Source organism: Corella eumyota, chromosome 3 (assembly GCF_963082875.1).
Source record: "Corella eumyota chromosome 3, kaCorEumy4.1, whole genome shotgun sequence".
Lineage (NCBI taxonomy): Eukaryota > Metazoa > Chordata > Ascidiacea > Phlebobranchia > Corellidae > Corella > Corella eumyota.
In genome coordinates, this window is record NC_137492.1 from 8,498,031 (window position 1) to 8,621,006 (window position 122,976).

Below are 122,976 nucleotides of genomic sequence, written 5' to 3' on the forward strand. Positions count from 1 at the left end.
ACATTATACCAAATTTTTAATGCTTAATATCGGACTTTAACTTTTAATCAACAAACAAGCATTTAAATATAATAAACAAAAAGAATTAATTTTTTTTTCATTTTCAAGTTATAAATATTATAACATATAACTGACCAAAATTTAAAAATCTAAAAACAATCATTAAATTTAAATAAACAAACACCTATTATTAGTAATTAGTGTCAAAAATTAAAATTTTAATTTATTTTTGAGTTACTAATATCATAATATACAATTGACAAAAATTTAAAAAATTAACAACAACCTTTAAATTTTAATAAACAAACACCTATTAATTAGTAATTAGTGATAATTAAATGTCGTAAATAGGAGGTTTGCGATTCGTTGGGATAATAACAAACATACTAAAAATTTAGAACTTTTAGTTTTAAAGAACAAAAGTTATCGTCTTTCAAAATTCTGACTAGAAAGAATAAAAACAATAATAATAATAATAATAATAATAATAAATACACTGACAATAACAATATGTTTCGAAATCTAAGATTTCGAACCATAATAAATATACGGACAATAACAATATGTTTCGAAATCTAAGATTTCGAACCATAATAAATATAATGACAATAACAATATGTTTCGAAATCTAAGATTTCGAACCATAATTAATCTGCCAACTAATTTTTGACGCGATAAAAGTTGGTATTTAGGTCGGAGCGAACCCGAAGCATTTTAGACCCGCTGCCGAATTTTATTGCCTTCTTTATACTTAATCTAGAAAAGAATAATGGCGCCTTTAACGGTAAAAGTGAAAAACAAGTTTATGTGTTAACCTCATAAAAAACCGCAATATTGTGTTTCTCTTTGCTCGTTAAAGTTTACACTTGTCAGCAAGTTCGCAAGTAGATGCAGCACGTAAGCAGAATATTTTGTAATGTTGTATATTAAAAGTGCTGAGCTAAGCGTAATAAAACTAATTCTAAAATATTTTTGAACTAGTTAGGGGAAAGAAGATGGCTAAGAATATTAAAATTGGTGTAATCTGGGTATTTTAGTACAGATTTATTTAATTTTCAGTGTATAGGATTGACAACTAATTTGTAACAATGTTTTTCTGAACAGAATTCTAAAATCATGACAGATGCGATTCCAATAGTTGACTTTAGTGATTTTTCAATATCAAATTTCTGTACCAATCCTTCGTCTAAAGTAGCGAATGAATTATATCACGCACTGGCAACTGCTGGATTTGTGTACTTAAAAAACACTGGAATTTCTAAAGATTCTGTGAATCAAGTGAATGAAGTTACAAGAATATTTTTTGAAGCTTCAAGCGCTGAGAAAACTAGATTTGCAAGGAATCCTGAAACCAACCATGGATATATCGGAGTAGAAGTGGAAAAAATCAATCCAATGCGACCAGGAGATTACAAAGAAGCATTTAATATTAGTGGATGGGCAATTGATAATTTAGATATAAAAAATTGGCCACTTGACATTTCGCCTCAGTTTTACGATGTAGCTAAACAGTTTGTTAAACAGTGTAAACAGCTAACCCTAAACGTCTTCGAGGCTCTAGCAATAGGCATGCAATTAAAAAATAAACATTTTTTTAAAGAATCACATTCATTACTGAACCAAATTGGCAACACCAGTACTTTACGCTCGTTATACTACCCTCCAGTTCAACAGGAACTGAAACCTGGTCAAATCAGACTTGGTGAGCATTCTGACTACGGGTCAATCACACTTTTGTTCCAGGACCAAGTTGGTGGATTGCAAGTAAATATTAACCATAATGTTAGTCAGTAAAATCTGTATATGTTAACCGAAATTTTGTAAATCAGTTTTTTTTTTAAACTGTTTCTTTTGTTAGATTGAAAGTTTAGATGGTCAGTATGTTGATGCTGTGCCAATAGATGACACAGTGCTCATCAACATTGGTGATGTGTTAGAATATTGGACAAATAATAAACTTAAATCAACTAAACATCGAGTTTTGATACCAGAAAATGAAAAACGCAACACAGTAAGAAGATCTCTTGTTTATTTTGTTCAGCCAGACGACAATGTGATAGTTAATTCACCAATTGAGTATCAGAACGAAACACTCAATCTTGAAAACAAAAATTCTATTAAACCAATGACCTCATTGCAATATTTAAAAAGTAAATTTTCAAACAGTTACTGATTTGTAATTGCAGTTTGCAGTCGTTTAAAAGTTTAATTTCTACCGAATTTTATATTAATTTGCGATTGTTGTAAATTTTTAATGTGCTATTGTTGTAATTGCAATGTTTTTTGTGGCATTCGAAGTTTAAAAAGTTAAAAGTCGTAACTGGAAAAATGTTAGTAAATGTTGATGTAAAAGTTTTTAATATCCCGACAAAACAGTTTCACAATAAAAAGCAATGGTTACAGAGAAATTGTGATGTAAATATATATTTATATATATTATGTATTTTGATAACGCTATTTCTAATACCTTTTATTAATCCACCTTTCTAGAATAATTACTTTCGACGGTATAAAACGATTGAGTCTGCGTATTTTTTTCAAACGTATTAAAATATTTTTCATAAATTGCTAATGGATATTTTCATGTCAATTAATATATCGATTGATTTTAGAGCAGGCAGGAGTCAGTACTTTAATGGGGCTTTAACCCCAAAACGTTCGGGTTGTTGCACGATGCCATTGAGTATATTATACTACCAAAACTGTTTTCGACTGAAAAATAACAAATTGTTTGGATCTACTAACCCTAGGCAACAAAACACTCAACAAGTTTGTGCAAAAACCACACACATGTGTTTTGTTCCGGTTTGCACGTTTTGAGTCAGCAAATATGCACGCTAAAGTAGTCAGCAAACATGCAAGCTAAAGTACACACACGCAAATAAATATTTCGCAATTTTGTATAGCGAAAATTGTTTAGCTTTAAATTGCATAAAACAAAAACAAAATTGAACGTACAATTGTCGATTGATTGACAAATCATCAAGGCCAAAGAATTAAGAAATACTATTAAAATCGACTTACTATTTATTTAGTACAAGCATATAAGACTTAGGCGTGTTTATGGGTAGAAGAAAATTTGTTACAATTTTTTTCTCGACAGAATTTTTAAAGCATGTCAACTGCAATTCCAATAGTTGACTTCAGTGATTTTTCAATTTTAAATGCCTCTCCCAATATTTCGTCTAATGTAACATATAAATTATATCACGCTCTTGCAACTGCTGGATTTGTGTACTTAAAAAACACTGGGATTTCGAAAGAATCTCTAAATCAAGTGAATGAAGTTACTCGAATATTTTGCGAAGCTCCACTTTTGAGAAAACTAGACATGCTGCGGGCAATGTATTTAATCAAGGGTATGATGGATTAGAAGTTAAGAAAATCAATCCAATGCGACCAGGTGATTACAAAGGTGATTGCGATTACAAATCATGTAGTGTTAGTGGGTGGGCAATTAATACTTTAGATAAAACATATTGGCCACTTGATATATCTCCTCAGTTTTGTGATGTCGTTTAATCGTTTGTTAAACAGTGTGAACAGTTAACCCTAAATGTCTTCGAAGCTCTGGCAATAGGCATGCAATTGAAAAATCTGAACTTTTTTGAAGATTTGCATTCATTACTAAACAAAATTGGCAATAAAAGTATTCTTCGCTCGTTATATTACCCTCCTGTCAAACACAAACTAAAACCTGGTTAAATACGACTTGGTGAGCATTTCGACTATGAGTCAATCACACTTTTGTTCCAGGACCAAGTTGGTGGATTGCAGGTAAATATATTTTTCTGTAAAATACGTATTTTATATACCAAAAAATCCAGCTTTTTTTGATTTTAAACATCAGACTATTTTTGATGCTTTATTCTAGCTTGTTTTAAAACTGCCTTTTTGTTAGATTGAAAGTTTAGATGGTCAGTATGTTGATGCTGTGCCAATAGATGACACAGTGCTCGTCAACATTAGTGATGTTTTAGAATATTGGACAAATAATAAACTTGAATCAACTAAACATCGAGTTTTGATACCAGAAAATGAAAAACGCAACACAGTAAGAAGATCTCTTTTTTATTTTACTTAATTCGCCGTGAAAGTATCAGAACGAAACACTTAATTAACGTTAAACACAAACAGTTGGTTGAACCCTTACTTCATTGCAATATTTAAAAACTAAATTGGCAAATACTAAACTTTAACTGATAATGTCATCGTTTAGAAGTTCGACATACATCAACTGATTTTTAAATTTGTTACCTTGTAAATTTTCATTGTTTTGTAAATTGTACATTTTAAAAATAAATTTAATAGATAGCCCCACAAAAGCTTAGTCACATGTTTATTTTATGCCAGTACTTCTATTAAGCAACAAAACAGTTGAGACAAAAAGCGAGGCTTGTAGAAGATAGGTGTAGTGTATCAATGGGAAAATGGGCATAGAAATATATATTCCAAACAAACGACATTTTTTCCCCGCTTTGCCGGTTAAATATTTAATTCGTTGTTGTAATATGGTCGCAACGAGTATTTGCTTTTGTGACAAAAAAGACAGTAGGAGTTCTAGTAGCAAAATCAATATTGAGGCAAAGTAAATTGATAATAAATAACTATTGTTACAACTTAAAATATTGATTTCAACATTTAAATCACACGAAATGGCAGTCTAGTAGTTTTATAATTGAGTATGAAATGTATTACTGAATATCGCCCGGTAGTTTTCTATAACGGCAATGGTTTAAGTCGAGAGGTTTTAAGTTTGTGCCGCAACAATGCCACACTTTTTTCAATTAAATTTGGTGTTTACAAAAACTTTAACATGTAACAAAATGCCTAATTTTTTCTTCTTGATAAAATAAAAAACTTTTTAACATAACTCACTAACAATTTTTTTATATACTTGTTTCTGGTGTATTTATAGAAGGTGGAACAATATCAGAATTCTAACATATTTACAAATACGAACAACAGGGTTTTAGCCAACCACCCAGTATATAAGTTACACACAATCGCCAAAAATATAAATAGTTGTGTGTAAGGCTGGATTAAAATAGCAGGCAAGAAAAAAAGCAATCCGCTATTGAGGTTTCATGGGAAAGTGTAATACAAACACTATCAAAAATAAAAAAAAATGGAGTTTGAGACTGGTTAAAAGTATAAATTATTAAATTTTAAAAAGCACAAACAACTAAAAAAGCAAAATCAAAACTATTGGATTATAAATTTATGGATCGGCTAAAATTGTTGCAAAAAAGACAAAAAGGAATGTGTAATATAAATTTGTAAAAAATAAAAAAATTAAAACAAAATAAAACACAAAAAATGTTAATTGGGCACCTTAGCAGTATTAAACTATACAAATCGACAATAACAAAAACTTATTTTTAAGTAAAAAAAAGATTAATTTGATGTAATTATTAACAATTTAATATTAACTGTAACAAATTCAGAAATTTGGTTTTTCAAAGCGTTTAATTTATTGCTATCTGTCTAAATACGTACCTAACATTTAAAAGCATTTAGGGTTATAAAGGTAGATCAAATTAGATTAGGCTTTTCCTCAAGTTAAGTGGCAAAACAATCAGAAAATTTCTTTTAATCAATTTTATACCAAAAAAGCATCCTATTTTAACAGCAGATTTAGAAGAAAATAATTGCATTTTGGCAAGTTGAAAATATCAACGTATTAAGCTCACAACATTAAATTATGTTGATCCTGTTTTGTTAGCAATACTTTGGACATGTGCAATAATAAATACAGTAAAAAAATATTTTTGTTATTTTTCACATAAAATCTATTAGAAGTAAAGATCAAAAAAAAATTTGACATAACAAAAAATGAATCTAAAAATTGTGGCATGATCATCTAAAAGTGAAGTATGTATGTTGTGTGTAGTGTATAATGCAGAAAACGAACTTTTTTACAAAGTTAAGAGTCTTTTTTTTATAAATCACAAGACTCCATTGCTATATAAAACAAATATGAATTATTAAAACCAAGTTCTTACAACATGTTATAGCTTTCAATACTAAACATTTTTTAAATTAATCAAGACTATTTATATGTACTTTATTATTTATCCTAAAAAAAAAGATGATTTTACAGCATTAACATAAATCCCTGAGTTGCCTTTGGTAGTTTTCAATATCATAATTCTTAATGCCTGATAGTTATTAAATAAAATGCTAATTGGTTTGCAGCTAGACAGGATATTGTTATTTCTATATGGTCTTACATATAGGGGATACAACATGAAAGCAGTGGGAATTGAATATTATAACAAATTTGAAATTTACTAAATAAAATCCTTTTTAAATAAACAGAAATATATTCACCTGAAAACTTGTGTAAGTAGTTGGCAGTGTTAGAGGAATACATATCTAACTGGGGATCACAAAAGTCATCTACAGTTTCAAGAATGCTTGACTAAATAAATAAAATAAATTCATTGTATTTCACAAAAGAAGACAACATATATGTCTAATTTAACAAAAATATTGTTTGTGGCGAGCGGGTAATATAATATATATTAGTTGCAAGTGGTAACCTCATTATGCCAATTAGAATGCAGACCATAAGGCAGGCAATTGAATTATATTACAATAACTTTCTATTTTAAAAATTTTTAAAACATGGTTTTGCATAATCTTCAAAATTTGTTAAATTTTATTGTCGTAATGATAACATTTCGTTACTCTGTTTTTAATTTTGAAAAAAATACTTACTAATGATTCACATTTGCTTCTTAGTCCCTTGCTTCCAAAGTCCTCTTCCTCGGCATTTTCCTGCTCCTCCAGGACATAAACTCGACTCAGTCTTCGAGTAAGACTCACACAACTCATCCGATTACTTGAGTCTTCTTCATTGGGAGCTTTAATAGAAATTTATTATTTTTTTGATTATTAGCCTATTGGGTTTAATTGTTAGTAAGCATTTTCTAATGATCTAAATGTTCATTAAAGTTAACTTAGATTAATAAAAAATTGAATTAATTCAATTTTAAAGTTTTGGATGTTAACTATTTGTAGTTTGATGTTCAAAAAATATAATTTAATTTCGTAAGATATTTTTAACAACTTTTTTCTTTCTACCTTTGGTTGCGGTAATATGGTTAAGATCAGGCACAAGTACCGGCTCATTCGGCCAGTTGGACAACATGTAATTCAAAACCTGAATGTGTCTTTTAAATCCAATTGCCGCATTGATATCAATCCTAAAAAAAAGAGATAAAATTTTAGAAAGAAAAACATTTCATTTTTTGTAATGGTGTAAAAAAAAAAAGTTAAAATACAAATATCATTGGTCAAACAAAAAAATAAGTTTTAAGTATAAAAAAGGGTCCAAACTTTAAAAAAAAAACAGAATTTTTACTACAACTGCCTGCCTATTTGTTAAAAATTTTTTTTCTACTTACCCATTAATTTGTCCAGCGTTGATAGGTCCCAACAGCACGGGTCCAAAACAAACCGCTAAATTCTGACAAGTCATCTTGTTCTGTTCATGATGCATAGCAACACGCTTCAAATGATTCATGAGAGCATACAGAGTTGCTTTCTCTGCATGAGCGGTGGACAGCGTTTTAATGTGTTGAAGCAAGGCAGTGGTACGTTCATTCTGACTCTCTGTAGTGACATTTTGGTCAACATCGAATTTTTGGGCGGCATTCGGAGATGTAACTAGAGGATTTGGCGCAAAGGGTTCTTTTAATACTGCAGCGGGATTGGGTCCTAAAATTAAAACAATTTATTTTGTTAGAATTTTTGCGGATTGCACACTCAACAGGATGCATTTTAAATGTTGGAATATAATCATAACTGAATAATGCTTGTGATTATTTACTTTCATACCACAAATGGCAATTTTTTAAACCTTTTGAATTTGACATAAGTATATATATTTACCGTTCAAAAAGCATCATTATTTATACTTTTAAAGAACAACTCTTTGCGTTTTTTAATTAGAAAATTTTGCTATATTTCGACATACCAGGATTTTCTTCCATAGCTGTTGTAACTGATTCTAATAATTCAGGCGGAAAAAGTGGTTGTGGTAACTCCCGCAAAAAATCTTTTAAAATTCCTGTAAAATACAAAATAGCATTAAAACATTTATATATAGAAAAATTTACAGTTAAATCACTTAATACAAAATGCATAAAAAAAGCATTTTATTGACAATAAGATATTTTTACACCACTTTTACCCTAACTTTCCCCAGAAAAATATTGTTTAATTTGAAAAAAAATTTGAACTAAATTTCAGTGACGTTGTTTTTAAATTATTGGTCTTTAAAAGATGTCCATTTAATAAAATAGTTTTTGGTAATATAGGCCATCCATAATATGATTAAATCACTGTCTCACATAATCATGTTACGATTTAGAATTAAATTAAACTTAACTAAAAATATAACATTTTAACTCTACCTGTTATTACATTCACGTCAGGATAAAATTCTGCTGAGAATTCTGTTTCTGTTTTTCCCTCTTCCACCTTTCTTCGTAAATCTTTTTTAACAATTGCTGATCCGCATAATCTATAGATTCCAACAACCTAATGAACAAAAAAATTTTGATTAAAAATAAGTAAGTTAGCTATTATGATAATTAATTAAATAATTCTGACTAGACAGTGTGTAATTGTTTAAATAGGATTTAAACAACAAAAAGACAGAAGCAGCTTTTTTGAAAATTAAAAAATATTAACAAAAGTGGAATTATTGTTAGTGAATTAGTAAGAATGTATAGGTTATTTATTCACCCCCAACAGAGAGTATTTTAATTTCTTAAAATATGATCGCAACTAATATTTTTTCGTGATAACTCACCTGAAAATCATGAACGGCAGTTTTTTTTTATCTTAATGCTCTTTAAATTGGACCGATTATCACAAAGTTTTATTATATACAAATTATATAATTTGTGGAAGCAAATTTTGTAAAGTAGTTAAAAATTTTTTTTTTATCTAACCTGCATTCCTCTTTTCTCAACCTCGTCGATGCAAGTATGAACAAGGGATGGGATCCCAAATTCTGTCTTCTCCCGTTCAACAATGCTCTGAAGGTCTGCTCCAAACACTAGAGGGCCAACACTTGATGAGTTGTGTTCTAATGCAACCTAAAATAAATAAACAAATTTTGAAAAACTTACCAAAAATAATAAGAAATTCTTCAACAATTTTTCTACGATTATTTAAAAAATTTCAAATAATGATTTATGTTATTCAAAACACAAGAACAAAATTATAAAATAAAAACAAAATTTAATAAATAACTTTTATTAAAAGACACCCGACTTCTAAACGTAAAATAAATATTTATTCAACAAGATTTCAAAATAGTCTTAATAAAAAAACTGTAGTGTAACAAAACAAATGTAATAAAAAATTGGAATTTAAGTTTTTGAACAGACCTATATCATTTACGGAACTAAGTTTAGAAATTTTTTTAAATTTTCAAGTTTTTATGACAGTTTCTCCCAAGAGTTTAAATATGACCACAAAAATGCCATAAATCAACAATAAATATGTACTAGAAATCGTGCAATATTAATAAATAATATTTTGATTTTCCCTAATATAATAAAAAAAAATCTATACCAGTTTTTTTTTCGGTGTCCTTATATTAAGAAAAAATAAAACAACTCACAAAAAGAAAAAAATTATTTAATAACATTCGTTTTAGAGTCCTTTATAAATATTTAAACAGCTGCCTAATCATTATAATTTAAAATTAATTAAAGAATGTAATTTAAAAGTATTAGTGAAAAATTTTCAATACTATTTAAAAAAAAGATGATATAAACAACAAAAATGTTAAGAATTTTGCACGCACACTGAAATCTCGTCACGTTTTTAATTTACCTTGATGTACAAAGTGCCTCGGGGCTCTAAACGGACTGCAAGGCGTTCAGAAAAAGTCGTCCTCAAATCTGAGCCTTGAAGTAAAGACGGCATGTTGACAGTAGCATATGAAGTGACCTTTTTACCACCACGCATTTCCCAAGAATACAAAGTTAAATGGAGATCTCGGGATCTTTTAACGTTCATCTGATGAATAAAATAAAAATATGGTTACAAGATAAAATTTCAATTTCGGTAAAAATTTGCAAATATTGAAATACAATTTTGATGATAAAAATTTGTTTATAATAAAATAAAAAAGCTGTTCTTATTTCATTTTTTTTGCCTTTAAAATTTATTTTTTGGTAATCTAATATATTTTAGTAGTTTTAAAAAAATAAATAATTCTTTTATAACTTAAAAAAACACTACAAGGTGAAATATTGTTATTAACGACATTGATTTTGTTAAATTAAATGATAGCATTGTAAACCACATTAATTTTAATGGCATCATTTAAACAGGAGTTTTTTGTAACAATATGGAATGTTGTTTTTAAACGTATATGCAACTATCACCAAGCTGTATCAGCAAATGTATGTAAAAACATTTAAAAATTTTTTTTAAGTTGAGCATATTTTAAATTTTTTTCTTTTTTATTTTGCCAAATTTTTTTTTTAAGTTTACTAAAAAGATTACAAAAAATTCAAGTTTTCCAAGTCCGAAACTTATTATTTTAAAGCCTTTCTATAGGTTACAATTCAGACTTATATCAAGCATAACATTCCTGTGTAATATGTTTTAGTGTCAAATTGTCACATGCACCTTCAACTGCTATATCAGCCAATTGCATCCCCTATATTTTTAGCTTTTTAGCAAGCTGCCCAGTTCTACCTCACTGCCTTTAGACAGCCATGTTTATGTCTGCGATATTACAACCATATGAGAACGACCATAACCAAGCTAACTGAAGCAAAAAGAAAAATGTACGAAATTCTTGGCGTATTACAACACAAAGACCGCTTTTAAAGGGGGTTTTGAATAAGAAGGAAATCGTTTCCACATTTTTTTATTATGAATCAGTTATTGAAAATAATATTTTGCTTTATGTGTAGTTTAAAATAATGTATATAATGACCATGTAATTATTAATTTTGATAGGCTATGCAAAATGTTTTAAAGCGTTATTGAGCATTTTTTATTTTAAGTTTAAAAGCTTTAAAAAGGTATTACAATTACTTACATCGCTATAAGCTTAATTTTAAACAACCCTTCCAGTAACTTAAGCGAAGCATTTTAAATTATCCACGAGCCCAAATTAAATTAAGTTGTTGACAAAACTGCTCACCTCAAAGCACTGGTTCCACGACACAGTGCCGCGGCATGTTTGCATCGTCGTTCCAATTCTTTTTGTTGTGGCATTATCAACCTGTACAAGACAGTAGGCCTCGCATAAGGTCTTTTTTAACTCACGCACTCCATATATAGTGATAACTAAGCAACCTAAAATAATACACATTAAGATTAAATTACATACTTAACAAATATGAATTACTAAAGTTAGAATAAAAATAAATCACAATTTAACCCTACCAGTGGTTTTTAGAAGTATCTACAAACAAAATATTTTAATTAAAAAATCCAATTTGAAACCATTATTTTGCAATATTAAATTTTAGAAAAAACGTTTGCTAGTTTGAAATTTCGAAAAACAAGTCAGTAAACCACAAAATGAAGTGACCTAAAAACCTAAATGATCTTAAAAAGCTGTTAGTGCTAAATATATAATTACCTAGAAATATTTACGAAAAAATCTAAAAAATAGGTGTAATATTATCCTTGTAATCTGATTACTAAAAGTAATTTTAATGTGTAAATTACATAGGCTTACCTGAAGGATTTACCAAAAATAGAAATAAACATTTTCAAATATAAATATTTATTAAAATTTTAAAAATCTATTTTTATTGAATGAACAGTGTAATTCTTTTTTCAACTGCCAGAATTTTATTAAAAACTATTTCCAAAAAAAAATTTTAATATTTTGGGTAAATTCAAAATAAAAAAAAACGACAATAACTAATTGCATAAACAAAAAGTAAGATCTTAATTACCATCTATTAAATGCAGTGGATTAGGATTGGTGACATGCTTGTATTTTTTGAATTGTGACAAAGCAAGAGGTTTTATGGAGGGATCGTGTGCAGTATTATTAAGCAAAAGTTGTCGACTAATTCTTCTTTGATGAGCCTGCAAAGTTTAAAAAACTTTTTTTAATAAAATAATTCAAACTAAAAATTAAAGAGCATTGTAAAAACTTTGCTTTTCATTTTGTAATTTTCTGGATTGGAGATAGTAAATACATAATATTACGCTTAATATCCCAATTTACCAATTGATTTTAATACATACATGGTTTTAAAAAAATTTAATTAAAAAACAAGGCTATACTATTTACTTAATACATGTATGTCAGATAGTCAGTGGCCTTAAATAGCTAAGCAAATAAATTAACATTACTTAGGTTAGTGGAACAACTCACCATACTAATATCCAGATGATAGCGATTTAAAACGTTAGTGTCCTGCTTTCCAATTGGTTTTTGAATATAGTGTTGGGTTGATAGACTGGCAGAAGAAGGGTTAGTGCCAGGGATGGCACCTATGTCTGGGTTCTCGTTTCCTGTCCAACATGTTAACTCATTGACAGCAGCATTTTCCGAACTTGAAAAAAAAAAGATAATTTTTTTAAAAAATTAACTTTTTTGTTTGTGTGCATACAAAAAAAATTAGAAAAATTAATGAGTTTAAATAAATAAATCACTTTTTTGTTTGTATTTATCCAAAAATATTAATCATTTTAAACAAAAAAATAAGCTTAGCATACTAAATTAAAAACTTAATATCATTGTTATTCATTTTTGTTTAATGTTTTAGATACTTTAAAATACACACTTCAAATATTTGAAGACTCTTTAAAAATAAAATATTTTGCAACACTTGTAAAAGTTATGGTAGAGAAAACGAGAACATAAAACAAGTTTCTCCTAGTAATTTATACTTGACATTTAGGTTATATGTAAATATGCACAAAAAGTATGATATACACATTATTGGGGCTAGTGATTTTTATTATATTTTTATTAATCGTTAACTGACTGTCAAGAATCAGTTCCGGTTTACCGTTTTCCAGGGGTATTTTCCTTATTGAACAATAAACAGGTAAACTGACCATATTTAACGCTGGCGTTTCATTAGGTTAAGTCATAGTATTATTTTTTGAATAAATTTTGCCAATACAGTTACTCACCCTCCAATTTTTTTAATTTTTTTCCATTTTTCTCGCCAATTTTTCTTTCGTGAGTTCGGAGGATTTGATTTACTCGTGGTCATAAAACTTCGACTTTTGCTTACAGCTGAACCTATTAATAACAATTTTATTTTAGCTATTGCATGATTATAAGAAATATATTGCTCAATCAAATTAAACAACTTCCTGTATTATAAATTTAAAACTAATTTAATATTAGCAACATTAAACAATTTTTTTTTTAAATAGTAAAAAAAGAAAAAAATTCAGATTTTTTGGAAGTAAATTATTAAAATTTTTAAATTTTTTTTAAAATTTCAAACCAACTTTGTTTTTAAAGAAATATTTTAAACATTCTTGAGATTCCACATGCTTGAAAAATTACTTAAACATATTTAAAATTCTTGAACGCAATAAAATGCTTTATAAATTTTATTGACAAATAATTTGCTTTCCAATAAAAATAACCACATACCATTACGCCCTAATGTTATTTTAATCCAACAGAATTAGCATATTAAAATAAGGTGATAATGGTTCTTAGTTCCGTAGTAAGAAAACAATTTTCAGGTAAGGTCAGTGATCCAAGAACACTCAACAGTACCAGGTTATTAATATAATTACTGGCTTAAAATCGAAACTAAGTTAATTAAAATAAAATATATATCCCTAACATTACATAGACCTTCTTATATTGGATATTTATTTAATTTATTAATTATTTAATTTTGCATCATTTTGCATTTATAAGTATTTACTTCAGCTATTATATTTTTATTAATATACCAATGAACACTTACCTAAGTTGACTTCAGTGTTTTTTCCCGCAATCATAACGTCTGTTCCAACAACTTTGTCCTTTTTTTGCAAATTTTTGGGAGAACTTTGACCAATGTTTGCTCCCTCGTTGAAATTAAACATCGGCTGAAAACGAGAAAACGATGGGGAAACGGAAAGTAAACTTTTAGGGGATTTCTCTTTAAAACTTGAATTTCTTTGCATTTTAACATCAGAATTATTTTTTAAATAGGAATTTGTTTGTTGTGAATCAGTTTGAGATTCAGAAGAATGACCAGAACTTCCGACTGATGATTCAGAGATAGATCGTTCACTAAAACTATCAGTCCGAAGAATTTTTTTCTAAAAAACATCAATTTCAAAAAAAAATTATGAAAAATTTTTGTAAAATAAAAATTTAAAAAGTTAAAAAATTTGCAGTTAAGTTAAACAACAGTGCATTCAGTCATATCCTATCCACAGGACAGTGGTTAAAAAATTGTGTAACACCACATGAGATCCTAGGTTTAATCCCCAGAGATTTCATGTTGTGTAAAATTTTTACAAAAGGCACTTACATATGACTAATAACATTTGAGCCAAAAGTTATAATCTAAGAGTTATATAATGGTCATGTAATATAACCTAGTCAATAATAGACTATCAAAAAACTGTCAACTTAAACCTGGCCAGGAGTTTAAAAAGTTACACCCTGATTAACTTATCATAGCCTTTTTACATTAAAGATTAAAAATAAATGAATAACAAGTACACATATCACAACAAATATATATATACAGCATTTGTTATGTTAAAAAAAATTCACAATGCTAATAATGGCCTACCTGCTTTATATTATTAGATGTAGGTTCTGAAGGACCTACTACCGAGTTTTTACGCACCACATCGATTCGCTTTTGCAAACCCTCTGACACAATTTGTCCTTTGTTTAACCATTCCCATTTTTTCTCAACAGTTATGTTTGAGTTTTTATGATTTTCAGGTTTATTTTCTTGCTTGGTGACTTGGGATACCGGGAATTTAGGCAGTGTGTTACCAAGGCCGTTTTGATGTAGAGCAGAATTTTGGGTGAAATGTAAATTTTCAGCTTTTAAACTTGAATAAGGAATTTTTTCCTTGTCAGCAGAAAAGCCTGGTTGTTTTGATATTTCAAAAGATGGGTGGTGAAAATTGTTTTTGGCAGTGTCAATAAGACCTGACAAAGTTTCTTGTATTTCAGTTGTGCTAAGCATATCGACATTTATTTCCCTGTTGTAGCTACCTGTAGAATCAGATTTAATTTTGTCATCGTCAGATATGGGAACTTCATCATAAATATGATCGTTTACCAAATTATCTTTTTCATCAAAGTTTCTTTCCTGTGTTAATCGAAGGTTGGCTGATTTTGGTAAAGAGTTTGCATTGTAATCGTTTCCAGCAATGTCGTTAGCATTGGGATTTCGATTAAGAAAACTGGGAAGAGTACTGCTTTGTACAAAATCATATCTTCTTGTTTGAGAATGCATACCAGAATTCTGTAACATTGCGGATGCATCTAAACCGTTTAAAATATCACCTTGGCAAGTGGTTTTATTGGCAGAATTTTGCTTATCACAACCTGCAATAGCTTCACGTAAAATCTCAAGGGATTCGTCGAATTTAGATTGAATGTTGTTTTCTTTAGATAACATTTCATTTTCTTGGAAATCTAAAAGTTTAACAGTTTGTTTTGCAGCACTAACAGGAACTACTTCATTATCATAAACACTACTTAAAATGGTAGTTTTGGGAGTAGATTTGGCAATAGTCATATTATCATTATTGTCTTTATGGTTAACCTGCTTTAAATCATCTGATGTTTCACTACCCATTTTTGATTTTAAATTTACATCAGTATCATTTCTTTCTTCTGAGGGCTGAGATTCATGACACAATTTTATTGTTAAAATTAAGTGGTTTAACATGCTCATAATTGCAGCAACAACTTTGACTTGCAAACAGCTTACATCCACAGTATTTATTGCCATTATTTGAACCCCAGGATTTATTAAGTTGTGATTGGCAGCTACAGAATTTGGCAACACTCTGCTAATAAATATTCCACTATTGTGTGAAGTTTTTCCGTTTACAGAGTTTTTTCGCAGTTTTTGCTTCTGAATAAATATGCCCAGAATGTCCGTTGATTTACGAATTATCTCAACAGTTTTTACAACATATTCAGAATTGTCAACATTTCGTTTTTCGTTGTTTTCGAACCTGGCTTGTAATTTTTTTAAAAAACTGCTTGAATGCAATCTCAATTTTTTATTTTCCTTTGGTTTTGTTAAAGTTGAGTTATTATTATGGAGCTTATGAGGAGTTTCATTACATTTCGTAACATCTTTATAGCTTTGTTTTTCAGCATTGTGCAAACGTATAATCATGTCATTTGGAACTTCAACACGATCCGGGTTAAAACAACTTACTCGAATGTCAGTCTATAAAAAATATAAAAATCGTTATTGTCCTTTTTAGTAGTTGGGTTATTATATGATGTACACTACATCAATCCACAGACTTCTTAGCAATAATATCGATTAAAAAAAATAATCCAAATAAATTTGAATGGCTGATTACCTTTCTGCTTGGAAAAAGTCTGAGATTTTTGTTCCATCCACGAATTTGCCGACAGTTATTATCCAATGCTGGATTTTTCTTCTCGTTTTCTTCTACAATAGAATGGTTGTTGGAAGAATTAACATTTCCATTTGAGAAACCAAATCCTTTATTTGATTTTCTTTGCTTCGGAGGTAGTGACATTGATCGTACAAAATTATTTGTTTCATCTTGAGCAACTGTATGTGAAGTATATGGCGTTGCTGTTTCAACTACCCCACTCATTGCAACGTTTTAGGTTTTAAGTTATCCAAGTTTTTATTATCATATTAAATAAATTTAGTTTAACTTAAAAATCAAACTATTACTATTACAGCTTTATCTAAAATATATTAATCAAATAATTAACAACTAAGAGAATTTGCATCAACTTTTTTTTATTTGTCTTCAAGACTGTAAGTGTATAGAAAAAAAAACATATTAGTTGCAGAAAACTTTGTCTAAGTCGTCCTAAATGTTGTCTAGATACTAACTATACCACTGTACTAAAACAATTGATCTCTTGTCTATAACAACAATGGTACTTCTTGTTTTAATTACTTCTACGACTGCCGAAACTCGTAACCCACATACTTGTCATTTACACGCTCATAACATGCCCGCAGTCCTTTACAACTTCGATAACTAAAAGGTTCGAATTATTAGGGCTAATAAAATGCTCGTAAATCTAATAAATCATTAACAAATTCAAGGATGGCTTTTCATGACATTGTCATGATTGTCGACAGCTGACAGGCATCACGCTGAGGTCCTGACGTTTGTCGCTGCCGTTTTGTCTCGACGGTCCTGGTAATATTTATTAAAAAATGATAACATTTATGTCAAGGCCGCCTTGGGAATAATTTATTTTCCAAAATAAAAATACATCTCATGGCAACATTGTGTCGCTTTCACTGTTATTAAATAGTTACACTTAATAGTGGGTAAATAGATAATTTAAATTGCCTACTATATTTTTCATAGCAAAAACTACTTAGCGGCTAACTTTTTTGACGGATATGACGTCACGACCTATTTGTGCAACATTCCAAATCATGGGCCTTTAGTGGCACATTTTACATATCTCGATGTAGATCATTAAAAAACTAGATTTATTTGATAAATAAAATATGGTTCGAAAATATTTGATTATTTTTAACATAAATTTTTATAAATAAAAAAAGACATGCATAAACATTAACTAAGAATATTACAAACCTTTGATTTTTAATAAACAAACAAGCATTTATATATATAATACAAACAAAAACTAATATTTAACCCAGTTTTAAGTTGGTGATATTAGGATATAAATTATAGTAAATTTTAAATTCTTAAAATTGATTTTTATTAAATAAACAAGCATTTAAATATGATAAATAAACGAAAATTATTTTTCTAATATGTTTTTTAATTACTTATATTATAAAATACATCATACCAAATTTTTAATGCTTAATGTCGAACTTTAATTTTTAATGAACAAACCAGCATTTAAATATAAAAAACAAACAAGAATTATTTTTTAATTTTTTTTCGAATTATAAATATTATAAGATAAAACCGACCAAAATTTAAAAACCTAATAACAATCTTTAAATTTAAATAAACAAACACCTATTAATTAGTAATTAGTGACAAAAATTAAATTCGTTTTTGAGTTACTAATATCATGATATACAATTGACAAAAATTTAAAAATTAATAACAACCTTTAAATTTTAATCACTAAACACCCATAATTTATTAATTGGTGATAAAAATTAAAATTTTAATTCATTTTTGAGTTACTAGTATCATAATATACAAATGGCCAAGATTGAAAAAATAATTAACAATTTTTAAATTTTATTAAATAAACATCTATTAATTAGTAATTAGCAATAAAAATTAAAATTTTAATTCATTTTTGAGTTACCAATATCATGATATACAAATGGCCGAGATTTAAAAAATAAATAACAAACTTTAAATTTTATTAAATAAACACCTATTAATTAGTAATTAGTGATAAAATTCAAAATTTTAATTTATTTTTGAGTTACTGATATCATGATATACAATTGACCAAAATTTAAAAAATTAATAACAATCTTTAAATTTTAATAAATAAACACCTATTAATTAGTAATTAGTGATAAAAATTAAAATTTTATTTTATTTTTGAGTTAGTCATATCATAATATACAATTGACCAAAATTTAAAAAATTAATAACAATCTTTAAATTTTAATAAACAAACACCTATTAATTAGTAATTAGTGATAATTAAATGTCGTAAATAGGAGGTTTGCGATTCGTTGGGATAATAACAAACATACTAAAATTTTAGAACTTTTTGTTTTAAAGAACAAAAGTTATCGTCTTTCAAAATTCTGACTAGAAAGAATAAAAACAATAATAATAATAATAATAATAATAATAAATACACTGACAATAACAATATGTTTCGAAATCAAAGATTTCGAACCATAATAACTCTTATTTTTTACTTAAGTTGTTACTCAGGTTATTTTTCACTATAAAAAATGAGATTTTATTATAATTGATAAGAAAATGAGACAAAATATCTAAAAAGTAAATGAATTTTTTATACGGCAAAAATTCCAAAAATTCTTTGGATTCAGTCAGGCGTACACACGAATTTTGTAAGTTGATTTAAGAATAACAAGATTGCCTTTATAACATAAAACTAGTAACCCTTAATAGAGTTGTTTAATAGATTTACATAACAAGTTTGAATTTATTTTTAAAACGTAAAAAAAACTTTTGTTATATAAATTAATTTATCCTCGACGAAATAAATGCAAATTCTTAACCTTTAGACAGTGATAAAAAAAGCTGATCTAGACAAAACGTCCACCAATGGACTAAAATCTATGTACCTGATTAAAGTTATACTTGAAACAAAAAACATGGCAAACTAAATACAGTATCGGATAAAGTAATGGTATAAAATCGACTTAACAAGATTAAAGTCAGATTTCTGTTTTGTTTAATTTGATTTGATATAAATTTGTTAATTATGCCTGTTGTGATATTATTCTTGCAGTCATCTACTTACAGTTTTTTTCTAATTCCGTAAAATATAATTTTATTTTTTTCAAATCTTTTTTTGTTGTCGATCTTTTTTATGGCACCCAGCCTAACCATAAGCCTACAGTAAAATGTTATGGTACCCGACCTAGTCTTGTGTTATGTTACCCTGATATTGAATTTATTTTCGACGTACACTGTTTTTACCTATTATGCCAAGCTAACTTAACACGTAGATCTTTAATGTGTTAAATTTGTAATTATTTTTAGCAGGTCAATTAATAGTCAGAAATGATTTATTTTTTATAATATAACCATAGGAAATACTTTTGACGTTTTGCTAGAAACTCGTAGGCCAATCCGCACAGTTAATACGTATTTAACTTTTATCCCAAGAGTATAGGTGGATAACTGTATCAGACCCGCTAAAATTGATTATAATATACTCGTAACTTATAGACGCAATAACATACTATTTTGTAAATTCTATTAAGTGCCAGTCTTATTATACTGTTTATTTTTTATACTAGAAAAAGAAAAAAACTGTAAATTTTAAGACGATTAGGCAAAAGGTTTGGGATTTTATATTTACTGTCGAAAGAGCTTAGTATAAAAAGTGGATTTTAAAATTGATAGCATGTTGTTTAAATTTTTAAGTTTTCGTGTTTTTGAATTCTTATTTTTTACGAATTTGTTTGTAATAACAATGTTTATGTTTAACGCATTATTTATAATAGGAAATAATTAAAACAATTAACTAAAACAATTAGTGTTTTTAATTTATACCTTTCATTTCATTAACTTAATAATCGGTGAATTACTATAACATGTATTAACGCCTATTGTGAAACATTTAAATTTCTTTACAATATATAATGTGCATTAAAAGGCATTAAGGCATATTGAATAACATTATTGAGAATATGCCTCAGTAATTTTTTGCTGAGTTTAGCAACGACTGTTTAAAAATTTTTGGCTGAGTTTAGCAGCCACTGTTAAAAAATGTTGTGTTGTAATTGAGCTAATATTCAGTTAATTTTAACGAATTTTTGTTTTTTTTAATTCATTTATTTTTCTACAATGTAAAAGTAATAATAGTAAAAACTGTGTAAGCAATAAGATGTTTTTTGAGATTTGTAACTAAAAAAAGGTTTGGTAAAAAACAAAGTGGTGATGGTTTGGAAACCTTAAACTTGACCTGATCCTTTTTTTCTTTAACAATAATTTAAATATTTATATTATCGATTAATATAATAATTTAAGTAATTTAAACTTTAGAAAATTACCTACATAAATTTGAGCTTAAATAAAACGGAAAAAGATAATTAAGCAAAGCAGGTTCATAACTGAAGTAAATATTTCATTGAGTGAATGATTTTCTAGAAAAACGTATTAGTGAGCTCTCATCATAGCAGAGTTATTCGTCAGCTCTTTGTTTACTTGTTTATGTTTTTGCACGATGTTAAACGTCCAGCACGATTGTTTTGGATTTGTGTTAAAAGATATTTTGCGCAAAAGTTATAACGTCATTGCGGAAGTAATAGTCACTTAAATATTTGTATTGAATAAGTAAGTTACTCAAATTATGTATTTAAAGGTTTTCAAAACATTAATATTTATTGACCGAATTAAATTTATGATAATATGAGAAAAATAAAAACATAGTTACATTTGTAACTGTAATTTTAGTCTTGTTTACGTAGATTTTTATAAAATTTTAAATAAAACAGCTTAGCAATTATAGCTTTCGCTTGAATGCGCATTTTAGCTAGGCTAAAGTAGAAGTTTACAACGCTAAAAGCTTTCTTAGCTTTGTGTTGAAAACGAAAAGCTTCAACCCGCTTAGATACCTATCCAATCATAACATTGCTACCTAGTAAGCCCCGGGCATCGTCTTTGTCATTATTTGTTTATAAGTAAGCCTATAGTTGCAATGCGATTCTAGTGAAATAAAAACTATAGCTATTTTTAAGGTTAAATAAAAGTACGAATTGTAGGAGTTAGGCTACGGTTTTAATCTGCAACAAGTACTTTTTTGATAACGTAGCGTTTTAGCCAGTTTTTGTAACTAACGTTATAGGATAAAACAATGCCCAGTCAAGACAAAGGTTGGGCCTGGGTGATTGTTATAGGGTCGTTTATATCCCATTGCTTACTTGCTGCTATGTATTTTGCAACTGGTGTGTTCACCCTATCCTGGAAGGAAGATTTTAAGTCGTCAGCTGCTATGACATCATTAGTTGGAAGTACGTCGGGCGGCTTCACATCAATGGCCGGTAATTTGATAATGATAACTCAAACAAAAGGTTTTATGTTACGTTTTTGTTATCGATTCTATTAAGTGCCAGAGGAATTTAAATAGTTCAGTTATTCTTTTTAAGCGCCGTTAGGAAGCTATATAATTAATAGATGGGGATGTCGAACAGCTCACATGGCCGGCGGTTTACTTGGATCGATTGGTGCTCTATTAGCGTCACAAGCTTCTTCTCTGGTAATGATATTTGTTTGCTACGGCGTACTTGGAGGTAAAAATCAAAACAACCATAAAGTAATTGAACACTGCTTAATTTATAATCAGTGTGCGTATTTTAAATTGAAAAACAAAACAATAATAAAGCTTGTAATAAATGAAAGGCACTATTGACAAAAGCGGATATAAGTCATTTCTTATTCAATTTGTTTCAACTAAGCAGACAATTTGTTGATAATTTTTTAAATTTGTATTTTTTTGTTTAGGAATTGGTGTGGGCTTATGCTATGTACCCTCCGTAATAGTTCTTAGTAAATATTTCAAAAGAAAAAGGGGTTTAGCTATCGGAATAGCTAGTAGTGGTGTTGGGGTTGGTTCATTTATATTTCCAATTTTGTTGGAATACCTTCAAGTAATTTTTATTCTTAGTTATAATAACAAGTTATAAATTTTTAAAACTATATTTTCTCTCATATCTTTTTATCCCATATGCTTTTTTGTTTCTTATATTAAAAATTTTGCCTAATAATATTGTTTTTTTTTTTATATATTGACATATATGTAGACTCTTTATTCATGGCGGGGAGCGATGTTAATACTGTCAAGTATTATGTTAAACAACTGTGTCTGTGCTATGACCTTTTTTCCGATCTCAGACACCAAAACAAAAAACATAAAAAAGGCACAAACTTCCGAAGAAGTCCTAAGTCAATCTTCCTCTAACAAAGATGTCGAGCTTGAACAAAGATCATTTGAATGCGAGCCAATTTACGAATGCGAGGTTTTTGTTGACCAAAATAAAATGAAAAGAAAAAACTCCTTTCAGATTTTGCGAAACTTTTCTAAGCATCCTTGGCTACGAAGGAAATCGTCTTTAGCTATAAAAAATGCTGATTTAGTTGAAATATCAAATAAAGAATCGGAGAATTTGCAAGATATGCAAAACGAAGAAAATGACGTCACAAACATTGCCGCCAGCCTGGCAACAATTTTTTCGGAAGTCAAAATTACGTTTGTGTCGCAAACGCTGCTGCTCTTAAAGAATCCGTATTTTTACCTAATGGTCGTCAGTAATGTAACAATGTTTATTGGGATGATGATTGTATATGGGTTAACCCCATTAAGGGCCGTAGTTGATTTAAAGCTAACCAGCGAACAAGGTTTGCAACAGATAAAACTTGCAAATTAAATAAAAAAAGTTTTGAGATTATTGTAGTTGCATCCATTTTTTATATAGTTTTTAACTACATTTTTGATACCCTTTTGTAATTTATTTTTATTTGTTTTATTGTTTACAGGTGCTTTTTTGGTTTCGATCATTGGCATTTCGAATCTTGTAGGTCGTTTTTCTTGGGGAGCGATCGCAAACCTTCTACCGTATAAATCTGCCTCATTTATTTTGTTCATTATTCTTCGTATAATTGCCTCAGTGTTAACCCTTCTTAGCCCCTTAGCAACGACGTATAAGTTGCAGTTAGCTTATTGTTCGTTAATTGGCCTCGCTTTTGGATCCTGGTCCTTGTACCCGCTTGTACTTGCCAACATGTTTGGTATGTTGTTACTTTTTTCATTAAGTATTTTTGTAGCTTTAGTATTTCAAAGTTGATGCTTGTATTAAGCAGTAAAATGAATTTCATTTTAAAGTCACAAGCAAATATTCACAACTTGTTTTCACCAATATATTTAGGTGACCACTCTCTGAACGCTGCTTTCGGTTACTTAGAGGTATTTGATGGAATAGGTACCATCGTTGGGCCTACAATAGGAGGATACATTTACGATAGAAGTGGATCTTACCACACATCATTTATATTAGGTGGTTCGACATTGGCAATAGGGACATTTATTGTTGCTGTCGGATACGTTGTTGTTCACCGTTTAAAAAGATCGAAATTTTGACGAGTTCCGACAGCAAGGCCTGGCTTGCATCCGTTAATAGAGCGCTAAGCGTCTAAAATTTTAATGTTATAAATTTAGAAATTCTTTTGGCCAGATGTAAACAGTCCGTTTACTGAGTTAAACCAAAACGTTTATTTAGTTTCAATTTGCCACTTTTTAATGAATTATTGATTATAACACTATTGCACTGCGTTGTTCTTTTTAAAATCTATGCATAATATACCACATAGTATTTCGTTGTTAAAAGTATTCGCAACAAAACGTCTAGATAATCATTTTGCAAATGTTTGCTGTTACCTTTTTTGTAGCAAATCTTAAAAACTGTGAAAAATTGACTATAGTAATACATTTTGAATGCTATGCTATTAAACTGTTAGCGCAGTAAACAGTATATTAAATTACTATACGAACAACAAGGTATCAAATTATAAGACTTTAGATTTTTATTTTATGCAAATAATAGTGTGATGTTGTAAAAAAATGTTATTAGTGTTTGCGAAAAAGCGTGGTTTTAGGGCCTTTCTTGATAACTTACTCGCCGAACTAATTTGTTATAAACTTGTTTTTTTAAACAACTAGCGTTATTGATTACATGACATTTAGAAGTTAGTTACAGTAAGATTCGTAACTGTTTTAAAGCCACCTATTGATTATATTTTTTTAACAAAGATTGATTCCCTTTTTAAAAAGCATAAACAAACTTTGCAAAACTTGAATAGCCACGCTTATATTCTTTTTATGTTTGTTTCTAATATTAATACAGAAATAAAACTTTTTACATTTATACTTAAACATGCTACAACATTAATGAACAGACTGTAAGACCAGACTTTTTACAATAAAAATAAACATATTTTAATAAACCAGGGTCTTGGCTACACAAACTTGCTACATTTTAGCGCAATTGATGTTGTTAATATAACACGACATTTGTCGAAAAAAGTTTATTCAACAAGTTACAGTACATTAAGATGGAGAGCAACCTAAAACGATTTTTTGAGATTGGAAAAGATAAGTTAACAGAGTAAAAAGTCCGTCGTACTACCAGATTCAGGCTATATTCAATCCCAAATTAATTTAAAGAAGGTATGGCAGATTTTTTCAGGTTAAAAACATTTCATATTTTTATTCAAGTTTGCAAAAGGAATTTATGAATTCTACAAAGTCACAAATTTGCAATATTTACTACAACTACAATTAGTGAAGTCATCCCCTTTGGCCTATTTGCGTGCAAAAACAGATAGGATTTCACTGTTTTGGTAAAACATATAAACAATATTATATATCTTAAATATTCCTAGGTCTGTTTTGCAAGGCTTTTTTTTGGGCACTGGTTATTTCTTGGCCTTAAAGGCGATAAGATCAACATTCTTAATTTTATTCCATTGCAAATTTGTCGCTAACAATAGTTTAGTAAACATAAAACAGAAATTCAATTTGCAACAAGTAACAATCATTTGCAGTATCTTCCAATTTTCTTTAAGTAGTTTTTACAAAATATCTGATATTGTCATAGGGTAAATCTTTTGAAAATAACATAAAATACTAAACACACGCAGCTGACGTGCTGTCGCTTTAAAGGATAAAAAGTTTAAATATATTTTTTTATGCAAGAAAAAAAAAATTCAAAATGGTTAAATCGATAAAAAAGCTTTTTTCACAAGCAAGTTATTTATAGTAGAGGATTAAGAATGAATAAAAGTTGTGGTCATTAAAAAGGTCAGTTTGAAACATTACCGAGGTACATATGTGTAGGTTCTATTTGGAGACCTACAACATTTTAGAACAATTTTAAAACCTAAAAAATGAGTTACTAGTATATTACAGAAACCGTTAAACCAATAGACACTTCACCAAAACCAAAGTTTTGAAAATAACATTTTTCAAAAAATGAAACAATTTTTATTAACCCTTTTTTACCCTAACCCCCTAAAAATGTCCTTTAACATCTGAGAAAAATAGTGAACTTAATTATGGTAAATGGTGTTTTTAAAATTTTTGTTTTTAGAAAATGATTTCCTTGGTCACATGGTTATAGAAATATGGGTAAATAGTAGATACCAGAATAGCAACTTACGATTTATTTTAGAATATTTATTTGTTATAAAAACTAAAATGTAAACCCTAAGAATAAATTTATTTAAAATTTTAAGCTTACTTCTGTAATTCACTTATTTTAAACTTACATTGAGCTTTCATCTTGTGGTGGCACGTTAAGGAAATCCCATACAAGAATCGAGTCATCGTGGGAGCTACTAATTATTTGAAACTCGTCAAATTGAAGTCGGAAAACGCGGCCGGTGTGTTCCTTAAACATCAAAATAAAATTTAGTTACCTTATACTAGCAGTTAAATTGCCACTGTGCTTAAATTAATATACATTTTCTGATAACCAGATAGTACCAGTTTGATTCCCACAGCCGGCATTTTTTTAGGTAAAGCGCTAACAATTATTACTTTTGCAGAAGACATCAGAAAGATTAATAAACAAATAAAAAAATTAGGTTAATAAATTAAGCCAGGATAGGAAACAAACAACTAAAATTGTTTTTCGAACATAAAATTTTCAAATATATTTAAACCAACTTCATTAAAATTCGCTTTTTTATTTATACAAACTTGTATATAGCAACGGGAGTGTATAGAAAAATTTTTGCATACTCACTCCTGTTTAAGTTATGTAACAAATCAAAACCTTATAAGGGAAAAACATCAAAACACATAATTTGAAAATAGATAAAATGTAACTGATTATAAGAGACTTACCACTAGTGTTTGGAGACAAAGGGTGCTAGAAGGTGATCTTTGATCTAGTGCAGCTTGCAAATCCCACACTTTAATTTTACTAAAAATTAAAAAAATAAATTAAAGAATTTATATTTAATTCAGTAAAAACCGACACTAAAAACCTTAATTGTTGCCTAAGCATAAAGTCAGTTTTAATAAACAACTTTTTGACTTCAAGTTAACTTAAACAAAATTGGACAATCTATATATAATGGAGCTTGTTGGTCAACAGATATATGTATTTGCCCAATTTATAGGCCAATAAAATAAATAAAAACTTCCATTTGTGGTGCACAGGTAAATTATTTCTGGCATTTGTAAATTGAGAGTTGCAACCATATTACAACAATTAAAATGCTGACTCTAGAGCAAACTTTTGACCAAAGACAATAGTATTACATAAACCACATTACGGTAACTTGAAAAATTAAAAAAATTTTTATAATTACCCATCATAAGCTCCACTAACAATCCGTTTATTATCAAATCGAATACATCGAACTAGTTCCTCGTGACCTTCTAAAACACGCAGACAAGCCCCATACTCAATGTCCCATAACCTTTTTAAACAAAAGCAAAGTTAATAAAAGAAAATATTGCAAAGCGTGAAATAACATAAATAAATACTAACTCAGTCTAAAAATACAGATATTGGATAAAACAATTATGTTATTTAACTCTTATAGTAGGTTGTTTTACAAAAAACAAGTTTAAAGTTGTTCAAAAATTTTGACAAGGGCAAATAAACTTAAATAAAACAACAACAAAACTGTGACATTTAACTTACTGATAAAAAACAATATTTCCTATTTTTTTAATAAACATATTTTTTTGAAAATAGTTAATTTATCCCCTACATTTATATCTTACTGAACAACAAAACCGTCCAGTAATCCAATTTACATTAATATTTATAAATTGTAATGACATTAATAATTAAACACTGCATTTAAAATAAACCTTATTGTGTTATCGGATGATCCACTGACAACTAATCGGTCACGGTACTGCAAGCACGCTATCCCCCTCTTGTGACCGTTTAGTGTACGAACAAATTCACAAGTTGATGTATTCCAAACCTACAACAAAAATTTCCCAAAAAATTATTAAAATTTTATTTTTGCTTTAAATAACTTCACCACCAAATGTGGATATAAGGCCAGGCATACTTAAAATTAGCAGAGTACTTTAATTAAATACAACAAGTAAATTTCTGGTATTGAATTACCTAACTTTTATGTGAATGGCAATGTAAATTGATATATATTTAAAGGTATCGGTACAACACATAGCAATTTTAAAACTAAATAGTTTAAAGTAATTATAATGGAACTAGCTGACTTATTGGTTGAACAATTTAAGGTTTATTTTAACATTGAATTAGGTATTTGCATATTTCTATGGTAAATGCCTTTGTTATATAACCTCCCAATTAAACACACAGCACAAAAATTAAATCAATTCAATGTTGATATGTCATTACATGTCAATTAAAAATGCAAAACAAACAAAATGAAGGCAATTTAAAATAATGAGTAGTCATGATATAGCTAAAAAACAATAATTTACTAATTGCGAAAACATAAAGTAGACCATATTACAACAATATGTATATTTAAAAATAGTAGATCAATAACAAAATTTAACTTTATTCTTTTTTAGCTAACCTTAATAGTTCTGTCCCCTGATGCAGAAACAATATATTTGTCATCGAAATCAACAACATTTACAGCAGCCCGGTGACCGACCAACACTCTCCTCATATTTATTTCAGTCGGTGACACCATATCCCAAACTGCTATTGATCGATCCTAAATAAGTAAACAAAAATCAATAAAATAATAAACCATTGTTAAAATTTTGGCAAAAATAAAAACATAAGAAAAAATCGAAGCTAATTTTCTCGTTTTTTATAACATTGTTTTGCTAAAAAACCTAGAAGATTCGTACTTAATTATTTAAAAACTTTGAAAGGTAAGAAGTATTTAGTTATTTTTTTATTATCTTTTCAAGGTTTTATCTTTTTATTAAAAAAGGGTTAAGCAAGTCTTACCTTTGAACATGTGACCATAAGACCAGCATCAAATCTAAGATGTAAAACTGCTTCACAATGATGGACTAAAGTATTTACCAAATCTCCAGTTCCTACATCCCATACCCTGTAAAAAAATTATTATTATTTATGTACAATTATGACAACATTTTAATATAGAAGCCCAAGATAATTTAAATGTGGGAAGGATATATAAACTTGAATTAAAAATCAGCACTTTTCCTAAAATCCCTTTTTTCCAAAACATGACATTAAATTGAAATAAAAAAGCATACATGGTATATACTAAAAATGCTATAAAATACATTTACAATCAGCTAAGGGAGTTCTATTATTGCCAGGCAAAATCAATATCACCACAAAAGTCCTTGCTTGAATAAGCAATTGATTACATTTAGCACTAATGTTATAACCAAATACAAAATCAAGAATATTGATTTTGTCAAATTTAGAAAATAAAATTCCTATTCAATAATCCATAAAATAAATGAGTTGGGTTGAAAGAACAGGTGGCAATCAGGAAAATAAAACAGTTGCATGTATTTATTAGTCATAAATATATCTCAGAGTTGCATATTCCTGAGTCCTGATAATAGTTAGAGATTTTTTACACCTCCTATTAATTCTACATTAGTAATCTTATACCAGATTTATTAGTTTTCGCTGCAAGTGGAACAAAATGTGGAAAAGCTGCAAGGTCATTATAATCTACTTTACTTCTAAGCCAATATAAAACCAAACCAACCTTAATAACTTAAACATGTTTAATAGGCTTAAATTAAATAATCTTTTTAAAAAGTTAATACCAGCTCCAAATAAAAGCAGTAGTAATTTGGCATTTGCAATGCAGTTTAACAGATATACAAAACTAGGTATATACTTGCTAGGATTTTAATCCTACTTTTAAAAAACATATTCAACTTTTAAATGACTCCTTTGGTACACTTAGTATTATTTAACAGCAACATTTTTCAACAACTTTACACCATAGTGTAACCTTTTACCCTTAAGTTTAACACAAGTTTACATTTAACAAACAAATAAGCTACCTCAAACTTTTTTCCATCACTTAACTTCAAAGAACCAATTACCAAGTTATAAAAATAAGTTTAAAGCAAACTTAAAATTGAGTTTTGCTTCTTATAAAGAATAATAACTTTCCTATTTTAAATAGCCTATTTCCAATCCTTGCCAATTCAAAAGACTTAAAATATATTTCGAACTATACCTAGATAAATAAAAGGGCATACATCCAAAAGCAAAATTAGTTGACAACAAGGCTAGAATAAATTAACAAAGTTAACTAACAAGGAAGTTAAATTTCAATTTACCGAACAGTGGAATCTGATGATCCAGTGATGATAACTCGTTCGTCGTATTGCAAGCACAACACTGATCCAGTGTGGCCAGTTAAAACCTGTAAGTTAAAATTATATGTAGTTTAAACAGAGATATCCCCCCAAAAAAACAATTTATCCATAAATACATTTTAAAGCATGCTTTTTTATAGTAAGGAAAGTCTTATATCATCAAAAAAAAAATGAAATTAAATATTTTACACACAGCACATTTTTTTAATAAATTTCAGTAAAAAATTGTACACGACTTTAGCATACCTTGGTGTTTTCCAATGTCCGCTTGTCCCACAGTTTAATGGTGTTGTCTCTTAGCCCAGAAACAATTTTGTCATCATCGTACTGAAGACAATAAACTCCCTTGCTGTTGTCACTTCGGCACATTATTCGCTTTAACTCATGACGACCACACCTCCAGTTCGATTCAATTTTCTAAAAATAAAAAGAATTAACAATTATGTTTTAACCAAAATATTCTTCATCCTGCTCAGTCATTCATTCACGAATCAGTTTTTTAAAAGACTAAAAATGGCATTTGGATAACACCTATATAGGATTTCACATAGTTCTACAAAGTTGCTTAATACCAACTATTGCTTTTTAGCTAATCAGCAATTTACTTTAAGGGTAAACTCTTTTCTAATCGACAAAACCGTCAATAACTCACTGCCATTGTTTTAAAGTTAGCAATGTTGTTGCAATTTATAAACAATAATCCCATGAAGTTACACAACTTAAAGCCATTAACAATGACAATAAATATCTTGGGTATTAATCTTTTAGTACAAGGACAACTAAAAATGCAAATATAAATATAATTCCTTAGGTCACCTCAATATCTGATGTAATAGTTGGATATAAACTTCGAAAAAAAGAATCTGGTACTTTTTCATCAGGTTTTCCTTTGAACAAATACTGGTTCCTAAAATTAAAAAAAAAGATGAATGCTTTAATTTCGAATATTAAAAGTATTTATATAAAAAAAATTCTAAAATATATATACACCTTTTAATTTTTATTTATATACAATTTTCTTTAGCCATTACCATCCAATTCTTTCAGCAAGCCCTTTCCAAAGTGAATCGGTTGAAACTTTGCGTTCGATCAGCCGCTTCCATAAATGACCCTCCTGAATAACCTTGTACCATTCTCTACACACTAACTCAGCTGCTCCCAACGATTTGGCATCAAGATACATGAGAATATTTTCAGCAACAGGAGATAGCCCTCGAGCTGCAAATGAAAATTCAAGATTATTTTAAATTCAAAAGTTTTCTGATTTGAAGCCTTGATTATATGAGTTAGTCATTTATTGAAACAGTAGATAAGATAATAAAGTCAGATAAAAAAATGCCTATTGTACTAATTGTTGCATCTTCGGTAGTAAAAACCAAACAACAACTTATGTAAGTGCTAAAATTTGACATACTAGGTAAAACAGAGATAAAGTCTCTTTGCAGCATAGGTTTTAAAAATGTATTGATCTGTCCATGTTGATAATGGCACATTCGATTAATAAGATGTTGAACAAAATCAACCTGTAACATAACAATTTAAAATTTTAGCTTATAAAATGTGGTAGGTGCTAACAAAAGCAATATCAATCACCATTTTAAGTGCAATTATGCTTTGTTATTATCCTAAACAGAAAACAATTTAAAAGCGGCTTTAGTTATTTGACAAAATCAAGTAAATATTATATATATACACTAAACTTATATAAGGAATAAAAATTCTGTTTAACAATTTAAATCAAGAAAAAAAATTTATAAAATTTTGTTTTTGGTGGTTAGTGGTATGGGTGAATAAAAATAATTAAAATTTTCTTTACTTGTTCATGTTCAGCCCAACTGTCGAAATGTTTGGTGGCCGCATCTCGCTCTTCTTTGTATGCATCAGTGAGCACGCTCTGCTGACTCGGGTTTCGAACCCTCGTAGGTAAAATGGTTTGTTCGGGATTGTAAGTGGATGTGGTGTTGGTAGAAGGGATTCCCGATGGGGATAGGGGTGGAAATATGTGGGCGTCTTGGGATATAATGTTAAGGGTAACGGGTTGATGGTCCATGACTGGGAACACCATTCCCATTGGCGATGTTGAGTTAGGCTGGTCGGAGGCTATAGAAACTGGAATACCCTGCAAAAATTTAACAAAATGTGCTAGACTTAATTACAACAGTGACACTTTCTAATAGATTATTTTATGCATTAAATATTGTCAAATTACCAAAAACCAACAATTTAAACAAATTTGTCAACAATTTAAATAATATCTACGCCATTTTCTTTTGTATCTACAACAAATTATGACAGCTTACTCTTAAGTTTAAGGCAGCTGAGATGTTTTCGTCCATAAGTTCATCTTCATTTGAAGAGGCATCGCTTCCAGATTGGTTATGTACATTGTGTGCTACTTCCATATGTTGGGGAGAACCCTGTCACAGTAAGGAGTAAAGAAAAATTTAAAAACAAATACTAAGTGGGTATAAAATACAGCCTTATTCTCAAAAATTTAAATTATGGTGACCTAATGCCCTTTTTTAATTAAAAAAAAATTTAATATTTGATTAGCCAACAAAATAAAAATTTAATATATTTAAAAAACATTATTACAAGTCTATAAAATCTATGTAAGTAATTTCTGTATGCTAAAGTTGACATGAAAAAAATATAAAACTTTGAAATGTTATTGTTTATATTTATGACTGTATAAGTTATTAACACAGTTTATGTAACTTACAACTCTATTATTTGCTTGTTCATGAACTTCATCTTCAAATATACAATCTTCATCAATATCGCTATCCATTACTATTCGATTTATGTTCGGGGTAAAAATGGTGAAAATTTTAAGTTAAGTTGAAAAGTTGAACAGCCGATTGGAAGGTGGGCTTTTAAAAACCGAAATTTCCTAACTTAGTTATTAACTACAATTAACTAAACTAACAAAAGTTATAATTCTCTGAAATAAATTATTTTTTAAGTAAAATTGAGAACATACAAGGACTTTTTACATAAGCACAAACCCTATTGCAACTAGCCTCTCTGTAAACCCAAAAACTGTCGAACACTACAGAACAGAATTAATAAAAGAATAAATAAACCATAAAGAAAAAAACAAATTAAAAAAATGGCTTGTCGCCATGCTTTACAGTGACGTTCAACAAAAATAAGTAAACAATTTATAAACACCAACCAAGTCATTGAGTCAACATTAACCTTAATTGGCCAAAAGGCTTTAACATTTGTTACCTAACCCTGTAATCGATTAGTTTTTGACTCAGCACAAGTTCATAATATTTATAGCACCTTATTTAAAAGTGCCACATTAGAAAGGCAGTTTATATTTGCTATCTGTCCAATTACATTAAACACTTTAATAATTTAAATATAAACTGCTCCAATTAGACATAACAGATTAACAGACAGAACTCATATGCAAACAAAAATGCTGTTTTAAAGTTTAAACTTTATACAAATTTATTCAGATGCATAGTTATGTTATGCACAACCTAACAAGACAACGCTGTGTTGTCAGGTTGTGTTGCTGTAAAACTTCTTGTTAAATAATTAAAAGAAAGAAATCCGTTAATCGGTAGCAATAGACAAAGCGTACCCTTAGACAGTTAGAGAATTTTAATTAATACTAAACATAGTACTTACTTAATCGTTAAAACTGCCTCTACGTACTAATGGATCTTTTCACAGCTATTTAAACATTTTCGCATTTATGATTAGGCAAATTATGAAAGTTTGCGGGTGTGTTCCGTAAACAGACTTACCCATATACTAGAATAAAGTGTACTAACCGTCGAAAACAGCCTTGTTCTTCGAAAAATTATTCGGTTGCGTGTTCTGCGCGAGCGTGCGTTTTAAAAAACAATTAAAGTAAAAAATACCTCTTTTGTTAGTACGCCACCTATCACCCAGAATGTTTAAAATTTAATAACATTTTGCAGAATAAATTTTGAAAATCTTGTTTTTGTTTTAATATTTTTAATTTAAATAAATATATTATAAAATTATTATGAGTTTAAGTAATCAAAAAAATACCAAACAAAATTTTTTATAAAATGTTAACAGGATAAAGCGAAATAAATAGCAGTGTTTTAGAAAAATGTTCCTAGAAGGTCAAAACACCTAAATTCGATTGCAGCTATAAATGCAATAAAATTAACTTGTTTAATCCTTAAAATAAAATAAACACAGACAGTTCTTTTCTTTTGTTACCTGCCGCGTCGTGTAGTCGCACACGTCTTTACAACGTGAAGTCATGGGTTCGATCCCCCTGTTTAAATATCGTGGTGTTCTTGAGTAATGTGCTACGAGTTTCAGCAGAGCCTAAAACAAATTAGCAAGTTGAATTATTTGACAAAAAGCTCAATAATATCCGAAATTGTCAAAGTCAACTCGAGACCGTTTAAGGTAACAAAAGCATTCCTATGGTAAAACCACAAAGTCGTCATTTTTACATTAACAATAAACATACATAAAAAAATTGAGTTTACTTATACCCTGTAGCAGGAGAATTAATGTGGACCAAAATGTCTAAGGTTTTTAATAAAATGCCAATTAATTTACAAATTTTAAAGAAGCTGGTTATGCAAAGCTTTTGATTTATTGCAAAACTAATGAAGTATTATTTATAACAGAATTATATGAATTATACATTCCACAATATAATGATTACATAGAACTACGCCTAACAAGTTATCAAATGTGCAATAGACATTTAGCAAACGACCAATGAGAGACTATTTATATACTTACAGGGTTACAAAAAAGTTCATTTAAATGCTGGTATGTTTTTTTTGTAAAAAATGAGTACACACTTAAGGGCTGTTGACATTCAGTAATGTAGGCAGCAAGCAAAGTTCGTTGTAATAAAATGGTGAGTATGTTGTAAAATGGGTTGAAGATAAAAACGATATCTTGAAGACTTTACAATATTAAATCAACCTGATATACACAAAGCACATAAGAGTACACAATAATAAGAGTACACAATAATAAGCATACAACTGAATTAAAACCAGCCTAAATACAAGCAAATATATACAGCTCATGCATTATGTGACAGTGACACAACATTTATTACCATATGCCTTATTCACAGTACATCCGAATACATAATATCAAAAGTTATTATGTCTTTGCTAACCTCAGTTTATTTTTATAAAAAGAATAAAATATTTATAAAAAATCCAAGTTCACCCCCAAATAAGATTTTTGCGTATTTTTATGACCAATTTCTATCACAAAACAATGTAAAAAATTGGCTGTCACCAAGCAATTAATCGTAAGCACCGACTAAAACAGTTTATAAAAATATAAAAACAACTCAATTACCAAAAACAATCATATGAGAATTGGTATAAAAACATTGCTGATACAGAATCAGTGTATTACAAAAACGTCCAATAATTAGTGCAGTAAAAATAAAAGCAGCTTCCCTTGGTAGCACCACTATCTGCAAAAAAAAAACTAAAAAAAGTACGATTTTAGTCCCAGTCAAGAGTTTGAAACTTGTTGCAAATCTTTAATCCTTTCCCTTTTTCTTTTTCAAAAAACTGAGAGAACTCCTCTTTTTCTTTTTGTCTGACTTTTTGGATGCGTGCTCTTTTGGTGATGTCGGAGGAGTCTTTTTGCTCCTTAGAATTACCTCTCCGGAAGACAAGGATGCACTTTTAGCTGGAGTCTAAAAAAAATTAAAACATTTTATTTTATAAAAAATTTACATAATGTGAAAAAAAAATTTTTCTTACAGATCCTAAAAATTATATTGTATTATTATAAATCGATATCTATTAGAGATAAGTAACCGATTCATACATGTATGCCCAATTCAAGTTGAAAACATACTACTACAATTTAAAATCCAAGGGTGGCCAATTTACAAAAATAATTGATAAACTAAATAGACTTTTTACAAAAAATAATTTTAAAGTTTTTACTTCTTTCTTAGCAGGAGTTAAGTTTTTATTAGACTTTTCTTCTACTTTTGGTTTTTCTTCTTCTTTTGTTTTGTTCTCCGAATGAATTTGATCATCAGATAAGGAAGCATTTAACGATGACCTTTTTTCAACTTTTTCTTTAACTGCTTCCTTCTTCTCTTGACTCTCTTCAATAACTTGCTTAACTTGTGGCTCTAGTTCAACAACAGTTTCTAGAGAGAAAAAGGGTAGAAAATATCATAAAGTTAAAACTTGGTTTATCTTTACAATTACAAGCCTAACTTAAATATTTTAAATTTATGAGAACATTTTATTTTCTAAAAAATTGGAAATAAGGTTTACTTTTAAAAAGTTAAATCAAATGCAATTAGAAGTAACTCTAAAAATTTGTTTTAATTTTAATTTTTTAACAAATGTTACAACCTACCTTCTTTTGGTGTATCGTTAGTTAGTTCAACTCCGTTTAATAAATCTGTTGGTGGAGTAGTTTGTTCTTCTGGGATATTTGTCTCTTCATCTTTCCTGTCAACTACTTCTTCTAGAAATAAGATTTTTAAATAGGTATCTGGCATATTATTAAAAACCATTTGCTCGGAAATGCTAGTTTAACAACAAGGAGACATTTTCTATTAAGCCCTCTTCTATCAAAGGTTTTCTCAAAAATGTTCATTATTTTGGAGGAAATTATGACATAAATTTAGTGAATTGTCGCCTCCAATATTTTGTTTCTGGTAACAGATGCTAACTTTGCATCAAATATAAAGAAGTTAATTTTTTTTTTAATTTTTACTACAATAACCTCCAAGAACTTGTCGTTGATAATCTTTTAAATCACTTGGGGTAACTTGATTAAATGGGTTTGGGGGTCCAGCTGGAGCAACAAGGGTGACTTCACAACCTTTTTCGATTATTCCTTTACTAGATGATGTCACTTGATTCTGCTGAAATTAAATTGGTGAAAATAAAAAAATTTTAAAACTTAATAATTTTTAATTTCTAAAAATTTTGAGTTTTAAGGTTTTAAAATGCAATAGCACTATAAAAATATCAGAAAACATTCACGTAATTGGACAAAATTTTTGGTATTTAAAAATATTTTCACAAAGTAATACAAATTTTAATGACCGCTATATATTGCATATGATTGTCCAATCAAACTGTCAAATTGGTGTACAGGCAAACTCAAACCATAAGTCAATTTCCTTATTTAGCATTACTCAACATTTTTCCCAGAATATATACAATTATAAGCCAAAAAAGATTTGAAGAAAAAAAAAAAGCAATGAGAAAACAGTGAAAGCATAGAAAGTAAATGGATATGAAAAATACCTCATCATCAGAAGAAAAAGGGTTTAAAAGAAGACCACTTATATCATCAAACACACAAGAAAGATATGAATCTTCGCAAAGCTTTAAACAAGGGTTGCATAATTAATAAGGAAAAAGGCAATATTGCATCACCAGCATCGAGGTGAAGTAGTTAAAAAATCTGGTTTCCCAACATTAGGTCATTGGTGTGATCCCCACTGCTTGCCTGTCATAATGTCCTTGAGTAAGGCGCTATAAATGGTACAAACTCCTGCTAAGCCCAATAAACCTCTGGCAAAATACAATTTCAAAAACTGCCAATGGATATTCGAGGCTGGGTTGAGGTAACAAATGTTACTTTATGTTTAGGCCTAAAAGTGAGCCTTGCCACAAGAAGAAAGATATACAAAAATAAATTCGACTACGAATGTTTTAAATGGTTTATAATAAAAAAATGTATAAATTTGCAACCATAATTTTTGACCAACAATTTTTACAGCAAAAAAAAAGTAGCATAAGTAGAAAGTATTTTTAAAAAATGAACTAAAATTAATAGAAAAAGTCCTGTTAACTTACTGAAGCATTTCTGTCAGGTGAAACACTGTGTAAAAGTTGAGATGATGGACCTGGGCGATTTAATTCCCATCTTCCCTGTCCTCTTATCTGTAAAATAATAAAATTTTGTATTACATTTTGTACTGTATATATATTTATTGCTTAAATATATATGTTTATACTGTAACTTTAAATAACTCCCTAAATATCCAATATTCGATTTTTAGTGTTTATAATAATCGTTACACAATGTTCATGCTACTTTTACAAATGAACATGTATAACGCTGTATGATAATTTGGTAAAAAATTTATATTTCTTATAAAAAATACGTATTTATTTAAATACCAACAAGAAAACTCACGCTTTTTCTTGTAGCAAGAACCTCACGAGGGTCAGTGTTTGTTGGAACAAATTGATTAGGATCAGTTCTAATGACGCTTCCTTTTCCTGCACCCTTCTCACTTGTCTTTTTCCACTAAAAATAATTTTTTATTTAAATTAATATGCAATATAACCGGTTACCAAAGAATATCACGACTAACTTAAACCATTTTTAAATAGCCTAAAATAAATTAATGTATACGATGAGATAAGTTTTTACACATTTAAACTGATAACATAACAACCAAGAATAAATTAAATAAAGGTATAAACGAGGTCGTGAAATCAAAATACCTTTGTTCTGGTTTTCGGACTCACATCCCCATTTTGCGAAGAGCCTGCTGACATTTCACCTTCCTCTGTGTTTTCGACAACCCGGGTGTACTGGTTAGGGGTATTCACCCAACCACTTCTGTCAGCATGGCGCAAATTTCCACGAGCAGCTGGAAAAATATTTTTTATAATTCAGAACAAAAAAGTTATTAAATTTAAATTTGACTCAAAACCTGTACTTTTTAAAAGAATAAATTTTATTATCAAAACAATAAGTTAATCTATCAAACAATTAACATAGATTAATAATAAAAGAACTAATTGACATTACTAATAAACCAGTAGCAAAACTGGCATCAAATGATAAAGGCTTGGGTTTAATTTTAACAACTTTATTATAGTGTATTCTAAAGGCTGCAAAAAAGTTGTGGAAATTAAGCCTAAATTAAACCGAATTGTTGGTACTTTCTTCTGGCAAGACTAATACCAATTGGCAGGTTAATAATCAGACAATAACACCAGGTCAACAGGATGGTTTATATGTAAAACGATTTGAAACTGGGCCAGGGTCAGTAAGTTATGCTATGTTAAGGCAGTAAAATTGGCCTCCTTACAAAGGGTAAATAAATAAAATAAAAACATATGCCCCTTTCAATTTAAATTAAAGGTTTTACATTCAATATCTTCTGGTGATAACATGGCATGGCCAGAAGCAGTTGCAGGTAGCTCAACATCATTCTTTACACGAAGTTTTGGTTGCAAAATTACAGGGTTTTTATACGAGTACCCCGATCTATAACCCTGCAAAATAATTTTATTCTTTTATCAAGGCATATTCTTTTACTTTTTTTTGTTTAAGTAATATAAGCATTTGGGATTAATGATTTATTTGCTTTGTTATTGAACCGTGTAGCTAACATAAATCAATTGAATTTAATCATAATATTGATTATTCAACAAAATTAATTAATTGACTGTTATTCCCACTGCAAATAACAAATTTTATTAAGCATTTGTTTTTATTTAAATTCAACTAAAATTTATTACAAAAATGTCAAAACATTTGGAAAAATTTAAAATCTTTTTTTGGGTTGATCTTACCATGTCATCAAGCATTCGCACCAATGCTTCAAACATCATTTCCCCTCGCTTCCACTGAATGCCAGATCCTCCCATATTGCTCTTTTCTTCCAGGTCATTCACCCGTGACTTCATGCTGGAGCGATCAAACTGGATTAACTTGTCATGGCGCATACACGACATTGCTTTCACCTTTAATAAAAAGAAAGATTTATAAAAATGAAAAGTCAAACAATTCGAAGTTGGTTTTGACAATTTATAATTTTAAATATTGAATTATTGTTTTTTTATAACCTGCTAACTTGCATTTGCATTAATTTTTATTTGACTTTTTATTATTTCTAATCCGGGTGTTTTGCTTATAAATTATTAATTCTTATTATTGGGTGGTCTTTTTTTACCAAACAAAATCATATCAAAGTATTTTTTACCATTTTGTTGTTTTAAAAAAAAACAGGTCGAAGATAATAAATTATTTTAAACTGCTTCTTTACATAATAACTAAACATTTTCATTAAATTTGCAAACCAAAACAATAAAAACTAGTTTAAGAACATTTCCAAATAATCTGATAAATTATTAATAAACTATTTTTGGATGTACTTGAACAGGGATTAACAACATTCACTTACTATAGAAAAGAGAAAGTCAATTATAATGCTCTTGACAAAACAATTAAAAAAATTCCACAAAAAATTATTTTTAAATATGGTTTATAAAATACTGTACAGTAAATTGCAAAAAATATTTATTAGGCTGTTTTAAATTTAATACTATGTTTAGTTATAATCAAAAAAATTAGTTAATGTAACTCAAATTTACAATGGATTGACAGTGTTGCTATTATCTTTAAAGACTTAAGTTATCATTCCTAATCAAAATGATTGACACCAAACACATATTTATTTAATTAAAAAGGAATAAAGTTTACCTGTATTGAACAAGCAAGCATGATGTGATAAAGATAGTGGAAAGCCTCTTCAACTGTCCCACCACAAGCTACTAAACCATGGTTGCGAAGAATCATAACCTGAGCATAAAAGAATATAGTGATTTTGTTACAAAATTATTCTTGCAAAATATTCTTTTAAATGTTGTGGAACAACATATGGAAAATTTTTACAAAATCAATTCATTTAAATTGTTCAAATATTTACAGATTATATATCACAGTTTTTATATTTTCACATTTAAAATGACATTTTTTAAAGTTTTCTTTAAATTAAAACCTTTATTGCAACCCAGACGTAAGACAATTACCTTGTTATTGGGCCCAAGATGTTTTTGAATTGCTTTTTTTTCTTTGGCGTCCACAAGTAGACCTTGATAGCTGTGATATGACACATCTCCAACTATGAGAGCTTCCTGTGATATGGGCAATAAACCACACTCCATACATGAGACCTGGCAACAAAAATAACATTTAAATTACTCCCTTGAAGTTTGTTATTGCAAATGAATTTATAAAAACTTAACAATACTTTTGTCATACAAAAAAATTTATGGTTGATTTTGTTGTTGTTAAAATTTGGCAACCTGCGGTTTAATATGTATAGCTTTTTTTATTTTTTTATGTGATTAGTATGATAAAAAAAATTGAAATATTAATTTTCATTGGAATTGGGCTCAGTAGGAGATTTAATTGTTAAGCTTTACTTAAGGACACTACAGTCTAAAAGTAGTCATAGAAGTAAGGATTTTACCTATAATGATTGCTTCACACATTCATCAATTAAATTACAATATAAAATTAACTTACAGCCACCACATCGCTTGTGTGAACATGAATAACGCAATGTAGATCTGGGCGAGCTGCATGGATGGCAGAGTGAAGAGTGTAACCTGGTGCATTCATTCCCAAGGTAGTTGACCCCTGATCAATTACATCACCTTGCATGTTAACCTAAAAGTTTAACAAAATTATTAAAATAAATTAAATAATTATGACCTTTTTTTAGTGTTTTTTTCATTACACAGTATCAATATGGCACACTAATTAAACTTAGTCATAAATGGGAAATATAATATGAAATTATGCTTTAAACTTAAAATACAAGGTTTACATAAGTAGGGTTGTGTTGGTATACCCATGGTTTACAAGCGTAAAAATCAAACACGAAAACCACATTTTGTTTTATTGCTTGCTGGAGTGTGAAGAATACAAAAGCTAATAAACTACACCCGGCTTAACCGACAATAAATTACTCTATCATAAATATTAACATGGCTTATGTATGACACTTGATTTGATAGTAATATATTATCCTAAAAACAATAAAAAAAAGAAAAAATAAGGATATTTCACTCTTGAAACTTTGTTTTAGTTATACTTTTTACTTGTACTTTACAGTCCTCTAAAAAACTAAGGACCATAAAGTACGTGAGAAAATCGACGATTTTTAAGATTCTATCAAACTAACATATTTTAAGAACGGTAAGCAATTGTACAAGCGAAGGCTGTGACGTATGTTTTTAAAGAAAAAAAAACTTGGTAAGGTAACATATTCATGCTTAACTAAGTGATATAGTTTCTCTTTATTTGTATTGACAGTATTTTTTTACTATTTACCCAATAAATTAAAAAATGAACATCAAACTTTCCAGTGTTTACTCAGGTTGTATCAAATCGAACCTGATTGGTAATTTTCTGTTTAATATATCTATGACTATCCCAAGTTAATCAAATAGTACAAGATTATAATAAGATTTTCACGTTTACTTTATTAACCTAGTGTATTTAATTTATGTCTAGCAATACTGGCTAAACCAAATGTATGTTTTCGTTAAATACTCATAAAACTTTTGTCCATTTATTATATTATGTTGATGATATAAGAAAAAACTTAAGTATTCAGAATAATTTTAATAACAAAAAATTTTTTAATAAGCATACTTAAAAAAATTTTAAAATAAAAATGATAACATTATAACTAAGTACTTGAAATGATTTAAATTCACCAACAAACTTTTTAAATTCGTTGAATCAGGGAATTTTTTTATAACATTTCCATATAACTGTTTACTTAAAAAATCAACAGTCGCAAGTAACATCATGTGTACAAAAACAAATATATACTGATAATTAAGTAAATAATAATTTAACACCAATTTAAATCAATAACTCACGTAATTCATAAGGTAAGTATTTTTTAAATATAACATTTATATAAGAAAATAAATATTTTTCTAAAATTAAAAGCAACTTTTTTTGTCAACTTTAAAACTTTTTTGTCAAATTTGCCAACTTTAAAATTTTTACCTTAATTAACTTTGATGCAGAAACTTCATGATAGAGCAAGCCAAAAGGATTTATAAGAAAATGCTCTTGTTCTTGGGAAACTCTGACCTAAAAAAAACAAAGAACAACTTAACAATACTGATAAAGTTACAAAATAAATAGAATTATATTACTGTAATTAAATACATTTCGCTATGCAACAAATGGGATCAATGGTTTAAAAAATTCTTGTCTTGAAAAAATTATTTTTTTTAATAAAAGTTCGTACCGTGATATGATTGTAAATTGACTGTGTCCATCCATATAAGTCAACTATCCTGTACAATGCTGCAAGTTTACATCTTAAAGACTTTTCTCCCTTGGAATACAAGCTGGCATCAACTCCCATTAAGTCATTGATAGGTGAAACACAACCGATTCCTAAATAACCAATCATTTTAAAGAAAACAATATTTTAACCCACATTGTAATACATGATTACACCTGTGTTAAGAACAAGTTTTACTTATTAAATGGTTATAAAAACTTTTTGATTTTTCGACTGATCATAAATTAATCGATAAAAATGTACAAGCAACCATTTTAATGCTGGGCATTGGTGTTATGCAGATATATACCAAAAAAGAAAAAAATAATAAATAAAGTTTAGTTATTTTTAGTGCCTTTTGTTGTTTTTTAATATTATAAACTTTAAAATATAACAAAATAATAATCTATTTTACTTAACTAATCTACTAGTCAAAAATTTAATTACTCTAAAGCAGTATAAATTCTATAAAAAATAAATGAAACTAAGTGCTAAATATTTTTAAATCGAAATGAAATTATTAAATTGAAATTGATCTTCATATTTACTGGCAATGCAAAATTAAAGATTAACCCAAGATGATCAACATGTAATTAAGTTAATATTTAAGCATATAAAAAAAGGTTGACAATAGCTTCACACACAATTAAAAAATCAATATTTAGTTAGAGGCTCTTTGCCTCGTGTAATAAAATTACATCATCCCTAAACAGTGATTTATGGTTTAATTTATGCCCTTAGATGACTGCTTTGTAACAGCCATTAACTTAAAAAACAGACTTTCTAAAAACCTATTTATAAAATTAACTAGACCAGTAATAAGTTCAATTAATTATTTAACAGCAATCTAATAGTTATATATACCTTTTAAACAAAAACTATTTTTTTCTTTTATAAATTGTAATATTGTAATAATTTGCAAATGCATGCCTACCACCATTATTGTTAAAAAAATGAAATTTTAACAAGTTATCGTGAAATTAATTTAAATATTAACGACCTTTTTCCTAGTGATATAATTTTACCACCAAGTATTAAGTCATGCATGTATTTGAGCAATTAAAACAGGCATGACAATTAATTTGTGACAATTTTACCTGTTTTTAATCCTAACATCGAACTTCCTGTTTGAAAAATTTATAGATTCAATAATTTTTAGTTTTTTTTTACCAGTTGAACTAACATAAAAATAGTTTAGTTATTAAATGTATTGTGAAAATTTTATATTTGAAAAATTATTTATAAGATACCATTCCTATTTTAGTTTCTGTGTAAAACAACGTAGAAATCCTGGTTAACAGCTAACTAAAAACAAAGCATTACCACACTTTTACCAAAAAATAAAACAGAAAGTATTGGTATTTACCATGATTTCCTCTACCCACTGGTGAAAAGAAGTTGGCTAATTCTTTTGCAATAACATGCCCACCTCCCCTTATAAGATCAGTTACTACACTCTCCAATTCTTCTTTAAAATACTACACAATAAATTATTAATTAATCTATTAAAGTTTAAATAGAAAATATTAAATGATTTCCTTTCCAGTTAGCAAAAGTACTATAAAAACTCTTTATTTTTTATCAGTTTGAAACTAAGTATTTACTGGGCTGGTTAAAATGTTAGATACTCTTTTTTTCTGCCCCAGGGAGCTGACATCTTTCTCAATATTTGTTGGTCTTTGTGGGGGGTGGAGTCCCATTAGTTTTTCCACATCATGATCCATTTGTTGCGAATTAGTTGTCTTTGACATCTAATTAAATATTGTTTTTTGTATATTATATTTGTTATAAAAAGGCTTATTTCACACTGCAAACATAGCATTAGCATACTGAAGGGAGTAGTTGCCCAATTAAATTTTATTAACTATAAATCTGACAAAAACTACAAATTACAATTAATTTAAATAATTCTTTAACCTTGTTGCTGTTTATATTTTCAGTGTTCGTTGAAGTTGGTGTCTTCATAATTACAAACTACTAAAAAAATTTTAAAACAGGTTCACCATGACAAAATATCTTTTGAACTCAAGATGTTGTCTTTGTCTGTTTAGAAAAAAATAAACAAATACATTTAAATAATCTGGCAACAAAGTTATGTTTATTAAAATCTATGACCTTTAATTAAATAATATTCCTACAAAAGTGTAAAACTAACTGACTGAAAAACAAAAATAGAATTGATAAAACTTTCTAGTTATTGTAAATCGGGAGGTACACAAGGACTACAGGTAAATATCACAATATCTTGGTAACTTGAAAACAGATAACAATTTCTAACGAATTTAAACAACTTACAAATAAGGCTAAAAGGGCTGGTTATTTACTATGTAATTGCGTGTAAAACTGGGTACCTTATTACACAACCCGATACGGTTAACTCGTGTGTGCGCGCCTGGCAAGTTGTAAAAACAAGCGCCGTTCACAATTACCTTGTTGTATTGTAAACACTCACAAATAATACTGAGACCTTACGTCATTCAAAATAAAATTCTTTAAAATTTCGTTTTTCTTATAGATAACTTAACTAAAGTTCTTGAAAGCCAGTTCTACTACAAAAATCTTGAAACTTAAACGCGTTTATCACCACAATTTCTTCGATAGTCTTATAATCCGTTTCGCTTCGTAAGCTCTGTTAGTCTCTGTGTATTCAACGCAACAGGCGAAAGGCGCGGAATGACGTAATCATGATTGCGGCTTTTCGCTTTTTTTTCAATGTGCTAGAGAAACAATAGACACCATGGGCGTCTGAAGCACTTCATCGAAAATTAAACATTAGGCGGTGTTGAAATAGAACGACGCCGATAACGACTTTAAAGTACGCCTAATTTCGTTTATATGGCTACGGATTTGGCCGCGGTGTAATTATTATCTTAGGACTTTATACTCGGCGATAAATCACATTACCCCAACTACCTGACTTATGAGCAAATTGTAAATTAAATCCTCGTAAAACTATTTATATATTGTCATTATTCTGACTGATAAAATAATAAAGAATATTAACTTCTGTCTTCTGTATACATCGTTTTTAGATACTAAGTTGTACATCTTAGTAAAACAACTACCAGCAACATATCGAACAACTGTACACTTGTAAACTGTGCGCTTCTTGCAAAATTTTGTTTATAACAAAATCTCTTTCACTCAACACCAAGCTGGCTTACATCAAACTTTAGGCACAAACGTCAACTTATTTTAATAAACCAACCTCAACACTATTTTCCAACGATAACATTAACCCCAACACTTTAAAGTTCAAAATACTTATAGATTATTATTAAGCTATGTGACTAATGACGTTGAAGTTATGCGACTTGTGGGAGTACTGACTTTGCTAATTGGGTTATTTTATTTCTTCACACTTGAACATTGATTTTAGTCAATTCCAAATAAAATGGCGACAATTTTGTTTAGAAATAACTTTGTCGATCACGTTGTTATTATATTTAAAAAAAGATTCAAATTAGTTTATTAAACCACAACTATGTATTTTGAAGTCTGATTAAAATTGAGTTACTCTTAGTATTGTCGATGACATTATCAATGAGTCCCAATTGACTTGCCTATTGGCGCCTGGGAATTTAAAAAAAAAATCTTTTCAATACGATATTCATAGATTAAATATTAATAAAATTATCTAGTTTGATTGTTAAATTTTTTTTTTTTAACTTTTTTGTTAAATGACTTAGCGTGATTGGCAAGGCAGAAGACTTAAAGTTTTCACGCAACATTGTGCGTGACTTGTTCATTAAACAATACAATTTAGTTTAATGATGTATAACATGCTAAAATCATAAAACGATGACATCTTAACTTCGATACACCTCAACCCTACACAAATCAACCTGAAGACAACTCACCGTTAAACAAACCAAATAAATTACCTTCTTCATGTTGTTAAATTTAATATTCCATACACTCAAAGGTAGAATCGTCTTTGGGTTAAGTTGACCACTTCCCCATTTTTTTTAAATAGTCCCATTTTTTAAATTAGTCTTTACCAGAGGTATACAAACATGATTTGTATAGCTTAATATTTTTTTTTCTTAGCTTGATTCAATTTTTTTTGCAAATAAAATACAAAGTTTTGCACTATATTATGGGTCGAAAATGGTAAATAAAGCAAACATACTAACAAAGATTTTAATACAGCTAAATACATTTATTTCAGTGTGATTATATAGGACTATAACAACAAATATATTAACAGTAAATATTATATGCATGATGAAACAGAAATTGAAGTGCAAGTTAAATTTAAACGAATTGAAAACTTGTTAAACAAAATATAAAATTTATTGTAAAGTGCTATCAGTCACTACCAAAAAAAAATAACATACATAAGCGAAAAAATAAGCAAGTTACTATAGGCTAGAATATAACATACATTACTTCATAATATAAGCTACAAGTAAACTAATTACAGTTTCAAATACATACTTCATGACCAAATTTTTTCTTATTCGCGTTCACTTTCGCTATCTGGTGATCGTTTACGCTTGAAAGAGCTATCTGGCAACGCTGGCGTATTAGTTGTCGCACCACCCAACAAACCGTTCGCAGTGTTGAACAGATTAATAGGTGATTTCCCGTCGGTGAAAATAGTCGATTGAAGGCCGAGTCCCTTTAATAAGCGCACCTGCAACAAAATAATTAAAAAAAAAATTAAAACATAACCGATGCAGTAAAAAATGTGTTTGTCTTTTTAAAAGAATTTAGTATCCGCCATATTACACAATAGACACATTTTCCATAAAAAATGTAAAAAAAAATTTTACCCCACATGAGGTCAAAAGCTCTTTTACAAAATTAATTAAGTTTTCAAGAGAAGTGTTAGGGTATGGTAAGAGAATTAACAAAAAAAGGTCTTATTGTTAATAAAATGGAGTATTCAGTTAAACGGAATATTAAACCGAATTCGGTAAAATGATTTTTAATATGTCAGTTTTCAAAAAGTTTTACTTGTAATTCTGGTCCAGAGACAGCAATATCTCGAATAGTTTCAGCTCCTATTGCCTGAACTGTTTCCTTAAATTTGTTGGTTTCGATCTCAGCTAGTTTTTGGTCCTTGCTTATTTGGAGTTCGTTTTGTTCTCGAATGTATTTCAACTCCGCTTCCCTAGCATTTGTTAACCTAGTAAGCTCAGAGGCCTATAAACATAACAAAAACATTAGAAAAAATAGTCTGTGTAGTTTTTTTGTTGTAATGAAATGTAAAAACAAACTAATACGCTACGTATTAGTTTGTTTTTACATTTTATTCAACTAAAATAACAAAACCAATTTTAAATTTTTTTTTGTAAATATGCAAATAAGGATTAGTACTCACTGCTTCAATAGAAAGTGCTTCCGACTTTAGCTTTGCTTGTTCCACAGCTGCTTCACCCTCAATGCGAGCTGCCTCAGCTCTTGATTGCGCCTCAGCCTTTGCCTGCCCAGTGCTCTCTATCGCCGCACTTTGTGATTGAAGTTCGAGAAGATCTCGGCGAGAACGTTCAGCTTCAGCCTCGTCAGCAATTTTTTGACGCTCAAGTCGTCCACGAGCTTCCTGTTCAGCTCGCTCAGCTTCATGTCTTAAATAAAAATTAAGATAAAGTCATTAACCAAAAATAGCAAATTCTTAAAAACTTGATATTTAACAAATATATTTGCAAATTGCTATTCAACAGTGGCTTACAATGCCTAAAACACTGCCACATCCTGAGGTTGCACCACATAAAAAGGTCTTATCAAACATAGTATAAAATTTGCGACATGATATTTAATTTATCCCATTTATAAAGACATTGCAGAACTAAAGCAAGGTACAATAGTGAAAATGACGCTTCATCAAGGCTTTACAAACAAAGAAAGGCAAAAGAAAAATTACCTTGCAGTTGCCTCTTGAGAGTTGGTGGTAATTTCGATTGCCAGTTGCACAGATTTCACAAGTGAGTCTCTGGTTCTTTGGTCGATCGGTTCGACTGACTGAATATCAATAGATGTAACAGCAAGTTGATTTTGTGGAAAATCGAATCTTTCTCTTACTTTTCCTTTCTCGTCAACTCCGAAAACTGAAGATCGAATAATTCTTGAAGAATTCTAAAAATTGACAAGATTAAAATTAATTTTGTTGGCAATCCAAAAAAAAAAAAAAATTTTAATAACTATATGTATCTGACAATCTTTTAAATTAAATTAAATCACTAATATTTAATATTATTTATTTTTCCATTTAATCCTTTAAAGCAAGTTAATTGGTTTCTTGTTTTTACCATAGAAGAGTTAAATTACTAAAAAACATTTTGTAAAAGCATTCATCCAATCCTTACTTGGTAAAGGTAATTATAAGTTAATTACATTTGAAGGTCTAATAAGTAAATTATAAGCTAATTTTAAAAAATTATTTTTTTTAATGTTATATTAACTTTTGTGTTAAATAATACCTTGTGGAAGTCATCAAAGCTAACAGAGGCCACAGCACCACGAACTCTAGAAGCAATAGCTTTACACATATCTCCTACAAAATCAGGAACGCTGAACAATTTTGCCGCTTCAGCTTGGGATGCTAGGGCTTTTGTTGTATCAAAATGCCTTAAAAATAAATTGAACACCAAAATAATTGTGAATTTTTCGAAAATAAAAATATTTTTTCATTGAATAACATACAGCCTTAAACAATTTTTTTTTCTGAACAAGTATTATATAAGATTTTAGTAATTTATCATGTTATATGAAATGATTTCCTAAAAAAATTAGAGTAATTACAAATATAATATTATTTGACAACTGTTAAAAAAGAAACTTAAACACCAACCAGTTGTAGGCAAGCTGAAGTGAGAGTCGGGCATGGTCAGCAGTCTCGATTGTGATTACATCAGTGCAAAAATCTGGACCAAGAAGCAGGGCCAATGATCTTATCACATTGGGGCGCTTGGGTTTTTCCCCAGAAAGAGAAAGCTGGGTAAACTGTTCATCAGGACCCAGCATCACAAGATGGGGCCCAAAGACAACCCTAAAAAAAAAAAATTAAAAAAAAAATTCTAAAATAAATCAATTACCAAAAATAAATTCTTTTTTTGTAAGTAAAAAAATATGCTTATTATTATTTTCAAATAAATGTGTTTTAACCTTGCCCTCTTTTCCTTATAGTCGTAAATTTGCACGCAGGCATTATGGGGCACCCGAAAAGTTATAACCCTTGTTTTGTTTCTTTGTTCTCCAGCATCTGAAATTAAAACCAAAAATTATTTTAAATTTTTGTAGTTTTATGCTTGGATTATTTTAATAAACAATAAACTTTAAATTTATGCATTACTTTTAAATTTGAACACACTAAAAAGGTTTGCATAACAAATAAAAAAGTTAAAACTTAATCAGAATCTCAAAAAATTAATTTCCAAACGGAAATTTAATTGCACAAATTGTAAGTAAAAAATGCATATTAGATAACAAAATAAAAAGACATTTAAAAAAAAATATAAGCAGACTTATTCCAAAAAATAACACAACGAAATAAATTTTCTGTCTAAATATAAAATATTCGAAACGACTTAAAAGACGTTAACAAATAAGTAAAAATTTCCCAAAATTTGACCATAAAAAGTTCACTATTTTTGATACCCTAAAATTTAAATTTTTTTTAATTTCCACATTTTTTTATAAACTTAACTCTCTCTTGAAACATTGGTCTTCCTTGCCTTTGGGCCTGACTCATAATAGAGTTCATTGATTGAAAAGACATTGTGTCTTCAGCACTGAACACTAAATTATATTAAACATATGATGGACCTTGTTTTTACATTCATGTTTTAAAATTTCTTGAGGTACGGAAGAAGTGATCAATCTTGCTTTAGCCAACATAAATATAATATAAAACACACTCAAAATTCAGAAAACATGAATTATCACTAATGCAAGGAAGAAAATCCAAACTATGTTAATTTGAAAATGACTACTAGAACAAAGTACATCAATTAGAAATAACAACTTCTTGAACAATAATAGTTTAATCAGCCTTTTTTAGTTCTAATTTCACCAATTACATATGCCAGAAAAATTTTTAAAAATGGGTAATGAATAGCATGCTTGAAAAATAAGAAAAACTAAGTTTGCATAATAAACAAAAAAAACATACTTGATTGAAAACCACGGTTTCTATCTGCCACTGGGTCTCTTCCAGTACTAAGAAGAGCCTCAACAACCGGGGGCAATTTTTTCTCCCACAATTCTTCATCATGGGTCAACATGTATGTTCGACCGCACACACTCCTTACCTGAAGAAGTTACAAAATTTAAAAGTTTAAGATCATTATTTAAAAAAAGTCTAAGTAAATGTTTACTCAAAATTGCTAATAAGTGTATCATATTGTTTGTTGTTAAGTCAGTGGCTTGGTTTAGTGGGTTAGAACACTTGTCTTTACAACATAAGGTCACCGGTTCGATTTCCATTGCTTTTATGTGTTAGCAACCTTGAGTAAGACCCCAAATCCAAACAGCAGGTTAATTATCCGGCAAAATGATTAATAATATTAAAAATCGGAAAAAGCAACTCAAGACTTTTGTAACAAAAGTTACCCTATTTTAAACCGCAAAGTCAGCCTTTCTACGTCAAGGATAAAGATATCTCCAATACATTAATAAGGGTATGTTAACAAACCTCTACACTGTGGGTTAAATATAAATTTTTAAACCTATTCAAAATAATTTAACACGAAATTAACCTTGCCAGTTTTCATATCCCGAATGTATATTCCTTCACTCTCATCCAATGCGATTGCCTTTCTCTTTGCAAAAACCACAACTTCAACTGGAGGAACATATTCACATGGTCCTCTTATCATCCACCTTTTAAAAAAAAAGATTTTAAGTAAACTAATATTTTTAAACACAATTTTTTGTTTAATACTGCCCAAAAATAAATCTTTTTTAAAACTCCTCAAAGGGTTGAAGTTTTAAGTTAGTTAAGTTAATAAATTAAATGAAAATATATATGAATATGTATTTTGATGGCTACTGGTATATTTTAGCATACTGCTTAAAATAACAAAGTATACTACAAACAATAGAAGGAAATATCAATCAAGCTGTTTTAAATAAAGAAAGCTTACTTTTATTAAACCTAGAATAAATAAAAAAACATAAACTGTTAAAAGGACAATAAAAGGTATATAAATAAAATTTGGATAAAAGTTGAAAAGAATCCCAATGAAAAATTAATATTCAAAATTTATTCAGTAGAAATATGTTATAGAAATACTTGAAAACAAAACAAATACAATAGGCCATTGTTCATAAATCTATTTCCCCTATACTTATATTGTTGTTAATACAAATATTTTTTGTGTGAATTTGGTTAAAAAAACGCTTAAAAGCTTGAGAAATATATTTTTTGTCATTAATAACAAACCTGTCTCCGGGTTTTCGTTCACTCTCGTTTTCTTCATCAAAACAATTTTCGGTCGCTTTTAAAATCAAACCTTCATCTTCCCCCAGAATAAAGACATCCTAAAAATAATTATTTTTTATGTAAAAAATTGACTTTTTAGCTGGAAGCACTGGCAATTTTTATCTATAATCTATGGCCTAATCATTGACATAATAATTTATTACCAGTACTTGTTGATGCCCACCCTACAACCTGCATTTTAGTTGTTATATTATAGTTGCAACTTGCAACAAATAAAAGCTTGTGATAATTTATCTTCACACCACAAACAGCAGTTTTTTATTTATAATTTTTAACATCCAAAAATTGGCAGTTTTATAAAACCTATAAATTGAAAAATATATACACATATGGCGTCGGACTACAAGCCGAAAGGTTTCGGGTTCGAGCCGCACCAACGTCACACCATTCGCCCTTGAGCCCGGTGTTTACAGATAGCTCAAAACACGTCATAACAGCACACCCTTCCCCAATAAAAAATATTAAACCTATCACCTTAAGGTGATATGGAAAAAAAAAATATATATATATATATATATAGTCCTTTAAGCTCCATTAGATTCCTTTTTTTATTAGCAATATAACAAAAATTAGGGTATTTCATATCAGAATATCAGAGTAAATTATTTTGTGATACCTGAATACCACGTTCCAATTTTTCTCCTGGCCGAATAAAGAAAGAAGATTCCCCTTTGACAAGTTTTCTCTTTCCTAGTTGATTTTTGCCATTTTCTCCGACTGGGTTTAGCACAACGCAGTATTGCCGACTTGTTAATGTCGTCACGTTGATAATTCCTTTCACCTTACCAATAAAAAAATTGGTATTAATTTTAGTTTTAAAATTTACATTATTGTAACTTTTGTATTTAACTTCAACATTGTATGTATGAATTAGTTGTATGTTTTTAACTTCAGCTTCGAATTATTACATAAATCACAGAAATCATTATTGTAACATTGAGTTGTGTATTATTTTCAAATTACCATGATTATTATGTAATTGACTGTTATTATGTATTAACAAAGCATACTTATTTCTAAAATTAATAATAATTTGAGTAATTACAATATGTTTTTGTATCTACCAGTGCCAGTCACAATTTTTTAAAAATTAAAAAAATAATAATAATAAAATAAAAACAATGGCAACATAATTTAAAAGATAGAGGTTGGTATTTATTGAAACATAATATAAGCTTGAGCATGGTCTATAAATGCAATGTTTGCTTTAAAACTGTAGAATTAGAATTGAAATAACAATTACCTCTTCATGAACATCTGCAAGATGCGACTCTGTATCAGCCATTGAAATCAACCATTCCTCACCATTCTTTCGTTTTACATCCATAAAATCAGTGAAAGTTCGATTAGCTTGCATGTGCAAAGCAACCTGAACATAAAAATCGTTTTGAAATTTTGACTCTAATAAAAAAACTCTGATAAATGCAAAAAGGGGAGAAATTAACAGGATCAACACAGCTTTAAATTAACTTTAAAAATAATGGTTAAGCATAAGAATATTTAATTAACTTTTTATTCTGACATCTACTAGCTAAGAAAAAACGAATATTTTAATTAACAGAATATAATTTTTTTTAAATATAAATATATTTTTGCACCAAAAAAAACGATTAACTTTTTTTTAAATTAGTTTAATTTAGTGGACAGCTATTTAAACTTTATGCAGTTACCTTTTCTGTTAAGACATAAGCATTGACAATCTCCACAACTTCTTCATAAACCCCTGGCAAATAGGCTCCCACTTTCTTTACCAACCATTCTTCACCTAAACAAGAATGCAGTATATAATTTTGTTATCCAATTATATTGGTTATATGTGTCATCAACAATGACAAAAATTTAACACTATCGTGAAAAAATTTATATTATCAAGCTAACTTAAAAAATCTTTATAAAATTAAACGAGTGTTTAAATAAAGCAACTTAATTTCTATAAACCTGTAACCCTATCAATTTTATCATTATCAACAGTTTCTTTTCTTGCTCGTAACTTGATTGCTTGATTTTTCTTGATCACAGTTGCTCGGATTGTTTCCTCCACACTTACTTCTTTGCGGGGAATGTAAGTTCCTTTTAAAAAACATTTTATTATTTAAAAGTATTAGCATTTGATTTGTAAATATGTAAGATATCTATTTGTAATTAGGGTAGAACTCTGGCCAAGGTGATTTGTTTATAAAAGTATTATTGCAAAAAGTTAAAAATCTTATATCGTTAGGGAAACATTAATGTTAATAAACATTTCTAAATACTTATTGATAACCCCCTGTATGGGCTGAATTAAAATTTTTAAAAAGAAGTTAAATAAGGTGTTGTTAGCGCAATAGTCATCCAACAGTGAGTCTTAACAACAAAATTGTTTTGTAAGCAAATCAGGCATGACTGCTTTGCATTCCTTACCTTCATAGGATGTTCAGGCTACTATTTTGTTTAAATGTAGTGATCGAATTTGTATGTGATAGGTTGAAAAAAAGTATAAAGACACAACCAATAAATACACACGGACAACCTTGTGAAGAGGCTAAAGCATGTTGCTTTATAACATTATAGTTTTAATTAACACTACTTTTACGTCACCCTTTACACCGCAGGTCAGTTATCTTACAATATACTCAATAATATCTTAAACTGCCAAAGTCAAGTCGAGACTGGGTCAAGCTAACAAATATTACCCTATGTTCAGGTTGTGTAGTTGGTCTTTTTACATCACGCTAAGCTATAGACAAAAAAAAAATATATATATATATCTAAAAAAATATTTTTTTAAAAGGAACACAAAAACTGTTATTTAATTTAATGTAAGTAATTACCAGGGCCTTCAAATAACCATTCATCTCCAGCAACTCTTTTTTTGTCGCTGTCATCAGTGAAATCTAACTCAGCTTTTAGTCTCAAAGCAGTGTTTGCAGGTACAACAAGAAGTGGAGTAACAACCTTTACATAATTTTAATTAAAATTTATTTTGAGTTTCGGTAAGAAAACATTGTTTTTTAATAAGGGCGCCATTGCGCCATTGATGAATAAATGCAATAAAAACAAAAAATCTTATACAGGTACCAATAACGCTAATGAGGAATAAAAATTGAATCAATTGTACTTTAAAATCTTCTTAGGAATAGCCGTTGAGTAAAAAAAACTAGCAAGAATTGTAAACCTTAAATAATTCTAAATTTAAAAAAAGTTATATATATACCTGTTTTAAAACTTCGCCTGGATAAAGAGGAAAGGGGTCTCGAGCAAGTCTAATTTCCTTATCAGCATGACTTAGCTTTGCTTGACCGGAGGGATCCAGTTGAATCTGGTTATCAGCATCCCGGCAGACAGGGTTTTCAACAACACAATATGTGCGAGGAGGAATCGTAATCATGCGCTCAGGTCCAAAAATAACTCTTTAATTTGAAATAAAAAACAATAATTCAACTATTTTTTTTATTTAGTTATTCTATGTTAGAGAAGGCTAACTTTACAGCCTAAACTTAAAGTTAGGTAAATCCAAGTTTTAAATTTCATTTAGCAATTTTAGATATTAGTAACGCTTTTGCCTAAGCATTAATCTGTCAATAGATTTTTGGTTTTGACAGGAGTTAATATGAGGTATAGCACTTACTCTAAACACTAACATAAAAGCAGTATTGATTAAACCTTGAAGTTCCTATTGATGTAAAGTCTAGGTTCTAAGAACAGTTTTACACAATTGGCAAAAATATGACAACCACCACAATTAAATTAAAAATAAATTTAACCGAATAAATACAACATTACTATACAACAACATTCACCGTTCATGGTCCTGTCTGATATAAGTTTTCGGTCCAATTTCTAAGCGGGTCACATTGGTGTTTTGGTCTAGCACATGAATGTAATAATACGGTGGAATCCTGAAAATTGTCTCATCCCGGGATCCATCTCCACCACTAAATCCACCTTAATAATATTATATAATATATACTAAATATCAAATCCAACATAGAGTTGTTTAATAATGCACATAATGATAAAAGCAGTACAACACCTGACAAAAACTGGTATAAAGACTAATATAGAACAATTCTTTTTTTTAAGTTTTAGTTAAAGTAGTCTGGCAGTGGAAAATTTAGGTAAGAACCAGCTTAATAAAAACATAAAAAAGTTCAAAACGTAAAAACATACTATAATTTTACTTACCAAAACCAGATTTCTTGCTCATTTTAAATAATAAAAAAACCTTTCACGTTAAAAAAGTTGGTTAAGTAGTCTAAAAATTTAAATTTATAAAACATGTTTTAGAATAAATAACGATTAGTCAACCCCTTAAACTGAAAAAACACACACCGTCATAACTTTTACTAGTTTTATCTAATAAATAAACTTAAATAGCCAAAACTCATAAAAAATCATACTAAGGTGTATATGTAAGAATTAAAACAAGGAACAGAAAGTCGTAGAAGTCACAAGACCAGGAACCGAAAATGACGTCATCGCCGGTTACACCGCAACTGCATTCTTTCCATAAATAAATAACGCAGCAATGGAAAAGAATTTCGCGTTTTTGTATATTTAACATTTATATATCCCACAGTTTAGGCGCCCATGTGTGCCAAACATGAATTTTATTCATACAATATTTTATTGTAATGATAGCATGGTAATTTGTCATCACCATGGGTGCGATCGCTTTTGGTACTATAGATATCACATTACACTGTAATATCTATGGTGGTACTTTGTATTGTTAATACCCCCAGAAGCTTCTGGAGATTTTTGTACTTTTTATTTTAAATAATATACCATTGGTTTAACAGTAAATTAAAAATAGAAACTTTACCGTTTAATTGATTTAATTGTAAATAAAATATTCATTGGCTCTTTGCCGTATCTATATACTAAATTTCTATTGCATACTTTTTTGCAACTGATATAGGTAATAAAAAATATTTTAAAACTGTTATGGGACATTCACTTATTTTGTTTCAAATACTGTCTAAAAAACTGTATAAAACTACACGAAAATAAAATTTCTCGCGGTAATTAAAATGCAAAATCCCCGCTGTTTTGAAAAAAAAATTTTGCCCGAAGTGTCTTGGCCGAAGTGTCCGGGGGCCGAAGTGTCTGGTTACCACTTGAGCTATTGACATTACATTTTATAACATAGTTAGCGACTAGATACAAAGTAAACTATATACAAAGCATTTTATTTAAGCATAAGTAGAAGTTAAAAACACTATTTTACGTGTTGTCAGGTTGTTTTAAATTCAAAATTTTAGTCAAAACTTTTGTTGCTTCTTTATTTATTTTTTGTTATATTTATGGTCGGAGGCCAATTTCTCGTTGGCACAAAATTCCATTATTTGACCCTTCACAAGGGACATCATCATACATCAATCCTTGGTCTCTTGATATAACTGTACATGCAGCATCTTGGTAATTGTCAGGTTGTCCAGGTGCCCAATCAGCTGCCTCGGGAGTAATTTCTTCTCCATCAGACCATCTAAAAATGCCTTCTTCTGCTGCATCTGTTAGATCAATCCACACAGCATGTGTGTTAATGCAGGTTCGCAAAAAGTTATCAATGACATACCTGTATTAATAAAATAATATTTTTAAATGAAAATAAGTTTTTATCTATACTTTTAAATTGTCATTAACCAAAGTGCATTATGATAGATAAAATCAAAAACAACTATAATATATAAATAAAAGACAACTTGCATTCGTCTTTCTCTAGTACTTAATCCAACAGAAGCAACTTCTACGCCATCGCCCAAACCATTACAAAAAGTCTGTGCAGCTGAGAAGGTCACAAATGTATTTGGTGGTGTGAGAAAAAATTGGTAGCCATCCAATCCGAGGAACCAACCAGGTTCAGAAAGTCCTATTATATTTAAAAAAGGTTGTTACTTAAAATTCCTTTTTTAACACATGTCAAGTGTTATACCTTAAAATTTAATTATTTTAAACAAAATCCTAAATTTGTAAGTTGTATTTCTGATGAGACAAAAATTTCAATTTGCAGTTTAAAAATGTTTTACTTACTATTAATGTAGTTGTTAAGTTCTTGAATTTGAGCTGTAAAAATATTTAAAAAAATTAGTCCTATAAAATAAGGTTTTTAAATGATTAAAAAAATCATGCAATTCACGAAAAAAAAATTATTTCTAAATTTTACCGTTATCTGATGGAGTAGTGGGTGGGGGTGCTTGTGTTGTAGGATCTGGTTGGGTTGGTGGAACAGTTGTCTGAAACAAAACAAAAAAATTATTTCTACTTAAAAGTGGGCGTCAAATTTTGAAACAAAATTTTTGACAACAAAATCGTACCACAAAATCCGATGGGGGTACAATGACATTCCCATTTAAATCTGTCCAAATAGCTTCTGGGGGCCCATCACCCCCCCTTCTACAATAAGTTGGGACGATACACGAATGAAAGGGGTCTTGGGCTTTTATCGCAAGCGCAAATGCCAAAATAAAACCTATAACTAAATAATGCACCATTTTATATACTCTCTAATTTCTGTAAAAAAACAAAATGTACTATGTTGAAAAAAATTAGGCAAAAGTTGTTATGTCATTTTTTAAAAAGCGCAACTTTTTTATTTCGAATTCTGTGGTACGAAGTTATAGAAATTTAAAAATAATGTGTCTACCGGAAGTGGATTTGGATTAGGAATCCTCCTCCAGTTAGTTACCCTTGCTCCATCCGAGGCTCTAGTACACACTGTAGGCACTGTGCACCTTCTATATATTTGCCCAGCGCAACATGATAACAAACTAACGACTAGTGTGAATGTTAAAAAACTTTGCATTTTTACCCCTATTATATCTTAAAAGTTGCAGTATGTTGCACTTTTTAAGTTGTAGATGCCAATGAAAAAAAGTCTGCGAATACCATGGCTTTTATATTGACTTTTTTGGTTAAAGGTTATTTTTAAACCTGTTTTTAATTTTTATATCACTGGTAAAATCTGCCCTTAGGATAATCGTGCCTGTTTTATTTGTTAAAACAAGTTATTTTTTGTTTAAAGATAAATGCTTTTAGCCAATCACAGAGCGTTAAGACAGCATGCCCAAAATATAAAAATAAATTAAAAACTTCTGTTTAAGTTATTTAACCGGTTTTCTTATTTATATCAACACTTATCTTTGCCCTAAGGATAGATGTAAATACGTGTTTTCTAAGTAAAAGGTAAGATAAAAATTTTATAGGCTAACTTTTTGCAGTTTATATTTAAACAAGTCATTCAGGTTCGTGATTTTGCTACTAATCTGCAGTGAAGTCTGCAATTAAACTTATGATACAAACCTAAAACATTGTCCATTTAAGTGTAGTTCAATAATACCTCAAAAAATATTTACATAGTTTTTTTATTTGTATACAATTAATTTATTTAACTAAAATGAATTAGTAAAATTTAAATTTTTCTCTATTTTAAGATAGTAACTATTTAGATTATCTTTAAAATTTTTATTACTTGTTTTCTAAGTAAAATATTGCTAATTTATATATTTTTATTTCAAATAGGTTAATAATAGCACATGGTTTATTAATATTTTTAAGAATGAATATAATAGAAAACATTTCTGCTGAAAATATTGGTCTGAAAATATACAAGAACTACAGATGATAAAAAGAAAAATGAGACAAGAAATAAGAAATCTAAAAAAGAAAATGAAATACTATTACAGTATAACATCACCTCAAATAAAAAAACAAAAGCAATATAGAATTAACAGAATCTGAAATATTGGCATCAAAATCGAATCAAAATAATGGCACAAAAAAGATCAAGAAATAATAGCTTCAAATTAAAACCTTAATTCGAAGTCTACAATGACATATGGTCAAAAATATAAAAAAAACTGCTGTTTAATCAGAAAACAATGTTGAAAACGAAAACGGCTCCAAATTATCATTTTCGTGTCACTTTTGTTGTAGGCGTTTGACCGACGAAAAACTTAAAAACGTCACATGAAAGTACATAGTGGTAATCATCCATGTGTTGTGGAAACAGATACTCTCATAAGGTAGTCTAAAAAGTCATTTAAAAGCAGCCCATAATGTTTTCGATTATACCACATACAAATTGGTTTTGCCTTATTCTAACCCCCACATAACAATACACTCTATGACTCAATGGTAGTTATGGTGTTAGTTATTTAAAAAATATGTTATAAAAAAAAAAAATGTTATATAGTTATTTAAAAAAAATGTTATATCCTCATGTTTTTTTCAATATATCAAGATATTTTTGACTTACTAATGCAAAACATAAATCACAAATTAGTACAAATATTGACCTGTGTATACATACAAGCAACTACACTTTTCTAATCAAAAGATTTTTTGTTTCCCGTTAAAATTTTGTTGTTTCTTGAGTCTGTGATTTATTTTTAACACAAAACTTACTTTATTTGTTTTTAATCTTATTGAAGGTTTTGTTAAATTAGGCTAATGCAACGTTGTTTACATTTAATGAGAAAAATGTCATCGAATATTGTAAGATTGGAATCTTTAAAGTTTGATAATTCTGTTTTAAAAGAACTTCCTTCGGACAAAAGCTACCAGGAAGGTTCTAGACAGGTAAATTGAAAATATATGGTTATTAAAAACTAAAGAAATGCACAAATTTATTGTAAATTTGATATTTATTGTATTTAAATCATGTTTGCTTATGCAGCATAGTATTTTGGTAGAACACTGTTTTAGTTAAAGTAGTTATTACAACACAAGACCTATAAGTTTAACCCTAACTCTATCCATGTAATAGTACCTGTTAGAATCTTTGAAATTAGTCTGGGTGACAACTGTTACTCCATGTCCAGGCTGTAAAATTTAGATTGTTTATTCTGCCTTTTACAGTAATTCATTAACATAGAATTCAATGTAATAATTTTTTTCTGTATTAGGTTAAGGGAGCGTGCTTTTCTTTGGTAAAACCGACCCCTGTTTCAGATGCTAAGTTAGTGGCTGCGTCTAATAATGCTTTAAAATTGTTGGATATTGATCGGGAATCAACATCTGATGAGGTTTGTTAAGTTTCACCTTTTTTTAAGTACTAGGTGTAGTGGTTAAAACACTTGGGTTTACAACATAAAGCCATTGGTTCGATTCCCACTGCTTTCATGTTGTATAACCTGTGAGTTAGTTGCTATAAACTCTACAAACTCCTGCCGACCCCATAACTATTCGGCAGATTACATATCGGTTAGCATTTTAAGGAAAATCCCAAACCGCCAATCAAAACTTGTGACTTGGTCAGGGTATAAAATGTAACTCTATGTTTAAACTGTAAAGTCAGCCCTTCCACATTAAGGTTAAAGATATTAAAAAAATTAATGATCTAAAAATTTTCTATTTTTAGGATTTGTGTGACTATTTTAGTGGCAACAAAATACTACCAGGCAGTGAGACAGCAGCACATTGCTATTGTGGTCATCAGTTTGGTCATTTTTCTGGTCAACTTGGAGATGGTGCAGCTATTTATCTTGGTGAAGTGGTCAATAACTCGAACCAACACTTCGAAATTCAGTTAAAGGGTGCAGGCCCCACACCATATTCAAGGTTACAAGCAAAAATTGAATGCTAAATTTTTTATTTGAAGGCTAAATTTTGTAGAATGCACCGAACTAAGCTTTAAGACATTATAAATTTGTATGTATGTTGTAAAAAATCAATATTTATTTTTTGTTTGCAACCTTTCATGGTGATTAAGTTAACCTTAAATACTGGTAAATATTTTAATTGTGCTTTGTGTTTTGATATAAAAAAACAATCCCACTGCTTCCTTGTTGCATCGCTCTTGAGTAATCCAATTAACTGGTGAATTACTAGGCAATATGCCAACTACTATCAAAACTGCCACAGTCAAATCAAGAGTCTAGTTTGAGGTTACTACTGTTACTCTATGTTCAGGCTGTGTTGGCCTTTTCGCATCAAGAATTACATTATGGAAAAAAGTTTGAATTTGTAATTTCTAATTTTAAAAACTATTTATTCACAGACTTTTAATACACAATGTTGAACATGCAACATACTAAACAGCAATTTTTACTTTTAAGTATTTTTTGTTATTGTTTAGTTTAAAATTTTTACAAAATAAAAATTTAAGGTCATCAGACGGTCGCAAAGTATTGCGATCTTCCATCCGAGAATTCTTATGTAGTGAAGCCATGCACCATCTTGGTATACCAAGCACCAGGGCTGCTACTTTAATTACATCTAACACAATGATTGTGAGAGATATGTTTTATGATGGAAACTCAAAACAGGAAAAATGCACAGTTCTTTTACGCATTGCTGAATCTTTTCTAAGGTAAATGAATAAATTTGTAATTTTTTAGGATTTTCTTGCTTTAAAATATTTTGTGACTCAAAAAACAGTTGTTTAAGGTATGATGGTATTATATGGTTTTACAAAAATAACATTACCAACTGCAAATAATGACTTAGAAGCTAGTTATTGTTTGAGTTTATCATAAGTTATATTTTCATTTAAAAGAAAGTTTTAGTTGCTTTAAATTAAATTTATAGATTTGGGTCATTTGAGATCTTTAAACCTCAGGACTCAACTACAGGGAGATATGGTCCCAGTGTGGGTCAAACTGAACTACTAGAAACCATGTTAAACTATTCAATCAAACATTTTTATCCTCATATTTTACAAGTCCAGCCGGACAATCCCTTAGAACAATATTTACAATTTTACAAAGAAGTAATATTTTTCTTTACAAGAAATTTTCTAGTATTAGTATTTGATTTTTATATATTTTTTAAAATTTTATTTATAGAAACACTTTCTTTATTTTTTGATTTTACCGACAGTGTGGTCTCTTGAGTATGCCGCTTTATGTGATATAAACTTTTGTCAAGCCTAAAATTAATCTATAGATGAATTATAACCAGCTGACTGGCAGCGTGGTGTAGTGGTAAGAACACTTGCTACACCACCATGAGATCATGGGTTCAATCCCCACTGATCTCATGCTGTAGCATCCTTGAGTAAGGCGCTATAAACGGTATGAACTCTTGCTGAGCCAGCACTCAATCAGCAGCATAATTACTGGGCAATTATAATCTATAATATCCCAAACTGCCACAGGCAACTCGAGATTGGGTCGGAGTAACTGATGTTACTCTATGTTTATGTCGCGCATTCGACTTTCCCACATCGCGGATAAAGATATATACAAAAAAAAATAATAAATAAGGCAATATGTGTAATATGTCCATAATTGTCAAAGGCAACTTAAGATAACCAATTGTAACCCTATGTTAAGGCCAAAAAGTCAGTCTTCCTACATCAATGTATATCACTAAAAGAAATTTTTACCATTTTAAACGAGCGCATATACAACAGAGTCTTTTAATCTATTATAAGATTTGTTTTTTAGGTTTGTTGTAAAACAGCTGAGATGGTGGCTATGTGGCAATGTGTTGGATTTGTTCATGGAGTATTAAACACAGATAATATGAGCATCCTTGGTGTAACTATTGATTATGGTCCTTATGGATTTCTTGATAGGTAATAATTTTGTATAGAAATAAAGTTTATTTTTGTTTTATATATTCATATAGTTGAAATAATTTTTATGTAGTTTAAGTTTTCCTAAAAAATTAGAAATGTATATGTAAAGAAAAGACTGTTAAAACAATATGTGTTTGTTATCACAATTTTAAAATAGTGTTAACTTATTGTGAGACAAATAGTAATAATATATGTATGGTTAGTATATACACAAAGTTAGAGTGTATATATTTATTTAAAAAAATGTGATACTGTTAAAGTTAGTTAGCTGTTGGAGAACTTTAACTACAAGTGATCCATTTTTTAATATTACTCTTAAATTGTTTAACTTTAAACAACTTAAATGTTACAGATATGATCCTAACATGATATTTAACACAACAGATCAAAATGGACGATATGTTTTTAGAAAACAACCAGAAATTTGTCATTGGAATCTTGAAAAATTTGCTGAAGCTTTAAAAGTCAGTTGTAATTGATTATTTTTCTAATTTTTAAAGTGCTTTTAAACAACTTTATTAAGTATTTAATGCTTTAGCATCAACAGTCTATTAAATATTATCTATCATTGATATTCAAAACTATCGAAGATAAAGATTTGGTTTGGTAACAAAACTTACTCTAAGCTTGGGGACTTTCTACATAAAAACTCAATAAATTAAAAAGGACATGTTTTAATTGATGAAAATGTTAAAGATGATCTATTTTTTTAGGATATTGTTCCATTGGAAAAATCTTTGGAAATACTTAAAGAAGTTTATTATCAGGAATTTAACAAATGTTTTCTTAATAAAATGAGAAAAAAATTTGGTCTTCTTAACAAGCAATTACCTGAAGATGAGAACTTAGTGAAAGAATTTTTACAAACTCTAGAAGTAAGTGTTAAACCTAAAAACTCTAAATTTTTAAAATTTATTATATATATTTTTTATTATTTTTAGAAGTATATATGTTTTGCTTAATAGTAATGCAGACTGAGTTTTAAGTTAATTTAATTCTATTTTTAAGTAAATAGTTAAATAATAAGTGTTTTTTTATTTTTCTTATTAAATTTTAGGATACTTGCTCTGATCTTACAAACAGTTTTCGTCAATTAAATTTATTGAAAATGCCGGGATCTCAAGATTACATGAAAAGGCGAAAGAATTTCGTAGAGAATTTTTTGAAACAGGCTTCTTCTTTGGAAGAAGTGAAAGCTATTGCAAAGTAAGTTTTTAAATAAGTTTGTAGTTTTATAATTTGTTTTTGGTAACCGTTTTACTTTGTGAAAATATGTAATCTGTAAGTAATTAATGTGGAAACGATTGTTGGTACCAAAATTCATTTAAACGTTAGGCATTTTTAAAAACATAATCTTACCGACTTTCTTTTAGAACTTTAATAGAATTTACTAGGGAAGGCTAAGAGTTTGGGCCTTCTAGTAGAAAATGGCATATTGTTGATAAATGGTGTCTTAAAAATGGTCACTTTAAACTTTTAAAGTGCATAGTAGGCAATTGAATAGTATTTCTGTTATTAGCAACTACCTAATATACGAATATTATCAAGAGTAAGGGCAAGCAACGTAGTCGATAAGGCCTATATTTATATGGTAAGGGCAAACATGGATATGGTTTAAGTTTATAGAAGTATTGGTATGGTGGACAATGTGGACAATTTAAAAACACTGTCCATAAGGCTTATTATGACCACATTTTTCACTATTTTAGACCCCATATGAAAAATTGTTATTTTTATCTTAACCTGTTTTATTTTTTTAACCTTAAATTATTGTTGCTAGGCCGAGCTTTGAGTTGTCACAATTAGAAAATCTTAAACAAATGGTTGAACAAAATCCCTCATTTGTCAATTTATTTGGTGGAATGGATGGTCCTATTAAAAGAGAGTTGGAAAACTTTGAAAAATATAACAAGATAAAGGTAGAGGGTTGGACCAGTGTTTTGAATTAAAAAATAAATGTTGAACTGCACAGTTTTCTCTTTTTTTTACGTTTGGATTAAACAATTAATTTAAATTCTAACTTAACATTTATCTAAACTACACAACCTAGAGCTTAACATTCATCCTTACTGCCCTTATGATGTAGCATCCTTAAGTAAGGTACTATGAATAGTATCAACTCTTGTAGTGCCAAAAATAACCAGCAGATTTAATATTAAGCAATTGCAAATAATAAAATCTTAACCTGTCAAACCTTAATTCTGCCAGAATAGTGGAAAGTAATCTTGCTCTATGTTAAGGGTGTGAAACCGACTTTCCATATTAAGATAAATTAAATAAAAAAGTTATTAATCAAGAAAATTTAAATTAAACCAATGACAAAAAAACAATTGTATTAACTTAAAATTGAAATGACACAACGCCAATATTAAAACTTTGAAATATTTTAATAGGATATGTCTGCAAATGAGTTGGCCGAAAATAACTCGAAAAAATTGGAAGGTTGGTTGGCAAAATATGAGGAAAGATTAAAACTTGATTGTGAAAGTGTTGATGATATTAATGTTGCTGGTCAAATGAGAATTAAGGTTTGTGGATTTATTAATATTTTATAACTTTTAGTTGTTAGTGTAGTGTTTTTTTTTTGTATATATCTTTATCCTCGATGTGGGAAAGTCGAATGTGCGACTTAAACATAGAGTATCAGTTACTTCGACCCAGTCTCGAGTTGCCTGTTGCAGTTTGGGATATTATATAGTTTATAATTGCCCAAAAATTATACTGCTGATTAAGTGCTGGCTCACAGCAGGAGTTCATACCGTTTATAGCACCTTACTCAAGGGCGCTACAGCATGAGATTAGTGGGGATTGAACCCTCGACCTCATGTGTGGTGTAGTAAGTGTTCTTAGCACTACACCACGCTGCCGATTACTTGGCTGCACATAAGGTATTTGTTCGATTCCCACAGCTTTTCATATCATACCATCTTTAAAGTAAAGCACGCTGGTAGGAACTGTTAAAAAGTAATTGGCAGGTTAGTTAGCTTGCAATATGCGAAATAATATCCAAAACTACCGAAGGCAACATGAGACTGTGTTAGGGTAAAAAATGCTACCCTATGTTTGGTTGGTGTAAAATAAGCCTTTCAACATCAAGTATAAGATAAACAAAAAAATGTTAAATGTTTGTATAGTAAAATGTTCATAGCATTTTTTCTTTTTTTGGGATTAAAACTGTGTAATAGATCAATTAATTTTCTGCAGGTGATGAATGAAAACAACCCACGTTATATTTTGAGGAATTATATTGCACAAAATGCTATAAATCAAGCTGAACAAGGAAACTATTTAGAAGTAGGGTAGCAATTTTTATTTTTTTTATTGAAAATTTGTTATTTAAAAGTATTTTTTATGTTTTTTTTTTGATACGAAAACACTGAGAAACATTTGTTTTCCTGAACTAGTTTCAAGTTGTCTTTTGCAGTTTGATATTCGATTAATTACATTTGTCCATTAATTAACCTGCTAATTGTTTTTTTGCCTAAAAAGAGTTAATGCCTTACTTACTCAAGTGTATTGCAACATGAAAACAGTGTGAATTGAACCCAGGACCTTTTGTTGTAAAGCCAAGTGTTTTAACCACTATGCCACGCTGGCTGTTATTTAAAACTAGCATCCTAAGAATTTTTAAATGGATATTTATATTGTATAAAAACAGTTTTAGGGAAACTCAAAAGTAAATATGTTATAACAATTGGCCAAATAAATTCATTTTTTTTAGGTACGAAATGTTTTACGAAGATTAGAAAAACCTTACGATGATGTAGACGTTCCTCCCTCTTCACCCTTATATGGCTTTGAAAATATTCTTTATGATGCTTTACCCCCTGCTTGGGGCAACTCTCTAAAACTTTCATGATCTTCGTAAACCCAAGGTTACCCACCTTGGATGCCCAGGGTTGCTGTATTTAATTAAATATATTTTTGGCAGCCCTGTTTTGTGTTTGCTTAAAAATGACGGTTAACATCAAAACTGGATTTTCCAATGATGTAACTTGAAGTAGTTAAGCTTGGTTTTTATTTGTTCATTAATTTAAAGTTTATTGTTTGTTTGTCATTTTTTTCTGTATCTTTTTAGTATATGTAATGCATTTTAGGTTGTATATTTTTTGATAAACCTTTAGCGGAAATTTAGTCGGTAGTTTGTTCTTTTTTTCAAAATATCGTGTAAATATTTAGTGAAAATACTAATTTAACTTTTCTAATATTCTGTAAAAAGAAAATTATACCTCCTATTTTTCGTTCTGTATATATATTTTATTTTCATAAACTGCTAAAATAGGTTCGGGATATAGCATAAAAAAATTGTTTCATTTTTTTTCTTCTGATAAGTATACATTTTTAAGTTTAAAGTTTGCATATCACTCCTTAAAAATCATTTTACATTTGAAAAAAGTTAATAAAAGTATTTGGCAACATTGAATTATTTAACTATTTTTCGCTCGCAGCAGTTTTTGCTTAAAAGCATTTACGTCCAGCTGTCCAGTACGTCTTAAACCAGTTCCCGCAAACCAAAGAGTAGTGAAATTTAACTTGTTTTTGTTAATATTTATGATTAAACATAGTTTAGGGACTCGTTTTGTAGAACTTGTGGTATATGTACGACAACGTCCATAAAATGGACGATTTTCGTAAACTGTTTCGAAGACAGCGATCTATAAAAGTTGTGCATGGACAAGAAAGCTTTTCAGACAGCATTATTTCACATTCTCGAAATGACAATCACGCAATTAAAAGTTCTAAGGAAAACCTTAACTCTAGTATCCCTTTAACACCTAATGCCAATGCTAATTCCTCGGAGAGTAACATACATAATGAGGATAAATTTGATGGCGAATTTAAAGGGCCAAGAGGCTGGAGAAAATCTTTTCGGAAATTGCGATGGAAAAAAAGAGAGCCTGTCACCAGTGTGTCGACTGATGATATTGCAAAAAGTGCTTCCAGTGACAATGTAGATCAAATGTCGCCAACAAAATCTCCTGGCAGGGTCAGCAAACGGTGGTCATACTCTCCTGACTTATGTGAAGATAATGTTCCTGGTGCGAAAGAGTTAAGAGGAACCTTGGAAAGAAAATTAAGCACAAAACGCGAGGTTGACGATACACCCAGAGATCTGTTTATGAAACCAAAAGCGCCACGTCATTTCAAGTTTGATCACAGTCTCAATAAAACAAAAAGTAATGAAAAAGATGATGAGTACGACCTTGATACTAGAAATCGTGACATGTCAATTAGCTCATTTAATTCAACTCAAGACTCACCTTCTCACTTTGCTCATGGTGATCCTCCTAACTCGCTTAACGTACAACAAGCTTCGCGATTTTATGCAATGTCTCATTTATCACAGAGCCAACCCATATCTTCGAATAATAACAACTTAAAATTTGACAATGACGTAAAAAGAACGTCTTCTGGGATCATAACACCAACAGAGGAAAATAATAATAACAACCTGAATCAAGAATATGAGACACCTCACCATCCCGGTTAGTGATTTTATTTATCTTTTTCTTAGCCTATTAAGGGCAAATTAGACTTTTGTTAGGCAAATTAGACTTTTAACTAGCGGGTAAGCGATAATTATATTCATATAAATGTTTAGCAGGATAAAAATTAGTAAAAAGGGTTCATAAACAATACTATTAGTTATGATAACTGTCTTATTACCAAAAACAATAATATGCCTAAAAACAGTATTTTACCAATAAATGAGACATTCTCCATTAACATCATTCTATCTAATTTCCCTGAAAAAATCTGATCAATTTCTGCAAAAATGTTGACCCTAATTTCAGTAAAAATGTTGTTTTCAGAAATCTTTTTTTTGCTAATATTAACAAATGTCATCAGTTATGTTTGTAGCTTGTGACACCATATTTAAAACCTTATTTATTTTATTTTAATAAACACAGTAAAATTCTATATGCAAGCATAACTTGTAGATAATTTTTTAATCTAATATTTTTATTCAGGCAACCTTTATAAGATGGCAAATTATGATCAGAATCGTTCAACTGATGAAACTCCTGAGGAAGATGAAATTCCTTACAGCTTTGAGGTAATATTTTTTGGTTACTTGTAGTTTATGATTCTTACGGTTTTCGCCAAATATCCTTTTACTGTTTTAGTTCATATTTATATACTTTAAATATACATACCCTAGCTTAATATTTACTATATATATGTTATATATCATTATTTTTTGTAATAATTTTTGTATATACTTATTGTTTTTGCTACTTTAACGGTTCTTGCATCTTTTTACTTTTACAGTTTCGAACACATTTTTTTTAGGAAATTTCTTTTTATATAAAATATAAAGCCTACTTTAAAAGCTTACATTATATTGGGTTTGGATGTTATATGGATGAAAGTTGTTTGTTATATTTACTTTATTGATAACATTATATAACTTAAAATGAAAAAAAATGATCATGTAAAAAAATAAGTAAATATATACCTTAAAAAAGATATAAATATTATAGTTCAATTATTTATATTTTTTTTTCTGCTTTTAATTGAACATTTTAAAATTTAAATATTATTCAAGATAGTGCTTTGTCCACAAAGTTTTTCCTAAATGTATATAACTTAACTGTATTACAAAAACAGCTTACATACTAAGTTTAAATAAAAGAAAACCAAGTTGGACAAATTTAAGTAACTTAATCTTATTGAACCGGAAATTTCTCGGGTTAACAAAGAGAAAAAATTCTTGGATTACAAAGCCTAACCTGAACTTTAATTTTTTTCTTTTTTTTAACCAACATATACGATTTCTGTTAATTTTTTTTAGGATATCGACGAAGTCCTTGTCAATGCTTCTAGAAATGCCACTTTACAGAGCTTACATGGTCAAAATGATAGCAGTTTACTGCCGAGATACTTTACAGGTACTTATATCCATCTATGTTTTTGTTCTACTTTAAATTAGATTTAAATTGTTTTTTTACCGAAACATTTATTGGTTATGTAACCATTAATTTAATTGCCCATTTTACAATACAATTTTATTTATTGTTTTTAAATTTAGGAATTTTATACAGAATATTTGTTTTGTCATGATATCAGATTTATTTAAAAAACTTCAAGAAATTTTTTGCTGTTTGTGGAATTTTTTTTTTAAATGTTGAACGGATTATTTCTTTTAAAAGGTTTCTGATGAAAATAAAAATATTAATTACTTAATTTTATGTAACTGGTAAATATAAATTTATTAATACTATGTAATAAATAGATTTTCAATAAAAATTAGTTATTGGTCTATTTTAGCATATTACAGTATTAATGTATATCTATGTAAATTTTAATATTTTAAAATGCCCTTTTACCTTATAGGGAAATTTAACAGAAATATACCAACTTTAGTTATCATTATTTTTTAAATTATTTCTGCTTTATTATCTTTTATAGCTTATACTTTTGTCAAAGCAGTGGTGTTGTAAATGTGTAAACAAATCTTTTTGCTAGAGGCAACTTTTTAAGGCAACTGTATAGATAGGATTATCAAGTTTTTATTTACACTATGTGGCTTGTCTTGTGACTGTAAAATCTTCCCTGTTGACTAAATTTGTCTATTTTTTATGCTTGACTGATAGGCCTAATCTGTTTTGTTGTTGTAACTTTTTTACTACCTGTCCTAATTTTTCACAAAATTTCATGCTTTGTATGTGCGATATTTTACTAATTAAATATAAATATGTAATACTAAACTATTTTATTAAAAAATTCATGGAATTTTAATAATTTTATTTTTTTAATTTTATTTTAACGAAGGCACCTTAATGAGAAGAAGAGCTGGTACAAAATATGAACGAGATGCTGAAATGGTTTTGGAAAACCTGGATTACAACACACCAGTAAACCATTACTACCAACATCTTAACGACCATCAAGATCAAAGGGAAAATTTACATGAGGAGGTACTAATAAAATTATTTTCTAAGATATATTTTTAAACTAGTTTAAGATTATCAATGCTCTTAAAAAAATTAAACATCTACTGCTATTAATATGTTAAAAACTTTATAATTTGTCAGATTTCCATATTGTTGGTAAATAGGTTATCAAAAAATCGTTGAATAATTAACAATACCCTTTTTGTCATTTCTACTCATAGTTTGTTTAAATGATGTAATGATTTTGTTGATAGGACTCAAGCGAGAATGATTTAGACACTTCAGAAGAAAATGAAATTCCAATCCCAGTTAGTATTGTGTTTTTTTAAGTCTATGAAATTATTAAGAAATAAATTGCGTCATAGTTTATGATTTTATCTTTTTTAAATGACATTTTGTTTTTTAGAAAAAAAAATTAAAAAATAGGTGTAAAAAATTTTTTTTTAAATAACTCTTTTTTCATATTAAGGAGGACAACACATCATGGGGAAGTGAGGAGTTTGACTCCTCTTCTTCCGAGGAAGATAAGTTTGAAACAGATATAAGTACAAAAAACAACAAAAAAGTGGAAAGGGTAAATTTTACACCTAATTAATTTTGTTAAATGTTGTACAGTACCTTAAGTAAAATTAATATCATAACATTAAAAGTGTTTATTAATATGTATATTGCAAAATGTTTGATATATATTTAGGTTTCATTTATAGACATTAAAAATAAAAAATAAATTACTGTTTGTAAGGCATTCTTAAATTGTCATAGGCATAAATTAGTTGTTACCATATTACAGCAAATAAAATACAGCCTTTTGGGTAGGCAATCAAACAGTGTTTATAATTTAATAATATTTTAACATTTTTATAATTTTAGACTAACAAAGATGCTCAGAAGTTTCGATTTTGGGAAAGAACTTCAGCAAAGAAAAAGAACTCAAATTCAAAAGGTAAATAAAAATAACTTTTTTAAAAATTAAATTTTATTGCATACTATGCTATTCTACTGTTTACAGTTTTTCGCCTATGTCAAATTGTCGAGTTTTAATCAATTATTAATGTTTTTCTTATTGAGAAAAAATGCAAGGTTTTTTTTTATATTTTTTATGGTCCTCGGTGGTAGTTCAAATGAGTTAATGTTATCCACTTAAAATTGACAACCAACTTTTAAAAAAATAAAACATATTAAAGCGAAATAAAAAAAATTAAAAATTAATACCTTAGAAAAATTTTTAAAACAAAACCAATTTTTTTTTTCTAAAATTGTAAAAATATTTTAAATAAATTTCTAGTTGAAGCTGAGCCTTCGTCTTTTGTCAATGTTGATTTACCTGTCTTCCGTCACCCACTGCCCCATTTACCCCCATTCGTGCCCCCGGATCTTACCACCTCACAACTTAAACGAAGAAAAATAGTTGGGACCATTATTTCAAGTGAACAATCTTATATTGAGAGTTTGCAAAGATTGGAAACTGATTACAAGTAGGAAATCATATTTTTTATATTAATATTTGTTAAATAATTTGTGTTTTTGGGAAGCAATTTTACTGCTGGAAAGGTTTAGGGATTATGTAGTTACTTTAACTACAAATAATCTATTAATGGAGCTTAGGTAATGTGTATGTATGTATTTATATCTATGCCCAATTGTAAGGCTTTTATAATAACTGCTGTTTTTGGTGCACAGCACAGTTAGATTATTACCAGCAAATTTTAGTTGCATGTTGCAACAATATTATGATAGTTATATAGCAGCTTGTAGTGGGCCAATCAACCAGTTGAAAAAATAAAACTTCTTCATGTATTGAAAGTATTTATATTGGATAGAAACTATTTTCAACTAGGAATATAAAATATTTTGCAATTTCACGCACAGCGTTTAAGCTAACAGTTAGGAAATTTTTTTTTACAAGACTTTAAATTTAAATTTTTTGAAAAATTTTTTTAGGCAAGCATTATTGGATAGTAAGCCTCCAATAATCTCAAGCGAAACAATCTCAAAAATTTTTTACAAAATTTCGGACATCTTGCAATGTCATCGATTGTTTCAAATAGCCCTTGCTACTGCCACTTGTGACTGGGATGAACATGAATGTATCGGAGGAACTTTCGTAGCTTCGGTAAACATTTCAATTTTTCGTTCAAAAATTTATTTAAATTTACTTAAAAGTACAATTTCATTGTACATTGAAAATTAAGTTGATTTTTTTTCATTTTAACAGTATACCTTTCTTTATTTAATAAAATAATTTTTAAAAAACTCTTAAAACTTTTTTTATTTAGTCAAGTCTTAGTTTTAACATAGAATATTTAAGTCATGAAATTTTTTTTTTGGTTACCAAATATACGCTTGCCTATTTTTTTAAAACACAAAAATTCTGCTTAATATTAAGCCATTGAAATTACCTTTTATTTGCATTTAGTTCTCAAAATCCATGGTCTTAGAATGCTACGGCGATTTTATCAACAACTTTACAACAGCAATGGATACTGTTCGTAAAACTTGTATAAGAAAACCTCAATTTTTGGTGTTCTTACGGGACAGGCAAGCTGATAGTCCAAACAAACTGAATCTGTATGGCTTAATGCTGAAACCAGTACAACGATTTCCACAATTTATTATGCTTGTTCAGGTTAGTAAGAATTCGAATTAAGATGTTAGTTTTTTAAGATGTTAGCCTATTGGTTTAATTATTAACCTTATTGTTGCATATTTTCGAAATGGTAGTGTAGTGGTAAGAACACTTGGGTTTATTACATGAAGTTTTGTGTTCGATCCTAACTGCTTCTATGTTAAATTATTTTTAAGTAAGGCACTGGTATAAGGTTTTGCAATTTTAAAACCAATTGGCTGGTTAGTTATTAGGCAGTATTATTAGATATAAGCCATTTAAAATTGGCAGTAGGGACTTCAGACTTGGTTTAGGGTGAAAAGGTGATTTTGCCTATTTTACATTATTAGTTAAAATAATATAACAAAATACATGAATTTGCCACCAAATCTTTGTGTTTTGTTTACATATTTTAGTCATATGGAAATCATTTACTTAAGAATTTTATAAAAATTTGCTCTTTAATTTGTAACATTAAACTTTAAAAAAAATTAGAAGATTTCTTTAAATAACAAACACTAGTTTAAGCAAAAAAATTTTCTATCCTTGAATTTACATCTAAGAGCTTTTATTGACTGTTTAACAGTTTTTATGATGTTGGTTCATACAGGATTTATTAAGCAAGGCTTATACTTTTTATGGTGTGTTAAAAAATATTTTATGTCTTTATTACGGCAGTCCATGTTTTTAATAAACAAATATTTATATTACCATGTTTTCAGTATTTTGTGATTTTGACTTTAAAAAAAAGTGGTTTTTGTTGTTGTATTAGTTTTGAGCAATAAATAACAATAAAACAATTTAAAAAACAGTTTTATTTCAGCATGAAATCTTGTTTATTTTTGTTTTTAAGTTTTACTAATTGATAAGCAATGTGACAACTCTAACTTTTTAAATTATTTAATTTTTTTTTTGAAAATGTTAAGGGTGTCCACTTCTAATTAAAAACTTTAAATTTATTGTAATTTTTATTATTTTAAAAAGTTTTACTTTATTTTTTTTACAACTAAATTTTCGATTTTTTAAGCTTTGTTAAAAATTTTTACTTTTTCACTCAGGATTTACTCAAGAATACTTCAGTTGAGCATGGAGATCGACTCCAACTACAACTTGCTCTCACCGAGTTAGAAACTCTCGCTGATCGACTTAACCATCACAAGGCAAGAGAGGAGGGCAACTCAGACCTCAGAACTTTACTCGAGAACAGTAATCTCAAACTTACGACTCAAACTAAGGATGGAAGGATGAGAAGAACAATAAAACAAGGTAGTTTGAAAAAAAATAGATTGTTTTTAAATAAATTTATGGCCTAATTTTTTATTTTAAAGCACTTGTTATTTACAGTTCTCGATAAGTATTAACTTTATGGTAATCACCAAGTTTCTTTTACAGTTCTTAAAAATATATTTTTATTCTCATTATATGACTAATCTATAACTAGTACGTATATACACTGTTTTTTGGCTACTTTTTTAGTTTAATGCTATTACATTAGCCTATATTTAAAGAAAAAAAATATATATCTTTTAAAAAAGAAAAATTTATTTAAAAAAAATAAATAATTATTTTAAATGTTGTAAAAATTACTTTATAGGTGATGTTCGTGAATGTGAAAGTAATGATGATGGCTTGTTAGAAAAAGTAAAAGATTGTCTTCTCGTTTTAACTAATGACATGCTTATCTGCTGTTCTATAAATACCAGGTACATTAAAATAATAATTTTAAATAACTTTTTTAACACTAATATAATTTTTTTTGTCAATTATTTTATGATTAATAATTTGCTGGGTAGCTATGCGGACTGTAACCTTTATGAGCGACGTTTAAGTGGCACAAAACTGTCACAACTCTCCCCCGGTACCATGTTTGGAGCGTTTCATTACACTTTTCGACAAATATCTTCTAGTTTAAGGTTTAGTGCATGCCACAGTGGCTTTAAATATGTCGTCATTGGTGTTTTTAGGAAAACAGGGATTATTTTTGCAGGGGCTATAGATTTTAAAATTCTAAGCAAATATGTTTGAAAAAGGTGTAATTTTTTTGTTGCAAATGTCCTTTATTGGTGTTTTTTGCATTAAATAAATACCTTGTTGTTGGTTATAGTTAAAGCATGACTTAAGTTTAGTGTAAAAGTATAATGTTGTAAAATATTTGTTTTTTAATTCTACGTTGTGATACTAGCCTAACATGTAAAAGTTTTTTTTATTTTGCCTTAGATTCTTTAAACTCAAATTTAAAAGCATAACATTTGTTGACCCTATCTAGTTGACTTTTGGCAGTTTGTAAAATTATTGATTATAATTTTATTTATATCGCCCTGCTTAAGGGTGCTACAGCATAAAAAAGTGAGGATTAAATCTAGGTTCTCATGTAGTGATGCAAAGTGTTCTATTTTTTTAAATTTTATCGTTGAAACTTTTGTATATTTCAAACCAAAAATAAAAAAAAAACTAAATATTACTTTACAGGAGACCACAGAGAGCAGGTGTAGGTACAAGTAAGGATATGTATAAGTTAAAATGGAGAGTGGGTTTGGATGTTGTGGAGGTAATCGATGGTTCAGAATGTCCCTCCAACAAGTTTAATCGGGAAACGATGACCGAGGACCTTATTTGTCTGCATAAAATCAGTTGGTTTAAACTTTCCAATAATACATTTTGATTTTTTTTGTGGGGTTAACTTAAAATATGTCATGGTTTGTAGAAAAGAATAATAAGGTGGAAAAAAGGGGTAAAAAGAAAATTTCTTACTCCCAGTAAAATAGTGTTTTTAGGCATATGGTTTTTGATGAAATGGGGTTTGGTCAATTTATACCATTTGTATTTTTTATTATAGGCAAAATGGTTGACGAACTACAGCTTGACCATGAAGGGTTAAAGAACACAGTTGTGGAAAAATGTATAAATGACCTTCAAATTAGAATAAGACAAGCTGAGCAAATTGCAAGACAACCAGAGGATACTTCTTTTACTGTAAGGTTCCCTGGAAAGTAAGTTTAAAATATGGCTTTAGACTTTTTTCATAGTTTTTTTTTTTGGATAACTGTTTGTGTAAATTTAGATAACTATTTGTGTAACCAAAGGCCAGTATAAATTGTTGTTGCTCCTAATATATTCTATGTTTATCACCATATTTGTGCATCAGTCTTTAGAAAAACAAACATTATAATTATTATTATTATATTGCTATAAATAGTTTACAGTAAATGTTTACAATAAATTTATTCTTATTTTATTGATATTAATTCTTTTATTATAGAGTTTAGTGCAAATTTTTTGACTACCTATAATCATTTAGTAGTCTAAAGTATTATTGCACAAAAATGGTTATTTTTGTTTTTCTTAACAACTAATTTTTAATTTAATTTAGGTCTGGAGAGAATGTGACTCGGACTCTGGTTCACTCCTACTCATCTCATAAGGCTGAATGGTTGGAAGCGATTGCTCGAGCTAAACTCGCAAATTGCAAGTTTTAAATTTTTTTATTTTATAATTATGTATTTAGCTAGATTTTGTGGTTATTTAATTTTTAGTTTCTATTAATTTTTATTCTATATTATTTTGTTATTTAAATCCCAATTATTATGCAAGATATAAATATTTTTTTAATCTCGGTGTTTTTGAAATTTAAAAATTCTTACTTTACTTTTGATTTGTTTTTTTTAATATAAAATTCAATATTACGGATATGGTTAAAACTCAAGGAAGTACCGATTAGCTCAGCTTATAATTTTGGTTTAACGTCACAGACCTAATAATTCGAAATATGTCTACCACATATATAATTTAGCTTAGGGCAGTTAATATTGCAACATACATAACAATTTCCTTTTTTTACAATCGTATGATAATGTGTTGACATATTTAAATTATTTAAACTCAAAAATTGTTACTCTTAGAAAAAAATATAGCAAGTTTCCAAAAAAAAATAATAAAATAAATTTATTTACTTAACTACCATAATACCATTTAAATTATAATGAAGATAATAATCATGGTTGCAAAATGGTTGCATCTCGCAACTAATGTAAGTCTATAATACTTTACCAGGGAACCACAAAAGACAGTTTCATTTATTTTGTGGGCCTATAAATCGGACATAGACAAACATTTTTATATATATATATTTTAAGTTCCATGATATCTATCTTATATATAGACATCATACAATAAAATAATAATTAATAAATGTAAAACTATAAAACCAAATGTAAATATTGTTTTTTTAAAATTATTTTAGCACCATCAAATGTAGATAGTTGGTTTTGTTCTGCAACTTCAGAAATCGATTCGATCTGGGATCCCCCATTATTTCTTAGAAGCTTGTCCGCCCATGTATCAAATGACCATCTCCAGGTACATTGATACTATTTTGATTTCTGTGTTGTGATACTATTTTTAAAGCCTCGTTATAGCTTTATAAGATATTATGTTACACGATTTTTAAATTATTGTCTACCAGTTTAGGTTGAAATTAGTTAAAAGTTTTTTTTTTGTGATTTTTAACTTCTGGTTTTCGATATCCAGGCTTTTTAAGCTGGCTAACAGCTAAAATTTATTTTATTAAAACTTACTAAAATTACTTTAATACAATAATTATTTAATTCAAATAGGTGCAATGTGCTTATGCTTTTATGCCAAAGAATCATGTTACTTTATTATGGATGTCCTGTGCAGCCAGTACAGTGTTATCAGTGGTCAGTGTTTACTACATTACCGAAGACAAAGTGGAAAAAGTGCATGTTATGCAGGTAAAATTCCTTCAACTTATCTTCAATGTTGGTTCAAATAATAAAATACTATTAGCATGGTGTAGTGGTGAGAACATTTGGCTTCACAACATGATGTCATCGGTTTGATTCCTACCGCTTCCACATTGTTGTGCCCTCAAAATTAGCTGCTTTATGCAGTACTAAATGTAAAAAAATTAATTCACAGAATAAATGCCAAAATATAAAATTTATAAATTTACAAAACTTACCAAAGGAAGTTGGAGACCAGTTTGGGGTTTACAAATGTTACTTTTTGTTAAGGTCGTAAAGTCGGCCTTACCATAAACGCTACAAAAAGTAAGCAATTGGAATCAAACCCAGTACCAAATAATGATACAGAATAAATTACAATGTAAATTTGATTTTTTTAAAGCAAGAAAAAATTAAAGTCAATAAATAAGAAGCATTATAGAACAGTAAAACAATTAAGCAAAAGGTTTTATTTATTTTTTTAAGGTTGGAAGTAGTGTTCAATGTATGGAGCATTGGAATCCATTCAACGAAGGCTATTCTGTTTGGCTTGGCATGGAGTCTGGATGGTAAGAATATTATAATAATATAAACTCTATTTGTTATAACTTTACTTGAGTTTTTGCTTTAGTTTTTTTTTTAATTTAAAAGCAATTTTGTAAACTCTTCAAAAATGATTTATTTAGAAAAAGGTAAACAAACCTCTTGATTAAAACAAGACAAATAATAATGTTTCTTATTTTCACACTGCTTCAGTCTGCTTGAATACTCATCAGATGGACATTACACCAAGTTGAGTGAGGTTGTGATGCCAACAATGTCAACCGTGATGATTATGAAAGCAAATCAAAATAACTTATATGTCGGCCTTCTTGATGGAACTCTTGCTATGTACAGTAGACCTCAAGGTGTGTAATTATAAAGGGCCAATATTTTATTGGATTACTTTTTTTTATATTTTGGATTACACTTATATTATCGAAAATCTTTTTCACAGAATAGACATTTGACCGAAAACCATATGCTTAAATTTTACCGAGAATAAGACATTTTTTTAACCCCCACTTAATGTAACTCTTGGCTGTTTTCATTTAGTAAAATGGTTTCTGCTAATGTTAGCGGATATAATTTTTAAAGTTTGTGATTTTGCTGAAAATGAAAAGTTAAATCTTTTTTTTAATATTAGGGACTGCCGATTTGTTTCATATGTCCTCGATAATAGTGGGGACAGGCCCCCTTGTTTGTTTGTCCCCAGTTGGGGATAAACTTTGGGGTTGTTCGGGCAATAATGTGGTTACTATAGACATGGAAAAATTTGAAACTGAGAGGTAAAAAGTTATTAAATTAAAAAAATTTAGCTACTTGTTCTTTTTAGACAACTATTTTTTTGTATTAAAACACAAAAATAAATTTTTTGATTACAATTAAATAATGATTTGTTTACTGTTTTACATATATAAGGCAGCTTATGGATCAATTTATGTATATGTTCAATTTTATAGCCTTAAAATTAAAAAAAACAGTCACTTGTGGCAACTTCACAATCTAAACATAGAGTCTTGTTTGTTATACTGACCCAGCTTCAAATTCATATTAGTATACTTAAATGTTATTAGTTATGATTTCCCGATAATTATTCTGCCTGTTATACAATTATTCTTTTCCCCCAGATGTATTAAACCAAGTATTCTTATCAAAACACAATTCCTCTTGTATTGAATTTTTACCTTTTTTTCAGTTCAAGGACGTTATTGTTAGACGGAGAACAGTTGACTGTGAACTTGGTAGTAAGAGTGGGAAGTGGATTGTGGGTAACGTTTAATGATGAGTGTAATCTGAACTTATATCACTTGGAATCGCTACAGCGACTTCAGGAACTTAACTTGTCAAGAATTATAAGGGACTTTGTACAGGGTAAGAATTTTTAGAAAATTTAAAATTTATTTGTATTTATATAAGAATATAAGTATGTATACCAAGTTAAAAGGGCTTCAGAATAAAAAAGGCTACTTATGATGCATGGGTAATTTTTCGGGCCTAGTATATAATTTAAAATGTGTTATAAACTTTAAGGTTTAGATCCAAGTGAAAGGATTAGCGAGCAGTGTTACATCACAAGTTTGTATAGTTGTCACTCTCAATTGTTAGTGGGAACCTCTAATGGACTTTTACTTGCTATGCCTCTGCCTAAACTGCCCGGATCTGTGCCCAAAATTACCGGTAATTTTTTGTTTACAATTTAGAACTACTCATTTACTTTATTTTCACTATATTAGCACCAATGCCAAAAACTAAAAGGGAGTTAAGATGAAATTATTAGACAAGGTTATTTAAAATCTTAAGTTTATCTTTTCCTTGTCAAGGTTAAAAAAATAAAGTTAATTGTTTAAATTTACTAAATGTTTTTCTTTCAAGGTCCTTGCAAGGTATGTCAACACTCCCTTCAATCACCCCTCAACTTTTTATTCTCTCCCGATTTACCCCCTCGACCCCCTAGGGGTCAGAAAAAAGAGGTCGTTAACGAGAATGCCCCTCCACCCATACCAGAGAGAGATGATTTGGATAAAACTTTGGTTCCTGATGAGAATGAGAATAAACACAATGACTCTTATACTAACTTGGACAAGTAATTATATTTTGATATATTAGATTTCCAGTTAAAATTTATTTAGTTTTGTTTTAATTTAATTTCTTTGCTAATATCTAAATTTTTATATATTTTATGATTGTAATTTATTTTTAGTTGTTTATAACTTTTTTTTCTAAAAATTTTATTTTTTATTTTTAGATCATCAATTCCAACTAAGGCTCCTGTTTCACCCTTAAGGCGCCCTAACCCTTTTAAACAGACCCCACTTACTACTACAGGTTCTCCGGCAATTCCCCCAAGACCCCATTCCATTTATGGGTCACCAAGCCGTTTACCCTCGGTGGATAGTTTTCCGTCTTCAAGACCCACTTCTTCTTTAATCACCAGCCCCATTAATAGATTGAATGAGTCAAAAACCCCAGAAATTGCACCAGAGGATGGAAATCTGTACGAAAAAATGGAATTACAATCGATTGAAAGTCCAAGAAAGGTAAAGCAAGCTATTTAAACTAGTTAATTGCACGCACTACAGCCTTTTTTACAAGTGTTTAAACCTTTACATAAAGTTCAGGGTTTGATCCCAATGCTTAACATACAATATAAATGGTATAAACTCCTGCTAAGCCAAAACTAATCAGTATATTTATTGTCTGGCAATTATAATAATTAATGTCTGTATGCCCTAGTCTACTAGAGACCGGGTTAGAGTTACAAATGTGGCTTTATGTTTAGGCTGTAAAAAATTTTAACTTACTCGACCGATTTCTACAAATGAATGGTCAAAAAATTGTAGCAACAATTATTGGTCTAAATATTGAACTATTTTTTTTTTAATTTTAAAGGTTGTATAATGGACACTCATTAAGCTCTGTTTATATTGATAAAATGTGTAAAAACTGACAAACTGATATTTTCAGTTTATTAATAAAATTTTTATTTAATGAGAGCTGTGAAGAAGCTCTAACTAATTTCATAAAATGGGGAATTTGTTAAATTTTTTACTAATTTGCAGTTAACGTTTGTTCACTGGAAAGAAAAATCAATTCGAGATTGCAAAGTTATATTAGCCTGTGGTGAAGGCTATAGAAGACTTAGCTACAAAAATAACGTCCCAAAATTAAGTCCAAGTAACACTAACAAACAAGCACCTACTATTATATGCTGGAAAGTTGTCTCTTAATTAAAAACTTTTTTATAAAAATTAAATTTTAAGATAGAGTGCGTTTTGTTACAGAATTTTTTTTATTTAGTTTTATTTTCATTTTTTTTGTACATTGTGCTTTAAAGTTCGAAAATTTCAACGCATTGTTTCTGTAAGCTTTGTGGTACTAAACCTACTTATTAATCAGCAATTATTTTGTTAAAATTTTTACTGATTTTGATAATCAGTTTTTATGTTACTGTCTCATGTAACTTGATTTTGCATAATTGTAATTTTTTTGTATGCCTTAACGTATAATGTGGCTGGCCTCATTATTACCTTATTATTGTAAAATAACAAGTTTTTTTGGTTTAATCGTATACTTTAAATATTTTTTGTAGTTTTAGAAGAGTTATTTTAAATAACCATTTAGTTAGTTTAATTATTTAAATTAGCTTTCTTTTTAAACTAAAGGGGTTTGTATAAGGTTTAAAAAATGTTTTTTAAAATTATTTGCATAGCTTTGCCATTCAAAACAATCAAATATTATATAACATCAATATTTTTACCAACTGTTACTTTTTGTTATGTTATTTATTGTAATTTTTATAAAAAATTTATTCATTTTTTTTGCCTTTTACTACTACATTATTTGCAAAATTTTTATAATTTTATCCGGTGCTTATTTTAATATGCTGCTGGCCGGCATATTTTCACATTTTTTGCCATCACACAGCCTACATTGTTACTGTGACTGCACTTACAAAATATAAATGGTGCAATTTATGATTTGAAGACCAACTATTCCACGATTACGGGGTAGCCATATTTATTTCATATGCTAAAAGCATTTTTTTTTACCTACAATCGTTTTTATTAAATTTTTAAACCGTTTGGTTTTTACTGAATAAGATTTTTAATTCTCTTGTTTAGCAAAATTGTTATTTCTATGTTGTTTTTGATTAATATTGTAAAACTAGCAATGCTTATTTAGTAACGCTTTTTGGCATAACCAATTTAACTGTCAACTAAATTATAAGAATTGTGTTTAACGGTTTGTTCCTGTTTTTATTACTTCAAAATGCTTGGGATTTTTGCGCTTTTTATTGCAAATAAATATTGGAACCCAAAAAATCATATTTTATTTTAAATTATTTAAGCTACGCTTTTGCTGTTGTATGTCAAACCTAGGTAGAATTTAAAGTCGGGTTACATATTTATTATAGTACAACAGCTTTATAGAAATTCTTTTTAAACCACTGATGATAAAGTGGTTCTTAAAACACTTATCTTCCTTATGTTGTGCTTGTGCCCCAGTTCAAATAATCCACTAAAATCCAAAACTACCAAGGCAACTTAAAACTCGGTCAGAGCAAAAATATTACGATAGTTTTAATATGTAAAGTTTTAGTTAACCTTTTCGCATTAAACTTTGGATTAATAATTACGAAAAAACATTACAGAAATCAACGCGATTTTATAAAAGAAAATCAAATACTAAAAAAGAAATGCATTGCTTGAGTAAGCAAAACGCGTTGGTTAAAACAGACACAAACCAGTTATAATACCTTTAAAGAGATCGTGTTTGTATAGTTTTTGTTTGTTTAATTTCTAAAATCGCATTTGTGCTTGTTTTAAAAAATGGAGATGCAGTTGGATAGAAAGGTTAAATTACGTGAATTGAACGAACACATAACTTGTTTTATTTGCGGCGGTTATTTAATTGATGCCACGACAATCACAGAATGCATTCATACATGTAAGTTTTTATTTTTTTACTATATATACCTTTATTTTTCATATGGCACTTTGGGATGGCTGACTTTACAAACTAACCGTATTGGAACGTTTGATACTACGACCCAATCTTGACTTGCCTTTGGCAGCCTTTGATATTATTGACCATATTCTAATATTGTCAGGTAACTAATCTACCAATTGGTTTTGTGGTTTGCAAAAGTTTTACTCAATTCATTGCTGCTACAACATGGCAGTGGTTGAAATTGAACCAATAACCTTATGCTGTAATGCCAAGTCATACACTTTGTTGGTTAAATATGTTAAGTAAACTGTCATTGAATTACTTGTAAATATTAAAAAATGTGTTTTGCTTTTAAGACTATTATTCGCCTGTATAAAGATAATAGAACAGTTTATTTTAAAAATGACACAAAAAAATTTGATTTGTTTTAAGTTTTACAAAATCAATTTGTTTTTAGTTTGTCGAAGTTGTATTGTCAACCACATTGAGGATGATAATAATAATTGCCCAAAGTGCAAAACGGTCATTCACCATAGTTATCCACTCCAGTATATTGGTCACGACAGAACTATGCAAGATATTGTAGAAAAACTGGTACCCCATTTAAAACAAAGTAAATTGAACCTTTTTTTGTTACAATTTATCTCAATTAAACAACCTATTCATATCGCTAACTAGGAATCTATTTTATTATATTAATATGGTATTTAATTGCATGGATTAGTTTAATATATTTTTTATAGGAGCAATGCTTTTAGAGTTGTTTTTTGTATTTGGTTTTCATGTAAAAAGGCCAACTTCTCATCCTTAACATAGAGTAAAAATCTTTACCTAATCCTAGTCCCTTATTAAATTTTTTATTTGGGATAAAAATAATGGAATTGCTCAATGTTTAACCTGTCAATATCTTTTTTGGCTCTATAATACCTTATATCGTTTATGGCATCTTACTCAAAAGAGCTGTAACATGGAAACAGTGTAAATCAAGTCAAGAACCTTGTTTGGTAAATTAGAGTGTTCTAAATCTTTTTAATTTAGATGAATGGAAAAGAAGAAAAAATTTCCACAAAGAAAGGGATATTCCTTTTCCTAATGAAGTTCCAAATAAAAATAATGATTTGACTGCAATCGATAACGGAAAACTACAAAACTATCATCAGTAATTAATTAAAACTTGTTAAGCACCTTTGTTTTAGCCGCACAAACGGCAGTTTTATTTATATTGTAAGCCTATAAATTGGACATACATATATAACATATAAATTGTTTACTACGCCCGATCGTATATAGATTGTACAGTTTATATGTTAAGCCTCATGAGGCTATAAATATAAATATGAATTTTATTCATGTCTGAACAAAAATTTCAAAACAGTTGGTAAAATAATAAATATATTTCTACACTTTTTTTAACATTATTAATAATTTTTTGATAATTTTTTTTCGACTTTTCAGATTTGACGAGCAAGTCGACATATTTTTAAGAAGTGCAAATGGTTCTTTAAATCATTTAAAGCGACCCTATATACAATGTTCAGTCCATGCAACAATAAAAATTTTAAAGAAGTTTTTGGCCAAGCATCTTGGAATAGGTTACAACAAGCATGGGGAAGTAAGTACTTAGGACATAAGTAACATAAGTACATATTTTAAAGCTGCAAGGCAAACTAAAAAAGCCAATAATATATATAGGACGAACAAACATTATACAGAAGACTATAATAGTTTTTAAATACCAGAATAAAAATTGTTAAATATTTACAGAATTTTTCAAAATCATTAAAACTTATAAAATCGAAGTAGTTGTTAATAACCTAATTTTCTAAAATTAAACAAAAAATAAGTATAAATTAAATTAAAAATTTTTATCATTTTTTTGCAGTTGGACATTTTATGCAATCAGGAAATATTAGGAAAGGATCACACATTAATGTTTATTTTAGTCACAAGGTGGCGCTCTAAAAAGCAACCAATACACTTAGAATATAGACCTAGAATCACTTTAATGTAGCCAAATTAGGTTTAATCCAATATGCAAAAAATATTTTTTTTTAAACCCTTTTTTTTTTTCTTTTTAAAAAATCTTTGTGAATTAGCTAAAACAGTTTTTTTTTCTGTTATTTTTTAATTTTTCTTTAAATCTTACATGACTTTATTTAACATTATTTTGACCAATTAATTATTTTTTTTTTTATTTTGTGCAAATCATAAGTATTATATTGCTGTGAGATTAAAAAGGATATTTTTAATACATAAAAAAAATATAGCCTATTTAAATATTTTAATTTTTTTTATAATGAAATTTAGAAAAATTATAGTGAGGTGGTGTAAATATATATTTTGTTGGGTCAGGTTTTTTTTATTGATAAATTTTATGCTAAAAATTAATCAATTTTTTTTAAGTGTAACTTAAAGGCTGATATTTTATGAAACTCTACAAAATAATTAGGCATAAAGAGATTATAAAAATGGATTTATATAAAATGTTGTAAAATGTCTGGCACTTTATTAGGTAAGGTATCGTTTATAATAATTTATTGTGTTAATTTTGTAAACATGGTGATGTAACATAGATTGCAGAAAAGCTAAATACGATTGCATTGCTGACTAAGTATAATCCTGACATATGTTAAAATTCCCATGCTAAATATAAATGAGTTACGCAATTAGATCTATAAAATGTTGTCTAAAGTTTTGGAAAACAGTTTTCGTTTTTTTCTTTAACCAACGCAATGCAGAAGTTAGTTTGTTTTGTGTTGTTAATTGCAGATTTTTGGGTGTGTACAAAGGCATACACAGCAGCCACCTGCCCTTCAACTATACCAGAATATGATAGAAATGATTGTTACCCAGAATCGGTTTGTATTTTATGTTAGTTTCATGTTTATATATTCAATATTTTAATTGTACTTTGATAGGGCTTGATCTTATTGGTTAAAATCATTTGTTTCTTTTCAAATTTTAATTTTCTTACCTATTTTGGTGCTTTTGTTAATAAATCTCACTTAAAATTAATTATTTAAATTTTAAACTTTTCGTGATACTTTAATATCCTTCTGTCAAGTTTATTTCATACTAAATCTAGGAAGTTTATACCTTTTTATTACACTGTTTGTAAAGTAAATAATGGTGAAAACTAACTTGCATTTACTGTCTTAAAAAGAATCTTCATCTTTTTATAAATAAAAACAAAATTTTTTTTTGTTAAACAAGGGAGCCAGTGAACAAGGTTGTAATGCTCGAGGTTGTATGTGGTGTGAGGCTTCATATCAAGGACCACCATGGTGTTTTCACGATAACGACCCAGGGGTAACCACAGGTATGCAAAATTTCTGTAGTTTTTTGTTTTATTTTAAAGTTATATGTAGCGTGTTGTGGTAAGAATACTTAGTTTTGCTACCAAAGGTTTTGGTTTTTACCACAGTGCTTTTATGTTTAACCATCTCTAAGTAATATGCTATCAAGCTAAAAATCAAATGCCAGGTTAATTTAACAAATTTGATAATATTTATAACTACAACTCAAAACTAAGTTTGGCTAACATATTACTCTTGGTTTAGGCTAATAAAATAGATAAACAATAACTATTTAAATAAGGTTAATAATTGTTCTGAAAAATAGCACATGTTTTAGAAATGCTGATCCAATACTTATGTGATGTTTTGTTTAATTTCAATTTTTAATAAAAAGTTAATTATTAATGTTTAGATAAGGGAAAACTTCTGTTTGCTTAATCTATAATTATAAAGTTTAAATAAGATTGCTGTATATACTTTTTCTACTGCTGAATTATTGTTTTGCAAATATTACAACATCACAATAGGGTGGTTTTATTTTTTAATGAGGAAGGGTATGCTGATTTCTTAGCTATCTGTAAACACAGGCTCAATGGCAAATAGTATTGCATTGATGCTGTTGTAACCTGCATACCACACTACCATCAAGGTTAATTTAATTAATAAAAATTAACAAATTGTTTTTTTAGCTCCTCCTACTGGAGGTTGTACAAGTTGTAGTTGTTCAACCAAGACAGATTGTTATCCGGAACCTGGTTCGAGTGAGAGTGGTTGTTACAGTCGTGGTTGTCTCTGGTGTCCATCTGGCGTTCCAAACGAACCATGGTGCATCACTCCTGAAGGAGGTGATTAATTTTATATTACTAATGTTTTTCAAACAACTCTTTTATTGTTTTTTTTAAATGAAAATATAATTTTTAATTTATATTTTTTTACTTTTTTTATTAAATTTGCAAGACAAAAAGTTATTTCTTAAATATTCATGTTCCATCTTAAAAATGTTTCCTTTTTATTGGTAATTTTCTGTGTTTATTTATTGTTAAGGAGCAACTCCTGCCCCAACAGTACCACCAACAAATGGATGTAACACCAACATTGCTGAATCGAGCCGCATTGATTGCTGGCCAGGTGGTGGAGCTAGCGAGGGTGGATGTGTGGTACAAATTTTTCTTATTTTACCTTACTGCTTTTAAATTTTTACTTTAGGATTTTTGCCTTGAAGTGTATCAGAGTTATACTTAAGTGTCCAAAATAATTTACCAAACCACTTTTATGGTCAGGATGCTGGTTGCATCTGGTGCGAAAGCAACACACCAGGCACGCCATGGTGTTTTTTCAACACGACTAACCTGCCAGAAGGAATTGCAGATGAGGAACGAGTTAATTGTTTTCCAGAAGGAGGGTTTTCTCCTGATACTTGCACTGAACGAGGTTGCACATTTGCTGGTACCAACTCTCCAGGCGCACCAATGTGTTACTTTCAGGTGGGTTTTTTATGTCAACACTCAATATCTGCTGATATAATAAAAACCTATTTGACCAAATGAACATTCCTCGAAAATCTAAATGTCAAAAACAACATGTTACTAAAATTTAGGTCAACATTTTTGTAAAAATTAATAAAAGAGATTTTTTTTTTATAATTTTTATTAGTATTTTTTATCACATAATTTTGTTTTCCTATTGCTGTAACATACTCATTTTTCATTAGTATTGCTGCACAAATTAATTCCTAAAAATAAACATTTTTTCTGATAGTCTTATATTACTAATAAATACTTTACAAAAATTCATGGTAACCTATTTCAAAATTGAATAATAATGATCATTTTGGTTGTTGTAGAATGAAAATTATGGTTACAAAATGGTTGGTGATCCTCAAGTTACTTTTTCTGGTTACCGGATCACGCTTGATCGAATCACACAGGGAACCTTGTTTGGTGATGATGTTGACACCTTAACCCTAGACGTAAACTTTGATACTGATTCAAGGTTACTTAAATTTATTTAATCTATTTTTTTTAAATTATTAGGATTAGTAGTTGCCTGCCTTACTCGCTGCATTATAATTGTTGTAAAATGGTTGCAAGTAATATTTGCCCAAAATATATATATATATATCTATGTATGTTGTCAATAATTTTTAAAAATGTTTTTCTAAACCTTTTTTATAAAGTTTTTTTTCATTAGATAGCTAAACAAAAAAAATTTTTAATAAATATAACTTGAATTATTTTATTCCACTTGAATCATTTTATACCACAAAAAATTACTTATTTTGCTAAAAAAATTCTTTGATGCAGACTTCACATCAAGTTTTATGATCCTTTAAATGAGAGATTTGAGGTTCCACTTGACATCGAGGGAGCAGATTCAACTCCTCCTTCAAATCCTCTTTACGACATCCAGTTCTTTAATGACCCATCTTTCTATTTCACGGTAACATTGTTGCAGTTATGACAAGTTAAAGTTAAGGTGTTCTGCTTATTACCATTTTTTGTCTAGTATAAATATGGCAGTTAAGTTTAAATCAATAGTATTAACATGAAAATCTATGCAATTGAAACGAAAATACAAAATTTGGCCAGTTTCTAATTATAATATGTTAAGCTAAAAATTTTTGTACATAAAAAAATTTATAAACTAAAATCACTTTGCAAGACTATTTTGTTGTGTCTTTAAAAGACAACAGTTTTAAACTTTTATTTTAAAACGTTTTATTGAAATTTTTGGACAGGTTACTCGAGTATCAACTGGAACTGTTTTGCTTGACACTTCGTTGGGTGGTTTCACTTTCAGCAACCAGTTTCTTCAATTCACCACAAAAGTATCATCTACAACTATGTATGGTTTTGGTGAACAGGAACATGCAACATTGGCGGTAAAAAATTAAAAAAAAAAATTTTTAATAATTTTTTTGCGGATTGTATTTTTAATAAAGAATAATTTTTTGAAATTTTAAAAGATTAAAAACATGAAAATTACTAAACTTTACATGATAAATAACAAGTAATAGATCTATAAATTTTTCACCCAAAATACCATTAAATTTTTACTAAAATGATTTTGTTTCCAGCATGATTTTAACTGGGGCACATTTGGAATGTACGCAAGGGATCAACCCCCAGATCCAGGTGCAAACTTGTATGGGGTTCACCCATTTTATATCAGTGTTGAAGATGATAATAATGCTCATGGTGTTCTGTTTCTTAATTCCAACGCACAAGGTAATTTTTCTTCATGTTATTTTTTATGTTTAATATTTATCCCCATTGTTGGAGGTTGACTTCATAGCCTGAACATAGGTTAAAAATTGTTACCTTTACCCAGTCTTAAGATGCTCTCTGTAGTTTGAAATTTTTTGATTATAATTGCTCAATATAGAATCTGCTGATTAGTTTTGGACTCGGCTGGAATTTATACAATATTAAGTATGACGTGAAAGTTATGTCATTTTTGATGTTATTATCTATACTCTAAAGTTACAGTTTACAAAATCTTTTTTTACAAGTAAAGACTTACGAAAAATAATCAAATATTAATTTATTTAAAACTAAAATTTAGATGTACAGTTGACTCCTGCTCCTGGTCTAGTATATCGAACCATCGGAGGTATTTTGGATATTTACGTTTTCCTTGGTCCGGAGCCTAATGCCGTTGTTGAACAATACAGCATTGCTGTTGGAACTACTTTTATGCCTCCCTATTGGTCACTCGGGTTTCAGTTGTGTCGTTATGGTTACGGTAGTTTGGATACGGTAAAGGCGACTGTTTCTAGAATGGATGCTTATGAATTTCCCTATGTAAGAATTTTTTAATTTTTTAAATCAGTTTTTAAACGGTAAACTACTTTATTTTTTTAAACTATTTTTTGTACTTTCATAAACATATTTTTATTTTAACTAATTTTTTTTTCTCAGGCCTTTTAAAATTTCTCTATGATTATCTATTTAATCCATTCTTGTTGTTTAATATCTTATAGGATGTACAATATGGTGACATTGATTACATGGACGAACAAAGAGATTTCACATACGATTTAACTACATATGCTGGATTGCCAGATTATGTCAGGCAATTGCAAGCGGGTGGAAAACATTACATCATTATTTTGGTAAAAATATTTCTTATAAATTCTACTCGATTGCCTGCCTTATTAGAAGTGTAATAATATGGTTGCAACTTGCAACTAAATACGCTCATCACACACCACAAATAGAATTTTTTTTTGTTTTGAAGATGTATAAATTGTACATACTATAAGTATGTTGATAAAAATGCTAAGCTCTATTATATATAGATAACTTCTTTAAATCTTTGGGTAGGGCTATATGCATAAAATTCTATAATAAAAAATGTTGGCATAAAAATAGTTAAATTAACTTAAATGGATTTGCAAAGGATCCTTGTTTGACGAAAGATGACCCACCAGGGAGTTACCCTGCTTATGACGAGGGTGAAGCGATGAATGTTTGGGTGACAGAGAGTGATGGGGTAACCCCCTTAACTGGAAAGGTAATTTAATTAAATTTTTTATTTTTCTTATAGTTTTGTAAAATTGTAAATTGTATAGTTTTGATTGTTTTTAAAATTACAAATGGTTCTTTGTTTAATTAAAACCTTAAAGGCAATAATCGAAAAAAATTGGAATAAAATTGTTTTTTTTTTAATTGTTTAAGGTGTGGCCACCAGGTGAAAGTGTGTTTCCAGATTTCACTAACCCTGATACTGAAACGTGGTGGACTAATCAATGTAAATCTTTCCATGATGTGATTCCATTTGATGGACTTTGGATTGTAAAAGCAATTTTCTTCATTAGGATTATACTTTTTTTTTATTCGAACAACCTTTTTTTTGCGATAATATTTCAATTTAAAAATATACTTTATTGTCTTTAAAATAATACTGACCTTACTTCGTCAATAATTACTTTTTTTGTGTGGGTTAGGATATGAATGAACCAGCAAATTTTGGTACTGGCGGAACAAAAGGTTGTACAACTAATGCTCTGAACAATCCCCCTTACTTACCAGGTAATGTTCAATTTATTTTACTTCTAATTCTTTTCTTTTTAACATTTTTTCGGGTAACGTTTAAATATATGTTTATTTTTTTACAATTTTAACAAAATAATTTTTTGATCAACTTTAAAAAAAAATTAGAATTATGTGATTTAGTGTATTTTATTTTTAATTGTATTTTTTGTTAAGCAATCTGGGGTGACGTATTGGCAGACAAGACCATTTGTCCAGACGCAAAACACGTGTTAGGAGATCATTACGATGTCCACAACTTATACGGGATAAGCCAGTCAAATGTCACTTTCAGGTAAATATAAAATTAAAATTTTTAAAATTCAACTGTGATTAGTAAAAATTTTTTTTTGATTTGTTATGTTTAATTTTGCTTGAAAATATTAAATTAAAGTGCAAATAGATAATGATCCCCAATAGTTGTGAAGAATTACATTTATAAATAGATCTGCAATTGCCTCAACCGGTAAGCGGCCATTCGTTGTCAGCCGAAGTACCTTTACGGGATCGGGTAAATCGTCGGCTCATTGGCTCGGAGATAATAACTCGGATTGGCGGGATTTGCGGATGTCGATCATCGGAATGCTAGAGTTCAATATGTTCGGAATACCATACGTAAATTTTCGTTTATTTTATAAGTGCATTAACTTTAATATTTTTTTTTAAATGTATGGCGCTGTGGATAAAAAGCCTTGTTGGGTTTTTGATTTGATTTTTACTGCATAAATGTCATAGGTTTTTGAGTAATATTGTCCTGGGGGCAAATCATACCAATTCAAGGCCGGTTAATGATCTGGCAATATACTAGATCATTAATCAAAATTTAGCAAAAATACATCTCAAGATTGGGTTGGGATAACAAATGTAACCTTATGTTTTTACTTTATGATAATAATTAAACAAACCTCGTGATTAAGCCACTAGATAATTTTAAGGCTTGAAACGTCTTTATTTTAGCCATATAACTTCAATAAAAACAAGAGAATATTGTATATTCAGGAAAATATTTTAATTTTTGCACTGTATAATCATTGATAATAAAATTACACTTCTCCAGGTCGGAGCAGATATTTGCGGATTCAACGGAAATGTCGGAGAGGAATTATGTGAGAGGTGGATGGAACTGGGAGCTTTTTATCCTTTTGCAAGGAACCACAACGGTATCGGGTACTCCGAACAAGACCCTGCAGTTTTCGGCGACGCTTTTGCTTTTAGGACTCGTGAAGTCATGAGAATTCGTTACACCTTGTTGCCCTATCTATACACCGAGTTTTATAAATCTCACACAACAGGTTAAAATAAAATCTATATTAATTGGTTGTTAAAAAATTTGGATTTTTAAGTAATCAACTGGTTTGTTAAACTGCCATTTGTTTTTAACTTGTTAAGACTATTAGTGCAAACAGTAGAGATTGAACTCAAAACTGTATGTTAGAACGCCTATTGTCCTAAACCCAGATTGTTTTAACTTTTAAAGCCATTGTTTTTACCAAACAATGTTAAGACGTGGAATATCAGCAATTTTTGTATTGTGTAGTTATTTAGGTCTTTTACTTGAAAGCCATTTAACGAATAGATATTTGACCGAAAACCATAAGCCCCAAAACGCTATTTTACTGACAATGAGACATTTTATCAACTTTAGCTTACCCTAATCATCCTACGTTGACTTTAATTTTAGTAAACATGTCAATGGTTTTTTGGGCAAATGTTTATTCGGTCAAACAGGTTTAGCTCATACTGATTTTGCCGTTACACAATTTGATTAATAAAACCCTTACAGGATCGGGAATTGTTCTTCCACTTTCGTTTGAGTTTACTCAAGATAAAGCCACGCACGCAATCGACCAACAGTTTATGTGGGGTAAAGCGTTCCTAATGTCACCTTGTTTGTACCAGGGAGCTACTACTGTCGACGCCTACATGCCAGATGCAAGATGGTGTGTCTTTTAACTAACGTGTTTTTAAAAAAATTATGAAATATTTCTTAAACTAAAAAATCACAGTTTAAATGAGTACTTTAGAATTTGTAGAAATCTGTAAATGTTCATGCTGAGTGGATGGACTATCTTGTTAAATTTTAAAACTATTAATTCAATTTGGTGAAGGCTACTGTGTTTTTTAACAAGATGATTTTAAAGGTACGACTACCAAAGCAATGCGGAATTCGCAGTCAGGGGAGCATCAGCAACCCTTCAAGCGCCGCGGGGCACGCTTCCTATTCACGTGCGCGGTGGTCACGTGATCCCCACCCAGCGATACGCAGTTAACACGGAATTGTCGAAAAACAATCCTTTCGGCTTGATCGTGGCTCTGGATGATCAAAACAAAGCGGCAGGAAAACTTTATTGGGATAATTTGGACACACTGACACCCATCGAGAATGGTGATTACGTCGTTTTGGACTTCGATGTACAAAACGTAAGTTGAACTTTAAAATTTGAGGTTGTAAGATAAAATTTTACTTACTTTTAAAACAACGGTTTTAGATTATTATTTAACACTGGATTCAAAGCTTAAGTTCGCCATTCAGCACCAGATTCAAAATTCGGTTCATCATTTAGCGCTATATTGTAAAATCCTTACAATTTTGATTCTGGTGCCGAATAATGATATAATTGGACAAAACGATTAAGTTGTTAATTATTGAAATTAAAGTTATAAATTATTAAAAAAAATGTTGGCTATTAAAGTTTTGATCTTAGTTTAAATATGGCAAGTAGCAAGAATCACAGTTTCTGCTGTAATTTTTATTTGGAGTCTATTTGCTTAATGTGAAAATGTTTTTTGTATTTAAGAATATGTTGACTACTACAACCACAGGAAAAACCTCGTATTTGAACGGAATGGTGATGGGAGATGTTAAAATATTGGGGGTTTCTTCTAATCCATCTATTGTTACTGTGAACGGGTCGCCTACTGCGTTTAGTTACTCAAACGGAGTAAGTGTCTTGAATATCATATTTTTTTAATAACTTAAAAATATTTTTTCATTTTTACTTCGATTTTACTAATTATTTTATCATTCCAGTTAAACATTGTTTTATTGCTTTTATAATAAATTTGTGTAAATTAAAATTATCGTTTATTTTTTAGGCTATTGTACTCAGCAACATGAACGTACCAATAACCACTTCATTTACTATGTCTTGGTAGTTTTACGAAATACATAAAAGAAGTATAAACAAAATTTGTGTTTTTTAAGTTTAACTTTGAAGGCTAAAGACGCAAGGGCCTTTTATGCTGTAGTTGCGCCCCCATATTTTTTTTCATAGATTTTATTTTCAAAAACTTAAATTACCTTCAAAATTAATTTAGCAAGTTAGAAAGTTGTAAAAAGGAAGCCTCTTCTTTTAGAAAAGGACTACAAAATTAAAAGATTTAGTTTGTATCGGGCTATACTCTTAAGTCTTAAAAAGGATTTGAAACTTTAAGCTGTGTTAGGTAACAATAGTTATTTGGTCTATGTTTAGTCTTTAAAGTTGGCATTTTCAAACTACTATAAATTTTAGATCAACATGGTGTTGAGACGAACCTAGAAGTGTTGGGCTTAGCTAAAAGAGCTGGCCAAGTTTTAAATTCGGTTCTAAATAAAAAAAAAATTTAAATCTGCCTCTTTTTAAAAAACTAAATTTAGAATTATTAGTTTTTATTAAACTTGAACGATCATTGCTTTTACCAATCAAAGAAATTAACTTTATTAAAACATAAATTTTGTTTTACTTTTATGACGTAATTTATGGTAACCGGGTGCCACACTTTGTTTACTACTCTTGCTGCTAAAGACGTGCACAATAACTTATCAAATACATTTGTTAATATTTAAGTTTAGTGTTTGTTGGCTATTTTTGTAATTTAGGGAATATGTTAGGGTTTGTCACCAACATATTAAGGGTAACATCATCCCAATTCAATATTGCTAGAACTTTATTTACCCACAGACAGCCACATTTGTTTACCGCAATAAAATCGACGAACGAAATTTCGAGCATTTTTCCAAATCAACAGCTATCAGTTCGCTTTGTTAAACGTGGTATGGACTTTCAACCGAATTCGTACAAACGTATTCGCAAGCACGGGTGGAAAACAACAATGAAAACTGTAAATGGACAAATTCAAATTATTAGAAGAATGATAAAGGGTGTTTCAAGAAGACGATTAACTCATTAACAGTTTGAATTTTTGTGTGTGTATTATGTTGTTAAAATGTAACTAATGACTTAAACTACATTGTACAAGCAAAAGTTTCATTTTCATATTTGTAATATTTTATGTGTTCAACATGGACAATAATTATAATAGAAACTTGAAAAAAATAACCCTTTTTTAAACATTTTTATCATACCTTGTTGTTATAGATGTTTTTAGCATAATATATTTAAGTGTTTGTAATTTTTGTTTAAAATGGAAAGAGCGAGACCCCAGCGGCCACCTCAACCTAATGTCTCGGCTCCCTTATTTTCGGACAAGTATCATGAATTAAAAGAATATTATTTTACTTCAATGTGTTACGTTCGCAATGGTTTGGACGCCGATGAAAAAGGAAATTCTTCAGATTCGGTTCAACATTATCTTAATGCACTTCAGTGCATTGAGAAAGGATTATCAATACAACTTCCACCCAATGTAACCGAGAATGAGCAAAATCGGGCAAACGGGATGACTGTAAAAATGGCACAAGCATTAGAAAGTGTTCAAACGAGGTTATATGTTTTACAAAGCACAATTAATGAGCCCTCAGCACCTGCTTACTCTGAAGAGTTACCAGCAGGCCATCATACTTCTTTAATAGGCACAGAGCAAGGCGATCCAATGAGTTCAAGTAATGTTATGATTGAAGATGCAGTTGAGCTACTCAACATTCCAAGCGGTGTTCAATTATTTTGTGTATCGTCAAATAATGAAGTTGCCCCACCAACTTATCCTGGTTCTTTACAGATTGTTTTACTTGATAATGTGGCTAATGGGGCTCCACCAGCTTTTGTGAAAGTTGGTGATTGGGTATATCCTTTATTACCTGGACAGTCACCCATTTTACGCTGCCACAATGGTGCTTATGTTTTTCCCAATGTATCTGTATCACAAAATAGTTCTCAACCTGAATCAATTGGAATCGTGATCTCAAATTCAATTGATGCTTCTTATCGAGAGATGTTTGAAAATATTTTAGAAAATTATGCAGTGTTGCATGTGCAAACTGTTTCACCTGAAGGTGAACCTGATCTTAATTTAAGCGATATGGTTGCTGATGTGGAACCCTCTGCTCCCGAAGAGGATAAAGAAGAAGTGGAAGAAACGACTAGTGTAAAAATTGCCCAAGGCCTTGAGAAGGGTGCTGAATGGATTAGCTGGGGTTTAGCAAAGGGTGCTGCATTCACATCATCGCTTATCAAGCAAGGTGCAGATAAGTTACAAAGCAACATTAAGCCTAATGATAAAGAGGCAGAAATTAATCCAAATGTTGAAAAGGGTTTATACTACACACACCAGGCTACAAAAGTAACTGTGAAAGTGAGTGCGGCAATGATAAAGGGATTATGCCTTGTCACTAAAGAAGTTGCAAAAGTGGTTACTCCTCATATAAAATCATATACAGATTCTTTGTTACCAAAAAGCGCTGTTGAGAAAGACGACAAGGGAATGTCCAAAGTAGACGAAGCTTTATATGTAGCTGGGGCAGGCTTAAGTGGTTTTACCACAGTATGGACCAGTCTTGAAAAGTCCGGTTTTGCAATTGCTAAATCAATGTCCAATGCAACAGTTGACACAGTACAACACAAATATGGTTCTGCAGCTGGCAGAGCTACCAGCCATGGAATGGGTGCTGCTCTAAATGCAGGTAAAACTATGTTTAACTTGGACAACCTTGGCCTTAAAGCAATTGCAAAACGAACGGCCAAAGACACTGGAAAAGCTTTTCTGGTAAGTTATGCAAATAGAAGTGAAAAGAAAAAAGTTCCAATGGATATTGTTGAAAATGGGGAAACAAGCACCAGTCAAAGCAAACAGGCTGTTAGCAAGTTACAAGAAAAAAACTAAAAATTTTGTTTTTTTAAATTTTCGTCATTTTGTATCAAATATATTTAAAGTTTTATCTTTTTTAGTGAACTGTTTATGACTAACACAAAAGTATGTTTAACACTTTAAAATCAATTTTTCAAGTTTAAATTTTAAATATAAAACTATTTTATATATATATATATATTATAGTCTTTTAAAACTTTTGCTGTTAGTTTTTGTTTATGGACACTGCAATTTTTTTCGTTACTAGTTCTGGTTGTTCTACTTAAGTTCTAATTTTATTATGCAATTTCATTACTTTATTTTAAGAATTGCACTTTGTTTTTTCTAGTTTAGTGTAGCAAATTTTTATTGCAATTTCCCTGTATATATATATATACCTATTACTCTGTTGATAATCAAAAAACATATTCTTTTTTCCTTGCCTGTTTATCAACAATCTCTTCAACATACTTTATGTAATAGAAATATTTCTTTATGTTATATAATAGCATTAAAATAAAACTAAATAAAAACTATTTATTATTAAAGTAGACCATCACAATAAGTAGGTAAAAAATGAATGTTTTAAAAAGCATAAGAGCTCCTCTGCATGGTTTAAAATATTCTTTTTCACCAAATTTATGCAAAATATTAAAGCAAAGTGGTTTAAAATGTAAGTATGGATTAAAAAAAAACACTTCTATTTATGTTATGTTTTAGGTATTTTGTATTGTGGGCCTACTGATTTTGCACTACTTAATGATTTGGGCAAAACTTTTTACTGCTTTCATATATATTACCATGCCCTTGTGTAAGGTGTTAATGGTACTAAATGGTACTAACTTGTAGAAGTCTAATACAGATCGGCAATTAAAGGTTAAGGTACTATCAGATGGTTGAAATATCAAAAACTGTCAAAGGCAACTTAAAAGTGTATTGGGATAACAAAAGTTACACTATGTTTAGGTTTTAAAGTCAGTATTTTTCTGCAAAAAAAGAAATCTATTATTTACTTTCATGTTAATTTTAATTAAATTACAGGTGTAGTTTCATCAACAAGAAAAATGGCAACTGCCGAGCATGAGTTTATGTGGAAAGATGCTTTAAACTTGGAGGGACTTCTCACTGCAGATGAAATATTGATTCGTGATCAGTTCCATACTTATTGTCAGGAAAAATTGATGCCACGTATTACAATGGCTAATCGTAATGAAGGTATTTCCTGGTTGTCTTTCTGTTTATCTTAACTGCTATACAGGTTTAAATCACTGTATGTTCATGTATTGTTTTAGTATTTGTGGGTGTTATGCTTTATTTTATTCAAATTTTTCTGTCTAAAATTATTTTTAAATTGTGTAGTTTTTGATCGGGATATTATGTATGAGATGGGTGAACTAGGAATACTGGGGGCAACAATAAGTGGGTATGGGTGTGCTGGGGCTTCATCTGTTGCATATGGATTACTGGCAAGGTGAGTATTTCTCTTTTAAAAATTTTTTTTGATATACTTTTGATAATTTTTTTGTTTATTGTAAATTATAGCATAATTATATATATTCAAAAATGAAATCTTTTAGTTTTAACCAATAATATATAAAAAATGCAAAATTGCTAGTTAGTTTTTTTTAACAAATTTTAAATTTAGTTATCATGTAACCTCTTAAATTTTAGGGAATGTGAGAGAGTGGATAGTAGTTATAGATCAGCAATGAGTGTGCAATCTTCGTTAGTTATGCATCCAATTAATCAGTACGGAACTGATGCACAGAAGGAAAAATATCTTCCTAAGCTAGGTATATTTCTACTTCCCATGTTCATGTTTGTTTCTAACCAAAAATTGTTTTTCAATCTGGTAATAAACCAAATCGTTATTTTGTAAGGGTGTAAAATCAATTTAAAACAGATTTATAAGCATAAGAATTGTCACTTTGTTTAAATGCTTTGTTTAAAGCACTTTAAGATTTTTATGTATTTAAAATCTAGAAACTAAACAATTTTAAGCTTAACCCCTCTATGTAAACAATTTATATGTTATGTAGTGCCTGTTTGTGTAATGAAAGTAAATAGGCTAGAATAAATTATCATTGTTTTTTTAAGCTAAGGGTGAGCTTGTTGGGGCTTTCGGTCTGACAGAGCCCAACCATGGAAGTGATCCTGGAGGTATGGAAACAAAAGCAGTTTATAACAAAGCAACTGGAGATTATATTCTGAATGGAACAAAATCTTGGTCAGTGCTGGAAACCTTTTTTTAGTGTTATTTATTTAAATCATAAGAGGTCTTGGGTTGATCCCCATTGTTATTAATTATAATATAATGCCCTTGCTATAAACTGTACATAGCAAATTAATTAATTTATTTATTAGGCAAATATTACCAACCTTATCCAAAACTGGCAATGTAAACTTAAAACTGGGCCGGGTTAACAAGTGTCACTGTAAGTTTAGACTGTGACGACCTTCTCACATTGAGGATAAATAAATACAAAATGAACAAAAAGGTTAAAATTTATTAGATTTAAAATAATGGTAAGGATTATAAAAATTACATAGGATTACCAACTCTCCTATTGCGGACGTGTTTGTTGTTTGGGCAAAATGTGCCAAAGAAGGGATGGGAAAGGAAGTAATAAGAGGTTTTGTACTTGACAAAGGAATGAAAGGCTTGTCTGCTCCGAAAATCGAGGGTAAATTCTCACTAAGAGCTTCGATAACCGGTCAAATTGTTATGGAAGATGTTGTGGTACCTGCTAAAAACATGTTTCCCGATATACAAGGACTTAAGGTTAAACATTTAAGTTTTTAGGCCAAATTTTTTAAAACTATATATAAAAAATTTGTGTAAAGTGAAGCAAATGGTTTTATAATATTTATGAAAAAACATGTATTCTTCTAACAATTATTTTTGTAATTTGTTTTATCTGAAACAAATTATTTTAACTTTTTTGTTTGAATAGGGTCCATTCGGTTGCTTAAACAGTGCTAGATACGGAATCGCATGGGGCTCACTTGGAGCAGCTGAGTTTTGTTTATCAACTGCACGACAATATTCATTAGATCGACTTCAATTTAAGAAACCACTAGCTGGTAACCAACTTATCCAGAAAAAATTTGCTGATGCTTTGACTGAGATATCGGTCGGCTTGCAGGCTTGTGTAAGAGTAGGAAGGCTTTTTGATGAGGGAAAGTAAGCTTTTTTATTTAACTTAATTTAATGGGTTGATTGTTAGTTGAATTGTTTAGTAATGTTGTGGTTGTTTGTTTTTTTGTATTTATCTTTATCCGCGATGTGGGAAGGTCAAATGCACCTAAACATAGGGAAAACATCAGTTACTCCAACCCAGTCTAGAGTTGCCTTAAGCAGTTTGGGATATTTTATAGATTATAATTGCTCGAAATTTATGCTGTTGAATAAGTGCTGGCTCAGCAGGAGTTCATACTGTTTAGAGCTCTGTACTTAAGGGTGCTACAGCATGACAGCAGTGGGGATTGAACCTACGACCTCATGTGGTGTAGCAAGTGTTCTTACCACTACACCACGCTGCCTGTTAAAACATTTTGCTTCACAACATGAAGTCATTTGTTTGATTCAGACTGCTGCCATGTTTTAACAAACCTGGGTAAAGCACTGTAAACAGTATAAACTTCTGCCAAGCTCAAAACCAATTGGCAGGTTAATTATGTAGAAATAGGCTTGATAATATTCGAAACTGCCGAAAGGCAGTCCAAGAGTAGATACAAAAAATATTAACAAATTTCTCGTAATCTGAAAAAAATTTTATTCAAAATAAATATTTTACATAGTGCTGCACCTGAAATGATATCAATGATAAAAAGAAATTCATGTGGCAAGTCACTTGATATTGCTCGAAGTATGAGAGATGTGTTGGGTGGGAATGGAGTAAGTGATGAATATCATGTTATCAGACATGTAATGAACCTGGAAGCGGTTAATACTTATGAAGGTTGGTTTATTTTTGAATCCATTTTTTATTTTGTATTTGTTTATCTTTCATGTGTGAGGTTAGTTTAAGGTAGCACTTGTTTCTCTGTGGGATTTAAACCCAAAGTCTCATAAAGTAAGCCGTATGTTCTAACCACTACACCAAAATCCCGGTTACCTTAGCGCAATTTTGTTTAAATGTTGGATTAAATGGTTAAACAAATTTTGAATGTTTTCTATGTTGGATTAATTGTAAAGATGTAGTAATAAGCGTTATATTTAGATTAGTTTATTTATATTTATATATTTTTTTGCATATTTAAATATTAAATAAATTAATATATTACAGGAACGCATGATATACATGCTTTAATTCTTGGAAGGGCAATTACTGGTTTACAAGCCTTTACTCATTAATAACATTTTTATAACAAATATATTTATAAACTGTTCATAAAATTTATTTGTTTGTATATTAAATTATTTTGGTATAGAATATGGTGTTTAATAAATTATGATTTAGTTCTTTTTTAAACACGAAATTGTGCTCTTTTTTTCTATCACTTTTTTGCCAACCCTTATTCATCTTATTGGTAAATACATTTTTGTTAAATATAAAAAAATTAATAAATCTTTCGACTGTTTTTTTTCTATGCAATTTACCTAAATTTTCTACGTTTATTTTTTAAGTTATTTTTAAAGTAATATATCAACATGTTATAATAATTTGTAACTCCTAAGATTTGTGAATATATTTATTTCACTTTTTACCATTGTCATATATTTAACTTTAAACTAAAATATAATTTTCTATTATAAATAGATGTTGTATATAAATTTGGTTAATAAATTTTAATATGACTGGAATTACAAAATATGATGAAATGTTAATTTCTATTATCCTACCTATTCATAATGGAGAATGTTGGATTGTTGATTGTTTAAATTCAATTTTGAACCAAACTTACAATGGTAAAATGGAGTTATGTGTGTTTAATGATGCAAGTACAGATCTCACAGAAACCAACATAAAGAAATACAAGTTTTTATTAAAAGAAAGAAATATTGACCTTGTATACATAAAAGATAAAAAACCGACATTTCCCAAAGGTTTTGAGATTGTTTTTAAACTAAAATATCTTTAGATAAATAAAGTATGTTAACTTTGTTTAATAGTCTTTAGAATTTTTATGAAATTTTTCTAATGAAATATTTAGAGGTTGTTTTATTATAAATTTTGTAAATCCATCTAAATTTTAGGCTGTGGTTATGCCAAAAATCAAGCCATTAAAGCAAGTAGGGGGGAATATTTATGTTTTCAGGATGTGGATGATATCATGCACCCATATAGGATAGAAAAACAATTACAAGCATCTATAAGTCAACAATGCCAATCCTTAATAGGATGTAAGGTACTTTATTTGTTTAAATATGTTTGTTATTAAGAATTTGGATTAATGAATCCTTAATTACATTTTTGGCAGAAAATAAATAGCCTATATGTTTTTGATTAATTACATTAATTTTAAAAATATTTCATGTTCTGTTAATCAGTATTTTAATTATCTTGTGTGTTTTAGCTCTATAAATTCCTTTTAAAGTTTAAAAGTAAAATATGTAAAATACTTCTAGGTTATTCGCAAACCAAATGGATCTACTGCTCGATACACAAAATGGATTAATGATCTAACACCTGAACAATTACAAATTCAAATCTATACTGCCCATGGCCCAACACTTATTATGCCAACTTGGTTTTGTCACAGAAATGTTTTTAATCTTGTTGGTTCTTTCGATGAGGGTGGAAAAGGCGTACCAGAAGATTACATATTTTTTCTTAAATTAGTGAATTTGAAAGTATACATGTATAGGTGTGATGACTTTCTACTAACATACCGACATCACCCTTTAGCAGCAACTATGTCTGTTTCTGAAAAAACTATCTGGGATATTAGAATGTTTAAAATACAAACACAAGTTTTGGTAAAATGGAAAAATTTTACAATATGGAATGCTGGAAAGCAAGGTAGAAGATTTTATAGAGATCTAGATCAAGACAACAAAGAAAAAGTAACTTGCTTCTGTGATGTTGATAAACGAAAATTAGAAAAGGGATTTTATACTTATGAACTGTCAATTTCTAAAACCAAACCCAGAATTCCCATTTGTCATTTTCAAAATGCTCAAAAGCCTTTTGTTATATGTGTAAAACAAGATTTGACTTTGGGTGTGTTTGAAGAAAACTTAAAATCTTTAAATCTTGTAGAAGGAGTTGAATATGTTTATTTTAGTTGACCAAAGTATTACAATTTTAACTTTTGTGCAATATTTTATTTTTTGTTTGATTGATTATCAGTTATATTAACAATGTTTTATACTTTTATCATTTAACATTTTTAAAACTATCACCTTTTTTCCTATTATCCATAGTAAAATTTTGAACAGCACGTTTTCTGTTTTTCTGGAATATAGTTCAGGCTCAGATATGTTTTGTAAGCCTTTGTAGGTTTTATTATGGAGACTAACGGGTAAGGTTAGTTTTCCATGGTTTGATCCTAGGGATGTTCCTGAATCAATTCTAAAATTTTTTTAATAAGTTTTTAATAAATAAATATTTTAAAAAACTAATCGTTTGAAAGAATAACGTCCACCAAAACGACCGTAGCTTCCAGAAATGATGGAGATTTTTTTAGAATAAATTTACGCTAAAATGCAAGTTTGACATGCTTTGGATAAAACTTCTCCTCGAGTAAATCTTCGTTGCGCGCGTTCAATTTGTGTTTGGCTTAGTTAGTTTTGTTACTCAAGATACAAAATAATAATAGATAGTAATGATATCAACAAATGAATATTGCAAAGTGCTCTAATTTATTTTTTTCGAGATCAATCATGTCATCTCCCAAAAGAATGAAAATTGCAGGCGTTGCGGAGGGGGGACTTTGTACAAGCAAAGTTTTAAAAAAGCCAAGAAACGATCTCCAAAATATGTCAAGAGATGAACTTATCCACGCAGCAACTTTTTATAAAAACAACTACGGCCAGTTAAAAAACAGACTTAACGAAAGCTCCTCTAAATTAAACAAAATGACTGTTCGTTTAAACAACCTGAAAATGCGTAGAAAACGAAAAAAGAAAATTAAAGAAATTGATTTTAGCACCGAAAATTATCGCAGGGTTGCCCTTAAATTCTTGTATTTTGGATGGGATTATGAGGGATTACAGGAAAATCCAAATTTAGATGACACAATTGAAAGAATAATAAGAGAGGCAATTAGAGGGACAAAACTTGCTACAGGTAAAATAAGCGTAACAAGATGTGGTCGTACTGATAAGGGTGTTAGTGCCTTTTGTCAAGTAATTACTGTTATGCTTAGGACTAAACTAACATCTGGTTCCCAAATTTGTAAAGCGAATGACTTGCTTTATTTTGAGGACTTGACCAAAGAAGAAATCATAAACAACATTCAATCTAAGGCAGATCTAAAAACAGATTGTATTACACCAGGATGTGATCAAGAAAGTGCAATAGCAAATAACCAGGACCAACGAAAAAATACATCTCCAATACAAATGGACTGTGATCCCGCTGTAAAGGATGTTAGTAATGAAGAGGAAGAATTTGAATATGTTACCATGCTCAATCGTGTACTTCCTGAGGAGATAAAAGTTCTTGCCTGGGCACCAGTTGATTTGGACTTTAGTGCTCGATTCAAATGCACCGGAAGGGAATATCGTTACTATTTTCCCCGTGGGAAATTAGATATAGATCGAATGAATGATGGAGCAAAGCGGTTTGTCGGATTGCACGACTTTCGAAATTTTGGAAAAGTCAATGTTCTTAACTGCATGAACTATGTTCGTCGAATATTTGAATTTGAAGTAAAGTTGTGTAATGAAGTTGTAGAACCACTGCCCCATGATATGTGTTATGCTCAAATTAAAGGTTCAGGTTTTATATATCACCAAGTTCGTAGCATGATGACTATGCTTTTTCTTATTGGAATGGAACATGAAGAAGCTGGTGTTATTACAGAACTACTTGATGTTGAAAAAAATAAATGCAAACCTGCTTTTGGACTAGCTCCCCCATACCCACTTGTGCTTTATGACTGTAAATATGAGAATGTCAAATGGAGGGTGCCTTCTCATTCAATTTTATCTACTTTGATACAATTACAATCAAGTTGGACTGAATTTGCAGTAAAAGCCCAAATGGCTAAAGAATGTGCATTGCTTTGTCAAAATAATGACGAAATTCAAATCGAAAATGAACCAAAGGCAGAGAAATTAAAAAAAGACCAATTTGTAGGCCGGACACCACATGAACTTTCTCGATCTTACGACTTAAATTCCACACTCCATGGCATACATTCAAAGCTTATATCTGATTGTTATTCACTGGATAAAGCAAAATACAAACCAATTCTTACTAGACAAAAGGGTTTAAGTATCACTCAACATTTGGATCATTTGGAAGAAAAGAAGATTCGCATAGAAAAAAGAGAGGCACACAACTCTGATATTTTTAATAAAGAGCAAAATTCAGATTAAATTTTAATTATTTTTGTGTTTTTTTTGTATTTTACCTAACTAGGCTTATTTCTTGGATAAATTTTGTGCTATTTGTGTTTTTTATAATAGTATTAAAGTAAACTTTAATTTGAAAACATAAGGTCGAAATTCTCTTAAATTTGAGAAACATTTTAATAAAATTTTTATCATGATTTTAACAGAAATGATTATAAATAATTAGAGAATTAAAAAACATGATTATGATAAAAAACTAATTGACAAACTGTAAGATAGAAAAGAAAATATGCTACCTGCTGGTAAGACAATTTTTTTAAGTCACTTGTTTACAAAATATTTTTAAGGCATAAAATATAGGTGCTATAAGGTATTTCTATTTAACCACAAATTTATTGTTGATTTAGCTGGCTTAAATGGATAAACTCTTAGGTTTGTTGTTGTAGGCCCATACTTTGCATCAGCCGGCGACAGTATTAAAATATGGGACACAAAAACTTTGGAAGTGGTCAAACAATACAACTTTCACAAAGGAAATGTGAAGGACTTGTCATGGAGTAGAAACAACAATGTAAATAAACCTTGTTGTTGTTATTTTTACAAAAAATGTTATTTATATCAATGTTCTTAAAAAAATGCTTTTTGTTTTTTTAAGTTTTAAAATTTATCATTATTTCAGTTTTTATGCAGCGTTTCTTCAACTGGTGACAAAATTATTTTAAGCGATTGTTTTCTGTCTGCTAAAGACAAACCTAAGGTATTCAATAAACTTCTCAGAACAGCATCATAAAGATATATAATTTAATAAATAAATATATGATCATAAATCTAAATGTTTTAAAAAATCAAGTTTTATAATTTTGATTTAAACAGATAATTGCAGAACATGGGGTAAGTGAAAATCAAACTTGTGTAAGGGTCTCACCCCGGGACAAATCGATCTACACAGCTGGGGTTTCAGGGGATGTTAATATTTGGGAGACAGAAACCGGAAAACTTAAAAAATCTTACAAGGTATTTTTAAGTTGTTTTCTATTAAATGTTAAAATTAGTTTTAAGGTATCCTTGGGTTTCATATAAACTAAACATTGAAATTTTTCTTGTTTTGGTATTTCATAGGAACAAATTTACAGGAAATTTGTATTTTAATAAAAAGTTGAAGTTGTCATTGAGATAGTAACTGATTTAAGTTTAAGTAATACTTAGTTAATACTTAACTAGGTTAAGTTAACTAAAACGAGTTAATGTGGTAATGAAGTTTACTAAATGAGTTAAAAAAATTGGTGATTTATCGTATTTAAATAATTACAACTGCATTTTTGTGTTTTATACACAGAACACTCACAATGAACCAGTTACATGTATTTCTTTAAATATTTTCGAATCTCATTTTGCATCGGGGAGCAACAAAGGTGACGTTGTGATCAGAAATCTTAGCTCAGATGTTGTTACTAAACCGACCAATCAAAAGAGTGGACAAGCCGTTCGTGGCATGACCTTTTCACCATGGAAATACTCCCTATTGGGTATGTGTTTGATCTAATTTTAAATTAATAATTTTTTTTTGGCAACATTCTTATAGGAAATTAAAAGGGTTACATTTCTGTCTAATCACCAAAAACTGTTTCAAAAAATAAACATTTGACATAAACCATATATCCCAAATTGTCATGATAACGAAATTGAGGCATTTTTTAGTAATGCTCTTTAAATTTCAAAAGATTTTTAAACCTGAATGATGTTTTTAAAATTTTTTTTTGAGGAAATGTTTTTGTTTGGTAATAGTTAATTTTTTTATATTTGCTGTTTATTGATTTATTTTGATTGTGGTAAAACTTTATTTATGGTGTAACCTAATGTAACAGTCTTAATCCCCCTTCCTGAATTTAATGTCTTTCTTATTGTTCATTTGTCCAATTATTGACATTTTGCATAATTAGTGGTTAGTGCTATACTTTTTAGATTAAATTTTTCCGCCTAAATACTTTCTGTTTTTTAAGGTATGGCAATGGATGATGGAAGTTTAAACTTATGGGATACCTTGCACTCTAAGGTACACTGTAACTTTAGTGAAATACATAAGGCTCCAGCTATGGATGTTGTGTTCTCAACTGTTAACGATATGTTGATGGCTTCAGTTGGTTTGGACAAGTCCATGATTGTGTATGACTACAAAAATCACAAGTAAGTTAAAAAATTTTTGTATTCAATAAAATGTTTTCATAAATATGTAAATTATTTTTTAATTTAATAGCGAATTTATTTGGATCAGTATTATAGTGTTAGATTGTTTAACATTAATGATACTATACTGTTTTAGGTTTTTGAACAAGATAATATTGGACCAACCCCTGACTTCCCTGACCTTTGGCCATGACGGTGTGACCCTGTATGCAGGGTCATCACTAGGTCAAATATACCAACTTGACCTTCGATCTTTAAACCAGGCTAAAAAACAGGTCACTGGTCATTCAACATCAGTTCAAAGGGTCACAATACAAAATCAAATTAAGGTATTTAAAAAAATATTTTATAATTGCTTTTTTTTACAGCCTGCATTTTGCTAGTTGTAAAAAGTATATGCCACGACAATTTACCCGGTCACCATAAACAGGTTTTTCATTTATAAATTGGACGTACATACATAAGTTTAACCGGCAGCATGGTGTAGTGGTAAAAACACTTGCTACACCACACATGAGGTAGATGACGAGGGTTCAATCCCCACTGCTCTCATGCTGTAGTGCCCTTGAGTAAGGTGCTATAAACCCTTAATCAGCAGCATAATTATCAGGCAATTATAATCTATATAATATCCCAAACTGCCACAGGCAAGTTTTCTAAGGGCATTTTATATATATTACAGTGTTTTTAATTGCGTTTTAAACCTTAGAAATAATTTTTGTTGGAAAATGTTTTCTTTTTTGTTTTACTGTTAATGTTATTTACATTCACAAAAAAATGTTATTTAATATTTTGTGATTTTCAACTTATTTAGGTAAAAGACAAAAAGCATAGTAATTCACATAAGTCTAAAGTTATTCATCAGGAAGATGATATTACCAATTCCACAAAGAAACCGTCAACAAATATTTCAAACAGTACGTTAAGCTTTTTCTTAATACAAAGAGATATTACTTTTTTTACAATTTTTTGCACATCATTTAAAGTCACAAGAAAAAAATAGGCTATACAATAAACAATACATTAGTGAAGGAAAAAAATGATAAAATCTAATACATGATTTAAAATATGATCAAATAATTGAATATTTAGACAAGAATTTACAATTTAACATAACATAGTCGCCAATCTTAAAAAAAAACAATTAATAATTTGAAAGAATGTTGTATTTTAAATAAAAAATTTACGTAATTTTGTTGTATTCCCTAGAAATGTATGGTAAAGGAGAAGGAGATGAACTAAATAAATTTACATTTTCACCTTATAATAAAACTAAGGCTTCGCCTGAAATCTTGACAAATGGTAAGTTCATAATTTTGTTTGGTATGAACTGGGTTAACCTTTATAAACTTGAGTTCTGTGGTTTTATTTACGGTGCAACATTAATTATTAATTTTGTTAGTTTTTTTTCAGGTTAAACTAATTAACACTTGTTATTTTTAAGTGTTTGGATGTTGTATTTTTTTAAGTGTTTTGGATATTGTTGACTTACAAGTTAGTGATATTATTTAAATATTAACTTTGTTTTTTTTTGTTACAAGGTACAATTTATTGCCACTATTTCTTACTCAAGTATGTTTAAGAACCTCCGAAATAAAAATTAAATAAGGACTAACTAATTCTTTTATCGAAATTCTAAGATTATTTTTTTTCAATGTTAAAATTGAGGTTTACCAAATGGCAACCATCCTAGCAAACCACCAGAAACCAGTTATACCGCTTCGACACCAGCCCCTAACCTTCCATATCAACAAGGATTTGAAGGAGTGTTGTCACCACTACAAGATGATACATTCGGTCATGTTTCTTTTCCATCTGTTGGGGGTAGTTTTAATATGACGGGTACTACCTTTACATCATCAGTTGGAGATTACTGTGATGGTATGCTGAAATACTTTAAAATTGCTTTGTTCAAATATGAAATAGAGATTATTTTTTGTACATAACTTTTTTTGATCCAAAAGGCTGAGTTTATGGCTCGAACATAGGGTTAGTTTGTGGACCGTTAACTTTATGGTGACTTACTTAGGGGCCCTATCAAATGTAAGCAGTTGGAATTGAAACAAAACTTTTAGTCAAGAAGTCAAATGTTCTAACCTGAAATTTATTTGCCTGTGTGTAAATTAATGTTTTACCAAAATATATCTGTTTTGTATTTACCTTGTGTTATGTCTTAGATGTTTTATCCCCCCTTGGTAGTTCTTCTAAGCCAGCAATGCAACGTACCCCGAACCCAGGGCTCCAAATCCACAGCCGCACCTCACCCCACCCTCTGCGCCAATCTTACAACACAGGAAACAGCACTCCTGTTAACCCCACAAAAAAACACCCCAAAAACATTACAGAGCCTGAAACCTCTAGTGTGACTACATTGAGTAGTAACATAGATCAGTTAAAGCTGCCCCAAACTGGGGTGGGGGTTCAAAATAATTTAAAATCCCAGCCAAGGGTGCATGTTGCTAATGAGCATTTACCAAGTTCAGCTAGTTCCTCTTCAAGCGTAGCTAATTCAAGTTCAAGATCCACTGTTGTTAATGAAACTGTAACTAACGCTACAATACAACCAAGTAATTTTGCCATCTTTTAAAATACCTAAATTTAAGTTACACAAGATAAATTAAAATTTTTTTAGTTGCGATGACCCAAGTTAGTAAGGTTAGCGGCATTGAATTTCAAAATCCGATTACAATAACCGCTGTTAAAGACTTGATTGATGAATTGGGGTAAGGAAATATCAGCTTTAATATAAAATGTTGTTTTCTTAACTTTTAAACTAAATAAATTTAAATTTATGTTTATTTTTTTTTTTACATTTTTCAAGTTTAAATAAGTTATTTATTTACAATTGTTTAATTTTTTAGTGACAACATAAGACAACAACACAATGAAAATTTATCCCAAATGGTCAAATTGTTTCTTCAACATGAAGAAATAGTTCGACAAACAATTGAAAATCGGGAATGTGGAATTAACAATCAACTTTTAATGGAAATTGAAAGGTTAAAAGAGGAAAATGAAATGTTAAGAAGAATATACTAGAGGTAAGTAGAAGTGTTACTACTTTTTTAAAATATGTATTGTCTGTCATCACTGAAAAACATTTTTTTTATCTATAAAATTTCTTTTTCTAAAGTCCCTTCTTTAAAATGCTTTTTAGAATTTAAAAAAAAATTTCGTTTTTGGGAATATGTCAATTTAGTCAAATGTTTTAGTGATATGGGCCGATAAAGTATACTAAATATTTACCTTTTCTTACATTTATTTATCCTTAAACCTAAACATAGAATCACATCCATTACTCCGACCCGCTCTCGAGTTGTTTGAGCAGTTTGAAATGTTATTGAATATAATTGCTTGCTAAATCCAACCTGCTAATTAAGTGTTGGCTCGGCAGGAGTTCATAACCTTTATAACGCCTAACTCAAGGGTGCTACAGCATGAAAGCATTCGGAATTAAACCCGGGACCTCATGTAGTAAAGACAAGTGTCCTCTGCTCTTAAAGCTTGTTTTGTTTAATTTTTTAGGAGATATTAAAAGTTTGTTTTTGCATAGAAATCAGTTAAACTATTTTTATATCAGCGTCCTGTCTTCCTTTATGAAATGAATTATATTTAAAGTTCCATGGTGAAAATTGACGCTTCACCTTTTAAAATCAACATCTTGTCCTTGTCTTTTACGATTTTTTTTACTGGATGTTTGGTGTTTTGCTATCTGAAAATTATTTTTTAAATTTTTGTCCCACAAGCTGGCCCTATTGTGCTTTGCGCACACATGTTTCTTTTTTACACACTGTACAGCCATCTGGTGCCTATATTTCTATGTATTTATAAATATAAGTCTTCATATTTATCTTTTTTTTTTAGAAAGTGAATTTGCTTGAACGCAAAGCTAAAAGTAGAAAAAAACATTTTAGATATTTATAAAAAAGTTACCTGTACCTCAATTCTGTATACTTTATAAAAATAAAGCAAAAAATAATATAATGAAGGGAAATAGATGAAATTTTTGGATTTGATAGTAGTAAAATGTTGTTAAATTTTTTCTGGGTGTTTTTTTATATTTGCAGTGTCACCTGCTGCTATTATATTAAGATTATAATTTATTGTTTACCTTTTTTGATACTTGCTTAATACAGTTATGTCCAAATAATTTTTGATTAAATTTTGACAATTCAGTATGCTGAAAGTGGATTAGATTTTTATAATTAAACATATAATCAGTATTGAGTGGATTTATTTTTTGGTAATATGTTTTACCGACATAAATATTGCTTATTAAATTAAAAACTCAAATTTAATCTGATTAAATATAAGATTGAAGGTCTCCCTTTTTATTTACCGGACAAAGGGCCCTATCTAAGATATCAAATGAACAGTTTGGCAGATGTGTTACGAATAATTTTTTAATTAAATATTAACGGTGCGGTGGTTAAATATTACATTTAATCCCCTATTTAATAAGGAAATGTATATGTTTTGACGTGTGAAAAACACGTTGTTTATTTAATGCGATCCTTTAACAACTGGTTTTAGGTCGGTCGGTAGGATGACATTTCAAGGGCTTGCACATTTTAATTATTATGTCATAAGTTAGCCAGAAACGTCGAACGAGAATTTATCGCTGAAGTCTTTTTTCTATTTAATATTGTTTTTTTTAATCAATAACCTAGCTAATGAATAATGCAAATATCCTGCATTTTGGTCGGACAACTAAGACAATTCTACTAGATTAATGAACACTGGTAGCATGTTTAAACACTGGTAGACTGTTCGATAAAAAAACAAGCAAGATAAAAAAGTTTAAACTTTCAAAATTAAAATCTATATTATATTTACTAATACTTTTAATCGGTGTTCAAGGATTAAACAATTACATAAATAAAATGCATAAAATATAAGCTGTACGAATTTTACAATTACGTTTAACATGTTAAATAAAGTGATATAGACGACTTAGTTTGAAAAAATCAACACACTATAACAAGTCTAAAATATTTATGAATAAAAAAGATAAGTTAAAAATGTAGAGTTATAAAAGTACATTACCTTTAAAGAATGGTGCAGTTTTGATATTAATTATTGTAACGTTGTACAAAAACTATAAAAACATATTTACAAATTGCAGGATACGATAAAATTTTCAAGCACGTTAAATGCTATGAAAGTACCTCTTAGCACAGGCTTATTAGGCTGTAGACGTATTGTTATAAAATAATTAGCCAAACTGGAAATAGAATATATATAAACCTGGCAATTAAAATAAAACTTTATCTGGCTAAATTCAGTTTGAGATTTTTATAGTTATAAGCGTAGACATCGTTAGTTTGGCAGTGCTGCTTAAATCTAAAAATGTCTAATTGCGTTTTTGAACTAGTTTTTAAAGGACACAACAAAATCTTTTCTTTTCCTTGTATGGGTTGTTGCCTGTCCTGTGAAACAAATAGTCTTCACTTGCATGTGCATTGCAATAAGCCAAAAGGTCCTTACATGCGGCCCCAACGCTCATAGGTTCTTGGTCACCATTTAATTGTTGCATTGGAATGTTTTGTTGATATCCATCAGTGCTTGTATTTCTAGGCGGTTCCATTTATATTTTTCAAAAATATAACTTCTTTATCAGTAACACGGCCAGACACTAAAGTTTTAAGCTTTTTCTAAAATACTCCCTGGCAATGGTTAAAATTTAGTTCCAAAACTCTTTAAAATACTTCTATGCTGTGTAGTCTAGTAGCGGTGTCTTTTCTGAAAAAATAAATCGTTAACACCATGCCAAATATTGATTATTATCAACAACAAAAAAATTGATTAGCTTATTGGCGAACCGTAAACTAAATATCGATAATTTTCTATTCCCAAATTCAAACCATTCAGGCGGAATTTTTAATCTAATCTCACTATACTAATACCCGAACAAAAAAAGTGCTATAGACAGGCAGTAAACATTATCAAATATTTCGGCGTAATTCGCATAACTGTTGCCAGACTGTTCGACTGTACTGCACATAAAATCAGTTTATGTTTAAGGCCTTGGGCTCATAAACAATCAATACTCACTCGCTAAAGATCGTGCTGTGTTAAAAAAGCATTGTGTGTTACCATACGGCTAGCTAAAACGCCTGCAGCGGCAAATCGAGTAAAAAAGAATGCTCTTATCGGCCAGTTCTGAGGTCATTTTGTTGTATTATTTCTTCACAGCGTGATAACGAACCGTGTGACAGAAAAACTTTCGCCAATATATTAAAATCCAAAAAAAGATAACCAAAGCATTGCATGTTTTTATGAACTGTTATTAATTAAAGGGGAACTCAACAGAAAAATAAGGCCAGCTAATATGTTTTTTTGAACGGTGCTGAGTTTAAAACTTTAATCAAAAACAGTTTCGGGTCTAAGCCTGATTCGATGTTGTACGCGAATTTGTTAGCTATACGTTATGATGCGGTCATAAGCTGTTATAAAGTCGTATGAGTTTCTTATAAAAGTAAAACTATTGTAAAAACGTTTATAAGCTTTCCCAAAGATAGTTCTACATTGCATCAGTGTTTTTATTCGTTTAGATAAGCAAAAATAAGAGTTTTTAGGTAAACAAATAGACTTATAGCCATGCCAAACTGACTCGACTTTTCATGTAGCAATACAAAAAAATTATGTTAGTAAAACAACGCTATAACATGTGGTAATTTTTATTCTGTGACTACACGATTAAAAATTGATATTATTCAAAAAAAAAGTGAAGTCGCGAAAATGCAAACGCCTTTTATTAAAAATTTAAACCTTTAGAATAATAGTTAGAAGCCTTTTAAGTTAATCTGTAAACCATAGTTATGTCTATTGCTGAAAACCAAAATGTTGTTCAAGACTAGAACTGTTCCTGGTGCACAACTACAACAATTTTTTGCATTTAAACCAGTTGGGAAGGCTGAAATTACTAATGACAGTGATGGAAGTAGTGTTGTTTTACAAGAAACTAAGCATAGCTGTTCACGTGTAATTTAAAAATACTGTCAACTGAATAAAAGAGTTTAAGTTGCAAAGTAATTTTAAATTTTAAACACGCATTTATACAAGGACATTGTTTTTTTGAAAATCCTTTATTTAATGTAGCTTCAATAGAAATATACTAAAAGTTGCATTACTTATGATAAGCGAATTTTGTGAAAATCAACAAATAATTTGGCCTGTTTCATCATAGTTCATACATACAAACACACAGTGGCATATAGTAATTTATTTTAACAGCTAAACGCAGATATTACAAAGTTTGCGTTTGGCAGTCTGGCAATAGAACACGTTTTCTAATAGGCATAACAACTTTTTTGCTGCATCTAAGCGAAAAAAACACCCGTGCAAAGTACAACTATTTTTGGAAAAGCTTATAAACGTTTTTATAATAGTTTAACTTTTATAGAAAACTCGTACGACTTTGAAACAGCTTGTAACAGCATCATAACGTATAGCTAACAAATTCGCGTACAACCCGGTGCCGTCATAAAGGGTTTGTCGTCGAAGTTTAAAACATCGAATCAGGCTTATTACGGACACAAAAATAAAAATGATTTTCAGAAAATAGGCACAAACAAAAAGAAAGATCCCGAAAGGTTCTAAGACGAACTGGTTTCGTTTAATTTTTAAGGTTTATAAAATTATAGAACATGCATAGGTTTTGTAACTTGATGATTTAAAAAAATATTGTAACCCCCTGCTAACCAACTTATTTTTATAGCCGGGTTATGGAAATCTATATATTTTATATATGTAACCATTGAAAATGATATCTATATTTTCGAACTAAAAAAAAATAATTTTTTTTACCCTGATCACAAAGTTACCTTTGCAAGTTTTAGATATTAAATGCGTTTACAACTGTGCCACATAACCGGCTTTAAATTAATACCGTTAAGGAAGTTATAAAACCTATATTTGTACCGATATTTGCGTCTAAACACAATCTGTGCCCAAAATGACCAAAAAATATTTTTGTGAGTTTACGTTTTTATTTCAAATTTTTGTTATAATATTTATCAATCAATTCCAATTTTAACCTTTCCTTGAATAATGTTTTTACTAAATGGTAAACCAGAAAAAAATAAAAACATGTACCGTTAGTGCAAAAAGGCTTTCTAGCACCATCAGGCACATATTCTATTAACAAATTTGTATATTTTAATTTTAGACAAATGAAAATTTAAAAATTGATAAAGCCATCTAACAAAACAAAAATAAAACAACATTACAACAATACTAACAACTATTTAAGAGTTATATTTACGTCGGTATAAAGTGCTTTTAGTGCAGTAAATATATTTAGAAAATAAAGCACAAATTTAAAAAAATTAACAAGTTTAGCCTAAAGTATTTGAAAGATGATGGCTGTGAAACAACGGTTATAAAATTCATATTAAAGTTCGTTAATATTTTATTAAATCAAATCGATCCGTTACGTTGCATATCTTTAATTGATGCAATACTTTAACTGTTAATGTTTATTCAAAATAATAAATGTAAATTTTCTTTAAAAAATTTCAGATTGGTTTTCTTTTTTCTATAGCACATTGCAAATCCCTTTGTTTTCCTTAAACGGGTTCGTCTTATCGGTTTTGTGGAGAAAATAATCATCCGCTAGGTGGGAGCCGCAGTACTGGACCAAGTCGTTACTGGACACAGATACTTTAGCGTAGTTGGTCCTCGCCCGTTCTGTTCTAAGAGCTTCAATTTGTTTTTCCAAATCCCGAACGGTTTTATTGGATGCCATTTTAGTTGGTCAACAATATTTTAAATAAAACCTAAAAATATTTGCTTATTCTAAAAAGAAAATTGAAATTAAAAATTAAGCAGTATATTTAACATAATTACATGTTTCGTAAATAATTTAAAGTAAGGATATAAATTGTTGTATTTATTTGACCAAGTAGGTAGTCAGCTATAAAAACTAGTTGACCGAATGAACATTTGTCCAAAAACCAAAAACAACATTTCACCAAAATGTAGAGCCACATTTTCTCAGAAATAAGGCTTTTCATAGGGGAAGGTTGGGGTAAAATAAGATTATTATTATTAAAATTGTCGGTTAAATAATTTTCGGTAGTGTAACAGTTGCCCAATCAGACTAAGTAACCTCTAGTTAACAATCCTATACACAAAAACTAACCGAACTAATTTGGTTTTATACTTTATTACGTAATGATGTTATTTTTGTACAGTACATGGTGTAACTGTATTATGACAGACATAAATACATTAAGGCAGCCAGCTTTGTGAATAATTGATTTCCTAATCAATAACCTAATGAAATATTGATTGGTCTAATTTTGCACAAAAATAAAATCTTATTTGATTATTTATATTTTAGTCTAAGGTAATATTTGAAAATTCATCTAAATAATTACTACAAACTAACTATTGATTTTTCTGTATGAACTTCTTTTAAATATAACAACTCTTACTTTGCCTTTAAAACCAAATGTCAGACATGTAACTTTCTTACTAACAACCACAAACAAATATTAAAAAAAAAACTTTTACAGTTTTTGCTAATACTTTAGTTACCCTTTAATCCAACAACAAATACATATCCTAGAGTTTAAAAAGCTAACGTAGAATAAGAAAAACTAATTTACATAATCCGAAATTAAAACTGAAGTATTGGTTTTACCAAATATCCATATATGCTGCTATAACTGATAAGAATTATACCACAAAATTCGTGCGTTTAATGACTTAACATTTACATAATAACATATTACTGTTTAATATATTCTTATATGGGCTTTATTCTAAATTCTTACGGATAATTTAATGGTGATACTTAAAACTAAATAATTCTAAAATAGTTATTTATAGATTTCGTAAACAAAAAAATTCCCGCTCTACATTATTACGTGTAAAGGGAATTGTTACGCATCTTTTACCGCAAACTATACCTACTATTTACATGTGCATACACGTCATTTTGTTTTCAGCATACTAATTACTTATACTCATAAACACACACTTTAAAACAGGCTTGAATAGAAGCGTACATACGCATTAGCAGAACCATTATAAGTAACGATAACCAAAGGATGTAATTATTGACATTATTTCATTAATCATAGCTATCTGTTTCGCCTACCATACAGTCTATTTATTTGCCTGTACGCTATGTACCTTTGTATATAGAAATATAGTCTGATTACCAGCTGGTTTACGGGAAATTTTTCTTTGCTTTTAAACCTGACCTGCAAGGGTTTTTAAATTAACTGTTAAATATTTATATAGTTGTTTAAATAAAATTTATATGTAACTTAATTAATATGCTGTTATTTTTAGGCTTACCTGCCAAACACGCCCTAACTTTATTCTAGTAACACAGTTGACTGAATTCGTGTAGCTTATACCCCTTTCACGCAAGAACGAATAGTGTGGCTATAAGGTGATCTTATAACTATCTGTCTAAACAGTATAATATTTTTCCTGAACTCCTTATATTTTAAGACCAAACACGCGTTGCCCCGAAATCCTAATGTGAGTGGTTACCTATTATATTCTAACACCCACAAAGTGATGGAAAAACTGTTTTTCTAGCGCCAGTGACTGGTAAACAACACAATAGAAAATCAATAGCAAGATATTGGTGTATTATATATTAAATTAATAATTGAATACTATTTTAAGTCTTAAAACAACAACTGTCGCTTAAACTTGCATAATAAAATTTCACGCATACTTTTGCAAATTCTATCACTAACTGTTACATAACTTATTTCTTTCCATTTTTCTATGTAAAGTGACGTCGGTTTTGCGAACCATACACTTTTCTATAACATGCAATTAAAATGTGAATACCTAGAGAGATTGATTTTTACAGTTGTCATACAGGCACACTGTATCACGCAGCTGCGGAAATAGCAGTTTGTTATCAGAAACGAGCGTGCCCTCCAAGCTTATTTGATCATTGCGGAAACAATGTTCAGCCGACACTGCATTAACCACATACACGCAACAAAGTAGATTCATCATAGAGCTAATTGTTCATGATACTGTGGTTTTACTAGCGTTACGGTTGATTTATAATTAATAATTTTAAAGACTACTTTTTTTTAATTTGACATTTTTTTGATAAATTAGTAGTTTTAAATTTACCATTTCGCAGAAATGACGCATTTACAGTTTTTAAATAGCATTAAAGGCTGATTAAAAAATAAAAATGCCAAATTGATTTCTGACTGTTTTACTTAGTTTTACATGCGTTACTACGTACATATATTTCTATTCCCTAATACTAATTAAACTTTATAATATTACTCTTATTAAAATTGCATTTAAAATGTCTGCATACTATATAATGCTATTTTAAACATCATAAAGGTAAAAAAGGCTTTAAGATTACATCTATTGCAAAAATCAATAACCTGTTGTCACAAAAAAAAAACAGTTGACAATTTTGTTTCGTAGGCCTAAAAAAGTGCCTGACTCAAAATGTTACGTCAAAACAAAAAAAACAGCAAACAATTAAGTTGCTATAAATTAAAACAACATTTGTTTTGTTTTTCTTGCAGCAAAAGAAATCATTAAAATAACACATCAAAACACAAATAGTGTTGTTTACCTTAAACTAAAAAACAAAAGAACGTTTTAGGGCACATGCTTATAACATTCATGCCACGAATCCAATCAGGCATAAATTATTTAGTAAGATATGTAACCGCGAGTAGAGCATATGCCACTTTTCCTAACATTTTAATTCTCAAATTTAGAAGCTAATATAAATCGACTATGTTTGATTTAATTATTTCAGATTTCTAAATAGCTTTTGTGTAATTCTTAACTTTAATAAAACTGAATCGTAATATCATTTTTCTTTAAAGTAAGTTTTAAATATGGCGGTATAATACACTAATACTCAATATAAAGTACAAAGGTTACTATTAGTAATATTATGCTTTCCGACTAGTTGTCTGCTCTTTCACAGAAAGAATGCGCATTCGTTGACAATGCTGCGTTTTTTCTCATAAGTACATAATAATCTAGTAATAAACTTGTCACCCTTTGACTTTACTAACAAAATTTTAGCAAACTATTTGTTGCTATACGGTAGGTCCTTATAAAAAGTACACCGTAATTTTATTGATTCCTTAAGACTTCCTTATTGTGTACACAATTGCAAAGCAATACGAATATATAATATTTCCTTATTCAAGGCGTGCCAACGCCTTCCACCATCAAAATGCATTTATTAAAACCATAAAAGGCGACTTGGTGTATTGAAGTGTTTAAAATTTCTATTTTAATTGTCCTTAAAATCCATGTTAAAATCCAACTGCAATTTAGTTATTTGCCTAAAATGTTTGTTACCAATTTACTTTTGGTGGTCAGGTTTGCTTACCGTTATAGGCAATTAGGAATAAAATCAAAACAAAAAAAATAATTTATTTTTCAACTTTTTTTTTTTATCTTAGCAATAAAAAATGTTCTGGTATGTAAAACACAACTATAAGATTGTTTAAAAAACAACTACGCATATATTTAAAAAATAATATAATAAAAAAACAAAGCCGTTAGTGTGAGATACAGCTCATGGTATCGGATTTTAAGCCATAAGGTTTTGAGTTCAAACTGCACTAATGCCACACTATTAGCCCTTAAGTTTAGGAATGGTGAATAGCTTATACGATTTACAACAGCACAATCTTTTTAAATAAAATATAAACCTATCTTTTAAGGGGACATGAAAAAAAATACAAAAAATAAAGAAACCAACAAAAACACTTAAAATTGAAAAGAAATTTATGTTGCAATTTTATTTGGATTGGATATTTTTAGTTAACGCAAAACAAAACAAAAAACAGTTATCTACAGTAGATCAAGTTGTTTCAAATTTTAAGATGCTCTTTTTCCTGCAGACTCGACTCGCGCCTCAATATAATCTAACTTTTTTTCTAGTAGCATTATTTTTTCGTTAAGGATTGCTTGGCGGTATTTACAGGAGCTGTCGAACTCGTTTAAAAAGGAAGTTATTTTTCGTATGCTTCCAACCACGATTTCAATGTATTCCCGATTTGTCCAATCCTCTTGT

At 29.2% G+C, this 122,976-nt stretch overlaps 16 protein-coding genes across 24 annotated transcripts; 11 read left to right on the plus strand and 5 right to left on the minus strand.

Annotated features, from left to right (window-relative positions):
* The first annotated feature begins 927 nt into the window (after nucleotides 1-927).
* Nucleotides 928-2,561, plus strand: LOC145745391 (uncharacterized). 2 transcript variants are annotated; one of them, XM_082563452.1, is made up of 2 exons: nucleotides 928-1,782; nucleotides 1,859-2,561. In XM_082563452.1, the coding sequence occupies exons 1-2, from the start codon at nucleotides 1,117-1,119 to the stop codon at nucleotides 2,171-2,173; spliced, it is 981 nt and encodes a 326-aa protein (XP_082419578.1). In that variant the 5' UTR covers nucleotides 928-1,116; the 3' UTR covers nucleotides 2,174-2,561. The 2 variants fall into 2 exon arrangements, with proteins under 2 accessions (XP_082419578.1, XP_082419579.1); XM_082563453.1 differs by having other exon boundaries at nucleotides 939-1,764; nucleotides 1,859-2,560.
* Nucleotides 2,562-4,911: 2,350 nt separating this feature from the next.
* Nucleotides 4,912-16,893, minus strand: LOC145746387 (uncharacterized). The gene is made up of 16 exons (XM_082564662.1): nucleotides 16,540-16,893; nucleotides 14,769-16,400; nucleotides 13,947-14,286; nucleotides 13,147-13,258; nucleotides 12,380-12,560; nucleotides 11,952-12,087; nucleotides 11,186-11,340; nucleotides 9,859-10,044; nucleotides 8,967-9,113; nucleotides 8,424-8,550; nucleotides 7,985-8,077; nucleotides 7,413-7,725; nucleotides 7,090-7,211; nucleotides 6,724-6,869; nucleotides 6,334-6,424; nucleotides 4,912-5,964 (listed from the first exon to the last, which is right to left on the minus strand). The coding sequence occupies exons 1-16, from the start codon at nucleotides 16,801-16,803 to the stop codon at nucleotides 5,942-5,944; spliced, it is 4,068 nt and encodes a 1,355-aa protein (XP_082420788.1). The 5' UTR covers nucleotides 16,804-16,893; the 3' UTR covers nucleotides 4,912-5,941.
* Nucleotides 16,894-21,072: 4,179 nt separating this feature from the next.
* On the plus strand, nucleotides 21,073-24,679 carry LOC145745072 (monocarboxylate transporter 14-like). The gene is made up of 6 exons (XM_082563061.1): nucleotides 21,073-21,869; nucleotides 21,975-22,118; nucleotides 22,330-22,475; nucleotides 22,629-23,223; nucleotides 23,362-23,613; nucleotides 23,751-24,679. Exons 1-6 carry the CDS (start codon nucleotides 21,683-21,685, stop codon nucleotides 23,960-23,962), a joined length of 1,536 nt encoding a protein of 511 aa, XP_082419187.1. The 5' UTR covers nucleotides 21,073-21,682; the 3' UTR covers nucleotides 23,963-24,679.
* Nucleotides 24,680-24,918: 239 nt separating this feature from the next.
* LOC145745764 (F-box/WD repeat-containing protein 11-like) lies at nucleotides 24,919-33,111 on the minus strand. The gene is made up of 15 exons (XM_082563925.1): nucleotides 32,895-33,111; nucleotides 32,473-32,589; nucleotides 31,989-32,291; nucleotides 31,587-31,695; nucleotides 31,204-31,390; nucleotides 30,989-31,079; nucleotides 30,419-30,589; nucleotides 30,134-30,219; nucleotides 28,803-28,908; nucleotides 28,417-28,560; nucleotides 27,710-27,828; nucleotides 27,199-27,309; nucleotides 26,729-26,807; nucleotides 26,149-26,270; nucleotides 24,919-25,732 (listed from the first exon to the last, which is right to left on the minus strand). The coding sequence occupies exons 1-15, from the start codon at nucleotides 32,961-32,963 to the stop codon at nucleotides 25,696-25,698; spliced, it is 1,851 nt and encodes a 616-aa protein (XP_082420051.1). The 5' UTR covers nucleotides 32,964-33,111; the 3' UTR covers nucleotides 24,919-25,695.
* Nucleotides 33,112-34,727: 1,616 nt separating this feature from the next.
* Nucleotides 34,728-45,298, minus strand: LOC145746389 (alpha-adducin-like). 5 transcript variants are annotated; one of them, XM_082564668.1, is made up of 19 exons: nucleotides 45,171-45,298; nucleotides 44,858-45,004; nucleotides 44,635-44,731; nucleotides 44,351-44,377; nucleotides 43,215-43,366; nucleotides 42,968-43,054; nucleotides 41,468-41,611; nucleotides 40,969-41,112; nucleotides 40,640-40,738; nucleotides 39,730-39,900; nucleotides 39,303-39,429; nucleotides 38,650-38,798; nucleotides 38,336-38,449; nucleotides 37,993-38,079; nucleotides 37,438-37,518; nucleotides 36,908-37,049; nucleotides 36,536-36,646; nucleotides 36,109-36,320; nucleotides 34,728-35,852 (listed from the first exon to the last, which is right to left on the minus strand). In XM_082564668.1, exons 1-19 carry the CDS (start codon nucleotides 45,216-45,218, stop codon nucleotides 35,694-35,696), a joined length of 2,298 nt encoding a protein of 765 aa, XP_082420794.1. In that variant the 5' UTR covers nucleotides 45,219-45,298; the 3' UTR covers nucleotides 34,728-35,693. The 5 variants fall into 5 exon arrangements, with proteins under 5 accessions (XP_082420794.1, XP_082420793.1, XP_082420792.1 ...); XM_082564667.1 differs by lacking the exon at nucleotides 44,351-44,377 and having other exon boundaries at nucleotides 34,733-35,852; nucleotides 36,536-36,643; nucleotides 44,620-44,731; XM_082564666.1 differs by lacking the exon at nucleotides 44,351-44,377 and having other exon boundaries at nucleotides 34,734-35,852; nucleotides 36,908-37,046; nucleotides 44,620-44,731.
* Nucleotides 45,299-47,331: 2,033 nt separating this feature from the next.
* On the minus strand, nucleotides 47,332-57,016 carry LOC145746388 (major vault protein-like). Of its 2 annotated transcripts, XM_082564663.1 has the most exons (19): nucleotides 56,866-57,016; nucleotides 56,481-56,625; nucleotides 55,895-56,090; nucleotides 55,512-55,635; nucleotides 54,640-54,771; nucleotides 54,372-54,466; nucleotides 53,945-54,070; nucleotides 53,318-53,482; nucleotides 52,642-52,739; nucleotides 51,956-52,079; nucleotides 51,370-51,508; nucleotides 50,904-50,996; nucleotides 50,364-50,460; nucleotides 50,050-50,247; nucleotides 49,679-49,826; nucleotides 49,123-49,334; nucleotides 48,583-48,826; nucleotides 48,216-48,404; nucleotides 47,332-47,892 (listed from the first exon to the last, which is right to left on the minus strand). In XM_082564663.1, the coding sequence occupies exons 1-19, from the start codon at nucleotides 56,885-56,887 to the stop codon at nucleotides 47,713-47,715; spliced, it is 2,727 nt and encodes a 908-aa protein (XP_082420789.1). In that variant the 5' UTR covers nucleotides 56,888-57,016; the 3' UTR covers nucleotides 47,332-47,712. The 2 variants fall into 2 exon arrangements, with proteins under 2 accessions (XP_082420789.1, XP_082420790.1); XM_082564664.1 differs by lacking the exon at nucleotides 50,904-50,996.
* An 835-nt stretch (nucleotides 57,017-57,851) lies between these two features.
* On the minus strand, nucleotides 57,852-59,551 carry LOC145746393 (C-type lectin domain family 17, member A-like). Of its 2 annotated transcripts, none has more exons than XM_082564674.1 (5): nucleotides 59,327-59,551; nucleotides 58,847-58,916; nucleotides 58,714-58,746; nucleotides 58,390-58,552; nucleotides 57,852-58,258 (listed from the first exon to the last, which is right to left on the minus strand). In XM_082564674.1, the coding sequence occupies exons 1-5, from the start codon at nucleotides 59,483-59,485 to the stop codon at nucleotides 57,985-57,987; spliced, it is 699 nt and encodes a 232-aa protein (XP_082420800.1). In that variant the 5' UTR covers nucleotides 59,486-59,551; the 3' UTR covers nucleotides 57,852-57,984. The 2 variants fall into 2 exon arrangements, with proteins under 2 accessions (XP_082420800.1, XP_082420799.1); XM_082564673.1 differs by lacking the exon at nucleotides 59,327-59,551 and adding an exon at nucleotides 58,998-59,212.
* Nucleotides 59,140-68,615, plus strand: LOC145746391 (protein adenylyltransferase SelO-1, mitochondrial-like). Its single transcript, XM_082564670.1, has 13 exons — nucleotides 59,140-61,260; nucleotides 61,587-61,706; nucleotides 62,042-62,241; nucleotides 62,789-62,992; nucleotides 63,211-63,391; nucleotides 64,071-64,201; nucleotides 64,557-64,668; nucleotides 64,918-65,079; nucleotides 65,262-65,410; nucleotides 65,985-66,123; nucleotides 66,598-66,732; nucleotides 67,409-67,498; nucleotides 67,926-68,615. Exons 1-13 carry the CDS (start codon nucleotides 61,132-61,134, stop codon nucleotides 68,061-68,063), a joined length of 1,890 nt encoding a protein of 629 aa, XP_082420796.1. The 5' UTR covers nucleotides 59,140-61,131; the 3' UTR covers nucleotides 68,064-68,615.
* A 70-nt stretch (nucleotides 68,616-68,685) lies between these two features.
* LOC145746386 (rho guanine nucleotide exchange factor 10-like protein) lies at nucleotides 68,686-84,303 on the plus strand. The gene is made up of 25 exons (XM_082564661.1): nucleotides 68,686-69,690; nucleotides 70,177-70,262; nucleotides 71,001-71,097; nucleotides 71,981-72,126; nucleotides 72,357-72,410; nucleotides 72,572-72,676; nucleotides 72,973-73,045; nucleotides 73,388-73,577; nucleotides 74,044-74,215; nucleotides 74,519-74,728; nucleotides 75,766-75,973; nucleotides 76,302-76,410; nucleotides 77,177-77,337; nucleotides 77,544-77,697; nucleotides 78,078-78,172; nucleotides 78,948-79,063; nucleotides 79,321-79,458; nucleotides 79,936-80,018; nucleotides 80,206-80,357; nucleotides 80,636-80,777; nucleotides 81,188-81,363; nucleotides 81,523-81,669; nucleotides 81,865-82,075; nucleotides 82,238-82,529; nucleotides 83,052-84,303. The coding sequence occupies exons 1-25, from the start codon at nucleotides 68,802-68,804 to the stop codon at nucleotides 83,217-83,219; spliced, it is 4,374 nt and encodes a 1,457-aa protein (XP_082420787.1). The 5' UTR covers nucleotides 68,686-68,801; the 3' UTR covers nucleotides 83,220-84,303.
* Nucleotides 84,304-84,760: 457 nt separating this feature from the next.
* On the plus strand, nucleotides 84,761-87,250 carry LOC145745409 (polycomb group RING finger protein 3-like). Its single transcript, XM_082563477.1, has 5 exons — nucleotides 84,761-84,939; nucleotides 85,400-85,555; nucleotides 85,981-86,101; nucleotides 86,398-86,554; nucleotides 86,825-87,250. The coding sequence occupies exons 1-5, from the start codon at nucleotides 84,822-84,824 to the stop codon at nucleotides 86,951-86,953; spliced, it is 681 nt and encodes a 226-aa protein (XP_082419603.1). The 5' UTR covers nucleotides 84,761-84,821; the 3' UTR covers nucleotides 86,954-87,250.
* A 140-nt stretch (nucleotides 87,251-87,390) lies between these two features.
* Nucleotides 87,391-96,433, plus strand: LOC145744995 (lysosomal alpha-glucosidase-like). The gene is made up of 21 exons (XM_082562980.1): nucleotides 87,391-87,800; nucleotides 88,156-88,261; nucleotides 88,928-89,083; nucleotides 89,283-89,395; nucleotides 89,519-89,722; nucleotides 90,082-90,230; nucleotides 90,542-90,677; nucleotides 90,976-91,119; nucleotides 91,315-91,465; nucleotides 91,803-92,041; nucleotides 92,221-92,352; nucleotides 92,640-92,753; nucleotides 92,918-93,034; nucleotides 93,187-93,271; nucleotides 93,449-93,566; nucleotides 93,718-93,886; nucleotides 94,329-94,563; nucleotides 95,055-95,211; nucleotides 95,413-95,692; nucleotides 96,070-96,213; nucleotides 96,368-96,433. The coding sequence occupies exons 1-21, from the start codon at nucleotides 87,675-87,677 to the stop codon at nucleotides 96,425-96,427; spliced, it is 3,135 nt and encodes a 1,044-aa protein (XP_082419106.1). The 5' UTR covers nucleotides 87,391-87,674; the 3' UTR covers nucleotides 96,428-96,433.
* A 1,009-nt stretch (nucleotides 96,434-97,442) lies between these two features.
* LOC145745243 (spartin-like) lies at nucleotides 97,443-99,388 on the plus strand. Its single transcript, XM_082563255.1, has one exon. It carries the CDS (start codon nucleotides 97,676-97,678, stop codon nucleotides 99,308-99,310), a length of 1,635 nt encoding a protein of 544 aa, XP_082419381.1. The 5' UTR covers nucleotides 97,443-97,675; the 3' UTR covers nucleotides 99,311-99,388.
* A 432-nt stretch (nucleotides 99,389-99,820) lies between these two features.
* LOC145744699 (glutaryl-CoA dehydrogenase, mitochondrial-like) lies at nucleotides 99,821-103,979 on the plus strand. The gene is made up of 9 exons (XM_082562619.1): nucleotides 99,821-99,947; nucleotides 100,316-100,489; nucleotides 100,634-100,745; nucleotides 100,946-101,067; nucleotides 101,372-101,501; nucleotides 101,825-102,056; nucleotides 102,229-102,458; nucleotides 103,076-103,236; nucleotides 103,564-103,979. Exons 1-9 carry the CDS (start codon nucleotides 99,851-99,853, stop codon nucleotides 103,629-103,631), a joined length of 1,326 nt encoding a protein of 441 aa, XP_082418745.1. The 5' UTR covers nucleotides 99,821-99,850; the 3' UTR covers nucleotides 103,632-103,979.
* Nucleotides 103,980-104,071: 92 nt separating this feature from the next.
* Nucleotides 104,072-105,509, plus strand: LOC145745927 (queuosine-tRNA galactosyltransferase-like). Its single transcript, XM_082564108.1, has 3 exons — nucleotides 104,072-104,324; nucleotides 104,475-104,626; nucleotides 104,847-105,509. The coding sequence occupies exons 1-3, from the start codon at nucleotides 104,072-104,074 to the stop codon at nucleotides 105,507-105,509; spliced, it is 1,068 nt and encodes a 355-aa protein (XP_082420234.1).
* A 466-nt stretch (nucleotides 105,510-105,975) lies between these two features.
* Nucleotides 105,976-107,944, plus strand: LOC145744621 (putative tRNA pseudouridine synthase tag-124). The gene has a single exon (XM_082562516.1). The coding sequence runs from the start codon at nucleotides 106,059-106,061 to the stop codon at nucleotides 107,763-107,765; it is 1,707 nt and encodes a 568-aa protein (XP_082418642.1). The 5' UTR covers nucleotides 105,976-106,058; the 3' UTR covers nucleotides 107,766-107,944.
* A 1-nt stretch (nucleotide 107,945) lies between these two features.
* Nucleotides 107,946-114,067, plus strand: LOC145744620 (uncharacterized). Of its 2 annotated transcripts, none has more exons than XM_082562514.1 (14): nucleotides 107,946-108,043; nucleotides 108,188-108,312; nucleotides 108,421-108,498; nucleotides 108,615-108,755; nucleotides 109,078-109,267; nucleotides 109,742-109,925; nucleotides 110,062-110,254; nucleotides 110,740-110,842; nucleotides 111,135-111,227; nucleotides 111,594-111,806; nucleotides 112,103-112,492; nucleotides 112,558-112,648; nucleotides 112,787-112,966; nucleotides 113,790-114,067. In XM_082562514.1, exons 1-13 carry the CDS (start codon nucleotides 108,031-108,033, stop codon nucleotides 112,962-112,964), a joined length of 1,992 nt encoding a protein of 663 aa, XP_082418640.1. In that variant the 5' UTR covers nucleotides 107,946-108,030; the 3' UTR covers nucleotides 112,965-112,966; nucleotides 113,790-114,067. The 2 variants fall into 2 exon arrangements, with proteins under 2 accessions (XP_082418640.1, XP_082418641.1); XM_082562515.1 differs by lacking the exon at nucleotides 113,790-114,067 and adding an exon at nucleotides 113,506-113,759.
* The last annotated feature ends 8,909 nt before the right edge of the window (nucleotides 114,068-122,976 follow it).

Bases quoted from the DNA above. Each gene is read 5' to 3' on its own strand.
- LOC145745391 (XM_082563452.1), top strand. From the start codon at position 1,117: ATGACAGATGCGATTCCAATAGTTGACTTTAGTGATTTTTCAATATCA. The intron at 1,783-1,858 runs GTTAGTCAGTAA...TTCTTTTGTTAG, and splicing joins AAGTAAATATTAACCATAAT to ATTGAAAGTTTAGATGGTCA.
- LOC145746387 (XM_082564662.1), bottom strand. From the start codon at position 16,803: ATGAGTGGGGTAGTTGAAACAGCAACGCCATATACTTCACATACAGTT. The intron at 11,341-11,951 runs GTAATTAAGATC...GTATTATTTTAG, and splicing joins TCCACTGCATTTAATAGATG to GTTGCTTAGTTATCACTATA. The intron at 5,965-6,333 runs GTGAATATATTT...TGTTTTATATAG, and splicing joins CTACTTACACAAGTTTTCAG to CAATGGAGTCTTGTGATTTA.
- LOC145745072 (XM_082563061.1), top strand. From the start codon at position 21,683: ATGCCCAGTCAAGACAAAGGTTGGGCCTGGGTGATTGTTATAGGGTCG. The intron at 21,870-21,974 runs GTAATTTGATAA...ATTCTTTTTAAG, and splicing joins CGGCTTCACATCAATGGCCG to CGCCGTTAGGAAGCTATATA. The intron at 22,119-22,329 runs GTAAAAATCAAA...TTTTTTGTTTAG, and splicing joins TTGCTACGGCGTACTTGGAG to GAATTGGTGTGGGCTTATGC.
- LOC145745764 (XM_082563925.1), bottom strand. From the start codon at position 32,963: ATGGATAGCGATATTGATGAAGATTGTATATTTGAAGATGAAGTTCAT. The intron at 31,696-31,988 runs GTAAAGAAAATT...GTTATGTTACAG, and splicing joins GTTGGGCTGAACATGAACAA to GTTGATTTTGTTCAACATCT. The intron at 27,829-28,416 runs GTTAGCTAAAAA...TTTTTGTTGTAG, and splicing joins CAGGGGACAGAACTATTAAG to GTTTGGAATACATCAACTTG.
- LOC145746389 (XM_082564668.1), bottom strand. From the start codon at position 45,218: ATGAAGACACCAACTTCAACGAACACTGAAAATATAAACAGCAACAAG. The intron at 43,367-44,350 runs GTAAAATTGTCA...TTGGTTATTTAG, and splicing joins GATGTTAGGATTAAAAACAG to GAATCGGTTGTGTTTCACCT. The intron at 37,050-37,437 runs GTATTTTTCATA...ATTTAATTTCAG, and splicing joins CTTTTTCTTCTGATGATGAG to CAGAATCAAGTGACATCATC.
- LOC145746388 (XM_082564663.1), bottom strand. From the start codon at position 56,887: ATGAGCAAGAAATCTGGTTTTG. The intron at 49,335-49,678 runs GTATTATTTAAC...GTCAATTTTTAG, and splicing joins GCTTTGATGACTTCCACAAG to AATTCTTCAAGAATTATTCG. The intron at 47,893-48,215 runs GTAAAACTTTTT...ATTTTGTTGCAG, and splicing joins TCTCTGGACCAGAATTACAA to GTGCGCTTATTAAAGGGACT.
- LOC145746393 (XM_082564673.1), bottom strand. From the start codon at position 59,174: ATGGTGCATTATTTAGTTATAGGTTTTATTTTGGCATTTGCGCTTGCG. The intron at 58,747-58,846 runs GTAAAATTTAGA...ATATTTTTACAG, and splicing joins CACTACTCCATCAGATAACG to CTCAAATTCAAGAACTTAAC. The intron at 58,553-58,713 runs GTAAGTAAAACA...TAAATATAATAG, and splicing joins ACTTAACAACTACATTAATA to GACTTTCTGAACCTGGTTGG.
- LOC145746391 (XM_082564670.1), top strand. From the start codon at position 61,132: ATGCAACGTTGTTTACATTTAATGAGAAAAATGTCATCGAATATTGTA. The intron at 61,261-61,586 runs GTAAATTGAAAA...TTTCTGTATTAG, and splicing joins ACCAGGAAGGTTCTAGACAG to GTTAAGGGAGCGTGCTTTTC. The intron at 62,242-62,788 runs GTTACAAGCAAA...TAAAAATTTAAG, and splicing joins GGCCCCACACCATATTCAAG to GTCATCAGACGGTCGCAAAG.
- LOC145746386 (XM_082564661.1), top strand. From the start codon at position 68,802: ATGTACGACAACGTCCATAAAATGGACGATTTTCGTAAACTGTTTCGA. The intron at 79,459-79,935 runs GTAAAATTCCTT...TATTTTTTTAAG, and splicing joins AAAAAGTGCATGTTATGCAG to GTTGGAAGTAGTGTTCAATG. The intron at 80,358-80,635 runs GTGTGTAATTAT...TTTTAATATTAG, and splicing joins TATGTACAGTAGACCTCAAG to GGACTGCCGATTTGTTTCAT.
- LOC145745409 (XM_082563477.1), top strand. From the start codon at position 84,822: ATGGAGATGCAGTTGGATAGAAAGGTTAAATTACGTGAATTGAACGAA. The intron at 85,556-85,980 runs GTAAATTGAACC...TTTTTAATTTAG, and splicing joins GGTACCCCATTTAAAACAAA to ATGAATGGAAAAGAAGAAAA. The intron at 86,555-86,824 runs GTAAGTACTTAG...ATTTTTTTGCAG, and splicing joins GTTACAACAAGCATGGGGAA to TTGGACATTTTATGCAATCA.
- LOC145744995 (XM_082562980.1), top strand. From the start codon at position 87,675: ATGCAGAAGTTAGTTTGTTTTGTGTTGTTAATTGCAGATTTTTGGGTG. The intron at 93,272-93,448 runs GTAATGTTCAAT...TTTTTTGTTAAG, and splicing joins CAATCCCCCTTACTTACCAG to CAATCTGGGGTGACGTATTG. The intron at 94,564-95,054 runs GTTAAAATAAAA...AAACCCTTACAG, and splicing joins TTATAAATCTCACACAACAG to GATCGGGAATTGTTCTTCCA.
- LOC145745243 (XM_082563255.1), top strand. From the start codon at position 97,676: ATGGAAAGAGCGAGACCCCAGCGGCCACCTCAACCTAATGTCTCGGCT.
- LOC145744699 (XM_082562619.1), top strand. From the start codon at position 99,851: ATGAATGTTTTAAAAAGCATAAGAGCTCCTCTGCATGGTTTAAAATAT. The intron at 100,490-100,633 runs GTATTTCCTGGT...TAAATTGTGTAG, and splicing joins AATGGCTAATCGTAATGAAG to TTTTTGATCGGGATATTATG. The intron at 101,502-101,824 runs GTCAGTGCTGGA...AAAATTACATAG, and splicing joins CTGAATGGAACAAAATCTTG to GATTACCAACTCTCCTATTG.
- LOC145745927 (XM_082564108.1), top strand. From the start codon at position 104,072: ATGACTGGAATTACAAAATATGATGAAATGTTAATTTCTATTATCCTA. The intron at 104,325-104,474 runs GTTTTGAGATTG...TCTAAATTTTAG, and splicing joins AAAACCGACATTTCCCAAAG to GCTGTGGTTATGCCAAAAAT. The intron at 104,627-104,846 runs GTACTTTATTTG...AAATACTTCTAG, and splicing joins AATCCTTAATAGGATGTAAG to GTTATTCGCAAACCAAATGG.
- LOC145744621 (XM_082562516.1), top strand. From the start codon at position 106,059: ATGAATATTGCAAAGTGCTCTAATTTATTTTTTTCGAGATCAATCATG.
- LOC145744620 (XM_082562514.1), top strand. The intron at 108,499-108,614 runs GTATTCAATAAA...TGATTTAAACAG, and splicing joins CTGCTAAAGACAAACCTAAG to ATAATTGCAGAACATGGGGT. The intron at 108,756-109,077 runs GTATTTTTAAGT...TTTTATACACAG, and splicing joins AACTTAAAAAATCTTACAAG to AACACTCACAATGAACCAGT.